Here is a 127,726-nt window from a genome sequence, read left to right on the forward strand (position 1 = left end):
CAGAGACACCAGTGTCAGTGTGGACTGTCACTTCCTAAATTGAGATATTACTGTTGGGCTGCAAACATAAAATAGAAAATTAGCTGAGTTGGTGTCTCAGTGAAGCTTGATCTTGTCCCTCTTCATCACTCCTTGCATTAGTAACCTCTAAATTACCATTCTCTCCAGGGAAATATTCATCTAAGCCCATAGTGATCACAACATTAAAGATGTTGGCACAGTTTAATAGGAGATTTGGTTTCACAGCTTTATCTACATTAACCTCTCTCCATAATACTCACCTCTTTCTTCCACCCAAGCTGGATTCTGCCTTTTCTCTTTGTCTTAGAAATAGTATCTCCAACATTGGTCAATGATATGTTGGTGGTGTTTTGGGGATCTCCAGGGAGATATTTTAAATATAAAATCCCTCAATCTCATTTGTTCTGTTATTTTCAGGTGCCACATTTTGCTAAATCTGTCAACCCTGATTTTCCGCACCACCATGCTCAGGATATGAGGAAATACTACTACTTGGGGGGAATATCCCCCAAAATCAAAAGGGTTAATGTCCCAAATATACCTACTTAAATAATCTCAATAGCTGAAACTGCCATTACCAAACTCAAAGCTGATTGGGAAAAAGTATGTAATTTTAAACATACCAGATTTACTTTGGAGTCAGGCTGTACTTAGGGTGAATAAAAGTTCATCATGTGTCAGATTAAGTCTATTACAATTTAAGCTATTACATCTCCTACACTACTCTAACTCCAAACTCTGAAAAAAATCTGTTGCATGATTGTGCTTTCCTTGCTTTTTTGAGAATAAACACTATATGATAAAAAAAGAATGTATCATATTTTACAAGCTGATAAACTTTGTATATAAAACCTTCACAGTCATTCAGAGCAGTAACACCAGCTGTCAGATAAACTGTCAAATCTGAATTTTGTACAGTATAATATCTGAGTAAATGAAATAGTTACTTAAACTACTATTACTCACAGTAATATAAACATTTGGTTCAACCCTCTGGTGGGAGTTGTCCCTTTGCTCTAGTTGCAGTATGAGTAACAGTTTCCATCTGAGATTAAACACATGAGTTCACTTCAGGACGTGTGACATCTCAGTGCTGAGCAGCTTCACATTTTAATACTTCTTGCCAAACCTAAAATTGTACTAGATGTTTTTCAACTGGACCTACAGAACAGGATCCTTGTTCTGTAACATATAAACAGTAAAAGATTTGTTTGTGATCCGCCCCACCGACCCAGTTCAACCTACAGGTGATTATCTGTCCACAGCACGCAAAAGCCACAGGTCTGGTTGAATTTGGCATGCGAGAGAGATAAGCATGATGTGTAGTTGTATGAGCTGTTATCAGTGTGCATCAGATTAGACTGATAGCTCTGGGCGATGCTGGGTGCTGCTGTTTGTCTTGCAGGAGTGGTGCTAGACAGGGAGAAACCAGAGGAGCAGAGAGCTGGAGGGAAATCTGATCTGAAAGAAAAGGTAGGAGAAGTCATAGACGGAAGTAAAACAACACCAGTCCAATACACCCAGGAATATTGTTCATATTGGATGATTTTGCTATACACAGTTTACATAAAACTGTCAATATTTAGTTCTGGTGTATGAAATAGTGGGACTTTTTTATAGTACAGTGGAAACTAAAGTTATGAAGGTGGACGGGTGTAAGATTCATTGTAGACAGAGGCTTGTGGATTACCTCCAGTCTCATACTCACATTAACAGGCTTTCTTTAGCATTTAACAACAATTCTATGTGAAAAATGTTTTTTTTAGCTTAGCTGCTACAGAAACAGGTTATTGATTAGCTGCCTAACAATTACATGTACAATGTAAAAGTACAAATTTGAGGTATTCGTACCTTACTTGAGTCTTTTCATGCCACTTTCTCCTTCTATTCCAAAACATTTTACGTCACTACATTTATCTGACATCTTAAGTTACTAGTTACTTTACAAATATTACATACAAAGAGCTCATAATATATTTTATTAAATATATATATATTCTATATATATAAAGAAAACTACCCAACAGTATGCACATGCTAAAATGACTATGTTGGGACCCACAGATGAAGTTGTTCATTGTGGATTTCAAAATGGACTCTGGACTGAACTCAGTTCCCCAGAATCCCCCAGTGTTCACACCTAGGTGCAAAGACTGCCAAGAGACCCAGCTTTGAGCTACTATTGGTCAGGGTGACAGACCCCCCACTGACAGGTAGTCAGAACTCCAGCTTGTTCTCTCTCTTCTCCACCTCTGGGCCTCGCGGGCTGCCATAGTAGATGTTAGTTAGATTATGTGTTTTCAATTTGTGTTAAATAAAATACTTTTGAACCTTCATACTGTTTATTTCATATTGTACAAGAGTGAATGTTGCCAACATTGTTGCCAAAATCTTTCGACCATTACAGCTTTTATGGTAATATTGGTTGAAGTTATTTTTAATCAGAGTTACAAACTGACAGTTTAGTACCTTTTTATGAGACTGAATTATTGAATTGGCTCTTTTACTTTCTTTAAGGGTGGTGCTCCCGAGGCGATCTAATGTAAATTGGATCTTATTATTTATCATCATTTATCATGACTGCCGTTTTCATGGCTTGGGGGAAGACACCTGAGAGAAGAGACATGATGACAATCTGCAGTCGGAAACCTTTTTTAAGAACCCTGCTGGTAAAATATCAAGGCAGCAGGAGGAAGATTTCAAACATTGTATTATCTCTTGCAGGTTTTTGTCATTGATTGGATAAAATTGTGCAATGGTATTACAGTTGGTTTTAGGTGGACACATGGGCAACACACCTCCTGTACCTGGTACGGTGGCACTGACCGCTATAGCAGAATAGACTACTTTCTGGTGACACATCAAATTTGGGCAACCTCCTAACTGACCCTGAGGAGATAAACAGCAGATTCAGAGAGTTTTACAGTGAACTCTACACTTTTAAATGCAATGCCACCCGTTCTGATTTGAATGATTTCTTTGACTCCATCACGCCAGGAGAGCCTAGACTCTGATTTCACATCGGAGGAGATAATCTCTGCTATTAAGTCCTTTCCACCTGGAGGGGCCCCTGGGAAGGACCGGTTCGACTGTGAATTCTATAAGAAATTCTGCAATCTCCTCACCCCACCCCACAGCATGATATTTAGCTCTGAAAGGGACAAAGCCTTGCCCAAAACACTGTACGAGGCTAACATCTCTCTTATATTAAAGAAAGATAAGGAGGCAATGGATCCGACTAGCTACAGACCTATTGCACTCCAGAGTTATGATAGAAAGATAAGTACAAAAATGTTGGCTAACTGGTTAAATAAGCACTTGTCATCCATCATTCACCTCAATCCAACAGGGTTTATCCCAGGCAGGTTTTCTTTTTCCAATGTCAGATGCCTCCTCAATACTATCTACCCCAACCATGGGAAAGTCAGTGGCGCAGGGATTTTGTCCCTTGATGCACAGAAGGCCTTCGACCGAGCTGAGTGGTCCTACAGGTTTGAGTCATTATACAGGTTTGGATTCTGCAAATCATTTACATCCTGGGTAAAACTCATATATGCTAGCCCAATTTGTTCTATTTTAACTAATGGTGACAAGTCAACCATATTCCCTTAACAACGCTCATTTCAGCAGGGCTGCCCCCTCTCACCAGCCCTCGTCGCTGTCACACTGGAGCATTCGCTCGGTCTGAAAGTGGGAAGTACAGAAACACTCATTAGCCTTTATGCCAGTGACATGATTTAATGCTTAAAAAACTCTTCCTGGTAAATGTCCCGTTTAAAATAGTTTATGATCACCTTACATATCTTGGCCTGAAAATACCCAGAGACCCCAAATTAATATTTCAATTAAGCTTTACATAGTTTGCATCAAAACTTAAACAATCGGCCACATGAATTAAATTAAAATGGTTTCCCTCCCATGTTTCTCTACCTCTGTCAAAACCTCCTGATTTTCCTTACATCAGCCTTTTTTAAAAGAATTAGATTCCATCATTTTGACATTTGGAACTATACAACTCACAGGATCCAAAAAATCCATTTGCAGCAACCTCAGTCTGAAGGAGGACTGGGTTTACCTTCATTCAGATGCTGCTATTGGGCTCCTTAGATCAGCGTTTTAATGTTCCGGCAACATGGTGCTCCAGATGGCTTGTCCTCTGGGGCCCCCTTGTGGCTACATATGGAGACTAACTCTGTCTCTCTGTGGACAGATACAACTTTTCATGCCTGGAGGGAGAAGGGATTCATCTCTATTGAAGATCTGAATATACATATACATACTGCAGCAGGATCATAAACCTCAAACACACCTCAAAGCTTTCACACAACTGCTGAAAGACCAAAGAAGACCAAGGAGTCCTGACTGTCCTGGACTTTCACCACAGTCACCTGACCTCAACCCCATTCAACCTTTATGGTGTCCGATTTTTGGACCTTCCTCTTATAAACCGTTTTTATGTTGGATATGAATTATCTTATAACAAACCGGTTTATAAACGTAGCCTATACACATATTTTGTCAGATGTCAGATGAATGTAGAAGAGTAAAAAGGAAAGTATAATATGTGTCATGGCCGGCTCAAAGCCATGACAACTAATGGGAGATGACACAAGAAGTTAAAGCAAGGAAATCATAATTTATTGTAACTCACTCAAAACCAACATATCAAAGGTGGAAACAGAAGCAAATAAACACAATAAGGAGCGTGGAGAGTAGAGAGCAGAGTTTCCTCTTTGTCCTCTCTCCCTCTCCCCACAAGAGGCATGGTCGTCACATATGTTCTCCTGAAATGTAGTAGTACAGATATATTTTCTGTAGTAACTCAGAATTGCTGTCCTGCTTGCCCAGTGAATTTCTATCATCCTCCAGGCGCTGGTGTGTGCTGGGACAAAATAAAGGTGTTTTTTTTCCTGGCCATTGTTCTGGTGTGGATTCCTGCACATATAGGTGTGGATGGAAATGAGCTGGCAGATACATTTGCAAAATGAGCAACAAGAAAGACAGAAATATGTATGGGTGAAAAGTATATCAAAGCTGCTATAAAAAAGCATATTCAAATGGTGGAAGGAGTGGGATGGAGGACATTATATCAAAGGTGAGGTTTGGTCACACAGGTCTGAACATTACATTAATGAATAAGTAGCTACAGGGAGATGTGAACACAGTGGAACATGTGTTTTTGATTTCAAACTAGGTTCAGTGGAGAGAGACTTTAAGTCTTATAGCTACACTGCAAACGAATCAAATAATACCAGGTGTTAGGAAAATACTGCTCAAGTGATGTTCAGGGCTATTTTTAGGTTTTCGAATTTGATGCATCAGTCTAAGCCCTCTGATCCAGACTCCCGTCCAGAAGGTGGCGGTAATGCGATTTAAAGCTGGTTTCCAGCCGCCATTAAAGCCCGCAGAAGAAGAGGCAGAGGAACCTTTGTTCCGGTGGTCACATCGTGTTTGCACGTTTCGGGACGTTCTCCCGCTAAAACCATCATACTCGGTAAAGTCTGTTCTCGGCCTCGACATGGTGAAACTATCTGCAGAGCTGATCGAGCAGGCTGCTCAGTACACCAACCCTGTGAGGGACAGAGAGCTGGATCTACGAGGTGAGTGAACTTCCCGTACAGCTGAATGGGTTATTTGAATATGGTAAGTTAGCTTAGCCTGGCTACACGCAGGCCTACAGCTCCATTGAAAGACGTGACAAGTTCGTGTTCATACTTTGTTGTATAATCTGCAAAATGTCTTCTGTGTAGTATAAATCATTACTGTCTATGTCTGTAGCGAGCGGTGAGCTCTGAGCTAAGGCGTTGTAACGTTTGAAGGCAACATAAAGCAGTTTAGTACCAGCAGCGTCCTGAGCCGAGGAGCGACACTAGTGTCCACAGGGATGTTATGAGCCGCTGCAGATCACACAGAGTGAATAAAGTGTGACGTTTCTAAGAGTAACTTGCCAACAAAGTGCGAGAGAAGGTGAAGAAATCACAGTTAAACTTGAATTCAAGCTGACCATAGATGGAGTATTTAGTCTGGAGTACATACGAGGACAACTGCCCAGACCTCTTCACGTTGTTGTGGAAGGCGTCATGTGCAGGGGCGTGCCTACGTGTTTGAGACGTGGGGCCCTAAAGAGAAGTGACCTGGGGGGTATTCCAGAAATCGGGTTTGTGAAAACTCTGAGTTTGTTAACCCTGAGATGAGAGAAACTCTGAGTTTTCAGTTCCAGAAAGAGAGGTAACTTAAACTCTGGGTCTGTTACTGCGGTAACTTACTCTGTGAACCTAACCTGCTCACTGGCAGGTTTACCTGAAGAAACCCTGAGTCTGACGGAGCTGTCTGACAGCGCCTGTCCTTTCCTTCTCAGTCTGATCATGTTGAAGCAGAAATAATTCACATAGTTTTACACCAGGAGGAGAATTTAGATTCATTTAGATTAGCTCTCACTCCCTGACGAGGACTGAACCGAACAGTAGACCGCTTCTCATCAGTCCGTCATTTATATTCTCCGGCCGCACAGCGAATATCAGGCTACACGTCACCGCTGAAGTGCTCTCAGATCTGAACAATCCTCTGCGTTTTTTGTTTTTTTTAATCACTTCGCAGGTTAATCAATCACCTTCCAGCAGCCAGAAAAAGAGAAATAACTCACATTTAATTTGGCTTTCTTTATTTCCCACAGATAGCTACAAAAGTAACCATCAGTATAGCCTATTGTATTTTTTCCAACAACATAATTTCAAAGTCTGTGTTTCTAGTTTGCAGCCGCATTGAGTATAAGATTAAATGACTTCTAGTTCAATCTGTAGACAGTACGTTTGTGTCTGCCTCTAATGTTGGGTCCTGGGGGTGACTGACCATCAGGTCCAGGTGCCTTGCATAGGTTAATCTAGATATTACTAGCGGGTCACGGTCCTGGGTCATTTGTACGTCCTCAGCCACGTGGTTGTTGTTAAAGCGCGCAGAGAAGGTCTTCAATTAATACTTGAGTGATGCAGATGTTATCTCAGCATTGCTGATTTACATTTGGACTTTGGAGACCACATGTTTCTGGTTTGAGAGCCCTGGTAGTTGGTAGTGGTTATAATGATCCGTTGACCTGGATCGATTAATTCAGTGATCAACTGTCCATTGATTGAATGAATAAATCTCTATCATCATTAAGATCTGCATTTACTTTGAAAATCCCATGGTGTGTCTGTGTTACAATTTTGTCCAAATGCTCTTCCTACTCCATACTCATTCAAAGAGTATATACGCTCCACTGATGTTCATTACCTGCCACCGTGTCCGTTTCAGCTTTTTATGAAGACCTCACACTGCTTCTGATGGTTTAACTAAGTTGAATTTCTTAACAAAAAATTTGAGACATGAGTTCAGGTATATTGCTTGCTCAAAGGGTTCCTGTGAGGAGTTGTCAGCAATAGAGTTTAAACACACTTATAAGGCTGTATTATATTGTAACTCCCAGTGTGTCAGTTGTAAAGCAAGTTAAAAGGTACAAGTATAAGTAACGACTTCTGATCAGGCTATGGTGCTGCTGCTATTGACGGAGAAAAAGTTAACCTCAGCCGTAACAGCAAAACTCTGATGTTAAAATGTCACATCAAGGAGTCACAAGAAAGCATCATAACTTTATTGTTTGCCTTGTGTGAAGTGAGATGGCAATCAACCAGGCAGCAAGCAGCAGGGGGTTGTGGCTAATTCAGTGGTCTTCCCATTGACCATGGTCACTGTACACAGAGCACCACTATAAAGAGACAAATTAAAAATACTCGCATGCATTGCACAGAAAGATAGATGGATAGACAGACAGGAATAAACTGGACTGCATGGTGCAACAATAAGAATATGCATAATCGATAGTAGTGTAGCCTATATCTAATTAACAAATGATGTATTAAATAGTGTAGGTACAGGTAGAGAGAAGTGGACTGTAGCCTACCCAGATAACCTGTAAGCAAATCATTTGTTCATTCATTCATATCACTCCATTCAAATAGCTTTATTGGCATGAACACACATGTTTATGCCAAAGCAGTTTACAAAAGAGTTACGTATAGGCCACTGTATAACATATACAAAATAAATAATATACACGCGTGTCACATATGGGTCATTCCATGCCAACTCACCTAGGGCCTCCCAGTTGATATCAAAGCTGTGGAAATTTAAGATGCATCGTGACGTGGAAGATTCTGCATAATCATGAGTCCGCAGCTTATGCTGATTGTCGATTGTCCGGCCTCAGCTGGACAACAGCTGCAGCCATAATACCTGTTACAGCAGCCCAGCTAATCAGCCAAGATATGAGGAGATACTGTCAACTTCTCCGTCCAACTCTGAGAGAGGTGTGAGCAGCAGAGTCAATAAATGCCTTATCTTGAAGCTGTCATGTGAAAACAATATTATTACAACAAACGTGTAAGGCACTGCAGATGGATGAATGTGTTGTTTTTGTAATGTTTATGTACTGAAAAGATGAAGCTTTTGTTTTGTAGACTGCTGTAGTCTGATTATTGGAAGGACTTTCTGAAATAAAAGGGGAATTTATATGATGAAAAAGTAGCCGTGTGCAGTGATATAGATCATTGAGGATGCCGTACACTGAGATACATCAACAATCGTTTTGCATTGGAATCATTCACAGCTGAATCTTTATCGAATCATGACGCCAGTGAAAATACACATCTCTAGTTGATGTTGTGGATTTTCTCGAAAGAATTCATGTTGAAACTTCTATTAAATTCATGTGACCTTGTAAAAACCTACAGCTGTACTCCAAACACTTTTCAAGTTATGAATTTGTTAAGCTTGGCCCTCTGAGCTAAATGTCAGCATTCTTATGATTCAGTGTATCTGTATTCTGAACCTCACCAATCACTCATTTCTCACTGGATTATGTTGAAAGTTGTTCTGGACTTTTTTAAAATTCTAAATAAAAAAAGATTATTTTTTTCCCCCATAAACCTCCAAAGTGATGCTACATAATTAATTTTTATGTTATCAACTTACTGTAAACCCTATTGTACCATTTTTACAAAAAATGATTCTTACTCAAAGCCACAGGTCAGGGAGGTGTATTAAAAGTCAGTCGCCTAATCCTTGCTATCCTCGTCATATCCTCGTTATGCAATCATTTTTAAGTGCAAGAAAAAGTTCTTCCTCAATATTTATGTTTTTTCATCTCACAGGTTATAAAATCCCAGTGCTTGAAAATCTTGGAGCAACTCTGGACCAGTTTGACACTATTGACTTCTCTGATAATGAAGTCAGAAAACTGGATGGCTTCCCTCTGCTCAGAAGACTGAAGACATTGCTAATGAATAACAACAGAATTTGGTAAGGTATAGCTGCAACACCCTCCAATGTCCTGAATGTAAAGAATACAATATGATATTTCAGTTAAAGAAAAGTCATGTTTATGTTTTATACTCAAATTAAGCAGGAGCAATTCCTGCTAAATAAACTCAGGGTTATAATTTGTAGTTCAGCCTGCAGTGTGGGACTACATATAAATGAACATCCCTTTGCACCGACCATGAGTGATATACACTCACAGATCAAGAGGTCTCTGTGCCCTCATCCATACATTATCGGGCCTGGTCTCCTCACCTCGATACAGGGCACATACGAAATCTCATCCTGTGGGGGCAAAGAGTCTCGTCAGCAGCCTCTTTGGATGCTTTTTTCCTACAAAGGGGACAAAAGTGCAGGTTCAAGTGTTTTAGTTCCTAAAGCTCATGTACGATGGGTTCACTATGTTACTTGCCATAATCTGGTGTGATCTGGCCTAGCCGCTAAATTACAGCTCTGACTTGATGCTTAATGTAATTGGTGTCTTAAAGCTGCCTATTGAAAATGACTGTCATGTCTTAACTTCCCAGGGTTGTTTCATACTCTTATAAATCACTGTGCTATGTTTGGTGTCTGATGAGACTGAAGATTAACCTTCAGAATAGTATTTTGTCATCTCACCAGTTCACTCAGCAATACAGCCTCTTTTTAACACAGTGCTGTTTGTTCTCATCACTCATCAACACATCACTGGATCAGACTCTGGAAGAGGGCAGATTATAAATAACTGTTGAAAATGTAGAAAATATTTGGAACATTAACTGACAGTGCCTGGTGCTGGTTGTTATCATTTTGCACGTAGTGCATCCATTTAACTTGTTAGATAAATAATTTATAATCTTAATATCTCTAATCTTAATATGTCTTGTGTACAGTTGGTGGGGCTACTTCATAGTCTCAAGCACTGGAAGTATAGTTTTGTTCTTTGTTTGTTTGAATGGGTCAGTATACTGGCCAGCCAGGACATTGCTGCATGTTTGTAACTCTCTGAAATGTGTTTCCAGTCGTATAGGTGAGAATCTGGAGCAGTCTCTGACTAATTTGACAGAACTGGTTCTGACGAGCAACAACATTCAGGAGCTGGTGAGTGCATTTCAGCAGCAGTCAGTCTAACACATCCATCAGAGTCTTCCACATTTTTATATCTTGACATTAAAGGAATAGTTCAGGCCTTGTGACGTGGGATTCTATGAGGTACTTATCCCTAGTCAGTGTGTTACCTGCAGTAGATGATTGTCAGCTGTCCGGCTGTATGGAGAGGCAGCGCTCAGGTGCTGGTTCGGTTTCAGCGGTACAGTAGCAGTGACCTGCGTCCTGCTGGCACTGACCGTTAAATATACTGCAGGTAAACACTGACGAGGGATAAGTACCTCATACAACCCCACATCAGAAGACCTGAACTATCAAAAATTTGATCAAAACAATGAGTTTAAAGTTTACCGATTTTATAATGAAATGCCAGAAAAAAGAAATTCCTCTCCTGTAGATGCTCTGTAATTCTTACTTCGGTAGGCTGTAACCTTTTCTGATTCAAATCTGTCATAATTTGAGGTTTGAATATTTGTTTCCTTCGTGTGTAGGGTGACTTGGACCCGCTGGCCACAGTGAAGACATTGACCCTTCTCAGGTATGAATTATCAGTAAATTGGTTATTGAAGTATCTGGTGCCCTGCTGAATTCTGATCATGTCTTGAATCACTGAATTTTCAGCTTGTTAAGGAATCCAGTGACAAACAAGAAGCATTACAGGCTCTATGTCATCAACAAAATCCCACAGATCCGTGTGCTTGACTTCCAGAAGGTGAAGCTCAAGGTAAGTGCAAGGGAGCTTATTGTGCCAGTTTAGATGTGAAGTAATGTGAGCCATCAGTGATTCTGTATAGTGGGGCTGGGCAATTTACTGATATTACAATTATTGTGATATGAGACTACAGTCGTGGTGAAGATTTTACATACACTTGTACAGAACATGTTTATCATGGCAGTCTTAAGTTCCAATGATTTCGTCAGCTCTCATGTTTCTGTGATGAATGAGAGGAACACAAAAACATTGAGACAAAAATGTGAATGTAAACTTTTGACCAGGACTGTATATGTGGTCTTAGATTCTGGATATGGTTATATCATGATGCAAGTGTTGTCTTTTCCTGGTTTTAAAGGCTGTATTACAGTAGTGCTGTAGTGATGTAATTTTCTGAACTTACCAGACTGTTCTACTGTTCTACTTTATCCTCTTTTGTTAAAGTACCAGTGGTCATCTCTACAATGTCACAATATCGATATAGAGCTATTTGGTCAAAAATATTGTGATATTTGATTTTTGTTGCCCAGTCCTAGCATTTATAAGGTGCTTAAAGGAGATTTCTAAATTTCAAAATATATATTGTGTATTGAGCTTTAGCCATAAAAATATGTAAGTGTTAGTTTGCAGTGGTTATTAACGATGTGTTAACTGCTCCTCCAGCCTGGGTTAATGTTCCGTTGAACATCCAGGAAAGTAAAGTTCTGGTGATTTGTGCATTTTCCTGCCTGGCCTTGACTCGTTCTGTAACTACTGAGGGTTTTCAATTTAACTGTGTGATATCACCATAGGAACGGCAGGAGGCGGAGAAAATGTTCAAGGGCAAACGAGGTGCTCAACTTGCAAAGGATATTGCCAGACGAACGAAAACGTAAGATGAAAGTCCCTGTTAGACAGCAGCTCCTCAGAACCACTTGATTCTGGCTGATGGACCGGGTTAAATAAGGACAACAATAAACACTTTCACCACCAGTCATATACAGTACATTTGTTCATCAGAATGCAAACATTGATGAATATTTTTTTCTTCTAGCTATGTGCAGTCATTGAGTATTTCACAATGCTAGAAAATCCCTTGAATCTTCACCAAAAACGTATTAGTCAACCCTTGCCCCAGCACATGTGAGCAGAAACGGGCCTACCTCAGAGGAGGTCATAAATCTCAAAATTGGCCTGATGTGTGCCGTTCAAACCTGAAGCCAGAAATGCTCACCACAGTGTTGCTCAGGACTGCTGTCAGTGGACCATGTATCAGTTTATTTGACTCAAGAAAAGATACTACACCTGATGTGACTACACTGGTTGAGAGGTCAGAGAAGCCCACGTGTGTCCATGTTGTCTGAATGATATGTGTTCCTTTCAGATTCACTCCTGGAGTGGCAGCACAGTTGGAGAAGAAGAGGACGGGGCCATCTCAAGCTGATGTGGAAGCCATCAAGGTTCCCTTGTTGACTAAAAACTTGTTGCCACTTTGTGTTTGTGTTTTAAGATCTGACCCTGAATTTCAGTCTGTCCGTCGTCCAACATGTGAAAAGGGTTTATGTTTGTAAATTAAACACAGAAAATCAGCCAAACACATAGATGAATACATCTTAGCACGAGGTTCACTTACTTTGGAGTTTTCAATTTAATTTTAGTCTCAGTATTTAGTCTCACTATTCAGCAGTCTCCATGGCTACTAAGCTTAACTTGACCAAAAGTCAGATGAGGTTGAAAGCTTGTTTCCAAGGTCAAATATTTATGATCGAGGTATGACTAACATTCATCATATCTCACTCTGATATTATGTTGGTCACAATTTAGCTTTGAAACGTTACAAAGTGATTCTGAGCATAGGATTTGTCAGACCATAATTGTAGGGTTTACATGAGTCTTACATGTGTTTGTATTTCAGAATGCCATCGCTAATGCTTCATCGTTGGCTGAGGTGGAGCGGTTGAAAGGGATGCTGCAGGCTGGTCAGATCCCAGGCCGAGATCTCAGACAAGGTCAGTGCTGACCAAATACTATTCTATAACTCGACTAATACTATATAACCTGCAGGATTTTTGAGACTGATGAAGCTTTTTGTTTTGTTTAAGCACATCTGGCCAGAATTCCTCCTATTGCTTTATTCAGAAGTTGTGACAGAGATGCGTATTAAGGCAGCAAGATTGCCACCAGTCACAGTAGTAGTTTCTGATTGATGGTTGTCACTAGTCATATTGTTTTAGCCATCTTTTTATCTTAAAAGGACCAAACCAACAAAGAAATGGTCATACTTTGTATCCACAGCCTGAAAATGTCCTCTTCTTCTGTGGCATATAGCTCCATCGTTGTCCACAAACTGTTGAAAACACATCTGTGTGCCACAGCTGCACTGGGTGACATGTTCCTTAAGACCATGAGCGCTCACTGGTTTATTTTCACTCAGTTCCACATACACTGTAATGCAGCTGCAAATACTCACTACTCACTATTGGCTTAATCCACTTCTGAAAATTGTCCCCAGTATATGATGCCTACTCTTGGAGTAATATTTTCTAAAAACTACAGTCTATCTGTTTTAGAGAAACAAATCACTACTTGTTGGCTGTTTTTAAAGATTTCTGTCTTCTGTAGGACCCAGTGGTCTCCTGCCCTGTCCTGTTAAGTGCTTCTGAATTTGATTTGTTTTAATCTTATAACGTATATATTTTTTGATGGATGAATCTATTGATTTATAAAATCAGGTCCAGCTGGGATCGTGGAGGAGGAGGAGGAGGAGGAGGAGGAAGAAGAAGAAGATGGTGGTGCACAGATGGAGGCACATATGGATGGAGGTGCTGAAGAAGAGATAAATGAGAGAGATCAAGAGGAGGATGATGACGACATGGATGTTGAGTCACATGTTAATGGCTCCTGAGTACCCTGAGAGCATGTTTTCTGTTTTGTTTTGTTTTTTTCACTTTTTTTTTAATGTTGTAGATTTCTTTTCTTAGACATCAGGGCGATTTTGTTATGTAAATTGACTTACAATAAAAATTGATTTCTTATTGTTGTGTGAGACCAGTTGTTTTTAATCAGTCAGCTGACATTACATTACAGTCCACCTGTAAATGCCTTGTGTTTGTACAGTTATTGCTCTTCCATAAATTTGCACAACTCACAAGAGATGATCAAGAGGAATGGTCATAATCCAGTCGTCAGGTATCGGAGAACTTTAAAATGCAATCCGTATCATTATATTTGACACATCTTACCTGATACAAACTTCATGGTCCTGTTCTGTGATGCTGACTTTCTGTCATACTGTTAGAGTCTCAGCCTCGACAAAACCAAGTCATCAGGCTTATTTAAGACTGACGGGAGATATTATAGGCAGGTTTTCACAAGCTGCATATCAATAACCATGACTTGTGTAAAATCAGTTGAGTGTCACTTTATTGATTTAATCCATATTTATAGATTTATGGAAGATGTATAAATGTTTAATAAAGGGTATTATTTTAAATGCCATTCAATTTGGGGCCCCTTAAATACTTGGTTGTCCTGATGCAGTACTATATCCTGTATGATTTACATGTCAGACCATTACTAAGAAACTCGGTGCATTATGTTAGTAAATTTAAGTTTACTGAAAACCACAGAAATTCTTCAGAATCAGCTTTATTGGCCTCGTGTGTTCATACAGACAGTGTAACTGGTCTAGTAGCTCTCACTGTACATACAGCGAGGGGTCAAACAAATGAATGTACAAGACAACAGTTCAGTGTCCATCAGCTCCATGTTACCATGTACAACCGCCCGTTTCGTATTGAAGTGAGACGATGACAACTGAGTCACCACCCCCATTTCTAGCAAAAAACATTTTAAACCACATAGAATGAAATTTATTAGCTTTTTCATGATGTACTCGTTATCGTTATTGATATAGGTACACAAAAATGTAAAGTAAAGTAGAAAATAAAAATGTTAAAGACAATCTTATTTTATGTCTAAAGTGACGCTACATCATTTTGAACAGTTCTGTGGTTTCCCACGGTACGGAAACGCAGCACGAGCCAACACGTCATCCTAACAGCAACTCTGCGTTCATAGCTAGCTAGCTAATTCTAGCAAAGATGGTTGACAGCAGAAGTCTCCGTCACGACAAGTAATTTAAGAGCCGGTAACGTTTAATACTCAGCACGAGGACAGGTTTTCATACCCTACACATTCTGCGTGTTATGGCTGAAATGGATGATGTGGAGATCACAGACGTCAATGACGATGGCATGCCTTATGAGGTGGAGAAGGGGCCCATCGAGAACCAGGATCTAACTTCCGTGAACGTAATCGGTAACTTCACATGATATCAAGACCAACTTATTTGCTGTTGGAGCACATCTGGTTTAACAAACGAAACAAGGGCGTCTTAAGTAACGATACACGTTAGCATGCTAGTAGTACGCGCTGTTTATTTTGTCATAACGTTACACTCAGTTGCTATTTGATAATTGTGTTAGCTTGGTTAGCTAACAGTTACTAACGTTGGTCCAATTTAACGTTGTCTTCAGTTTGCTGTGTGTAGCTACATGATCTGAAGATCTTGGTTAGCTTAGCAAACCAAGATAAATATAAACAATTCTGATCTGAATTAAATCTGAAATCTATGTATAACAACGTGTGCTTGTAGTTTATTCATTTCCTTCTCCATTATGTACAATGTACCGCTATGTAGCCAGAACACAAGACGATTCATGTTTCCGGTGTGTTCTGTAAACTACGGTGGCCGACGGGTGCAAATCACAACAACAAGTCGAAAAACAGGATTGCAAATCCTCATCTGCTGTGATTTACTGTTTTCGTTGCATTTCAGCTGTTTCGGGAGTCATGTTAGTTAAAACTACATGTTTCCTGTAATGCTGTAGTGCTGATTCTTTGATAGTACTGCGGGGTTGCGTCATTGGTTTAAGACGCACCTTCAAGCAGGTAGTCTCATTGTTGTGGAAATGCAAATCCCTGCCGCGCCGGGCTGTTAGACCGAAAAGCGGCATTAGAGTTCATTGGCACAATCAATCTCCCCACACCCTGTCTGGATACGGGCTACAGCCACATGGTGCTGTTGCTGTCAGCTTACATCGGTTGACCATGACTATTTCAAATGTCCACAGTGGAGACTCACTTCTTATCCAGAGCCTTCACAGCCCCAAAGAAACAGTTTTGCTCAAAATTAGCTTCCACTATATTTTTGTGAGTTTTGAGTTATGGGCCCACAACTGAGCTGAAGCGGTTCCACAAACATACAAAACCTTTTTTCATAACTCTGATTCAGATGACTCTGTGAGTAAAACCACTGAAGCAGCAAATGTAGGTTGAGCAAAATGTACTACATGTACAATGTTCACATGAATATGTTAAATAATGATGTGTATAAAACATGTGTTTTTCTCCTGTCCCCCCAGTCGGAGAGATTCTGTCCCAGTATGGGTGGTACATGCTGGTTATGACAGTGTTGGTCTACGTCCTCATCCAGTTCCTCAGCAAGAGGAGATCCAGCCAGAGCCAACACAGCCCACCCCAACAAACAGCAGAAGGTCAGCACCAGCGCTTACCAATATCTGCTTATATACCTCATACAAAGTTCCATAGTGTTGAGTTCCATTGTAGGCACTGTGTGTGTGTGTATATGTATTTATTTTGATTTTGTAAGTTCACCAGCTGACAAAATGAACGGTCTATAATTTTAATGGTAGGTTTATATAAACAGTGAGAGACAGAATATCAAAAAGAAAATCCAGAAAATCACATTAAATAAAAGATATCAATTATTTTGCGATTCATTGAGTGAAATAAGTATTTGATCCCCTATCAAAACATTAGTTAGTGCTTGGTGGAGAAACCCTTGTTGGCAAGTACAGAGGTCAGACATTTCTTGTAGTTGATTACCAGGTTTGCACACATCTCAGGAGGAATTGTGGACCACTCCTCTTTGCAGATCCTCTCCAAATCCTTAAGGTACCGAGGCTGTCGCTTTGCAACTCGAAGCTTCAGCTCCCTCCACAGATTTTCTGTAGGATTAAGGTCCAGAGACTGGCTAGGCCACTCCATGACCTTAATGTGCTTCTTTTTGAGCCAGTCCTTTGTTGCCTTGGCTGTATGTTTTGGGTCATTGTCGTGCTGGAAGACCCATCCACGACCCATTTTAAGTGTCCTGGCTGAGAGAAGGAGGTTGTCACCCAGGATTTCACGGTACAAGGCCCCATCCATCTTTCCCTCGATGCAGTGAAGTTGACCTGTCCCCTTAGCAGAGAAACACCCCCAAAGCATAATGCTTCCACCTCCATGCTTGACGGTGGGGATGGTGTTGTTGGGGTTATAGTCAGAATTCCTCTTCCTCCAAACACGGCGAGTCGAATTGATACCAAAGAGCTCGATTTTCTGCTCATCTGACCACATCACCTTCTCCCAATCATTCTCTGAATCATTCTCTGAATCATTCAGGTGTTCATTGGCAAACTTCAGAAGGGCCTGTACATGTGCCTTCTTGAGCAGGGGGACCTTACGGCCGCTGCAGGATTTTAATCCATTACGGCGTAGTGTGTTACCAATGGTTTTCTTGGTGACTGTGGTCCTAGCTGCCTTGAGATCATTAACAAGCTCCTCCCGTGTAGTTCTGGGCTGATCCCTCACCTTTCTCATGATCATTGATACCCCACAAAGTGAGATCTTGCGTGGAGCCCCAAACCGAGGGAGATTGATGGTCATTTGGTGTTTCTTCCATTTTCGAGTAATCGCACCAACAGTTGTCTCCTTCTCACCAAGCTTCTTGCCAATGGTCTTTTAGCCCATTCTGGCTTTATGCAGGTCTACAATCTTGTCCCTGAGGTCCTTAGACAGCTCTTTGGTCTTGCCCATGATGGAGAGGTTGGTGTCTGATTTATTGATTCTGTGGACAGTTGTCTTTTATACAGGTAACGAGTTGAGATTAGGAGTTATTTCTTAAACCTGAGATGTGTGCAAACCTGGTAATCAACTACAAGAAACGTCTGACCTCTGTACTTGCCAACAAGGGTTTCTCCACCAAGTACTAACTAATGTTTTGATAGGTGACCAAATACTTATTTCACTCATTGAAGTGCAAATCAACTTTTATCTTTTTTTTAATGTGATTTTCTGGATTTTCTTTTTGATATTCTGTCTCTCACTGTTAAAATAAACCTACCATTAAAACTATAGACCGTTCATTTCTTTGTCAGTGGGCAAACTTACAAAATCAGCGAGGGATCAAATAATTATTTCCTCCACTGTATGTGTCTTATTAGAAAGTATTTACACTGATACATTGACTTCTGTGCATGTACTGTTGCAACTAAATTATCTATTATTTTAGAATTGTGCCAAGAGAGAACCTAAACTGTTAAATTTCTCCTAAAGATGCTGCACTCGTGGCGAGAAAACAAGAAGCCATGGAAGCAGCTCGGAGAAAGATGCAAGAGGAGCTTGATGCCAAAGCAGCCATCTACAGAGAGAAACAGAGAGAGGTGCAGTAGTGAAATATAAATGGTTGACAGAAAGATGATTGACTGTCCATGATGTTAAACCTGAACTGTATATTTTGTGAACAGCAAGAAGAGGAGAAGAGGAGGCAGAAAATAGAGATATGGGAGAGTATGCAGCAGGGAAAGAGTTGCAAGGGAGCTGCAAAAGCTCCTCGGGTGAGTTTATCATGTATAAGTTTGTCTTTTTTCACAGTTTCTTTAATCTGAGCCTTTCTTCATTATTGTGGACATATTTTAAAATACACTGATGGAATGTAAGTACTTTTTACTAAAGTTCTGGTCTAAAGCAGTACTTCCATTTTCTCATAATTTATATACTCCATTACATTCTGGAGGCAAATATTGTACTTTTTACTCCAATACATTTATTTGATAACTATAGTTACTAGTTACTTTGCAGATACTGCATCAGAGCAAAAGTAGTATATTAATATTTTTTTTACAACACTTGTTAAAATAACATTAACATTTTAAACTAATTTTCTAGTAGTTTACCATCCACACAAAGGATAGAAAGATAATTAAATTCCTTCTTTTTACCGGCTTTCAGTTGGTAAAGATCAAAAGTGTGCATCACTGCCGTGGATGGAGTGATTCACTCAGCTCACATTCAGGTTTATTAACAGTAACAGTAACAGTAACAATAACATCATTTTCTCCGGAGAGAATATCTGTGAACTTCACTACTGGCTTCAACCCTCTGTTAACCGCTTCCAGGACACTTATGTCCTGCCATGTAAGCTGTGGGAGCGGCCAGTGGGGGCACATGGTTGCAGCTGGACCACATGTCAGTTGTCATGGCCAAATGTTCCACATCATCCAGCACTTCAGAAATGTTCACTCTGATGTCGTTGTACAACTTCCGGACTGCCGTCTTAGAGAAGAATTTCAGACCTGGCAGCTCATACTCCTTATCAAATGTCTGCAGCATGGCCTTAAATGCACTCCTCTCTAATGAATAAAAGGAAACATTTCTTTTGCTAGGTAGTGAGTTACAGCATCAGTACACTGCTTCCATCTTTCACTGACACAATTGTACTTTGTACTTTTTGAAAAAGCCCCAGATATGCTTGGCAGGTGGTAGCTAGTTCTTTTGCTAGGGTCAATTGCACGTGATGGCAATGTTGCATAATCGACGGCATGATGTACACGCAAATGGTCATGAAGATTCGTGGTCTGTCCATCTTTTGTGCAGATAACGTTTGTACAAATCCTGCACATCGCTTCAGAAGTGTTTCTTAGTTCTGCTCCGTCGTTAAGCCAAAACCCAAAGTACTGCCAGTTGAGTGAAGTGGTACCTTTTTTACAGACCAAGTTTGTCACCGCCATAATGCAAGGTGACACTGATGATCACCGTCTGTCACTGCACACATCCATTGGGCTGTTTGACTGTTTTTGTTTTTGTTATTAATATTGTTATTTATTCACTGGTGTATTCCTGCAGTTACATCACCTTGCTTTGTACCCCTCTACTTGAGTATAATGTAGAAAAGTTTGATCAAAGTTATAATTGCTGTTAACCAGTGTGTATCACTGCAGGCAACTGAGGAGGCCAGCTCATCAACAACTGTGCTCAAACCAAAGACGGACAGGAAGCCACTTCGCAGTTCAGGTATGTACGGTACACAGCTGAAACACAGCCAGCACAGGTAGTTTTTCACAGTTAGTGCATATCCTTATATCAGACTCTGACACAACCTTGTACTGAACTAATAAATTACATTTGTAGTTAGTTTCTTGTGAGACACCTGGCGGCACTGCTGCTCATATTTTCTTCATATTTAAAAGAAAAATGCAAACAGAAGTATACATCTGTATGCACATCTGTATTTTTTCCCTGATAAATAACTTATTTAAACCTTGCACTAGGCTTGCCGTGGTTATCTGTGTTCCTGGTGTAACATAGTGATTGGGCTTAAATCAATTACATTACTTGCCCACCGTCGTCTTAATGTTGAAAAATGACGATGCACGCTACAACTACTAACTGCCAGCGGCATCTACTCCGTGCAGCAGCGGGGCCAGTAGCAGAGTCGCAGTACAGAGTAACAGGAATCACATCTAATGTTTAGGGTGGAGAGAGTAAGAAGAACTGATCGACAAGAAGATGACAGAGAATTTGATGTAAAAAAGATATATTGGATTTAAACTCATAATAGGGAACCTGATAACGTTAATGAGAGAAAAGAAGTTGTTACCTCACTGAGAAGTAGGAGGTGTGCATCCTTTTGCCTGCAGCTCCTACAGCTCCTTCTCGTTCCATCACTCCCACAGACTGAATAACTCCACACATATTTCAAATTAATCGTCTGTCTACAAATGCCGAAAATGACCACTGTGTTGCTCTGTAAACACTTTCATGGTGAACAGTGAGTAGTCTACTTAAAAAAATAAGTCAGCTTGTCTTTTCGTGTTTTTTTTTGTAAAGATTTGTTTTATTGACAGATGCTAACTTTACAAAGCAATAAATAAAATATATAAACATTTCTATTTGTACGTAAGAACAGTTTGAAACAAAAGAAAGAGAAAAATATACATATGTATATAAATAAACAGATAAAAGATTAATCATAAATGTGATAATGACAACAATACTTATAATAATAATAATAATAATAATAATAATAATAATACTTATAATAATGATAATCATAATAATGATGATAATAGTACAAATAATAATCATAAACATTCAATTAAGAAAAATGTATAAAATAAATAAAATAAAAAGTAAAAAAATCGCTCACCAGAAATAAGCAGGATTGGAAGTACAGCATAAATCAAATAAAGATGAGGGTTGAGGAGGAGGAGTTGTCCAGGTGAGTTTCACAGGATTGATAAGGTAGCAGACAGGTCAGAGCTGTCTTTTATTGTAGACATCATATCTTGTGGCATGAGGAAGATGTCTATTCTGGAATATGTTTTATGTTTCCCTGAAGAAAAAGAGAAATCCTGTTCTCTGTGTGTTTCAGACTACAGTCCCCTGAGTGGACAGGGAGGAGGAACCTGCGCCTGGAGACCAGGCAGGAGAGGGCCGTCATCTGGTGGATGAGGTTAAAGAAAGTCAGGGACATTGGTGTGTATGACCTTTGACCTCTGACATTCTGAGACGTTCACTGACTGACTGAACCAAGCTGACAATGTCATCACAGCCACACTTTCTTAAGATTTTGTTTAACCTGCTCCATACTTGATGTCAATCAGTTAGCATCATTAATAGCATATACCTGATATCCTGTTTGATTCTAATCTTTCTCTGCTGCTGCTTTGTTAAACATCACATTAATTGACAAACATAAATCATGCTTTTTATATATTTTGGCATTGAAAGCTTGTAATGAAGCCACTTCTGTAAATGGTGTGTAACCAGCAGGTTTGGCTGATATTTCACAGTCAGTGTGTTTTTTTCTGATATATTCTGTTATGTTTGTCAGTGTGTACCACCCATAGCTTTAGAGTTGTTATGATAACAGCAGCTATAGCTGGTATTACAATAAATGGTACATTCTGGTTATCAAAATCAAAATGTATGTTTGTTCTGTTCCACACATTTTTTATGCAATAAAGACATGGTCACCAGAAGAATTTGTCCAGTTTGGAACTAGCATTGTTTTCATCAACGTTTACCAGCTGTTTCTTCTTCTTCTTCCCTGCTGTGGATCAGTGGAATAGTATGAAACCGCTGACAGGAAGCAGACAAACACACAAAACGGAGACCCACACTTGCTTCATAGCATTACACGTGGTCAGATATTCCAGGATAAATTTATATTTCTGCCAATATGGTTTTGACTTGGCAGCACTAAAGTACAATGTGGACTGAAATGATAAGGGCCCCAAGGCAGGGACAGCATTACTGCCTAATCTGTAGTTTCTGTCTTGTAGAGTGGTCAGAAGTAGTAAGAAAATATAGTGAAGACCACTATTTCACAGCAGACCTGAGACCAGGCTTTCCAGTTTAAGAGTGCTGGTTCTATGTGGTTCAATGTAAAAAGCCTCAGGTTCAGTGTGTCAAGAAGGGTGTTAATGTTTATATAAAATGTTAATAAAATGTTCGTTATGGTGTAGTGCTGAGGACGAATAGAGGAGTCTCAGCCTGAGGAAAGAAGCTGCTCCACAACGGTGGTGTGACACTAAAACATTGTCATATTACAGTTATTAATCTTCCATAGCCACAAAAGGATGCATTAGCTCATCGCTGTAGATCTTGCATACAGCTGTGTTTATAAAAGAACAGTAATAAGTTTCTTCTTTCTTTCACTTGCTTTCAGAACAAATGCACTCGTTAGCCAGATCAAGGTCTTTAGGCCCAAGGGGATGGTGCTCATACCACATGTTATGTCCCCTTAAAGCCAGGGGATGATCAGGGGGCTCTCATGATCCACTATGGTGGATAACTGGATGTTATATCCCTATAACAACAGAGCCCAGCGCATCAGGCGCTGATTGTGGTTATACATCTGGGATAGAAACACAAGAGGTTTATGATCGGTATGAACAATCACAGGGGATTGGCTGGAGCTGACATACACCTGGAAGTGCTGAAGGGCAAGAAGCATGGCTAGTGTCTCCTTCTCTCTGGTGGAGTAGTTCAGCTGGTGCTGTTTAAACTTAAAGGACATAACATGGCTGAGAGAAGTTTGGGGCAGCCAGAAAAGGCCCTATAAAGAAGGGACTTAGCCACTTCAAAAACACATTGACACAACTTACTCCAAACAAAAAGGACAGCGGGATTGCACAACCAGGTAGTGCAACCACAACAGAGAAGTTCCTACAGAAACATCGATAACACCCCTTCATGCCTAGGAAACGTCTAAGTTCACATCTGGTGAATGGGACGGGACATGACAACATTGCCTGGACCTTAGCATCCGCCAGACAGACTTGACCGTGGCCGTCTGCTTCCCTAAGTTAGTGACGGCAGCCTTACCGAACTCACACTCACACTCACACTGGTGCCCAATGCCGCACACAATTATTACCTGTCCAGCTTTACAAGAACGAACTCCTCAGATTCTGCCTATCATAAACTTTACCTGGTTATCTTCTGGAGCGTGCCGGGCTCGAGGCAATTTGGAAGGCGAACCATCAGCAGCCAAGGCCCTGAAAAGCCTACCTCCAACAGGGAACTTTATCCCCGGCCAGGATTGCCAGTCTTTAAAAATGCAGGAAAGGCTAGACACTGGAAAACTGAACAACAGTAATTTCCACGGCTGCTACCAGAGATAAACAACTTCCACAAACAGTTTCTCAGGCTTCTTTTACTATCCACCAAGCCAGGGGATGAGGGGAGTAACAAAAAGAAGATTTATTCAGTTAAATAAGCCATTTTACAAACAAAAAAACAAACGTCTTCAAAAGAAAATGCTGTCGTACACTCTGGCTCTCACAGTCCACTACAGTGCCAAATGTTTCAATATACAGACATCAATATATTTGGCTCATTTGGCGCATTATGACTGTTCCCATTTATACCATTCATAACTTCAGAAATGTTCAGTGTTTTCTACAAATTTTTCCTCATTAAAATTAATTTTAATGAACATTTTCACACTTTTTCAAGCTTTTTTTTAACTCTTAACTACTCATTCCTGCATTCAGCCAAAAACACTATTCAAAACTGCCTACTTTTAAGGTATTATTGTTATACTTTCCAATCCCATTAAGACTTTGCAAAATAACTTTCTTGAAGCTTTATTATAATGGAAGTCAATAACAAATCAATTTAAACCCATTCATTTTCTTTATACATTCATTCATTCAAACTTTGAAATGTTCACAACAACTTGGATTTTCTCATATTAATAGACATTGTTGTCATCATCTTGTTGGAAAATGTGTGCTGGTCGCAACCATGTGGCTCTGAAAGTGATCAGACTAACACTTTTGACTTGGTGGGCTTAGCAGTGACTGGAGTGCCAACCAACTGATGCTCTGGCTGCCATTTAACTGAAAATAAATAATTCAGAGAATATCTTAGTTACTAAAAAATGCATTTCTTACTGGTTATCAGATTAAGCGACTCAAACTAACAATCAATTTCAATTATGAACATTTCTGCTGTTATGTCCTAGATGCCTATGTATTGCATTGCAGAGATATCCACTGCTAAGCAGCCAGGGACGGGCTGTCCCCTCTTGAAATAAGTCCTCCTGGTCTGGGAGGCGATAGTGAGTCACTGTAGACTCTGAGCCCAGGGCTCAGCAATCTTTACCATCAAAAGAGCCATTTTTGCCCCATCCCTCGCCAAAAAAAGAGCCGCAAAACATATTTGTGTCTTATAATGAAGGTAACACAGCCTAGAAAGTCTAAATTAGCCTATCAGGAGAATTAATAGGCCTAAATGAGCATTCATTTATATTTTCACATCATGTGGTAACTCTCCAGTGGCCTACTGATGCTTACAGCATAAGTTACTTGAACTTTACATTTCCAGTTCAATGATGCCATGTGTTGGTGCATTTATGAAAAAAAAAGAAGTAGCCCGATATAAATAGAAATAGAGTAGAAATACAGAACTATGCAGATCTACTCAAGTCCTCTCTGTTAGTAAATTTGCACGAAATAAAAAGTAGCCTCACTTGATAATAAATAAAACACACTGCAGCAGCTGAGATTTAAAAACAGTAAAAATAAAATAAAACCACAGGACAGTTTAAATTTTATTTAAGTCCATTTCACTCTGAGTTAATCCTTCTTTATTTATCCTCAGCCACATACAGCGATCAACCCTCAGGCTTGAGCATAAAACACAATGATATTAACTCAGGATCATTCAATTAAAACAACTTGATAGAACAGCCACAGGGAGCCACTGCAGAGGGGCAGCAGAGCTGCAGGTTGCAGACCCCTGGAATAGCCTCTCAGGCCATCCATTCTTGTAATAATACCTCCTGGCCTGAGGGGCGATAGTGAGTCGTTGTAGCCTCTAGTGTGCTGCAGGAGAGGATGAAGAAGTCGAGCTGGCTGGAGGGAACTACCCCATAGAAGTTAACAGCCTCACTTAGTTATTCAGTAAACATGAAGATGCAGAAGGTCCAGAAAAACAACTTAAAATCAGCTCAGAAGAAACCACGTCCGCAGCAGAGAAAAGAAGTGATGTAAAAAGAAGCTAGACAGGAGTTCATTTCACTGGGGCTTTCCAATGCTGCAGACAGCTGTGGGAGTAAAAAGGTTAACTTGCAACGTTACTTTAGACCTGTAACATCAAATATTGACTGCTTACCGAAACATACCTTTAGTGTAGCTAATGACAACACAAACTGTAACAGTTGGCGGGATGTGACTGTTTTTCTTGTTATTGTGGCGCTGCTAAAGCTGAACTAAGTCAGCTACTCTATAATGTAAACATACCTGAAGATCATAAGGTTCAGCAGTTTGGTCCAGTTGCTTTTATTTATAGCCGATTCATTTAAATTGCGATTGTATGGATACACTAGTAGACAGCCTGAAATAATGTCGTTCAATTCATCATATTGTAACCACTTGGCATTATTGTAATGAGATGAGCCAAAATGTGATGTTATGTAACTTCGCTATACATTTTTGAGGACATCACAAGGTTTATTACGCATGTCTAACTGTAGCAATGACACCTTTAGATACTGTGTACAGTAAGTAAATCATGAAATTCTTGCTCCAGGAAAGAACAAGGAACAGCTCTGGCCTCTACCATCATGAAGAAATGACCAGGCCTGCAGAGCTGGAAGATCCTGCTGCATCCAACACTGGACTGAGTGACAGTGACGAGTCAGTATAAAGTGGCTGATGATCTCACTTATTTGTACTTTGTAAACTGTGTGCCCTGTGAAAACCATGTGGCTGTCTGATGAACACGTTTTTTCTCTGCAGTCCATGTTTCCATTATGTGACAATATAAAATTGTTAGTTTTGTACACTGTTCCTTACTTTCTTCCTGAAAGAGGGCAGCTGGCACTGTGATGTATGTATTATGAGTACTGACATCATCTGAGGGAAATAATGAATAAATCCTGTCTGTAATGTCAAAATTAAAGATCCTACTAATCATATTCAATCTGTATATCTCTTAGCCTGATCATATCACTGTTCACACTGTATATTAAACACAGTCCCAACATGTTCTAATAAAAGCAATGTGTCTGAACTAAACTACCAGCTTTGTGTTTTTAGGACCAGAATTCCAATCCAGCGTAGGAGTACAGGTTGTTCTCTGAGGCTCATTGTATCTACATTTCTGCTTTGAGACTTTTTCTTGTAATAGTGTATTTATATAGTGGGATGTTAGTACTACCTAAGTAAAGGATCTGAATACTTCCTGCACTGCTGGTCCTTGGTTTTGTTTGATTTACACTTGCTTTACTCTGAAACAAACAAAAAATGCACCTCTTCTTTAACTGCCTTGAAATAACCTGTAACGTCTGCTCTGGTGATCTATAGTAGACCTGGCAGGCCTGTGGCTTGTAGCCTGGACAATTAAGTCAGTAAAAAAACCTGTATATGTTCAGAGGGGGTATACTAGTTTATAGTGTGTACTGTGTACAGATACGTATATGTTTGTCAGCAGCAGATTGTGACTGTTCTGTTTACAGCAGCTCAAATACAGACTGGTGATAATTAATTTGTTAATGAATTATCTTCTGAAATGTCTGTAAGATGTTAATGTTGTAATGTATAAAGAAACATAAGAAAAACTTGGTAAACTGGAAAACAGAAGCAACACGATACAGTTTTCACCGGACACCAGCGGCTTGTAGATGACAACAGCCACATGAGGGCGCTGGAGACTACAGAGCTGGCAGAGAGCTGTGCCAGATAGTCTGGAAGCCAAGCTCTACTTGGCTTTTCTGTTTTGGTTATGTTTTTTGTCATGTAGCGCAAAATTAGACACAAGTATTTATACCTTAAATAATAAAGGAAAAATATACCACTCGTGTTTGCAATGTATTTCCTCTTTACACGTTCACAATGCATTTTTAGTTTTTGCACTGGACTTGTCTGTAGGTTTTATTTTAATTTCTGCCGTCCAGTTTAGCTTTCAGGGCGCTACTAACGCAGTGACGGACCATGATCAAATCTGGTGTCACGATTATTATTAAGGTAATAATAATAAATGATAACAGTAATTAGATATGTTAATGACAATCATAGCTAATGTTGTTGTTGTAGGCCAGAGTGTGGTCACTGTAAAAATCTGTTCAATGTTACAGATGGGTTCAGTGGTCCTCTGTAGGGGGACGGTCGTTAATAAATACTACACGCTCATACACACAACAGTTGGAGGGAGAAGTCAACTACGAGTCCCATGGTGAATTTCGGCAAGAAACATCCAATCACAGGACTTAATATTGTCACATGCGCTGGTTACGCTGTTGAGAGAACTGATTTCCTTTAAATCAATTCACTTTTAATTTTGAGGTTATTGACGTTTGAATTGTGGCGCCGTGTTTTATTATCAGCTGCGACATCAAAGGGATTTGAAGTCAGTCCCGCGCTGACGCGTTCCTCTGTAGTCTTCCCCATGGCAACGCCAGCTGAGGCTGATGGTCGTTGTAGTATATAAAGCCGTTCGCTGTTCGAATGACGACTAACATATGATTTCACAAACAACAAAGTCTAAATAATTGAAACGGGGTTCTAGTATTAATTATATGATCGTAACCTTATTCCAGAGAGTCCTGGATCTCTGTGTCATCAACACTGAGGACGCTGATGAAAAATCGAGTTAAATCCGAATACAGAAAGAAGAAGAAGAAAGAAAAAAAAAATCACTTCCGGAACCAACGAACCCTCCCACTTCGCGAGAAATTCATCCAGCCACAGGCTACGGAAATTCCGTTGGGTCAATCCACTGTTAAACCCTTCGCCATCAGTGATCAGTCCGATATTCTTCCGATGGCGAGATAATGACGGTTACGGGGCCGTTACTCCAGGCAAAGAAAAGACCTGCTGCATTTGTCGATCGGCGTTGAAGTTTGCCGATGATCGATATCGACGGACAGCTTGATGATCAGCGGGGCAGCCGGAGAGAAGCGTTCAGGTGGCTTCAAGGAGACTGCTGTGATGCTACGTAGGCAACTGGAAGAAAAGGGCTTCTCTACCATGAGGGAGTGTGTGTGAGCCCGGGTTTCTGGAGACACAAGAGCGCTACCAGTCCGGCTGTGCTAGTTTTTATTTCTGTTTTTTTATTTAGTGAACTGTTAGCTTTTACTGATACGTTGTTTTAGCATTCAGTGCGGATACAAAGCGGGCTGGTGAACTTTTGGGGAATGGCAGGTCGAAGCCGAAGAGCATGGTTTAGTGTTCTGTTGGGACTGGTGGTCGGGTTCACACTGGCTTCCAGGCTCATTTTACCCAAAGCGACCGAGCTGAAGAAAGCCGGTCAAAAACGAAAAGCAAACCCTGCCGGCTGTGGGTTGAACCGAGGGCTGAGGACGGAATACGGCGGAGTACAATGGCCACCGCAAGATAACGGTTCACCGGCGACCGAAAAACCAGGCTCCAGAACCAAGAATTTCCTGTTCGTCGGTGTCATGACTGCCCAGAAGTACCTGAACAGCCGAGCCGTTGCGGCACACAGGTAGGTTATGTGATGTGTTTCCTCTCAGTTACCCACTGAGCTCTCGGTCTTATGTGTCTTATATGGAAGAAAACGGCCCAATAATATCACTTTAACTCTGTAGCACTTAAATGTGGCCTTCTTTATCAGCTCACCTGGACGGACATGGACCAAGATAAGATGCAATTTTGGTGTACAGGCCTCTACATACAGCAACGTTACAGTTACTAGGTAGTGAACAGTGTCAGCTATTGTCAGCGGTCCACACTGATCAACAGCAGCCGGACCTTCAGTATAGTCTCAAAGCGAATGCATAAGAAAATGCCTAAATGTACCAAATGAGGTGCTGCGTCATCTGTCGTGGTTCTGATCTGCTGACAGGTGACTCGTCACAGTTAAGTTGTGTTTAATGTAAAAGTATTATTAAAACAGCTTAAAACTCATATCCCCTGCATATCCTCTTAAGTAGTTTTCAGGTGGGTAAAATCATGCTGTGCTGCTCCTTCTGACATGATCAGAAAATGATCTATCATATTGTGATTCTGTATTGAAGCTATGATGTGAACAAATAGTAAAACCCAAGATTGGAGTGGATTTTATGGCTGCAACATGCCATCAAATGGATATTTTCTACACTACTGCATCATTTTAGAAGCACTTTTCCAAACTTCAGGTTGATAGATTTGGTTTCTTTGGAAACCTTGAGATATTAGACACATAACAGTTATTTCATTGTCAGTTAGTCTGATTATATCTTCCAAGTAATCAATTAATGACTAAACCTAAGAAATATAGGACAATTTTGAAATGCCATATTCCATATATCCCAGAGTCTTAGGTGATGCCTTCAAATGTCTTCCTCTGGCCAACAAACAGTATATTTATTCTAATGTATCTAGTTGGAATGTTTGGTAATCTTGTTTGACAAATGATTTCTCAATTATCAAAACAGTTGACAATTAATTCTCTCCTGGGTGACTAATTGATTCAGTACTAATTTAGGCTCTCCACTATCATTTTAAATAAAGCTGTGTGGGTTTGATCAGTGCTGCACAGAATGGGTTTGTACTGACTGAGGCAGGTCAGTAGGGCTTAAGAGGATATTATTTAGCTTGGTGACTTGAGGTGTCTCATCTGGTCCAGTGGCTAAAACGCAATACTGTATATTGGGTCTTCTTGTCCTGCAAGAGGACTACAAGGCAACCAGACAGTATGCCAAACCAGGGCTTCTCAGACCTTTTCATTTTCAACAACCACATGAAAAAATCACATCAGAGTTCTGACTGAGGGCTGCTTTTCCTCACTGCACTGCACACAGAGTCATATTGAGTCAGTCATGTTTCTGTAGAGACATGTACAACAATTCTACTGAACATGTCCTGTGACCTCAGACAGAAGCTCATGACTCTCATGTAGTCATCAACTCCTGCACTGATGACATATGTTCAAGCCTCAGTAATACGATGGAGTTTCCCAAAAAATAAATCAAAGTACAACCCAGAACAGCAGATATCTACAGTATGTCCGTACTTCATGAAGTGTTCTAATGTGCCACTAAAATATTCTTCCCTATGTCCCAAGGCTCTGATGCTAACAGTTGATGTTTGTTCGATTGTTGAGCTGTGAAGGACTTCTCCAGTCTCTAGTTTCAGTGAGGACACATCTAGACTGAAATGTATCTGACAGAATATTCACCAGTAGTACGATCAGTTGTTTTTTCTGTTAAAACAGGCCAGTGTTAAAGGATCTATTTGTAATTTCCAGCTCCCTGCTTCAAATGAATAGGGGGCAGTATTTCCCCTCTTTTCAATATTTAGTTCAAACCCTTTTTGTCATTTATCATATATTTCATTAGTTTCTATTTGTTTCATTATTGCAAGTTGTTAACATTGTAAAGACTTAAATAATTACTGCTATGTTTATATTTATTTACCCATATATTCACCATTGCTCAGCTGTATTCTTTTGTCACACAGGTTTTATTGGTATACATTTATACTAAATTCTGAGAACAGCTCATTCTATTAGTGTAACAAACACAGGTCTGTGTCAGCAAGCATACTAAACAACCCTTGTAATCCACGTTTGAGTAAAGCTGGCACAAAAGCCTTTCCAGCAGGTTGGAATGTTTCATTTCAGTTATTGTCAACACAAAGAGCCTTTTATGTTTTGCCATTTATTGCAAAGTTTACTTAAGTGACAAAAATATCAGTCCAACAGTGGACACTGAAATGCCACTCCTTTTTAGAGGAAGAATTTGTAGTAAATGAAGGCTTACTTACTTACTGCAACAGTCAAAACCATAAATATAGAATACAAAAATTACAATAAAGTTATAAGCAAATATGTCTGTTTTAGACTCAAAGCTATACAGTTTTGTGCAAACCTCTTCATCATGGGATGTGTAGAAGTTCACAGTGTAAAGAATACGTGTCATGGGATGATGGTCAAAGATATGCTAATGTATAGACACAGATGTGCACTGGGGGGGTCTTATTGATGAGACCATCTGCAGACGAGAATAAGGATATATACAGTTTGAACTCTGTAGTGTTTTGAATGTTTTTGTAAAGCCTCCTGTACATGTAAGATATGATTTATTCATTATTTCCCTCAGATGATGTCAGTACTCATAATACATACATCACAGTGCCAGCTGCGCTCTTTCAGGAAGAAAGTAAGGAACAGTTGTGTACAAAACTAACAATTTTACATTGTCACATAATGGAAACATTGACTGCAGAGAAAAAACGTGTTCATCAGACAGCCACATGTTTTTCACAGGGCACACGGTTTACAAAGTACAAATAAGTGAGATCATCAGCCACTTTATAGTGACTCGTCACTGTCACTCAGTCCAGTGTTGGATGCAGCAGGATCTTCCAGCTCTGCAGGCCTGGTCATTTCTTCATGATGGTAGAGGCCAGAGCTGCTCCTTGCTCTTTCCTGGAGCAAGAATTTCATGATTTACTTACTGTACACAGTATCTAAAGGTGTCATTGCTACAGTTAGACATGCGTAATAAACCTTGTGATGTCCTCAAAAATGTATAGCGAAGTTACATAACACTCTCATAACCTTAATGCCAAGTGGTTACAATATGATGAATTGAACAATAATAGTCTGTCAACGTATCGTATGATCTTCATGTGTGCTGTTTGTGTATACGTTTACATTACAGCTTACTAAGCTCACCTTTAGCAGCGCCACAGTTACAAGAAAACAGTCACATCACAACTGTTCCAGTTTTTGTTGTCAGTGAGACTAAAGATATGGTTCTGTAAACAGCCAACGTTAGGCGTTACTTACTGGTCTAAGGAACTGTCGCAATTTCATCTTTTATCTCCCACAGCTGTCTCCATTATTGGAAAGCTACGGCAAAATGTACTCTTGTCTAGCTTTTCTTTTTTTTACCTTGCTTCTTTTTTCTGCCATGGACGTGTTTTCTTTTCAGGAGCTATTGTTTGAGATCATGATAAAAGTCATTTTTCTGGACCTTCTGCATCTTTGAGTTTACTGAATAACTAACTGAGGCTGTAAAGTTCTATGCGGTAGTTCCATGGACCTATAACTAGTGGACACAGCCCTCGTTCATTCCTATGAAAGCTGGTCAGTGGCGCATGAAGCTAAAAATGCTCAACCTCTAGGTTCTTTCAGCATAGCTTACGCATTGTGCGGCCCATAGAGCGTGCGCACTAGAGACTTCCGCCAACTGAACCAGCTTGAGAAGTTCCCTCCAGCCGATTCAACTTCTTCATCCTCTCCTGTGGCACACAGGAGGCTACAATGACTCACCACCACCAGCTTGTCCTAGCGGCTTCGGGCTGCTTAGCAGTGGATATATATGCAATGCAATACATAGACACCTTGGACATAACACCAGACCTGTGACTTCTTCACTCGCTGTTGATAGGGTTAGTTAATTTTTTGAATGTTTTAAACTGTCGAGATGTCGAGATCTGACGGAAAATGCTCCTTTTAAACCAAATTATTCTTTTAATTGCACCAGATTCAAATGCCCAACATCTGGAGTGAGTGCTTCTTTTATCACGTGGACTAAGAGGACCTTTCAAGGGCAATGAAATTTGACATCATACCTTTGTACATTTGCTCATCTATGGGTGTTGAATTCTGTTGTACTGAAAATCACATTATGTAACTTTTTTTTGTTATGATGTACTGGGTTCTGTTTGTAGTAAGTGCCTACATTATGTCTGACAAATTGTCACAAACCTGGGATTTGTATTTATAACAGTGGTGCTGCACTCAGAAGCTCCAAATTGCACAAAATGCCAATTTCTACATAATGTTGGTTAAAAAAATAAAAAAAATTCAAGTTTAATGTTTGTCAGGAGTACATACTATTTTGGAGTTTGTTCAAACAAAATAACTTTCTGTTTGCATCCTGTTAAGGGTGGTTATAACTAATAATAATAATTATGATAACTGTATATTGTATCCCGTGATATTTTCTGAGATGGTTATTGAACTGTGAAAATCTCATACTGTTACAACCCTAGTTGCTAACAGGGGTGGGCAATCAGGCAAAAAATTAATATCACGATTTATTTAATCACAGTGGTTAGCCACAATCTAAATTCCTTTCATCTCTCGATTTTGAAATGGGTTAGTAGACTGTAGAAGTGGGGCTATGTAGACTATAGCCAGACTTCATAGAGCCCATGAATTTCTCCATTTGTGCCAATAAAACACAACATTGCATTAAAGATAGTTCTTTTTTTTTGGCACAAGCTCCTCATCCACCATGCCGTTAACTATATCTCATGTTGCATTATTTGCAATACGTCACCCAAAGAAGAGCCACATGAAGCAATTAATCCAATCACCATAGCCATCTCGTTACATCATTCGCTTGGTTTGTTCTCGTAGTGTGGATTTACTTGTCAATGAGGTTATGTTAAGTTGGAAACAGAAATGGGAGGACATTAAATAACAGAACATGATATTTCACCTGAAAAATAGGTTGTGAACACCTTAAGGATCTATCACCATCTAAAATTGTCAGATGACCCACCCTTTCTTGAAATCTTTGCTGTAATTGTAAATGCACTGAATGAAACCAATTCTCTGCTGGGTCACCAGCACATGCAACGAATTATAGTAATGAATAACAAACAAGCTAGATCGTTAATAATTTGTTTTTCTTATGTGAAAGATTCCCTCTACTTTTGGTGGTACTTTAGCTGCGGAACCATCACCACAACCCTGTACTTTACAGTCATGCTTAGAGAAGCCACACTTGTAACTTTATCAATGAGAATCTTCCCACCTGTCTGCAGCTTCTCCCTGTGCTTATACACTGCCCAACTGGGCAATTAATGCTCTCCTGCCTTCCTTCAGCTTTGATTGACTTTATTTTGCACCACTTTTTTATTCTTATGTTTAATCAAAGGTTTTCATGCCTCAAAGATTGTCCCAGTGGACTGTGGTCAGCTTTTATCTTGTCTGTTCATTGGCTGACTGAGTGGCTGAACCTCCCACTGGAAACATCTACTTCAAGTTGTTTTACTCACTCAGAAGTTGTGTGTAGCTTTTGTCTGCCCCTTCTGTGGTGTATTTGTGTCAGCATAAAATAAGGAAGATAATCAAATTTTCCACAAATGGAAGCTGGACCTTTTACTTTGCATTGCACTCCCTCATCCCTGCCTGTTTTAGCTGCATTTTTTACTTTCCCTTCTTACATGCATGTGACAGAAACACGCATCCATGCATTCATGAACCCAGTGTAGTGTAAAAATACCATCATTCGTGTCCATGTCTGCATCGATTTTAATGGCATTTCTTGCCCTTTGATCAGTACAGCTGTACAAAGCAACTGCGTGACTTACTTCACTTGCACGTTACTGAGATGCATATTTTCATGCTTTTTCTTCAGACTTAAGTGCATGACTACAGTAATTTTGTATTAAGATGTGAATGCCACAGAAGTACACTGGTGGAGTGCGTCCAATATGGCGCTGACAGGACTGCAGCTCCTGCTGAGTGGCTGCTTTAATGGCGCAGCCTGTAAGGCAAGAGGTTCCACTCCTCCTCAGCTTATGGAGCAATGATGATTAAGCACGTACAGCTTTTTTAGTGAAAAATATGCGTTTGTCTTTTGTTTCAAACTAGCAGATACCATATACCACTGTACAAACTAAGGTATTTCTAATCTTGTGTCAGGAAAGCGCACTCTGAATTGGCTGAAGATGCAAGGAGAAATCAATTAAAAGATTTTACCCACAATATACATTCACTGTAGACAACATGTTCATATGGAGTAGATATTACGTTAAATTATTGGGATGCATGATATATGTTGGGATAATTATATTGGCTATTTATATGTATTGGTGAAACTAATGCCTGTAAATAAAACCGATAATATTCATCCAAATTGCTTTTATTGACTTAACAAGTCGAGCGTCTACGCTGATGCAGCTGGTGGTTGTATAAGTTGGTTTGAAATCTGCCAATTAACACAGAGAAAAAGAAGGACAAGAAGATTTGCAAGACATTCTGTAACTGTCCTGAGAGGAGGAAGAAAGTCTCCGAGCTTTAACAAAATCAGATGGTTGCTGGTTCGAATCCCTGGCTACCCTATCTGCATGTCGAAGCATCCTTGAGCAAGATACCGAACCCCAAATTGCTCCCGATGAGCAGTTGGCACCTTGCATGGCAGCCTCAGCCATCAGTATGTGAATGGGTGAATGTGTTTTAAGGCACTTTGAGCAGTCAGTAGACTGGAAAAGCGCGACAGAAGTCCATTTACCATTTCAACAACTGCACATGTGTGTTTGGACCAGGTTCTGCAACTGTTTGATTTTGGGCTGTTAGTTTAAGCTTTTATTTCCTGTTGTTATTGTGGGTTGCTGATTCTTAAATGTTACAGATAATCCCAATGTGTGTGTATGTGTGTGTGTTTACAGGACGTGGGCTCAGACAATACCAGGTCGAGTGGAGTTCTTCTCCAGCGAGGGCTCTAACACTGGCATACCTATTCCCATAGTGGCTCTGAGGAATGTGGATGACTCATACCCACCCCAGAAGAAGTCCTTCATGATGCTGAAGTATATGCATGACCATTACCTGGACAAGTACGAGTGGTTTATGAGGGCTGACGATGATGTCTACATCAAGAGTGAGAGGCTGGAGAGCTTCCTGCGCAGTCTCAACAGTAGTGAAGCCATCTTCCTGGGTCAAACAGGCATGGGGGCCCGGGATGAGCTAGGGAAACTGGCCCTGGAGCCTGGTGAGAACTTTTGCATGGGGGGGCCAGGGGTCATCATGAGCCGTGAGGTCCTCAAGAGGATGGTTCCCCACATCCGAGAGTGTCTGCAAGAGATGTACACCACCCATGAGGATGTGGAGGTGGGCCGTTGTGTCAGAAGGTTTGCGGGGGTCCAGTGCGTCTGGTCCTATGAGGTAAGATAGTTTAATTTTGGTTTTCATATAATTTTTTCTTCAACAAACTGAAGGAGAATTACACTGCGTGAGGTAAAAGGGACAGGTGTATGTCGGTTTTCTAAAAACAATTGAAAGTTGGCTATTGTGGTTTGGTCCGTTTACAAGCACAGTCAGCAGCAGCGTCTGAGGAGGCAATATTTTAATATTTTGAGTGATATAGTTTTATCTTCTGCACCCTGTGGGGTATCCATCCAGTTGGATGTGCCGGTAAAACTTCCAAATGAAGGCACCTAGGAGGATCCTGATCAGATACCTCAAATATGTTGACTGACTCCCTTGAGGAAGTAGCGGCTTTACTTAATATATGCTATCTGGCCATCCCAGCCACTCTGTAGAGGAGGGCTGGGAGCTGGAAGATTCATTGAAGATTATCCACTAATATTTGATGCTCCAAGCAGTATAGCTTGCGCTTGTCACAGCCCGGTGCTACCTTGTGAGGATGCTTTTCCACTTGCACACAGAGTTCTCATTGTTTTGGTCACTAACTTAGGCTCATGACCATAGGTGGGTTGAAGTGTAGATCTACTGGTAGTCGATTCTAAGGTCACGGTTCGATTCGATTCTCAATTTTTACATTTCTTTTTTTAAAGCACAGGTTGCTATGCCATTTTTAAACTAGACTTTTATGCAATATAATATCTGACCTTTGTTCGCAATGTACCACACTTACATTGTCAAATTTAAAACATTTATTAACAACATAATGTAACAATAACTTATAACTTATATCTTCAGTCAATTGGAAACTTAAACAAAATAACCTGCCATCTTGTTTCTCTTTTGTAACTGCAGTCTTCTTCACAGAAGATGACATTCAAGTTTACAACAAAACAAACAAAAAAATAAAACAGCCATGTCCATAGTCTTCTCTGAACAATTAAGTTCAGTTAAGCTGCCAGTGGAAGAATATGGTACACGCACGTAGCAGAGCTTGCAAACTGTTGCTTTTTTGTTGACAACGCGAATGTTGTCAACATAACTCACTGGAAATCCAAAATACTTTCACACCGGCGACTTCAGTGAAAGAGGAGGGGGTTCAAGTTCTGTCGATGGGTCTCCTGCATCTGCAGTTGCCATTTTTGTAAGAGTGGCGTAGCCCCTTTTCAGGAATGGGGCAGTGCGTGAGGTGTGTGTGCGTAAGGTGCATAAGGTGTGAGTGGGCGAGCGAGAGAGGGAGCGTTTGAAGTGCGGACAGTGAATGAATGGGAGAGGAAGGAGAAGCGAAAGGAGTAGCAGTAGTAGTGAAAGCAATAAAGTGTACAATATAGGCTGCAGTTTGGCTGTGAATAAAGGCGACGGCTCCTCAAGATACAGCAAAGCTCCCTGGTATTATTTCCCCACCAGCTTAACACGTGAAAGGGGGTTCACCCCGAAGGTAAACATAAACTTCTGCCCTGGAGGAAATCATCTCCCCTGTGCTTCCTGACCACGGTCCGGGAGCCGAACAGGAATGGTGTAACACCATGCTATCATTTGACTGGCTGTAGCTTATAGCTGCTGGCTTAGCTAGTGGCCAAGTTAGAGGAGGTTGACTCGCAGCACTTCAACAAGTGTGTGTTTTTTTCCCCCCTTGGCAAGCCGACCGGACGTGACATGGGGGCGTGGCAGCATCGACGATTCAATTTTTTAATTTGAGATTGTGACTTCACTTGATTTCGGTCGATTTCGTGACACCCTTAATGAATACAATAACTGCCACATCATGTGCTTGTAAATGACAAGTTCCCTCGACATGATTCGAGTCATGTGTCTTTGGCTGCTCACTACATGCTGTGTAATTCAACACCACCACACAGTCCACAGTTGAAAATGAAAGAGTTGAATCAACATCACTTTGAAAGTGTCAACAAACGTGAGCATGAGAAGCTTCAGAATAAGAGGATTTTACTGACAGTTTTTTAGCACCATATTACACTCGGTGTCATGTGTCAAAACCAGTGATGAGATAAAAACAAGATTGAGGTACTTTACTTGAGCATTTCCATTTTCTACTACTTTATACTTCCTCTCCTCTCCACTACATTTATTTGATACATTTAGTTACTAGTTACTTTGCAGATTTTGATTATTGTACTGTTTTATAGGATGTTAATTGTGACGTGTTATCAATCAGATATTTTTGTGGGCGCAACATTGTGTAAAAGCATGTTGCATCAGAGCCAAAGTAGCACATTAGTTTATTTTATTGGCAATCTGACAGAAAGTTCACCGATGCTGATAATTGGAAAACAAGAATCGTTATTTGATGCCGTTATGGCTTGATGACTCAGGGAATTGTCAAACCATCTTTAGCAGAAGCTCTAACAGAAATTAAGCTGCACTGAATGAGATTGTCTATTCAATACATTTGTATTTATGAAGAATGCTTGCTATTGCATTGGAGCCATGAGAAGCCTTGCAGGGACCCTTGGTTAACTTTGGACCAACTTGAAGAGATTTGTGATTTTTTTTTTTGTCCAATAGGGAGTATGTCACTCTCTCGTATGCAGCCAATTTTGCAATTGTTCTGGTCCATTCTTCATAAGGGGAAATGCCAAGATAATCCACCTTTTCTCAAAAGGGGACAAATCAGAATCCTGAAGCTCAGTGGTTGGACCCAGAATAGACAGTTTTGCAGAAACTAGGATTTTTTATTCAGGACTTCATAAATAATCTGTTGTACATTGTTCCACCAGTCTTTAAGTGCTGTGCATGACCATAGTATGTGTAGAATAGAAGCACCGCTCCGACCACATCTCCAAGAAGAGTCCACTGGTATCAAGTTCCAATTAAACAGTTGTTGTGGAGTCCGGTGCCATATGTGTATTATTTTCAGTTAAATAAATCTATTACCCATTTCTTTGTATATCATGTTAATGTTATTTAAGCATGCTTTGCAGTCTTCTGGAGATATGTCCACAGCCATGTCCCTCGCTTATTGTGTTTTCACCTTGACCAAAGAGGCACCCAATTGTTCCTGTAGGAGATGATATATCTTTGAGGCAGTTGCCCCTATATGGTAATGATTTAGTGAGCAGATCCTCAGCTGGGCTGCCAATAGGGCAGGTAAGGGGACTTCCTAACCATTTGAACATACCTCCAGAATTGGTTATCTGGTAATTTATAGTCATCAACAGTTTGGTTGAAACTTAGGAGTTGCATTGTACTGCTATTAAATAAATACACAGGTAATCCCAGTTTTTTGCCCTAACTTCCAATTAACTATTTTATCACCAATCAAGATTCGACTATTGTTCCATAGAGGCGCTTGGGGGGGATTCGAAAAAGTCCCAACGGCCAGCTCTGTGCAATTTGTTCCATTTTAGTTAAGTGTTCACAATAATAGGATGATCTTTCTGTTGTAGCGAGTTTGTGCCAAATAAACCAAACCAGGGAGATAACTTGTTACACACTTCAGTCTTTATCTGTTACAAGCTTGGTTTATCTCCTGCCTTAAAAGTCAATATGTTTTTACATATTTCACATTAATAGCCCAATAGTACCATTTAAAATTGGTAAGGGCGAACCCCCCTCTCTTTGTACAAGTCTGCAGTTTCTTTATCTCTGAGCGATGTTGTGAACTGCTACCCAAAAAGTTTAGAATAAGCCAATCGATATCTCTGAAGTAAGAATCAGAAACAGTCAGAGGGAGATGTGACAAGGCATAGTAAATCACGGGTGCAGTCATCATTTTGATAGAACGTATTTTACCCCATAACGAGATGTGGATTTCGGTCCATCTACCAAAGTCATTTTTCCAAAATGGGACACCTCATATTCTAATAACACAGAAATTAAAAAAGATAAGTAATTTTAACATTTCATTTCAATTTATTTAAATAACTATAAAATGATACAACGCAATTGTGATGCTTGACAATTTGAAAAAAACAAATTAATAAAAAGACCTTGCTAAAATTAGAAAACCATTTATAGGTCTAATATTACATGAATATTAATTAATAGTTAATTAATGGGAAACACTGAACATAGTCCAGTCCCTAGGTTTGTTTTTCTTCACTGGAGACTTTGTGAGTAAATGTAAATGTGGTTGTCATGAACCATGTAAAGAGGCCATTATTCTCAAGCATAGAGAAGAGATGCTTTTTACCAGAATGAGGTTTGTACATTTGCAGGTAGACACCACGTACAGTACGTCGATTAGCAGGATCTGCTTATGTCATGGTATTTTATGTGTTCAGTAAGGTTACATCAGTCTATGAAGGACAGTGGGGCAGTTACAGAAGATGTTCTTCTGACTGTAGTGCACCAATTTGATTTCCCCCAAAGCTGCAGTCCAAATTGGGACATAATTTACATACATAAATTTGGTTGCTAACATCCAAAGCTAAGCGATCAGCCCCTTTGGATTCATCACTATGACTGCAGCAAATTGTACGCTTGGTGAAAGTGTTTCACTGGGTTTTAACAGTTCTTAGTGATGTGCACATGGACAGGGAGAAAATCAATACTTCCAATCCTAACTGTTATTGTTCCAGGATTGATTGTCATATTAATCAATCAATCAATTTGATATCTTTACTATATATTTTATCAACAACAGGGCCACAATAGGACGTAACTATGCTATCACTACAATTTTGGATCCAAAAAGGAAATCAGTGGTTTCGCACATCACTACTGTGTGTCTTTTTGAGTGAAGTGATGTCTGTGTAACTGTATAATGACTAATAGCAGGTCATCACTGGGTCATAGGGATCCTTGCTTTTGTGTGTGGGCTTCGGTCTGACCACTGATCTGACTCGGTTTACAGAATACCATTCCATTGGCTGCCACACTTCGTCCTGCCTGCACTGTTGTGTGATGTTTACACTAAAAGGATTTGTTAGTGACACATGGCTATGTTATTTTCCACATCGCTTGATAGTTTACACATAAATCACTTAAAGCATGCAATACTTAGAGAGCTGAGGCACGCAAATACAAAAAAACTATCCACATATAATATCAGCCAAAGTAGAAATAACTTAAACTGGCATTTGTTCACTTCAAAGAGTAAAGTGAATAAGCTGTGAGGTGTAACTGTAGTTCATTGCTTTGATTCAGCAGGCAGGTTGCCTTAAGTCTGCTGGACTGAATGGAATTCAGTCATTTAGGAGACGTGCCATGGTTGTTGCTGTCTATAAAGTCAAAGGTTATTAGGACAACACTACTGACCTGTTGAGTCCACCACAGCAGCCCCATGCTGGGACAGAGGTATGAAAGAAATGCGGCAGCCCCGTCATCAGAGGAGAGCCTGTTTCTGGGAGTGCTCAGCCTGCTGTCTGACATGTCTTGGCAGGGCCTTATGCAAATTACATAAGGAAGTGGAGCAATGGCTCACAATTCACCTTCTTTTTTTTTTGCTGTATTCACATGTTGTCACGTCCTTTCTGACAGATTTTTATTTAATCAGGATAATTAACAAGGAAGCGTTGAGAGCAGTGATATTCATTAACTCCCCTCATGGTTTTGGACTGTGTTTTATCCAGGACAAAGTCACTGCACCTGCCTCTAATAAAGATATTCTCTGCCTGTTAGCCACTGCATCACATCACTTATATGAAGCAGTCTGAATCTGAGTACTGACAAAGGCTAGACAACATGTAAAACATCCCTGTAGAAATCTACAACATTGGAAATTGACTTGTGACGTGGTGTTGGGGTGAAATCTGTGTATCCCAGTTTCATACTGAAAAGAGGAGCAAGATCAACAATTCAGTTCTACATGTGATTTAGTATGCTTCCATTCATTCAGGTAATTTTAAGACAAAGTCATGGTCATTGGCAAAATACAGTGGTGGGACCGCCGCAGTGTAACTGCCATCTTTCCCTGTGGAGTGGAGAGTTGTTGTGGAAGAAACTGTCTCTAAAACTCAAGCAGTAGCTTGAAAAAATAATTCTATATATAGAACCACAGAATGGTGCTCTTGGTTCCGTCACCACAGCGTGGTAAAAGCCTTACAGGGTGAAGGAGCCCATCCCAGCATGCATTTAACCAGAGACATTTAGAGAGAGGCAGGAAACGCTGGACAGGGTGCTGGTCTATTTCAGGGTGAACACACAGACACAGTTACAGTCAGTGTTTGAGAGGATGGTTTCAACTATAATCATAATTAATGTCTTTGACTGTCATTGCAGCAACTGCTGAATCATCTGCAGTGTCACAGTCTGCCAACAGCCAACTCCCCTCATAAGACCAAAAACTCCTTCTAAGCATTCTCTCCACTTTAATGTGACTAGTCAAGTCTGGTATTTTTCAGTTTTAAAAGAAAACCTTGAAGGATGGATGTCTGACTGTGTTGACTTTATGGACACCAGTTCTGATATACATATGTTCAGCAGTCTGATTCTGCAGTGCATTTTTTTATGCTACATCAGCTGTCACTGCAGCATGCTCCATGCATATTGCTAGATCTTTTCTATTTTCTTTTGAAAACACAACTCCAGATTACTCTATGCCAGATTCATAGTTCATGTGAATGGAGTAATTGCTGTAGTTGTAGAAACTTTGGGACCTAAAAATGGAGTCACAAGGCAGAGAAGTATGACAAAGCATGTGATTGTACTGACATGCTGAGGAAGACAGTGATCCATCAGTTCTGTCTCAGTCTTTTTTTCTTTTTTATATTTTTTTCCTTGTTTCAGTGCTATAGCTCTCAGCGGGCCTGTATTTCTGGATCAACCAGGCTTGCTCATGCTAGACCAATACACAGGAAGTCTGCTGCCCACACTCATGAGCGATGCCTCAACATGCTTTCTCTCTGTCCGTTTCTCAACCCAACTTTCTCCTCAGGCCCTTTCACACATGCTCTCCCTCAATAGAGACATTTAAGAAGCAAGTGGCTCTTAAGGTGTTTTTCTCTGCTGTAAATTCCCAGTGCAACTTTCTTTTCTCAGTGTTCCCCAACATTGTAGCACAGTAGTCCTCCAGATACATGAACAGTACAGACAGCTATGTTAGGTTAGCAAACAGTTTTGTGACCATAGTTAAAATGTTGTTTTTGAAAGGCTAAATGCCAACAAATATAGACTGACGCAGAATATTACGTTAGATAGAAAAATGTTATGGATTTTGGAAATGATTATATTAATCTCTTTTCAATACATTTTGACTTTTGAACTTTCCAACACAGTTTTTGGAAATTAATTTCTCTCTGAACTGGATGTCCGTGACTGTCTGTCTCCTCTGCTTCCTAATAATCAGTGTATAAAATCACACCTATGAATAACAAATGTTTACAACTGATAACAAACTAAAAACAGTGTGCACTGTGCAACTGTCAGTAGACAGTAAACCCTGTGCAGTATGGTTCAATTCAGTACATAATTTCAGTAGACAATGACAGTTTACAGTGTGTACTACCAGCAGTCACAGAATACAGCTAATGATAGTGATAAATTCAAAAGCAGACAGGTCGTAAGTCCTTAGCAATAAAACAGGCTACAGATGCCATGATTACCTTAGACCTCACCGAGTTGTTGCTACGTTGTGTCTGGAAAAGTGTTTAATCCCTGTGTCTTTGTCTTGCATGTTCTTGCTAGTGCTAGCTTTACTAGCATCCTCGTCGCCTGCACAGGTTTCCCCAATGCAGCGCACCAGGTGAACGTTAATATAAAATCCAAATCTCTTCCAAACTTTTGAGTTTAGATTTGAGGATGCATTGTGAATCTTACCGCCGTTGTCGGACATGTTGCTTTTGTTTTTACCTGGAAGGCAAGGATAACATTACTGTGACGCGTCTCGTGCTGACCTTTGAACTTTTGCGAGAATTTGAAGACGCTGTGAGGAAGAAGCAGCATAGCAGCTTCACTCAACCGATTCATAACTTTAAAATCAGGCCATCGACCGGTTAACAGTACATTTAAGGATTAAGCACACCTGCTTGTCCAATATTGCATGTCAGGTATTGAAAGTTTGCATAGAATCATTTTTATATTTCTTATAGGAAAAGTTCATATTAGCACTGAGGCATTGATCAGTTTTACATTTTGTTAAATTAAAAAAAATGGTCATAACATGTTTGACTAACTAAATTGTTCAAAAATGATTGTTGTCTCATGAACATGTTCCATTATATTATTCTGCAGCTACAAAACTTCAGATCAAATAGCCTTCAAGAAATCTCTCTCAAACAATTTTATTAATGTGAAAGAAATCAAGTTATCCAACACATATCACTGACCTGTTTTTTTTAATATATTTATATATACATTTTTATATTTTTACATTATCACTATCTGTATTAGGTATTATGTTAATAGTGAACAGCTATGTCTGCTCCCGTGTACTGTATGTGTCTGTCCTTTCCTGTTGTGGAGTGTGTTCAGACAGCTCAGTATGTGGTGAGCGTTGTGTATTTTCAGACATCCTGTGGCCACCGCTCTGTGTGCTTCTCCTCTGTCTCTCCTCAGCAGCGCCTTCGCATCGTGCTAAAAGTAGGCCCTGTGAGCGAGGCCCAAAGAGCAAATAAATGTTTACACTCACCATTCAAAAATAAACAGAAATGGAAGGCCAGGGTGCTGAATTAGCATAAATTACAGCTCTGCAGCATGAAGTACAGGCTATGTGTGGCTGCAGCAGCAGTCAACTGGTATGCAGGATGGTGACATTTTGGGAGGGGGGGATGACTTAATGAGACAGAGATTTATAGGACTAGTAGCAACCACTGAAACCTGTAAAAGTCTTGATTACTGTGCTTTTTCTGATTAAACTCCCTTTTCTGTCATAAACCCTTTTCACACAGAGATTCCGCAATATCGCCACAACGAAGGCTCGCCTTTACACCACCTCGCCTTTACGCCGCCTTTGTTTGTTCATACTGAACCAAGCAGAGCCAGCATAGAGCTGCTCCAGTGTCATTTCACACAGAATGCCGTCATGGGTACACATCATAACATTGAGATCTGTGTGTTTTTGTCCCTCCCCCCCCCCCCCCCCCGATTACCACCTGTAAATCTAAAAATGTCTCGATTGTTTATAATTATACAGATGCTGTGATTAAGTGCTGTGATTGAGATCCTGACCCACCATGCATCGTGGATAGTGACAAAAATAAGTGTTTTGCTCTTAATTACATCACATAATTGCCATCAGTCAATAGCTGTCCCTGTCTGGCTCTCACTTTTGTAGAGGGATGCTGTTTTCCGGGGGAAGTTCACTGAAGACTCGGTTGGGAGGGCTGACTGTGGTGATGTTTTTTCTATAAAAGCTGCCAGAGTCAATAACTACAACAACACAGTAGTGAAAAGCGACAAAGATATTTTTTTTTGCTCGAAATCACGTCACATAATCACCGCCTGGCTCTCGCTGCCGGGGACGGGCTCAGTTTTTTTTGGGTGGAAATGTGACCAAGAGTAGGACAGTGACTTTATAGTGACACGACACACAAGTTCTGTATTTTTTTTCATCATATAAAATGCCAAAGACACTACCTGCTACCACATTACTGTTGTTTGCTCTTGTAACTTTGCTTTGTGGATTGATGTATGGGCGATTTCTCTTTTGTATGATGAGTGAAGGATCTGTTTAGTTGTTAGACTGTGAACGCTGTCAGACCGACACACTCCTGTCCCATGCTGCTGGCTTACCCTTTCATACAGATGTCGTCTTGTGTTTTTTGCGGCATTGTTACTATCACTGCCGGCGGATTAGAGGTGGAATGAAACTGTCCCCGCATTCGGCCTCTGTAACTTTCATACAGACGGTGAAGTGGAGTATCAGCGCAAGAATCCCGCCTTGAAAAGGCAGTGTGAATGGGGCTATAATTAAGTCCTATCTCATTCTGTCAAGGATTTTGCTTCTTCCAGTTCAGGGTACTTTCCCCTGTGTTGCAATGTAACTACTTGTTATGTTTGTTTGTTTTTTTCATCTGCATGCTTGTGGTAGGCATGCTCTTTCTTTAAAGAATACATACTTTATTGTCATTGTATAAAAAGAATACAACAAAACTGTTTGTAGCAATCCCGTTCAGTAGCATTATAAAATCTATCAAAGTAACATAACATAACATAACATATATATTCTTGTCTGTTTGGGAGAGGAGGTTACGGTTACAAAAGTTTGTCCACAGCTTTGGGGAACAAGCTGTTTCCGAGTCTGTTAGTCCATGTGTGAATCGTTCGGAGTCTGCCTGAAGGGAGGGTGGTGAACATGGAATGTTCTAGATGTGATGTGTCCCTTCCGATGGATAAGGCCTGTTTGTGAAGATGGCTCAAGTAGATGTCTCTGAGGGATGGTAGAGGGGAGCCTACAATCCACTGAGCAGTTTTGATGATCCGCTGAAGGTCCTTCTTTTCTGCTGCAGTGCAGCTAGAGTTTCAGACAGTACAGCCGTAGATCAGGATACTCTCTATTGTGCAGCAGTAGAAGTTCTTCAAAAGATCACGGGGAAGTCAGTTACGCCTCATCCGGGCATTCCAGTGTGCGTTGCGGAGCGGCTCCGGTACGGTTTTGCTCTGTGCTCCGTCGTCCGGCAACTCCCACCGGCTCCATTTTGAGTGCAGCACGGCACAGCACTGCCAGACAGCTGGAGTAGCAAGACCGAAGAGTTCCCGCGATAATTAAAGAATTATGTGCAATCGAAGTTATACGTATGTGTTATAAACATAACAACAAGATGTGTTCCCAACCAAAGGATTAGAAGAGCCTGGATTTGTCTCTTCTTTGAGATTTTTGGGCTGGCGTCAACACGGAGTGTTTTATAATGACAATTAACCGGATGTTATGTTGTTGTTGTTTCAGTGTGTGACTTCCTGTCTGCTCTGTGCTGAATTTGGCTGAATTGCTGCGCCGTGCTCCGGCATCCGGCAGAAATGGAAGCCTTGCCTATTTGCTAAGGAAAGGTTGCGGACTTCTTGAGCTGCAACGGAGTAGATACGCAACGCAACTGAGCCAGTGGAAGTAAACAAATAGACTAGAGTGAAACCTATCAGCTCTGCTGCCGTGACGGAGTGGAGACAAACCGAACATGGATCTGGTGGAATTTAGGGGTCAGGGTCCTCAGAAAGAACAGGCGTTGCTTGACTTTCACTTAAGCTATGTGGTTGCTTACTGATTTGCATGTAGCACACCATGGAATACTGGCCTGACTTGCTTCCAAGCTTTTCCTGTGGAGCCCTGAACAGACATGCAAATGTAATTTTGATGGCAATTTTAAATGTCAGTGTGTATGTATAAACCCCGCAGGCACATTCACTTAAAAGTCATCAATGCAATCCGACAAGGTCGAACTTTGAACATTTCTGTAACACTATCAACGCGGCACACAATCTGAACTGACTGCTGTCAGATTAACTGACAACTGCAACACAATGTTAAATAAGAAAGTATTGTATTGTTCTGCCTATAATAGCTTTATTACCATTTTAATCACAAAAGAATCATTTCAAATTAAATCATACACACTGTTCATTCATTCAAATTAAAACATCACAAATAAACCAGGAGGTGCTGTGAATGAATTTTTCAGGAGCAGATTCTGACCTGTCTATCAAAATCTTCTTTTAGAACTGAACCTCACAATACATTTGACACCAGGGTAGGACTCTGAAACATTGTTGTTCTCCTTTTCTCCCACCATTATAGCAAGTCAGACCATGCTGCTATCTTTGTCATACCGGAATATAATTAAGGGATGGTTTAGGAAGGTAAGGTTATGACAGTTGAGGCATTACACTACCCTATCAGGGGCAGCACTGCAGTAGTGATGTTGACAGGAATGTGTTCCTGTCCAGCTTTGACAACATCAAGTTTTATAGCAACATTGGTCAACAGTATTATCCCTACAGTGATTTCCCAACCAGAAAGCATAGGTTGATTGATCCATTTCTGTTTGCTGCTGCTTGCAACTGAAGACTTGCTTTTGGAGATGTGAAAGTATACAAGGCGGTGTCCTACAAGCTGAGACATGCAGTCAGAGTTGTTAAACAGACTCTATTTTATCACCATTAACACTATTGTTATTATTATTACCCTAGCCACGTATTCTGTCCATCTCATATTGTGTGTAGATTTGCATAAAGGCCTCTAGTGACTTCTTCCATCTAGTTGTTTGATGAATATTTGTAGGTTGAATGGGTAGTGGTTGGCCTGAAGTGAGAGCTGAAGGAAATCAGCAGTGCCACCTTCCATTCAGACTGGCAGTCCAGGCATGATGTTGTACCTGCAGCTAAGGTTGAAACTTGCCTGATTAAGAGAGGTTCATTTAACGTTTTGGTTGTCGGCCCAAACAGCTTCTATTTCCGTCATGTGTTCTGGTGCCCAGGCTGGAGCTTGCATAAGAGGATAACAGCACACAGCATGATGAAGCACAACAAGTTAACATACTCTGTAGCTTGAATGCGGCACTCATGGCAAACTGTTAGTCCAGTCCATGCTTAGCATTAAGCTCCACTTGGTAAACTGCTACTCGTTTGGTTTTAGAATACTGATTGACAACAAAAACAAGAAGTGTTGTGTCTATTTGCTTGCTCTGAAATTAAAAAAATCACATCCTTTTTTGATATTTTGCTAAAGAAAACTGGCAGGTGAGGCTGTATGATGATCGAACGTCCTGTAGAATTCCACAGGTCAAAGTTGTTCACAGCTGTAGCAGAGAATTTCACAGACACTGAGGCCGTCTGCAGCATCCACTCAGCTGTGGAAGTGTGCTCTTCTGTTGTCAGAGTCTGCATCAGAGCCGGCAACAACAGGTGGACAAACATTAGCCCAAACAGAAGCAATAATACATGCATCTTTAACACCTTGGATTTATTTCACGAGAACCACAGTCAGCAGTCAGTATCACACTTTGATTACAGGCAAACAAAACACACAAAACAAGAACAAACGAATATATCTGACATGCCATCAGCGTTTTCTTTTCGGCTGACTAGGAGTGAACAGTCCTTGATTATGACCTCAGGAGGACATTGACCACACACAACCCAGCCATATGCTAGGTTTTGATCTAGTCTTTTTTACTCATCTATGACATTTCTGTGAATTAAGCTCGACAACAAACGAAGCAGAACAGCTAGCTTATATGGCAATTTTTTGGAACATTGATTATGCTAATTATTAGATCCCAAGAGATTAGAGCCCCTTTTCTTCAGGCTGAAATAGGTGATTTACAAGTTTGTGCAGTTAAGAGAATTTGTTGAATCTGACTTGAATCACTCATATTAGCAAAGTGAGAAGTGAGTTTTGGGATACAAAACAAGAAAAAGTTATTGCATGAGGCCCATTGTGTCTGGTTCTTTTTTAAAAGACTTCTTCCAGGCACAGTCCCCTAATCCCAGGCTGAGGTTAACCCTGCTGGGCCAGCTTGGCCCAGTTACTGCAGCCAGAGAAAGTGGGCTGCTGAGCAAGCCAGGCTCCACCTATACGTCCAGCCCACTGCCAGCTCATGCTCCTGCTTTCCTTTTTTACACCACCTCCTTTGTTCCCTCTCTAATTGTATGCTTACCAATTCTGCCAGGACTGTTGGAACATAATGCTGCCATTTTTCTCTTTCATGTCTCCATTCACAAACCAAAGGTTTCACTTTTATACAACAGTTAAATAAAACTGTTTAACTGGACTGCTAGACTGTTTGTACCTCATTTACACTTACAGTATGCAACTGTATATATGTTGGATACATTAGAAAGCTTTCAGGTTGAAAAAGACAAATGCAACCAGGAAACAATGTAGACAAAATGTAGTCCAGTTGTTTCCCCTGAAGCTCAGGAAGACGTTTGAGACAGATTCTAGCCAGAGTGGAAGTGGATCAGAAGATGGTATGTGGAGTGATAATGAATAATATGAATAATAGTGATAATGAGTTTTTTTTTTCACGATTTACAGACTTTTCCACTGACACTCAAAGGTTTTTAGTATGAAAATCTTCATAGACTATCATATACTCTCCATTTGCAATATAAAAGCATATAAAACACAACTCTTTGTTATGCATGTAGTTCATCTGGGCGTGTGTTCCTGTGTTAATGTGTTTGTTACTGGTTAGTTGTTTGGTAGCTACTCAAGCCTTTTTAAGCTCTGGTCATCGAAAAATGTTGGGCAGCAGCTGCTGCTTTTTCTCCTTCATGCATTTTTTGCTGGCTTAACATGAGCTTACTGAGATTTCTTGTTGAGCTAATGGAGACACAGTAAATGTGGCTAATTGTGAAAGAATGTGAATTAAATCATATGTGATATGACACACATGGAATGATGAATGGTGATTTTGTCATGTTTGTGTCTCCTTTTCTTCAATTCTTGGTCCTTTCATTACTACACTCAGTGTACACTCTGCCTAGAGGAGACTCTTAGGAGTAATTTCAGAACACATTCAGTCAATATTTTGCTGGTCTATGAAATTCTATATTGAATTCAACCTTTTGCAGTGGTATTGAAAAAACTCTTTCCTTTTTCCACATTGCTCTTGTTCTCTTCCAGCTATGCTGTCTCCTTTTTCCTCCTCATCTCTTGTTTCTCTTGTACCCAGAAGCCTCCTTTCTTCTTTCCTGTCTGCTTGGCCAAAGCTGCTGGCATTTACTGGCACTCAAAAGCTTTCTTAAGCTCTGCCACTGTAGGCCTTAGTCATGCTCCTGGCCTCCCCCTCGTCCTCCTCCCTCATAACATTTTTCTTGCTGGCTCCTTCAACTCCATAAGGCAAGCCAAGGCACTGGCTGTTGGGAAATGTAGGAGAACTATTGAGAACATAAATGCATAAAACGGTAAATTTTAAGACATTGAATAAAGACACTAAACAGTCCATAGCTTAATTTTAAAATTTTGAGTTATACTAATAGTAAATACAGTTACAGTTAAATACAGTTACTAAATACAGTTACTTTAGGCCTTGTGTGTCACTGAGTTTGCTCATCACAACATCTCCAAGTTGAGCCCAAGACCATGTTGATCAGGCCATTCTGGTAAATGGGCTTGTTAAAACCCTGGCCAGTTGCCCAGTGGGAGGTCAAGCCTCTTTCTGCCATCTGCGGAGTGTAGAGTCAGCCCTCTGCCCAGAACCAGGTCTAGTGTCAGTCCACATAGTGTATCTGATCCGTTCTTGTTTGCATATTACTCTATTCAAAGAGGAGATGTGATGCAAAGAAAGTTGCATTTTCAAAATGAAGCGGTAGCTGTACAGATCAATGATTCGATGCATTTAAACTAATCTGCTCATTTCCGGTTTGAATGATTTTCCTATTGGATGTTTAAAAGTCTAGATCCACACTATAACTGATGGTTCCTACTCGCAAGACTAGATCTAAAATTATTTGGCTGGTCATCTGACAGATCTGACAGCAAACATGTGACTTAACAACCCTGTCTAGTATACATGTTTCTCATGTGTTTGTTTTGTTTTATTCAACTTTCTTTGAAGCTTAGTTATAATGGAAGTCAATCAGAAATCCCTTCAAACCTACTCATTTTCAAACTCTTCCTAGTCCTTGGTACATTCACATAAAAACTCCATTCAGACTTTGAAATATACACAAAGATTAGGACCTCCTCATATTAATTAAACTTCTTGATAACATTCGTACCTTTTACACAGTCACAGTTCAAATATTCATAATTTTCTAGCCATTTTCAGATGTTTACAATGGTGAGTATGAGACAGGATGTCGACAGCCACAGTGAAGGACCTAACTGGCAGACTGGGGAAGTGCCCTAAAAAATTCTAAAAACCTTGTCTTTTACTCATTACCATTCCCACAATGTTCACTCCAGCAGCATAATGATGACATCAGTAAAAAAATTGTGCTGGTTGCACACGTGCCTCTGGAAGCAATCAGACCAACACTTTTGGCTCAGTGGGCTTTTAAATGACAGGAGAGTTGACCAAGTGCTGCCAAAGTCCCATTTAACTGAAAGGGAAAATATCTGGAGGCAGGCAAATGCATCCACTTTTCTTAACTGCTCCACGAGCCACATTTCTGACTATAAACACACAAAAATTACACAATGACTCTCATAGTTTCTACTAATCACCATTTAAGTGATAGCAGTTATTGTCTTTGAGGTGATAATGTGAGGTGAGCCTCAGCTAAAATCACTATAAACTTTCTCAGTCAGTTACCACTGTCAACTTAGTTACCATCACCATGGCAACCGATAACAGTTGGCAGACAGACATTTTTGCTTGATTTCTTTACCACTTTTCTACATTGTGAGATTTATTAAACTTTTCAGTCCCATTCATAATATTTGACTCATTCTCACTGTTACATCTCTTCAGACTCCATCAGCTGCTTCTCGACACAAATTTATCCAGCTTTGCAGTTCTGCATACAGCATACAGTATATAGTATATTTTGAATCCTTCGTTCTCACCCCACTATTATGTCTCTTCATACTCTTACAACTTACAACATGTTAAGCCACCACATTAGTTTTCAGCAAACCTTAAAATATTTCACATTATTCATACATTATTGGCCTCATTATAATTTTTGCAGCCAGCAATGCACATTTAGCATAAACTCTTCAAAACCTTAAGATATTCCATATTTTCATATATTTGCGTTATTCAAAGTTCTTATAGTCAACAATGCCCATTTAGCTCCAGCTCTGAAACGAACCTTAAAATATTACACATCATTCTTATATTCTTGGCATTATTCAAAGTTTTTACAGCCAGCAATGCACATTTGGCGCCAGCTTTTTAACAGCCAGCATTCACAACCCCAAGTTCTTCAGAACCTGCCCTCTCTAGTTGGTTGTGAATGCAGGAGGCATTCACAACATATGTTCTTCTACGCACGGAATTCTTTATTTTTATTTTTTTTATTTTTATTATTATATCTTCCGGGTCAGAAAGTTTGGCCCTTAACTCCTTCAACATTTTTCAACGTATTCACTCCATTCAAAAACCAAAATATTTATCTCAATTGGGAATCGACCGCGTCTATTTTTCTCATTCATATCATTCATAATTTCCGAGATATTCAGCGTTTTCCGGCCATTTTTTCCCATTCAAGCAGATTACGGAATGTTCAAAAAATCTCAAATTTCACACTTTTTCAAGCATTTTCAAAACTCATCTAGTCATTCACACTTCAAGATAGAAACTCCATTCAAACTCTGAAATATTCCACTATTAGTCTACTTTCAATCTTGTATTCATCTTTCTCACAGCATTCATACTTTTTGCACAGTCGCAGTTCAAACATCGGTAACGTTTCAGATTTTTGCATTGGTGTGTATTGGGTGGATCACACTTTTTCAAGCATTTTCAAAGCTCAGCTAATCATTCACACTTCCAGATAGAAACTCCATTCAAACTTTGAAATATTCAACTATGTGTCTACATTCAAGCCTGTATTCATCTTTCTCACAGCATTCATACTTTTTGCACAGTCGCAGTTCAAACATCGGTAACTTTTCAGGCACTTTCAGATTTTTGCATTGGTGTGTATGGGGTGGAATGTTGAGAGCCAGAGTGGAGGAGCCAACTGACAGAGTGGGGAGCAGCTCAAAAAAATTCAGAAAATCTCGTCTTCAACTCGCGCTTGCATCCACAATTTTCACTCCAGCAGAAAAATAACCACATCAGCTTGTAGGAAAATTCGTGCCGGTCGCTAGAGTGGTTCTCTGGAGCCAATCGGACAAAAACTCTTGGCTCAGTGGGCGTTTAACTGAAAGCAACACCGACCAACTGCCGCATCAAGTCCCATGTAATTGATAGGAAAAATATCTGGAGGCAGGCAAACACATCCACTTTTCTGAACTGCTCCACAAGACACATTTTTGACCACACACACACAAAAATTTCACTAAATGTTGACAAGACTCTCATAGTTTCGACCATATCATTATTTGAGTGATAGCAGTTACTGTTTTGGAGGGAGAAGCATGTTAATGTGAGGTGAACCTCAGCAGAAATCACTATTAAATCAACTCCCACAGTCCGTTGCCGCGACCACCCTGGTTACCGTCACTGTGGCAACCGAGATAGAGAGACAGATTTATCAATGAGTCAGTTTACTACACCCAGTGTATTACAGAGTATATTTCCCAACATTTCAACTATATTTAACTATTATCTTTTCATTCATTCAAGCCAGAATCTCCATCTAAATATTGAAATGTTCCCAATCACTGACACATTGACATTTATTTAACGTTTCAGTCCCATTCAGAGTATTTGATCCATTCTCACTGTAACATCTCTTCATACTCCTGTTTGGCTCACAGCTTATATTCTATTTTTAATCCTTCATTCTCACCCAACTATTAGGAAGCTTCATTGTCTTCAGACGAGACTTCAAATAAATTCAAGCCACCAATTCAGTTTGGCCTTAGCTTTTCAACAAACCCTAAATTATTTCACAGTTTTTAGATATTCTGGACATTATTCAAAGTTTTCACAGCCAGCAATCCGCATTTGGCGTCAGCTCTTCAAAAACCTTAAAATATTCAACATATTTCATATATTCTGGACATTATTCAAAGTTTTCAACGTCACCATTGCGCATTTGGCGTCAGCTCTTCAAAAACCTTCAAATATTCAACATATTTCATATATTCTGGACATTATTCAAAGTTTTCAACGTCAGCAATCCGCATTTAGCATCAGCTCTTCAAAAACCTTAAAATATTCAACATATTTCATATATTCTGGACATTATTCAAAGTTTTCAACGCCAGCAATCCGCATTTGGCGTCAGCTTCTCAGCAGGGTGCATTCACAACCGCAAGTTCTTCAGGACTTGCCTTCTCTAGTTGTTTTTGCTCTGCTGTTTTATGTTAGTTTCTAGTTTACATCATGGGTTTGTATGAGTATTTCTCCTTCTTCCTTCCACCTATTAGCTGAGGCTGAACAGGGTCCCGAGTCCAAGCAAAAGTGTTCTTTGTGGAGCTCAAAGTGTGGAAACATGCAGTAGATGTAGCTGATGATGAAAAAAAAAACACTGCTCAGGTGTGGTGGATTGTCCGAGGCAATGGAATGAGGCTTTTGAGCTTGGGACAAACCGAAGTTGGTCACTTGGGTAGATCAAATGCAGTCCTCTTTGTTAAGAGGTTTGTGGAGGAACCTGAAGCAGACAATGAAGGCTTTAGAGTGTGGGGGTGTTTCAATCTTCTCCATTCAGAACACTTTTTCAGTTAACATGGACAGACAACAAGTCATACATAGCATACTGAGACATTTACTGTGCCATACAACATAATAGTCATACATAAGAATAGGAAGCTGCTTGACAGGGAAACAGCAACAACAAATATTGCACAATATGGAACAATAATCAGTGCACAGTATTTTCAACCCTTGCGATTTCAACTCTGCAATTGTACCGTCATCTTATTCTCTGAGGACATAGCCTAATGTTTGATATGGTTAGCACTTTTACTATATTTTCCTTTCATTTGACTCTGAATCAAGCCTGTATGTGAGTGTGTGTCTTGGGTTATACAAATGTCCTGTGTCTATCTGGCTTTAATTACTTTAGCTGTCAAATATAACTCAGACTTCCCTCTTCCACTTTTTATGTGACGAGTGTTTGAGACAACTGATTTGTTGTCTACTTGTGATTTGACAAGTCTCTATTCACTTGTCATTTTATCTCCAATCCATTATGCTCATCAGCCTTTATGCTGGCAGAAATGCATGCAGTTCATGCAGAGTGGCCAGCAGCTCCCTGTGTTTGTTGTCAAGGGTGGGATTAGCCCATTCACTGTGGTTAATTGGGCTGAGCAGTTGTCAGCTTGCTGCTGGCTCAGCCTGGCTGCCATTACTCCTCATTATGTGTTTCTGTGTCAATCTTTCAATGTCACGGGCGCTACAACAATTGGATAACCCACAGTGAGCTCAGCCACAACTTTAGAAGGTTTATGCTTAATCCCAAACCAATGATTCATCCTGAATTTCTTCAACAGCACTGTTACCAGCAGGCTGCGGTTATTTAGCTGCATTACCCATTCAAGTAACACGACTTATTACAGCTTTAAGTTTTGGAACAAATCAAAAAAATCATTTACATTTTTCCTGCTCCTTTATTTTTATCTTACACCCCCAGAGTGCCGTTAACATGGGCATATTAACTGAGGGTTAGTGGACATTTTTGATAACTGTATAGCACTTGTCCATACTTACTGTTGGGCTGCACAGTGGTATTGCATTGGTGAAATAACATCACAAACTTGCGTGTCTTTTCACTCTGTCTGACCTAAGACAGACCTAAAGATGACCCCAGAGGGCTGTCAAAGTATTGTTTGCAATTTTTTATTTTTTTTCCTTTCATCTAAAAAAAGATACAAAATTTTCAAGTTTTAAATGTTGTCTGAACACAAGCAGCAGTAACAGTACAAGAACTGTGAAATATTAGCAATATAACAGTGTAAAATTTAGAAACACGTACCCTCCTCAGCTGAAGACCATACCACACTTTAGGACCGCAGCTCCTGTTAACTGACCCAGAATTTCAAAGATGTCTTCACAACCCAGATTCTTTAACAACTTCCACATGATACAGACATAATGTTTGCGAGAGGCCTGATCACCTGTCAGGCTGTTTTACATATTACACGCATATTAAATGCACAGTGTCAGAGTGTTGGATAGAAATTGATGTAGTCTTCATGATTTACACCAGCAGCTCTACAGCCTGGGCTAGCAGCAGGATCTCTGGAAAGTTCCCACTTTGAATTCTGTCTGAGAGAGGTGATATAAAACACTCGTGCTCCTCTCTACAATTAGTTGGACATGAGTAAGAGCAAAGCAACATGTAGTTAGCTGGTTGTGTAGAGGTGAGAAGCTGTGAATAGACATGAACAAAGCAGCTCTCTGCTTATGCCACCATTTGTTGCAGAAAGACCTTGTCTTACTATTTTGCTCTCTGACTCTGCACTTTGACAGCTTATTTCGACTGATGTTGTGCTATAGACTGATTCCGTTACCACTGTTTTCGAGAAACAGGTGCTGGTTTTTGTAAATGGTGTCATTATTCACCACATATCGTAAAAAGGTATTGATCCAGGCACCATTTAGGCTCCAATATCATATTTAAAGTATTTTCACACTGGAGAAATTGAAATACCTAATTCACCTCCCTGTCCTGCAAACGTCCAACATACATCCCCATGCAGGGTTTAAAAGGGTCTTTGTCTCTGCACCACATATCTGCAACTTAGGCCTGTTCAGCCTCAGAAGCTCAAAACAGAGTTAGCCGACTAACTATACTGAGGAAGATGTTGATGAAGGTTCTCAGTAATCCAGGTCATGGTAAGTGCTGTATCAGTATAGTCACCTGTGATAGATGATGGCATCATCCATTGGCCTGACCATGATATACTGTAAATCTTTAGGGCAGCACATCTCCATTTGAGTTTAGGGGCATTCTGTGATTGTTGGATTTATTTATGGATATATTTTACCTTCTTTGCCCTTTGCTTGTGGCATTGAGGACTATGTTTAGCATGGTTTTATCTTCCAGTACATTGTTAGTTTGTTTGGAGGGTTGCCAGGGCCATGCATCATGCCTGGAATGTAAAATATGCAAGTTGTTCCAGGACAGGCGTCCCAGGTAGTTATGATGTGCCTCAGTGTAAGGAGTGAGGGTTTTCATCTGTCAACAAATATATACCTGCCTGCCTGTTTTACATTCTGCTGTTGAACTGTTATCAATGCCATACAATGCTTCAACCCTCTGCTCTGTCACACTGCATTCCTGTCCCCACTGCACGCCTAGATCACTGCAAAACATGTCAGATATAAATCATCAGCTCTCATGCACAAAGAAAATTAGATCAGTTTCATAGACTATAAAATAATCCTAAAGAGCCAGTTTGAAGTTGTTGAGACCCTTCTCATATGAGATCAGACTATAAAAATATTTTTCCCTTGGGTGTCTTTGGTACAAAGGGGGTAGAAAAAGACTGGGGATGCACATTAACTGATAATTACCTGTCTCTCATGGCTAATACTGGTAAGATAACTGATATTTACATTTTTGTGCTTTAAAAAGAAGCTCCTAAACTGTAGGTTACAAACGTTGTGTCCTGTCTGAATGAAGTTGCAAAGAACATTAATATAAAAGACATATATGTCTGAATGACAGATAGATGAAACCAGCAATGATATGTATTCCTGAGTCTGAAAAGGTCTTACACTGAATCAAACTGGTTTTGGTGGTTGGTGTGAAGTGGTCAGAGGCTCTTTCTCCTTGTCTTTAGAGAGGAAATGCTACTCGTTTACCCAGCAGATAAAGCAGATTTAAACTCTGCTGCTGACGTTGGCCTACATTGGGGGCAGTGCATTAACCAGTAAGCCATAATCTTTATCCATCCACGCCAGGATGTATTTGTCTGACTGTATGTCAATCCACCCACCAGCCATCATCTAAACATTCAGTCTTTGTTCTGCTTCTGTTTTGGTTTGAACAGATTTGAAACTGAGTCTATAGAATGGGATCTGGATTTGTAGGATATCTGGCTCACCACCACCACACTCAACCTGGATAACTCTTCAACCTTCTTACCGCCCAACGCCCATTTAATAATGATTGTCAGAAGTCTTTGCCAATTTGCTGTGTGTCCATTGCCTTTTTCGCAACTCATTAATATGCGAACTGGAAGAGCACTTAGTTCATTGGGTCTTATATAACAAGACTGTGTTTGTAGAGCGACATGCTTGTTCAAAGATTATTAATAAAATGGTTCAGGAGAGATAACCCTAACCTAAACTTGAGCTCGTGTGGGACTTAGTTTAAACCATTGATCTATTTACTGACAATCTGGATTTAGCGTTGTGGAGCCCTGTTCATGAAAGCAACTCACTGGTGCATGAAACCAAAAAGCTTGTTTTTGGGGGTGTAAAATTACCTGGATCTTATGCCTCATCGCATTGTGCAGCCAGTAGAGCATGACTACTAGAGACCTGCACAGTTTAGCCCTCAGCTTACCTGAATGGGCATTAAATTATTTAATTGTGTGATTCTGCTAGACGGAATGGATCAAATTCTGATAGTGAAACAAGTCATTTCAGGGTTTCACTGTTTTACATCTGCTTCTTTCACGGTGTACAGTAAGTCTCCCCAACCAGAAGGCCTGGATCAATGAAGAGGTGAGGGCTCTATCCAGATCCAAAAAGCTGCCTTTCAGTCAGGTGACAAGGAAGCATACAACACTGTCAGAGCAAGACTGAAAGCTGGCTTCATGGAGGCAAAGAGAAAACCTCAGCAGAGACTGGACAGGGACCTCAATACTAGGGATGCACCAATCCACCTTTTTCAGTCCTGATATCAATACGATACCTGGGCTTTGGGTATCGGCTGACACTGAGTACCGATACGATACCAGTGGTGAATTAATAAACTGGTACCCCGCTGTGTGGAGTAGACTGGGATCATTCCTTAGTGCAAAGCTACACAAGGCTTGACTTAGATATTACTTTCCTAACTTACTTACTAACCTAAAAAGTAACAAATTAATACTAATATAACTGTACTAAATGATTTATTATTAAGATAATAATTAATCATGCACCAGCAACATTTAGAATACATAAGAATCAAAATTGTTTGTAAACGCTTAGTGCAAATCCATTATAAATGGATATTGTTTTTTCAAGCAAGGCCCACTGGTTAGCTGTCAGTGTTGTGGGCAGTAACATCATGGTCAGCAACATAGACAGACAGGCCTCGCTTCTGTTCCAGAGGACTCACTATCATATAGTAGGTGCTGTCATCTTGATGTCTTGTTGCAGGCATTTAGGTGGCATTTGCATCTCTACCTCGATATCTTGCAGTCATGAATATGCAAGTGGAGAATGTTTAAAATATCCCACAATCTGTCTAGCACTTGCAACTTCATCACTTACACTCCGTTGTGATAATAATCCCTCATTGACTACAAGCTGCTCTGTATGTGCAATGCAGCCTAAGTTGTGGACTCCCAATTCATGGCCTTTATCATGTTGCTGGCATTATCCCTCAAAATGATGTGCACTTTGGTCAATGGAGTGTGCCACTGGTCAAGCATTTCCTTTATGGCAGTCGAAATGGAGTCGCTGTTGTGTGATCCATGAAAGTTTTTTGCTTGTAGCATCGTGCTGTGAGGCTAACAATTCATGTCCAACCAGGGTACAATTAAACTTAAAGGCAACATGGGGAACACGTCGGAGCTCCAGATGTCTGTGGTGAAGATAATCGCTTTTACATCTTTTAACTCTTCCGATATGTGTTTGCACGTTTTCTTGTACAGTTCAGGTAGAGCGGTCTTACAAGAATAATTTTGTGATGGCAAACTGTACTTTGGTTGGTCCCTAGGTGGTCAAGTATGCTGTTTTCAACGACTGTTAGGGGTTGTTCATCCAAAACAATGAATTCCATAACCTTTTCAGTTATTTTTGATGCTTTCACTCTATCACTTGTCTTCACTTAACTGCATTGTCATATCATCCCCCTGTTTTAACTGGATGAACTCGGCTTGCTTTTTGGCATGATGCTTCTGGAGGTGATGATTAAGTTTGTTGTGTTATATTTTGCAGTGCCAACACCACCACCACCCCTCAGAACACTGGCTTTGCAGATATTGCAAGAAGCTGTCGAACTTTCTGGCATAGCAAGCATGAAGTACCTCCAAAGAGCTGACCCTTTCTCCATGCTCTAATCCTGCTGAGAGTGAATTCAATAAGGCTGCTTGTCCAGATATACCTGGCCGTGTACTCAAAACATGTGCCAGTCAGCTAGCGGATATTATAACTGACATTTCTGACATCTCACTCTCACGCGACACTGTTGTAATTACGCAGTTTGGCCACTATTTCAAACCGGCTTCAAAGTCTGACGCTCTCCCTGTCGACTTGGTTTAAACGTGTCATATCTGTAAATGAGCAGGTCACCTTAAGTGCTATATAAATAAAGTTGACCTGACCTGAGTCCTAGTAGCATCTCATATTGCTCTTATTGATTGGTTTATGTGTCATTATGTATTATACCCAAATGGATCCGGGTGAACTTTATAGAGTGCTGTAGGAATGTTGTGATTTCGTAGGCTCACCCGGAAGATAGCATCGGCCAGGTTCCCTTGACAAAAAAGCCTATGGAATTTTTCAATTGGATTTTGGATTATATAGAAAATGAGCTCTTCGGTGAATATACATTTATGATGCTAATACATTTTCATCGAAAGATAATCTTCACGATGAACACCACTTTTATGATTTTTGAAGTCTAAATGCTAATGCCAGAAGTTAAACGCTAACATTATGCTATAAACGAACTACATCTCACCACATGACTTAAATGTCACCACCACTAAAATAGTCTGCAACCAAAGTCTGCCTGTAAAAAACTTTTCACTGTTTCAGACATCTAACCAAAAACCCATTGACTTTGAGATGAAGGAACCAGAAGCTCAAAAGTGCTCTCTTATGTCTGGGTTTGGGACTCATTCCTGTGGCTCTCTATGCACTCTGATAATGTTAATGTATCTCATCATCATGGGAGGAAATTGTGTTTTTAGAAGCAAATTGAGTGTGTGAACTGTGAAATTCAGGAAAAGGTTGTCCTGGTTTTTTGCTACTCTCTTTCTGTTCACCTCTGCTCATTTTAGTTTAGCTCCAATTGTTCTCAGGGTTATCTCAGACCAGGTCTGACTGTCTGTGATTTTCAGACCAGGCTCCTTTTTTTTTTTTTTTTTTTTAAATTAAGGATGTCCATTTCACATTTAGAAATTCTATGTTCTATTTTAGTGCGTTGTTATGTCCATTTGAGTCACTCCCTTACAGCTGATTCAGCTGCTTTAGCTTAATATTTTGCTACATCCCCAGTATTCAGATGACATTACAGATGGAAAGCAGGCAGCTGGGGCCTGGCAGAGCTGCAGCAGGAGCCCTGAGGCTGTTTCATTCACCGTGCTCGATCCATCATGACACCCTTCACAGTCAATCACAGTGGTGTTGTTAAGCCTCCAGCATCCAATTAGAGGAGATTAGTTTCTAAGAGTCTTACAATGACCGTACAGGTCCTCACCATGTGTTTCCTCCTCACAGATGGATCTCAGCGGAGCTGGCACTGATACCACTTCATGTTCACATCACCACGGCCTTTAACCTGCATGCCGTATGTTGTTGTGTAGAGAGGATTTAACATGGATGTTAGACAGCATATACCAGAGATCATGGATTGCTCCTGCTGAAACCACTGTTCAATTGGCTTAATTTTACCACTGTGTTTTATTTGATCTATAGTTTATAAATCAATATTATAATTGATAAGTGTTTTCTGGAAATGTATTGCTGGAGAGGTAAGACTGAAACAATCCACCATGACATTCAGGGCTTATAAATAACTAGGATGAATACTTATGATTGCTCATTATAGTAGTAGCCAACTCTTATCTGACTGATATGAATAAGTATAAAGGTATGGTAAGGGAAGAAGAATTAGAGGCAGAATGTAAGTAACTGTAAAAAAGCTAAATCTAAGTGCTGTATCATAGGCAACTGGACTTTCAGTTTTCTTGAAGAAAGCTAGTTCACCAGTATGTGAGGCTCATAACAGCAACTGTGCAACCACAAACAACCTCACAGTTGTCTGGATGACACCTCCTCCTCTATTGTTCCCACTTTTAGTCTGGCCTTGTACCTGAGCCATGGAGAGATGAAGGTAATTGGGTTGTAGATGAGCAGAGACTACTGTATGTACACTCAATATGCATTAGATGCATTCATTCAGTGTAAAATCATACCAGAGAGGCCTACAGTAGGAGGGAGTAACTCACTGTAACACTGTATCCCCCAATATCTGTTCAAATATGAAACATTCATGTAGAGAGAAAAAATAAAGAAAGTTGTTTTTGAAGCTATGATAACTTAGCCATGACATAATGTGAATGAGCTGATGAACTGTTGATTGCAGTTACACAGATGGAGTAGAAGAGCTTCATGTTGTCACCATCACTGAATCCATTTCATTAAATTAGTTCATGGCAGGATCTCACAGCAATGCTACGCATTTGGCTAACTAATTTTAGAATTGTGCAGAATTTCTGCCAGATCAGTTTTCAGTTGACGTGCAGTTTTTTTGAGTGGGGTCATCAGGCTTGATTAACCAAATGAATGATCAACGATCTGGTTCTCTGATTGACTGCATTTTCATGACACTTTTGCAAAAAAGTCGAGATGCTGCGTGAAACATTTCCAACCAATTTCCAAAACAGTTGAGACGAGAGCATGTTACCACTGTGTTACATCACCTTTTCTTTCAACACAACTCGGTAAGCTTCTGGGAACTGAGGAGACTAATTGATGAAGTTTTTAAAGCAACTTTCTTTCCCATTCTAGCTTGATATACAGTCTTAGAGGTCTCTATTGTATTCAAGTTCTATCTCGATTACAGTAAAAAAACATTTTTAAAGCGATGCTGCCTGAGGGATCAAAGGTCACAGGCATTCAGTGTTGGTTTTCTGCCCTGACCCTTATTTCTGTGTTAAAAAACTTTGTTGTGAAGGTAATGCATAGAGATTAAGTCAGACACAAATGACAGGTACATGGATACAAGTTTTAAACAGTTTCTTTAATTGATGGTCTGCTGCCTTAACAATTGATTAATTAATTTATATGAAATATGTTAGGCCTTTTTCCATTTGAACACTGTTTAAACCACTGACATGATCTTTATTTGATGCAAAATCAGTGAAATAAAAATAATGATTTCATTTTGATTGCATAGCTCCCACCTGTCCCTATTCAACTACTGGCTCAACAAATTCCAACCCATATTGAGGCTACTTAATGGCTAAGTGTGATAATATCACTTTATATAGAATGTCTTTTTGTATTTTTCTATTACAAATGACTATTAGCAATATTAATTAATCAAGCACACATTCTACTACCATTATTTTGTACTTTATTTTGATATATTTGATAAGTATTTATAATTTATAACAAGATGATTTTTGATGTATTTGTTCCCATCTCTGATTGGATAGATATGTATCAGTCTGTGTGAGGGTGCCACCTCTGACAGTGATCACATTTTGTCCAATAAGGGATTAACTGTTAAACTAGAGGCACATGATACTGGCACACAGGGGATCACTGTATTTGGTGATTTGAAGGAATCTGTGTAACAGGGTTTTTATTTATGTTGATCAGCATCAAACACTGGCATATACTGTCACACCAAGTTACTTCCGTTACTGGAACCAAGTGAATCCCATAATCCAGCTGTGATTGGTTTTGGTGCTCTTCTGTTTATCTCTGGTATGTCATAAGTAAGAAGCAATGTTGTACACAAGGTGATGATTAGCTAATTACAGGGAAAGACTGCTTGTTACGGCCTGGGGTGGTGGTGGAAATACTTAAGTGAAATAGTTCCACACCCTCAAGTTATACTTTATTACTATACTGCTACTGAGCAAGATACCGCACCCCAAATTGCTCCTGATGAGCAGGTCAGCACCTTGAATCGCAGCCTCTGCCATCAGTGTATGAAATGTGAATGGGGGAATGTGACAATTCAGTAGACTGGAAGAGCACTATAGAAATGCAAGCCCATTTGCCATTTATCATTTACTATATTGTTAATACTGTGTCTTGTTGTGTATTGTTTTATTTGTTCAGATTAGGAGATATCTGTCCCTGGGGTTCTTGCCTGCACCTCAAAACTGCAGCTTCTTAAGAGTTTGTTAGTTATGTTTATTCTCCTCCCGAAGTCTGACTCAAATAGCCTAAAGCCTAGTTTATGCTTCTGCGTCGCGGCGACGGCGTAGTTACGTCGTCGACCAGACGCCGTCATTGAGCATTCGAAGTTCTGCGTCGAGGGAACGCGTTGGTCTGCAATTCACCGCCAAGCCGCGAGGGGGGTGGGGGGTGGGGGGATTGGTTTCGGGGGGTTCTTGCTCTCTTGCACTGCAGTTGCGGTCAGAGCGGATATGCTGTGTAGCATTCTGGTCACAGTGTGGGGCTTACAAGCTACATGCTGCACAACACCAATACTCCTTCTGCCCTGCTGGGATCTCACAAAGCACGGAGTTCACAAGCAATAGGAGACAAGCATGCAAGCAGCAGAAGTAACTGGCGGTGTTGTTATACTGTTGACCGGAAAAGCAACTGCCGGAATGACGGTCTGAGCGGACCAATCCCAGTCCTTGCCGTTCGCGTCTCGACGCGTCGACGTGACGCGTAGTCAGGATTTTTTGGAGGCGCACGTCAGGCTACGGCGCAGGGTCCGTGTAGGGGTCTGCGTCGACGACATAGCTACGCCGTCGCCGCGACGCAGAAGCATAAATCAAGCTTAACTGTTGACATTTACAGTACATTTAAAATGACCAAATATAATTTCATAAATCTTTATCCAAGAGGACTACTTCATAAACAAAAATATGAGTGGGCACAAAACAATCTTTACACCGGGTGTTGTGTACAGCATAACTTTTGAGTGTTTATGAAGGACAGGGTCAGAGAGATTAAATGTAATTTTTTTTTTCATCGTTGTTATTGCTGTATAGAAATGTAGTGATAAAAATGCCATAGATAGTGTTGGCTTAACCACAGATCTTTGCACATCCCGAGGTGTGTGAAGGTTGCATGTCGTCCTTGATGACTATTTCCAGCACTGTGATGCAGACTGAGGAGATAAAGCTGTCTCCACTGTCATTTCCATGTTACTGAAATCCAGTTCCCTGTAAAGTGAAAATGTATTATGTGAATTCATGATGAAAAAATGAAAAGCAAACATTCTTGGAATTCCTGCAACCTCGCAGGAAGACCAAGGTCATTGTTGTAACTTGGATTGAGTATATCTTTGCAGACAGACAGAAACCCTTCAAACAGGAACTGTTGCTTCTCAGCAAGCCTTATAAATATCTTTAAGAGACAACGGACCTCATGTTGATGAAGGTTCTCAGTCACCCAGGTCATCGTAAATCTAAGTGCTGTATTGTCTCAGTGTCTTGAAACTTTTTCTTTTTCTTTTGACTTTAGACCAGCTTTTTGTTGGTCTATGGTGCAGTCGCTTACTGCTGCCTCAAGATAGCAGTTTGCCATCAGTGCGCCTGACCACACCTCATTTTAAGACCAACACACCCAGGGGCGCACAGGTGGGCACAAGTACATTTGCTATTAACATAACGTGGGCGCGGAGCATGAAAACGACAACTGCATCGGTCTGAAACTAGCAATGACACTTGGGCTGTGCTGTGCGCTGCCTTGCAGCGAACGTAAGATAGAGCCTTAAGTCTAAGTCTCAGTTGCCAAAACTGGAGAAAAGTCAGATACAGGGGTTGAGAGTGTATGGTGTGTGTTCATGCATACGCACTTGAAGGAGAAGGAATTCCTTGCTCCTTGTGCGGAGTGCTGTGTGTGTGGCTGTAGGATTTGAAAGCTGCCTTTGTCTGTGAGCTGCAGCAGGTTGGAACTAGGTGGAGTGCTCAGGTTGCTGCTAGAGGAATGACTGGAGGGGAGAGGTGAGGATGCTGAAAGAGAGGAAAGGATCAGCGTCCACAGACAGGAGGACGATTGTCCTCAGGTATGATGCCTCAAAGGTGCTATGTGTAGTATTTCCACATGACTCAATCAAGTACCTCATTCATTTTAAGTCGCCGGTGTAATAAACACATGAAGCCATCATCAAAATATGTTGCCACTGGAAAATCAGGAATCTGGTTTGTTCTATAGTACAGAGATTTCCCACCAATACAAAATAAGATGTAATTACTGCAATGAAGGATCATTTATTAGTTAATCTGTCTTTTTTTAATCAACTGTTACAGGATCTATTTGTAATTTCCAGCCACCTGCTTCAAACTTCTCAATGTTAAGTTAAAACCCTTTTTGTCATTTATCTTATATACACTGCCTGGCCAAAAAAAGTCACCACCTGGATTTAACTAAGCAAATAGGTAAAAGCCTTATCCCATTGGATAATTACTGCAGTGATTAATGTGTTTCAGCTGACTACAAGTTCTTTAACCCTAACTGATGCAGTGAGAAGCTTCTCATTTCTTAAACAACCATGTCTGAAGACATATCCTGTGGTCGTGGAAAAGATGTTACTCTGTTTCAGAAGGGTCAAATTATTGGCCTGCCTCAAGCAAAGAAAACAGCCAAGGAGATGCTGAAACTACTAAAGTTGGGTCAAGAACTTTCCAATGCATTTTTAAAACCTGGAGGGATTAATTGACAATGAAAATCATTGTTGCAGCCTTAAAGGAAACCAAACAGTTAATAGATTGATATTCTTTCAGTTAACTAATCCATTAATTGATTAGCACTAGCTCCAGTGAAATACAAACAATAAACGCCACATCTTATTATAATATTACTTGGATTCATTTGCCAAAAAATTGGGAGCAAATAGTTTTACTGGAAGGTCATGACAAGTCATACGTCATATGTTATACCTTCAGGCTGGTAATGTTCCTGTCCAAAACCGTAAGTGTCCAGTTAAGGATAATTTGATCTAAGAAAGCAGCAAATCTTGACTATTCCAAAGCCAGTACCAGCAAATTTGTTGTGTTTACTTAATCGATTTGAACCTACTATTCTGCCTGTGGAAGGATGGTACTGCCTGCTAGTACTGTGAAAAGCTCCATAAATTTGAACATATATTTGTCTGTAGGTTAAACTCTTATCTTTTAGGCCATTTTAAAAAAATAACATCCTGTTACCATAGCAATATGGCATTTTCCCACTCCAAAAAACTTGGCTACAGTGGGGAAAAAAGAAGGCCTTTGGAAAGTCATTAGGCCCTGTGGAGCATGAGGATGACTATGTACTGACTGGATTCTGTCCCTGATGTTTTTGTCTCAGTCTGGCTGGGTCTGAATAGGTGATTCATCATCTTCCAGTAGTCCTTGCTGACAGATGTGTCTAGCTTTAGCAGGCTGCTGATGATTATTGATTGATTATTTCTATGATGATGTGGGTCTCGAAGCAGGTCTGTTGGATATTATTATTTTATTTTTTTTTGGTGGTGGTGTGACATTTAGTTGTGGAATGAGCCATCTCACAGCTCCTTCAACAGCCTTAGAGTGTATCCACATAAAACATCTTTAATTATTGACATGTCAGTATGAGCAGATCCTCTGTAGACGCTAGAGAGAGAGAGCGCGAGAGAGAGAGAGAGAGAGAGAGAGAACCCATCCCATTAACCCATTCAGCACTTCCTAAGCTCCCTCCTCTTTTTTCTCTCTAACCTGTGCAGACTGTCTAGAAGTGCTCAGTTTTTCCATCTCCTCACTGCTCTCTCTGCTCTGCTTTCCTCAGCGGAAATAGTCACCTCACCATGTCCAGAGGTTATGACGAGGCAGATCCTCAAACCCAACGCTTGAACTTGTTTCAAAATCCAAATCCAATTTTTGCCTTTGCTTTTTCTGCTGCTCTATGGAAGAACAATTGCTATTAGGCCCTGAAATACAAGAAATTCAGCCTTAGGATCAGTGCTGATAGCATAGACACTTAGCAGTTTTACTGTTGAAGGCATGGCCGTGGCCAGCTATGAGGTTACCGGACCTCTGTAATTATTTCCTAAAAAAACATAGGCCTATGTTATTTTATGTATAAAATTAGGATTTAAAAAATATTGCCACTATATAACTATAATCAGGAGTTGAAACATTTGGTCAATCCTTTAAGTGTCCGTCCGTGTGGCAGCACTACTTTTATTGATGTATTATTTTATAAATTCATACACATTTTGTTAAGAGGTCAGCTGGTCCAAGGACTGCTGGCACTCTGTTATTACAGCTACGCCTCCGCTTGACTGCTCAAAGCAGCATCATGGCAGAATTTGCAGTAGGAGGATGGCTTTCAAATCATACTGACCACTAATGTTTACAGACGAATTACCAGCGCACAATGCAGTAGGTTGCAGCAGTGAAGACATCAGAGAACCGGGCAGTACGTGTATCTGTCGTGTTAAGTGTAATATATACACACCGTGCATGCTTCAAAAGTACTGTAACTCTTGCTTTCTGTTGCTAAATATTTAAGCTAACGTGTGCATTTAATTAGTCACGCTCTTTGGTGTAGCCTGATGAAGAATAAAAGCAGAGACCAAATTATATAGATAAAAAAAGACAAACTGCTGATGTAATGTTTCCACCGCAGAGGGTCTTTAGGTAAAACTGAAGTTGTGAAGTCAAATGAGTCATCTGATATGAGATCATTGATATCATATCATATCATTTTCAGAAGGATAACAAACTGATTTGGCCACATCTCTAATCTTATTGTCTTCATGTGATTGGACAGACCTGGATGTGGGGGGTCACACTTGATCTGTGGTTGTCTGAGATAAGAACTGGGACATGGGGCATCTATACTGGATTTATCAAATTTTAAGGACAGTCAGACACTCTTCATATTTACTTTTTGGGATTAACAGACATGGTCTATTATGCACATACACAAAATTTGCTAATTTAGTTTCCGGATCATAATATAATATAGGAGACAACAAGCAAACAATATCATTTTAACTTAATAGAATATAAAAGTAATGAAATATTTTGTTCACACTTAAGAGATACAAACTGGGTACAGTATAATGTCCTGATGGATATGTTGCATTTAATCTAATCAGGAGATGATGATTCATCATATCATTACAAATAAATACAGATGTCTGTCTCTACCGTTACCTGTTGAAGACCATCTGTGGTTTAAATAATTAGATCATTCAGAGCCACATCAAATCAAAGACGGCAGTGTGCCTGGTGTTTTATCTTTTTAATTTCTGAAGTTACTTATGACTCGTCATTTTGCAATACGTACTTACGTACTCTAATTTGAATGGTTATTTTGATCACTACCTTTACTTCTGCTTGAGTAGGTCTACTTGGTATTGCAAAGTAATGGTACTTAGACCTGAGTACAGTTTTTGGGTTGTAGTAGTAGACGCGTGAGTGGCCTGACACACTACTTAATATTAATTATTTTACTACCAAGTTAAGTCGACACGCCAGATGGTACGTGTTACAAAACGGTTTGCTTCACAGGCCGCTAGAAATTGATTAGAAAATGGCAGGCACTTTCAAAAAATATTTGGAAGGTGATTGGACAAACCATCTGTCTTTCATCATCTATCACAACCAATCTGATCAACAGTAGGAGAGCACTACCAGAAGCTAAGCAAGTTGGTAAATCAAACTAAATCAAAGCCTTCAGGGCCGTCCTTTGCTCATCTTTCAATGAAATACACTCTCCGGTGTCTTTAGGAGCGGCCAGTGATTTTTTCAACAACAGTCCCTTCTCTCTCTGGTCTTCACTTCTTAACCAAGCCTCTAGCTGCCAGTAGTTCCTTAGGTGCACTAATTGGTTCAACACCTGTGTGTCTTGGCGACAAGAACATAGCTTGAAGCCTGGCAAGGCGAACCGAGCTGCCTCGCAAGGTAACTACAAAGAAGGATTGTTATGAAACTGGAAATTCGACACAATACCTTGAATCTATTGATATTCAAAACCATTTTCGATACCACAGGGAAAATTTGACAAAGCAAAATTACTGTAGTAAACATTAAATATCTTTTAGAATGTATTACCATCCGGGACCAGGGAAAACATTTTACCTTCCTGTTTTTGGTGTGCAATGGCAGTCACACTTCCTTTTGTGCTGTAATGTAACCTTAAATTTTGCAGGAAGAATCGAGTCTGGTGGCAGACTGAATAGCAAAGTGAAAACAAAGTCAATTTATACGTGGGTGGTGTCATTTTTTTATAATCTTTGTGTGATCAGTATTTACTTCAGATGATGTTATTTAGACTATTATTGTACTTCTGTCTACCAGCTAGAGCTGATTTTAAGTATTCTGGGGCAAATACAAATAAATCCCAAAATTAGTGGAGACAAGTCCAAGTCTCAAATTTTTGCAAAGCAAGTCACAAATGTTAATAGGCAAGTGCTTGTTTGCCGTGGGATCAACTCTTTTAGCCAAATCATACACTTGAGATCTTCGGTAGTAAGTTATCCTCCTCCAGCAATGTTTGATTTGATGAAATGTGGCATGGGCAACTTGCTCTATTGCACTTTACATGGCTCTAGTATCCAACACGATTCCTTCCTCCTCTCTGGTGAATATTGCAGTACCAGTTTATTTTGGGGAGTAGATGAGAATTGAGCAGAGATTGAATGTGAATCCATTGTTAGACTAAGAAGCGTTACTTTCTCTGTGCATGGTTTGTAAAGCAACATATAAATCAGTCTGTGCTTAAGCATGATATTCTCCTACTTATCTGCTGCATATTGAGATGTATTATAATTAGATTGTGAGATGAATATTAGAGGTGTGGAAATTTCTTGATTATAAGATGCATCGCGATGCGGACGTGGAAGATTCTGCATCAATGCATAGACGGAGCATAATGAACTGTGGGGTGGACATTAGGCTTACGTTACTTATGTAGGAGGTATGTGAGAGGGAGGCAGAGATCATCTGTGAGTGATACTAAAAACTAGTTTTTAGAGTATTTTTTTAAACTGACATCTGGTAAGTACGACCTCGATGAGACTTATCTTAAAGCTGCGATGTGAAACCAAATTACTGTGGATTACAACAAGCATGAAAGGCACTGCAGATGGATAAATGTTTTGTTTTTGTAATGTTTATGTTTTGAGATACCAATATTGAAAAGATGAAGCTTTTATTTTGTAGACTGCTGTAGTCTGATTATTGGAGGGACTTTCTGAATAAAAGAGGAATTTATATGATGAAAAAGTAGCCATGTGCAGTAATATAGATCATTGAGGATGCCATACACTGAGATACATCAAGATGCATTGAGAGTCGTTTTGCATTCGAATAGCTGACAGTTGAATCGTAATCGAATCATGAGGCCTATGAAGATTCACACCTCTAATGAATATGATTGCCATGGGAGAAGTACCGTCTTTTCAAAGGATAGTAAAAACAAATGGACTGAAAAGAAATCTTAACTCATCACCACAGTTTGTAAGGCATTTTCTCAGACCAGGGAGACATGCTGGTCTCTCAGAATGTCTTCAGAAAACCCCAGCACAACTATTAATCCATGTGGAAAATGTGTTAGAAAGAGCTACTGTGGCTGGCACTCCAAATAAAACCTTGTGCAGCTGGTCCTTTAAAGCACAGACTAACTTCTCTTTCATTACCTGCCAATGCCCTCTTTTCTCCTGCAGTGAGACTGTGTACTGCATAATTACCTCTATATGTAGGGTGAAACAGACATGCATCATTGCATTTCTGCGCATGCAGCTGAAGCTTGATGAAATTCATGCCGAATGTCAAATGATTTGACTTTAAAGACTAAATGATTGCATTTCAATTTTTTTTTTTTTATGAAAGTTAAATGGACTTTACATAATTTTCCTCTTTTGGACAAGCCATTGCCAATTAGCTGGTCTTTAGACTGAAAGGTGTCCCCGAAAGAAGGCTAAGGAGCAGTCCACACCAAAAATGATATCTGTAACAATAACTTTAAATAGATTGCTTGAAAATAATTCAGTGGGTGTCCACATCTATCACACATCACAACTATAATCACTTGGATCACTTACAGAGCCATTTGATGAACAATAAAAATACTAATAGCCAATAAAAATCCAACTGAGTTTACAGGGCGTTGCGTTCAAAACTTTTTGTAACATAACATTACCCACCACCTGGCTTTAACTAAGGAAATAGCTAAGAGCCTTCCATTGGATAATTACTGCAGTCATCAATATGTTTCAGCTGGTAACAAGTTCTTTAACCCTAACTGACGCAGTGGGTAGCTTCTCATTTCTTAAACAGCCATGTCTGAAGACATATCCTGTGGTCGTGGAAAAGATGTTACTCTGTTTCAGAAGGGTCAAATTATTGGCCTGCATCAAGCAAAGAAAACAACTGAGGAGATTACTGAAACTACTAAAATCCGGTCAAGAACTTTCCAACACATTATTAAAACCTGGAAGGATAGTGGTGAACCATCATCTTCAAGGAAGAAATGTGGTCGGACAAAAATCTTGAATGATTGGAGATCACTTAAACATGCAGTGAAATCCAATCATAAAAAAAATCAACAGCAGAACTCACGGCTATGTTTAATAGTGAAAGTAAGAGCTTTTCCACACACACAATGAGAAGAGAACTCAAAGTATTGGGACTAAACAGCTGTCTAGCCTTAAGAAAACCACTTATCAGAGAATCTAATCAGAAAAAAAGGGCTCAGTTTGTTAGGGAGCATAAAGATTGGACTCTGGAGTGATGGAAAAAGGTCATGTGGTCTGATAAGTCCAGATTTACCCTGTTCCAGAGTGATGGGGGCATCAGGGTAAGAAGAGAGGTGGATGAAGTGATGTACCCATCATGCCTTGTGCCTACCGTACAAGCCTGTATGTTTTCATGTATGTTCAAACATACATGAAAACATGCATTTTTTCATGTATGTTACATGATACTGACACAATATATTTTAACAAAATAAAAACCCATCCATTAATTTAGAACAAACTTGGGTTGAAAAATAAACCATTTGACACCTGATTTGGAACAAAGATATGCACTAAACATCTGAAAGTACCCAACGAACAAATCTTCTCCAGAATCCTGCGCAGACAAGTAGGTGATGGGTTGTGAAAATGGCTGTGAATGTTTCCCTCACTGTCAGCTACCAGTGGTTGTCACATGGCTGCTGGGAGGAATCTGAAGAGATCCCAGATAGTTTCCCAGGCCTGCATCATGTGTCAGTGGTGACATCTGGTCCATGAGCCATAACCATCAGCATACAGCTGTTGCCCCGTTTACCTGGAGGTCGGATGGCCATGCTGTCGGTGGGATCAAACGGGGACAAGGTTGTAATTAGTACCCCACTCCCGCCATCCCCCCTGGGTAGGCCACAGGCAGGGGGGAGGGACTGACCACTGTTGCATGTTTCAGCTCCAAAGCTGAATTTTCCAAACACTCCTTGAACTTGAGAGCCTATTTCAACTTGCTGCATTGCAGTTTTATCAGCCATTATCTCCTCTTCATTAGCCACCAGTATCTCTGGTCATTACACAGGTCAGACTCTGGAAAAGCATGGTAGTGTTTGTATTTTAGGTCAAATTCAGCATTCTCTCAACCTTATCCTAACATCAGTTGTGAACAGCTGATTAATTTGTTATAAGTGAACTGTAAATAATTTGTGGCCCCCTGTGGTGCTGAGCACAGATTTCTGTATTGGTTTTATACCACAGCCTCCATAGTAGTAGGACACCTTTTTCCCTGGACTTTCTGTTGATGGAGTGAGGGCCTCTGTGGGCAGCACTGTGTTGTCTGTTTTATATTCAGGGTGTCTATCATACTCACTACCAAACCAGTTTTTCTCTATTTACTCTAAACAATGGAAATGTGCAACTGGCTGCTCTCACTGTGGGAGAGGATTTTGGGGCTTGGCTGTGTTCTAAGTGTGGAGAACATTCACACTGGAAAATAACAAATGCCTGAACTATACTGTTTGTAAAACATCCAGCTTTCAAGTGGCACTTTGCTTGATTGGCATGCCATGTTGATGGGCACAATGCCATGGAAGTGTTCACAGTAAAGTAATGGTGGTGTTTCACTGCCAGCGCACAAAACAGAAAACAGTAATACATTTGAGGAAAGTATATTTTATGAGTTGAGATATTTTCTTTATTGTCTTTATTTTAAGCCCCAGAATTATGACAGAGTTTAATAAAATTAGTTTGAATTTTAATAGTCACAAAGTAGATTAGTGTTGTAATGTAAAAAGCTCTGTGTTGACTGCCATGGTTGGATTAAATGATAAAATGAGCTTGTCCGTAGCATTGGTTGTTTGTCCAAACTTACTTGCGTGTGACCTATGTGTGCATTTCCCTGACCAGCAACTTCTAATAGTTGTGTAAAAATAATGATTGTTGTCTCTGATGCCCGGGACACAGGAAGTGCTGCTTATGTCAACCAGTTGTCTGTTCAGACAAAATACGTGGTGGAGTTCTGCTGCTGTCGTTTCAGCATCTGAATCCACGAGAGAATCCGTCAGAAAAGAAAACACAATGATAATTAAAACCAACATCAATGATCTCTATTATTAATGACCTGATTCTGATACATCCCATGCTTGTTAACCTTTTTGATTGTCCTTCCTGCTGTGCTCCTGGAGTTTCAATGCACTCCTGTTTGTGACTGTTATTTACATTAAGTACTTGTTATTCCACATATCTTAATAGTTGTTTCAGGAGAGCGTCAAAGACAAGCAGACACACAAGCAGGAGAGAACCCCTTCCTGCAGATCATCATACAAAGTGTTGGTCCTTTAAATTCATTGTAGCAGAAGATGTGGATATCCAGGAACACATAAATGCCTTTACATTATAAATTAATGAGGTTATTGTAAAGACCAACTCTACATGTGAGTAGAGTATGTGTGAGAATTGCTTGTTGAGCAGCACAGGGAAATGCACTTATGGTGTAAACAGCCAGGCTGCTACTCAGGCAAGAGTTGACCAAACGTGCCTCCTGTGTGTCCCTGGCGTGAGAAGCAAAGAATTATAGCGTGATGGTAAAGCAGCACAAAACCTCTGTCAGACTTTTAGACTGTAGACTTACACATCTGATTGACTAAAATGTCTGTACACAACAACCAATTTTGTCTTTAGTTTGGGACTCATTGAAAAAACCTGAGCACACTGGTTGAAAAGACGTGAATGTTGGTTCAAGTCCAGTCATCATTTCAATAGTAAAAGCTTGTTCTGCCTGGACAATTCAGCCTTTTTACTGTTGGATTTTGGGACTAACTAGTCTCCCTTTCAGGCAGAACATGTTCCATTTAATTTCTCATCTTTGCCTTCCTTCATCCTGCAAAGGATTTAATAGCTTTTGTCAGGATGAAACTTGAGAAATTGTGTTGGGTGCTGTTTCATGCACTTCCTCTCTTAATTTCGACACACTGTGATAAGAGATCTAAACATGGCAGAGTGAGAAATTGAACTTCAAAGGGAGATTTGCTTTTGGAATTGAGGGATTGTTTAGGGCAGGGACTGAGGTGAAGATGATAGTCTACCATAAACATAATCACTTTCAGTTGTTGAGTGTGCATGAGTGTGCGTGTAGGAACATTTGTCTCTTTAAGTTTCCTACACCCATGTCCCAGTTCCTGTTCTTCCTTCAGCTTCCTTGGGCGGCACTCACTAAATGCTAGCTCCATGGACCAGCAGGACTCCACAAGTATTCTGCTGCCCACCACACAGCTATAATTACCTTCAACAATAAAAAAAATAAAAACAAATTGACCACTATTGGGTAGTTTTTCCTTTTCCTTTCATGGAAGGTTTTATATAGGCTTTTGCCTTGATGTCAGAAAGTAGATCATGTTGTGGATCCGCCCATGGTCGGCTTCTCTGCAGGCAGGCAGAATGAATGAATGAAGCAGCTGTCAGCTGGTGCCTTCATCTTAGATAGACCACTGACTGCTGCGAGCACTTGGTGACAGGAAGGCCTCATCCATATCACACCTGGTCATTTTCAGATGTATAGTAGTGAATAACTATAGTGTTTAAGTCACTTCTTTGGGGTACAATCATTTTACATTACATTGGTCTTTAAGGTTCAGTAATTCAGTAATTCTGTGTAATGCATACAGTAGGGTCAAAAACCTCTTGTCAAAATACTTCTATTTTGCATTTGTTTAGCATGTAATACATATTAATACATACATAATAATATAATACCCCCTTAGAAACCTTCTGGTTTAACATGAGTCATCAGGCTGTATACAAACTTGTAGAGTCCATGCCAGCTCCGGTGCATGCTGTCATTAAAGCCAAAGGGGCAACAAACCAAATGCTAAGACATTTTTTTCACTCTTTTCACTCAAACGATCAAGCTGATATTATAGTTTTTAAAGAAAAAATAGTATAACAAATGCAACATAGAAGTATTTTGACTAGTGGTTGTGCAGACTTTTTGACCCTATTGTTCGTGAAGCTTTTAAAGAGGATGATCTCTTCTTCTGATGCTGATTTCATACACAACGGTGTAGCTAAACTCTGGACAAGTAGAGGTGTGTGATAAGCTCTGAATGGGATGATCACAACCTCTCCTGGTAGGGGACTGCCATGTTAAGGATGGACGGTGGATTGAGGGAGAGGAGAAGGAAGTATCCCTCTATTGTGGTGTAAGAGTGCAGCCCAGGACATGCACATCCTGGTGGCTTGGCTTCTCATGTCTGTCACATAACACTGGTTGTATGTGTGCTGCACAGTCCTCAACATTACGCCACATTAGACTGCCTTTGAGCTAAGGGCAGAACACCCATTCTCTAACTGTCACCATTCCAGTCTGTTCTCATTTTGCTTTACGTTGAAGTCTACATAATTGTTACTGGGTAAGAGTTTCAGCAGGGAACAGGTGTACCCAGTTCATTGTGAGTGGCCTTCTTACAAAGTCGGTAACCCTGAATTCAGGGACTCATCTCTGTTTGTCTTTGAGTGGATATTTTTTTCTTAAAAAGCCTACTAGATGAAAGTGTGTTTGCCTATTGAGTTTGTGTATATTCTTGGTGTTTGTGTTGAACAGAGTAAGAGCAGCCTCTGATATGGCATAATCAAAGTCAGTATGGGATTAGGCCTCTTCTTCAGATCTGTTACCATGGTGTATTCTTCAGCATTTTGGACTTGTATGTTAAATATTTTGTCAATTTCCAGACTATAACTTCTGTTTCCGGCAAAAATAGTGATCCTGTAATCACTAAGTTGATTAATTGGGCAAGAAACACGCACACTCAGACAATCAGACAGGTAAGCAAACCCCCAGGTTGGACAAACTTATTAAGAGAAAACAAAATATCAGACACTGACACAGCCCCTGATGACTGTACTTACTGTAGTTGAGCACACAGTTTTCATTGAGGGATGGGTCTTGACCCATTGACTTTATCATAGTGATGACACTGTTTTCCTGGATCTCTGTGATTAGAGTGCGGTATGGGCCATTTTTTTTGTTCAAACTAGGCAGAGCCTGAGAGAGTAGTGATCAAGCCCGCCCCGACCTCGATAGGCCTTCTATTTTTGTCTGGCCAAACCTGACTATGTGGATGTGAGCTGAAGCAGTGAGTTTGGGTTACCCTTTCATGTAGTTGTTACCATGGTCACAGTTTTCCATTTTACCCTGATTACAGACATGTACATTGTAGATGACTGTGAAAAGGCATCAAGGCATGGTCATAAGACCTCTGGGAGTGTCCTGTGGTGTCTGGCACTGGGACATTTGTAGTGAATCCTTTGGGTCCTGTATGTTGGGGGGTAGGCCCTCAAAGAATCGGACTTGTTCCAGCACGTCCCAAAGATGCTTGATCAGACTGGGATCTGGGGAATTTGGAGGCCAGGTCAACGCCTTGGGCTCTTTGTTGTGTTCCTTAAGCCGTTCCTGAGCAGTTTTTGTGGTGTGTCAGGGCACATTGTCCTGCTGGGGGGGCCACTGCCATCAGGAAGTGTCTATGCCATGAGGGGGGTGTATTTGGTCCAAAACCTTGCTTGCATGGGTGGCGTGGTCCAAAGGACCCATGGTTTCCCAGCAGAACAATACATTGTAATGATATCATCAATGTTATTCACATCACCCGTCAGTGGTTTTAATGTTGTGGCTGATCGGTGTACAGTCGTGTTCAAAAGTTTACATCTACTTGTAAAGAACATTTATATCATGGCAGTCTTAAGTTCAAATGATTTCTACAACTCTCATTTATGTTGGAATTAGTTGAACACATACTACTTTGTCACAAAAACAGTCATGAAGTTTTGTTAAATAATAAATCCATTATAAGGTCTTCTGAAAATGTGACCAAATCTGCTGGGTCAAAAATATACATACAGTAATTCTAATATTTGATTAAATGTCTCTTGGCCATTTTCACCCTAAACTAGGTGCTTTTGAAAGCCATCACAAGCTTCTGTTAGTCCTCTGTCGGAATTTTTAACCACTCACTCAAAATTGGTGAAGTTCAACTAATTTGTCAGCTTGCTGCCACAGACTTGTTTGTTCAGCACAGTCCACATGTTCTCGATGGGGTTCAAGTCAGGACTATGGGAAGACTATTCCAAAACCTCAATTCTTGCTTGATCTAACCATTCCTTTACCACTTCTGATGTGTGTTTGGGATTATTGTTCTGTTGGAACACCCAACTACAGCCAAGGCCCAATCTTCTGGCTGATGATTTTAGGTTTTCCTGAAGAATTTAGAGATAATCCTCCTTCATTATTCCATTTGCTTTGTTAAGAGGGCAAGATCAGCTAGCTGCAAAACAGCCCCACAGCATAATACTACCACCACCATGCTTGACAGTAGGCATGGTGTTCTTGGGGTTAAAGGTGAGGTGGGAGCGAGAGGAAAAAGGCCCCAAAGAGCATGTGCAAATTATAAGCAGCTGTGCCCCTGGTAGCAGTAGTTAGTAGTGCAATAACAGTATCCGGAGTAATAGCTGCAACCTTATTGAGAAGGAAGTGAAGCAAGTGTCTTGTTCTGCTTTTTCCGTGTGTAAAGTCATTGTGGTTGTGTCGTCCCCTCTCGTTTTTTCTGTACAGAATGACATCTCCCACTATGTCCTATGATGTGCATACTCAGCATCACTCTGTGCTGTGAGTGCAGTTGACTACGAGCAAGCTTTCATACTATAGAAAAAAACTCAGTGTGTCCTTACTTTGCAGAATGGAACATTTTAGTTTTAAGAGAGATTTTAACCAGTAAGATGACAGCTCAGGCTTTTGGGTTGTTGGGTTGTAGAGCAGCATTTGTTGTGTGAAAAGTGAAAAAAGAGAGCAAGAGATAACTTCAGACCCTGGAGTCTTTCTCACCTCTGCACAACTGACGTATCAGGGGTTTAAGTGGGTGTGAATGTGGGATTGTCTGTTTCAGATACAGCCCAACTTCGAAAGTTGTGGGGAGAAATGGGATCCAAGTTATTCGACCAACTGAAAAATACTTCTGCAGAAGTATAGTCATTAGTCTTTAGTCTGATTTATGCAATAAGTTACAGTTCATGTGAGCTTTTCATTAATGCTTTTTTGTCATTCATTCTTTTTGTAAAAGGTAAAAATTAAATGCTGGGCTTTTAAAGGACTTTTTTGTCAACAGCTCACTTTTGAGATCAGGCTTTAAGTTATTAAAAAGTGAGATGCTGTAGTAATGACATTGGGACAAAGCACACGAAAACATATATATGGTTTTCTATACTTACACAGATGATGATCCTCAATATAAAGATTCTGTTGCTCTATCATTAACTGGGACATCAGTAAGAGAAATGCTTTCAATAGGCATTTTCTAAAATGCTGATTTGAACCACTCAGTGTGTTTGGATATAATATCAGCTGTCCCTCATGCCTCCACTGATATCCTTTCTGTCCTCCCACGGAGTCCCATTTTGGCACAGAGAGGCTGCTGTGGTAATAACTGTGAGATAAGGACTTCAGGCTGAGGCCATGTCCAGCAGAGGCTGATATATGATCAGGGATCTGATGGTCCCTTAAGCCCCCAAGGTCGGAGGGATGTTTGGGCTGCACCGGTCATGAGGATCAAGACGGGATGTAAAACTCAAGGGTCAGGATGAATATTTATGTGTTATTTTAGAATTGATCGGTGTGCTGCAGCTGTTAAAACAGCGATTAAAGCACTTGTAATTTGTGACTTTTGGCTCATTACGAATTCAAAACAATCAGATTAAAGGCCTGGTTTCACAAACTGAGAAAATAACTAGTCATTGTCCACAATTGCCATCACATAAACTGGTAAAAGTCCAAACTGTTAGAAAACAGTTTTTCAGTCTGTAAATTAAATTTACAGTAGCAGTAACTATGAAAACAAATTAGTATAAAACAAAATACACATTTCCTCACAAAAGACACACGTATACAAAAATACAACTTTTAGTGCTTTGCAAGCATAACCAATTTGTTTGTCTTAACCTGTACACATTTTAGAAGCTTAACAAACTTGTACCTAAGTAAACCTTAACACAAACCTTACGTAACTTTCTAAAGCATGACATACTTGTTTTGTGTATATCTGGAACATTTAGGAGTTTAGCAGCTTGCTTTACATAAACCTGAGAACATTTCAGTGCCTTGAAGTAACTTGTATTATTTAAACCTGAGCACAGCTCAATTCATCCTCAAATATGCATGTTCTTCTTCAGGAACAGCCACTGATCAGCATGCTCAGAGGTGGATGCACATGTCTAAACCGTGATTAGCACCGGTATGGGTCTCGTGCATCCCTCTTGTTTGTAGCATGTAGGAGTGTGTTTCCCATTCGTTATCAATAAAACAGGCAGTGATTGTCACGTTGAACTCCGTGGCCCGTGAAGTCCATCCATCACAGGTGAGCACAGTTCTCTGGAGGGCAGACTGAAGTGCATCCTCCACCTTTCCTCTCGTCTTATCATGAAGAGCTGGAACAGCTTTTTCAGTGAAATATTTTCTGCTCGGTATTTCATACCTTGGTTCCGGTGGTTGTAGTGTTTGGCAAAAACCTTTATTTTTGCCCATGCTGTATAGGCAGAGGTCCTTGCATATAAACCCAGCGATGGACTTTGTAATACTGGCAGCCCTCAGGGACAAGAAAGAAAGCTTTGCTTTAAACACTGCATTCACTGCTGCAGGTTGACTTACAATGTTAGCATTAGCCGCTTTCTCAACAAGGAGATCAGGGTGGTGGCGTTGCAAGTGGCTTTGCATATTTGTGGTGTTGCCCGTGTACTTTACTTTTATCAGACAGTTCTTGCATATCACGTAGTCTTTATTGATTTTGTTTGTCCTATTAAACGTGGCTGGGGCGCCTCTTAACGTAACTGTCTTCATATTGATGTCCACCATTATCTCTCTGTAAACTTCTTCTTCTTCGGCCAATTAACTTCCGTTCAGGTTTTCCTCATTCATGTGATAAGCGCCACTGTGAGGGGCCATGAAATAGCCACGCTGGGAAATCTGTGTAAAGCACCTTATTTTTAAATAAAAATTTCGATATGTGGCGGCACAAGACCAAACCAATCATCGCAAGTGAAAGATTGTGCTACACCTCTGTGGCATTTAGCCGTGCTAAATAACATGCCCAGCTACTGACCCATTCTGCTCTGCTTATGATCTGCATTCATGACTCTGCCAGAGTATGTTAAGCATGCAATTTCTACAGTGATCATCGGCATCCACAGATTAAAAAAAAAATGTTTTAAACTGGTGCCAGTGCCTAACTGAAATACACAAAAGAGTTTACACATGACTTTAGGGTGCAATCCACTTTGGTTTCAGTCATTCATGCTGCTAGTCTGATTGCCAACTTATGTGACTGGCCACCGCAATGTGACATTGTGACACAGTGTGCTGTTGGTTACCACCTGATTTGGTCTGAATCCAGCCTAAATGTCTCAAGACTTCATCTCAATTGTATTAATACTTTCAGAGGTCAGACCTTGTCACCTTTCTAGTTGTTGTTTTTTCTAAGAGCTGTGAGGAATCTGAGAAAACTTAATTGTTTTCACTTGGCCCTGACGCACTTCTATAATTTAGTCGTAACCATGCATATCTCCTATCTCTCCCTGGGAGCCTGAGCTAAAGAAGAAAGAAGACATTTGGATAGAGGGACTTGTTGGAGGGAACAAATGGCCTTTTCTGCTCCCTGTCACACAGCCCTGTCCAATCCTCAGTGGACACCCAAGCCAAAGGCCTGTTAACATTCCTCCTTTATTAGTGCTTTCAGCATGCTAGTGTAAAAAGAGCTCATATCCAGTGGTGGCATCAAGTGATACTGGAACTTATCAAGATGATCATCATCTTATTATGATGTGTAACTGATGTGAAGATTCATTACACTCTGCTTTATGATTGAGACTGATTTAATATCACAGACAATAGTACGATAAACTCTTTCACACATGCACACACAAATCTCATGAAAAGACCGAAACCAACCATGTGTTAGTCCATCTTTCAGTACTGTCCGACTTCCTCACTCTGTCTGTGGCACACAAAGCAGGATTGGTTCACAGGTAAAAATCTATTACAATGCCTCTCAAATATACTTTCATTGTTAAAAATGCTTTGTACTTAAACTAGAGGAAATACTGCATTTGTTGGTGTAATGAGGGAAACATGTTGTCCAGTGCAACAGTGTGGCTTACTGATGTGTCTTTGGACAACAACAGAGCTCTGTGGAACAGAGAAATAAGATGTATGAGACTTTGATACACTCACAGTACCTAGTAGACACATTCCTTGTTAGTTTGGGTCTGGATATGGGATGTTTTGCCAATGAATGGATATCAACAGTTTTGTACCACATTTTGAGCATCTGGTATCTTTTCTGAAGCCTAAGTCTCATACATGGCTCATATACATCTGAACTCAGTGCAGTCACATTAACTGATAGAGCAGAGACAATGTTATAGTCTAAATGTCTTAATGTACTGCATATGATTTACAAAAGAGTTTAAACCTGTGTCTTATGCTGTAGTGTAATACATTTATAGGACGAGTAATTATAGAAAATTTGAATAAAATTGCATTACCAAATTTTAAAAACTGTGTGAATGCTGGAGAGTTTAAAGTAAAAGTAGTAATACTTAAAGCTCCAAATTTTACCTCTAGCAGTTTGATAAATACAGGTTTAGAGGTTTGGAGTCATAGAAACAGGGGAGTGTAGTAGCTGGAGGGAGAGGATGATGTTACTCGGTCAGTTTCCTTGTCTGTATTTCTCCAACCTGTCTGTGAACTGAGAGTCTCTGCCAATGTGTTGAATCAGCAAGACTAGCAATGACCTCACTGGAACATAACTGTGCAGTCAAAGAAATCAATAGTAAATTCAACTGCCAGATTTTATATACTGACATCAAATGATAAACGTTATCCTTTCTGAACTTGTGTTACTTTACACTATGATTTTTACACCGTTACTTTATTAGGCTGCTGGCCTTACAGTGTGGCAGTTATCATAATCAGCAGCAGCAGAATGGATGAGTGGATGGATGCCCTTCAGACAGTGTAGTAGGCATGGGCAGTATCTATATTTTCTTACCTAATATCTTCCTGACATTTCACTGGGGAATACAGTATATGATGGTAAGAAAAAAAGAAATGTGTGACATTGTCTAGCCTACAATGCAGTGTGTCTAAGACACAGATTTAGAAGAACTACATATCAAAGGCAAGTCCATTTGCTCGCTTCGTGTCAAGGCCCAAAAAGTTATCTAACTTCCAGGTTTATTTATTGGTTACACGACTCTCTTAATATACACTGTAGAGTTTCTCCTACTGGCCCCCGTCTGTAAGTTCCTGCTCAGCCTGTACACTTCACATTGTGATGACATCACAGTTTTTTAAATTGACTGTTTGGCCTCAAGGAAAGTTTTACAAATGGAAAACATCCATGGATCGAGATTTGATAAAAGATGTCCTGTCAACAGTTTTACATATGTCACTATTATAATGGTGATCTATGGGGAAAATGCATCTAAGTGCATAATACATTTGTGGTCTCATATGCAATATGGCTTCTTGGATCTATAGGCTTGCTGGGTTTAAATACATATGGCCCATAGAATAATGAATAGACAAGACATAATCACCCTTTATCTGTAGGGTCTTGCTGCAGGACTTGCTGCCCATTGGACACTGACACATCAGTGAGGTGAATAGAGATGGTGTGCAGGTGCTGGCGGCAGACAGGCTGGTGAATAAAATCACATGGTTAATAAACGTCGTCAGTGTTGGCTGGCTCACCTATCATCGAGCAGGGCTTTTTTAGCTGTACGCTGTTAGCTCCTTCAGCTGTTCGCTCTAATGGCAGGACTCACCGGCTGCTAACAGCTCACCCCTAACCAGCTGTCACCCTGCAGAATACAAATATGGATTTGTTGTTCACAATGAAGCATTATCAAGCAAAAAAATGCGGTGCTCCCCCTTTCAATAGTGAGTTAACTGCATCCTTTTAGATTTAATAATATAGTTGATATAGTCATATTTTCCATTGGTCTCACACTGAGGAGCCAGCGAGTGAGGAATTGTAACGGGTGAAGACACGCCGCTCTGTTGTAGTCAGTGCTGGGGTTAGTTTGTCATTTACTAAGTGAATAGTTATACATACTCAAATGTACAAAAAAAACTGTTTTCCCTTAGGTGTCCTGGGGAAGAATTCTATTATTCCCAGACATATTTACTATCGTCCCTGTCTTCTGCTGTGCACTACAGAACATCACCTCAATACAGTGTCTCCAAATCAGTTTCATAGAAAGAGGAGCTTCTGTATTTTTGACGGTATTGAAAATCATACCATTGAGATTTCCAAATACCCTGGTATACCGTAATATCCTGATACTGCCCAAGCCTACAGTATACTGTATATGTGCATGTACAATAGGATAGGATATGTCGGATGAAGTGGTTGTGATGAACTAACATGATTGTGCTGCAGTGAACTGACAGGAACATGTCAGCGCTTGCATTGTGTCCCTCTGGGCATTTCTCCATAAAAACAACACAGCATGCTTACTCACACTGCAGCTATGTTCTGGAAAAGTAGTTAGGAAAAGATAAACATCTGTCAGCATCTTTGTTTTTTTACTTGGTCAATTTCCAACCGAGAGAACAGGAGAATAATGTTGGACCTGGAAAGTCTCTGTTTTAGCAGTTTGTGGCCTAGAAACTCTGTTGATGTTGTTTCAAGTATGCAAGAAAGGAAAAGATAACACTTTTCAACTAGTGTGCTTTGTATTCATGTGCTAAATGAATGCAAATGATAGATGAGGACAATTTAAACAACACACTATCAATATCTATGTTTGGAGCAATGATATGTGAGCTGGTTCTGACATGAACAAAGAAACAGAATCAGTGGTTGAAGTGTTTGATAAATATGAGCCCAGTTTGGCAGCACTGAGTCTGTTGTTCTTTTCTCATATCCTGCCTGCTGTCTGTCTAATATCCTGACCTGTCCCTGTTCAACCTGCACCTTGCCTCTGTTTGGTGCTTCATCAAATTAATTCAGGCCACAAACTGAATTTCTTCTTCTGAGTTTCTCTGCTGACTCAGAATCAATCATTTCTACTGAATAGCTCCTCTTGCCAGAGGCGTATTATGTTTTAATGGGCATTACATTTTTCACTGTTGTTGAAAGTAATCGGAGCCTTCCCGTTTGTGTATGATTTGAACTGGAATGGCTCTCATGTCACTTAAATTTTGCATTTCTACAGAATTCCATTTGACCCACAGTGTCTATTGTCATCATCACAGAATGTTACTGGAAACGTTTCAGAAATATAAATACATTTTATAGCTGAAACACAGACATGGAATAACAACTGGAAAAGTTATGGAGTAAATAAAGTCTGTAATTGGTTTGTGCTAGAGCCACACAGTTCTAGACAGACCGTTTTTAGATGAGGCTTTGCAGAGAAAAAAGCAGGAACATTTTACACTTCTTGAAAATGTCAATACTGTTCATCTTTAACTCTGTTTTGTGTGTAGTTCTGGAGTTTGCCAGGGACATGTGCATAAAGCTGAACCTTTCTTATCTTCTGCACATCATGCCACCAGGTGCCTTTTCAGTCTTAGTTTTAGTCAAAGTGTGGCACCAGGATGTGTTTCAGGATTCAATCTCTGATGAGTGGACCAACCTTTTAGTCTGCATGTATGAAAAGGAGCCAAAGTAGTTTTTCCAAGATCAGTCTGTGAAAGTACCACTAAGAATCTGTAGGCTTTTAGGGGGCAGTTTTGAATACAACGTGGTAGATGGACTGTGCAGTCTCAGTCAACAGCTGTCCACATTACCTGTGGCTAAGATTGATCAAGTCATCTTGTGGCAGAATGCTGTTGATGGTACAGCAACCTCCCATCACACACATCAATACCAGACCTATTGTGGAGCTGGCTTAGGTGTGAGAAGATTTTCCCTGGGTAGAAAAATTAGTTTGGACAGACTACCCCCATTTACAAAAGAGCCAATTACAGCAGCACAGTGGTGTCTCCAATTAGATTTGCATGGCCCACTCAGAGGCAGGAACTGCCCATTGTCCTGCAGATTAAAGCCAGCCAGTGAGGGAGTCATGCTGCTCTGACTGAGCCTTAGGCTTACTTCCACTGCCTGCACATACTTCCCTTGCTGCACCAAGCCTTCCAGCATCACCCACACAAGCCTGCATCTCTACATCCAAACATACACACAGACTGTTGGACTGGTGGGTGACTGCTGGTATACATTCACTCTGCTGGGTTTACAGGAGACGGATTAGAAAAAAGAATGGTCAAAGGGTGAGATATCCTGACTCTCCTAGCCCCTCTCTGCCTGGTAAATGGCCACATCTTTCGCAATCCAGATAACGCAAGCTCTGTTTTGTATTTGTTGTTTCCAAACCAAAACTGAGATAATCATAATGACGTCACTATGACATCTTCGGGAACAACAAGACATTATCACATGTTTGAATAGATACATTGATCTCAAAGGATATAACTGAAACTGCCCACATATTTCTTTGTGTCCATGACGTTGGCATGGATGCAATACTTCCATGACAGGGCCACTCAGAAAGAAACGGAGGTTGTGTTGTTGATGGCGTGGTCTGTGAGACAGTTAAATACATTGCAACATAGACAGAGAATTATTTCCACATTTTAAATGAGAGAAATTGACAATGGAGGTCATCTCCAGCATTTTTCGAATGTCCACCATTGTTCAGACGTCTTTGCTCTCTCTTAAGACGTCTCGCTTGAACTATTTGCTACAATAACTCCAACACTTTTAAGTGGTACTGCTCTGTTTCGTCCGCATCGGGTGACAAGGGTGACCGTAAGCGACAGTAATAACGGCAAAGAAAAACAAAAGATAAACAAAAAACAAGTAAAAAAAAAGCAAACAAACGAGCGACAGCCAGCACAGCCCCCACCCACCCAATGTCCGCTCCAAACATGGCAGACTGCAAGTAACATTATCCACTTCAACTTCCAGAGGAACACAACTAATGAACTCACCCATCCCAGCCTTTTGCAAAGAGGGCTACCTATCGTCATCATGAACCACCTAAATTAACAAGATTAGCAGAAGCAGTGACTCGAGGGGCACTGTAGAAAACTTCATGCCCCTCTGGTAGAGCCTTGACTTGACTGGATTGAACAAGGCCCTCTTTTAAGCAAGAGCATTACTCAGATCAGGAAAGGCAGCATCCCGAAAGAGTTGTCCTGCAGCAGGTCGACTAGAAACTGACATAAACGCAGAGGCCGCTCCACCTTTGCAGCCCTCTGGAAGCCCAATTACATGCAGATTATTGTGGCGGGAGCAATTTTCGAGTTCATCAGTCTTTTCAGTCAGCTCCTTTTTCTCTTGCTGTAGTTTTTCCCCCCATTTCTCCAAGCTTGTCAGTCTAACACCGCGGTCCGTGAGCACCTCCTCCATCTCAGTAAAGTGGGGTTCATAGTCGTCAAGTTTTTTGTGGGGTGCATCCAGGAATGGGTTTATGGGTGCATTCGGAGGAAATGGCTGCACAGACCTTCTCCAACTCGGACTGAAGTGCAGAAATAGACAAGACCTCTGTCTCCGCAGCAGGTTCATCCACGCTGTTAGCTAGCATGTTAGCTCCAGTCGTGGTTTTACCTTTTTGAGAGGTAGTTCTGTTTTTTCCCGACATAGCTGAGACTATAACTGCCCTAATGTTAATTCACTTCACTGTGGCTGCAAATTTTTACAATTGGTGGTATAATTTGGACAAATATTGGACTACATACTATATACTCAGAGCCACTCTCCACACGTCCGCCCTAGTCGTCAGTCGCCATGCCGGAAGCCCCTCACAGCAAGCTCACTTTGTTGAAACCTGAGGCAGCAACACATTCCGGTGCAAGCACAACACTCACACCCAACGTTTTCCTATTGTCATCATGGGTTGATGTGTGTCAACTAATCAGGGTGAGCCACTTTTATTTTTCCCCAACATTGCAATCAATCAATCTTTATTTGTATAGCGCCAATTCACAACAAAAGTCATCTCATGACACTTTCCAGATTGAGCAGATCTAAACCATACTCCTTGATTAATTTATTTACAGAAACCAAACATTTCCCCCATGAGCAAGCACTTGGCTGAAGGAGAGGGAGAGGGAGGGAGAGAGAAGGAGGGGGGGGTGAGAAACTGTGGGAGAGACGGGAGGAGGGGGAATACAGCAGTGATAACAGCTTTACTAATTGAAATATGAATATTATTAATGGTAAAAAAAAAGTATACTAATAATAACAATAATAATAATAACAAAAAAATTGATGATGATGCACTTTACAATAACATTAACAATTAGCTACACAGATCAGCAGCTTCTTCTGTGTCTGACACTTCAAGTGCAGCCAAATTGTCTAGCATTAAAACATTCAATAGTATAAGATTCAGTAACTTTGGCAATGTGTTTTATTCCCAACTGCATCAATTCTTCACACTATGAATTTTCTATAGCTCTGATTTATTCTCCATAGTAACGGTAGCTGAGCCCTATGGTATCATAGTATTTAGAGCCATCTGCCATACCAAACTGATGGGAAAAAACATGAAATCATTATACCTGTAATATGGTTAAAAATGTTTAATGGAAGCTGACAGAAGTAATGTCAAGCTGCACAGAGCAGATCGAGGCAGACAGGAAGTCAGGCACGGGAACAGCACTGAGCATCCAGTCAATTTTCAAAATAAAACAAACTTGGGATCTGCAGCACAACAAAGTCTGAAATATTAACAATAAACACACATAAAACAGACAAACAGAGAAACCATTTGACTAAGTAGCCTATTTGTCCCTGTTAAAAGCACGAAAAATCTAGGAAAAATTAGGAAATAAATGATAATTGATCAAGTCAGCAAAGTCAGACAGGCATGATGCTATGCCTCTGAAATGCTCCCGGTGGGATGTGAAGCCATGTGGAGGACAGAACAAAAAGGCGTCAGAATCACCAGGTCACAGAGACCTGCCTGGTGCAATCAAAGCATTAGAGAACCAATACTAGTCACAAGAACATTTTTTCCTGTGTGTTGTAAACAGCAAACTGAGCTGATTCAGACTTTTTGAGGGTTCCCCCAGCAGGTTTGAGGGTTGCCAGTGTAGAGAGAGATAGCAGTATGTTTATTTGAGGTCGTCATCCCTGCAAGATAATGGTATCATTTCTCTAATGTAATTACAGCCTAGACCCTTCTCATGGACACATTGGTTTGGCATGTCCATTCACTTCAGATAACTTTGTCCTATGTCAATGACTGTGTTGTTGGTTTGATAGTACTGTTTCTCTTGCTTCACTTTGACTTTATTTATGTTAGCAAACTGACAAAACACATAGGTCTGCCGTGTCTAATAGGGGCTGTCCCTTCTCAAAAAGTAACGAAACCCATATAGTGTCTTCCTCCATTTGAATGTATTAGTTCAATGATAGGTCAGTAGTGCATGCAATAGGTCAAGTTGATGGTGAGAAGAACACACTCTGCTAGTCCAGAAGGCAAACTACGTGGACCATTGACTTATCGAGCATACATTTTGAACAGTTCATTACAGTAAGTAAAAAAAAAAACCATTTCCACTTTATAACAAATGTTCGAATTTTAAATGAAAAGTGACTCGGCTAATTTTACACAATAAAGTGTGTTCACAGGTCTTAGGGAGTACTACTGTATATGTAAAAGCCTTTTGTGGCACCAGAGGAAGCTGCATGTAATTTGATAAATTGCCTCCAGTAATGTCACTCAGTGGCATTGTGGGTAATGTAGGCTTTCGACTTTGATCATTTGTTTTTAAATTGTCCATAATAAGTCCATCAGTGTCATAGGAGTGCAATGATAGGACAATGGACTGCTTTTAAAAACTTACATTGTCCACAATGCAACTTAACCACCGAGAACCGTTCACATTTGTACCAATACTGGTACCTGGAATTTGATACCGGTACTCAGTGGTACCTTTTTTGTGTACTTGACTCTCTCTGTAATAATAAAAAAAACCTTTAGTTCTAACCAGTTAAATCATTCACTTTTAAAATGATATATCATGACTCATATTTCCAGTATCAATGCCCATCACGTCAGTCAGCCTTCTAAGTTTTGTTTCCGTAGCATTTTGCTATACTACATACATTTACATGCAGCTTCCTCTAGAGCCATAAAAGGCTTTGTACTACTTTTCTCACATATGCAGTAGAGTGTAAGTAAATAGTATGCATGACCCATAAACACACAGTAATGTGTAAAACTGGTTAAGTTACCTTTAAAAAGTTCAGTACTTTGTTTGAGATCTAAGTGCAGCTGTTCTGCTTATCATCAGCACCCAAAGATATTCTGACAACTGTGTTTGAAAAGAAACCCAGAAGGCTTCAGCTCACAGCAACTTGTGACTTACCTTTCTCTTGCCTTTGTTAGAGAACCTTTCTAGCTTGGGGCAGGGATGCTGTGAGGTTAATGACTGTGAAGAAATTGTACTAATGAGTCATAAGTTGCAACAGTGACCACGAAACTGGAGGTCATGTAATTAGGAAGAGTGCTAATAATGATGAAGCCACAGGAGAGAGACATAAACATCCTGACCAATGGGCTGTCCGCGGATAACCACTGGTGTTACCCTGCTGGATACAGTCTGTGCTGGCGCACAGCTCTCCTCCAGCATCACTATCAACTGAACTAGCCTGGAAAAATACTTTGGTGAAGGAAGTGGAACTACTCAACTGCAAAACTTCAACCTTTGTCCCACGAATCAAACAAATACAAAGGTGTATGGCAGTAACTGGAGGCCTCCTTTTTACCAGAAATGTAAGAATGAACCTTACACCTGAACCTCATTATGTTATCTGATGGCCCTGTATGTACAGTTGTGTAGCATACACTTATAAAGAACATTTACTGTATATCATGGCAGTCTTCAGTTCCAATGATTCTTACAACTCTCCTTTTTCTGTGAGTGGAATACTACTATGTCACAAAAAAAACAATCAAGTTTAGTTCAACAATGAGTTTATTATAGGCCTTCTGAAAATGTGACCAACTCTGCTGGGTCTAAAGTATACATATAGTAATTCTAATATTCAGTTGTCCCTTGGCCATTTTCACTTTGATTAGGTGCCATCGTCAATCTTCTGGTCGTCCTCTGGCTGAATTTTTGACCACTCCAGTTGTCTTGACAGAATCGGTGAAGTTCAACTAAATTTGTAAGCATGTTGCCACAGACTTGTTTCTTCAGCACAGTCCACATATTCTCGATGGGGTTCAAGTCAGGACTTTGGGAAGGCCATTCCTTTACCACTTCTGATGTGTTTTTGGGATCATTGTTCTGTTGGAACACCCAACTAAAGCCAAGGCCCAATCTTCTGGCTGATGATTATAGGTTTTTCCTGAAGAATTTGGAGATAATCCTCCTTCTTCATTATTCCATTTACTTTGTTTAGAGGGCAAGATTGGCTGGCTGCAAAACAGCCCCACAGCATAATACTACCACCACCATGCTTGACAGTAGCCCCATTCACACTGCCCTTCTTGTGCAGGGATACTGCGCCAATTCTCTGCATCCTCTTCTGTGTGAGATTTCACTGCGGCTCTGACCCGCCTCTGGAGGTAGTATCAGAGGTGCAGCATTGGCGAACCGGTGTCTGTGTTAATGGATAAGCCGGCGGCGCAGAGCAGGGTTGTGTCGATCTGATGGTGTTCACAGTCTGATAACTAAACAGATCCTTCACTCCACAAAATAAAGACAAATGTCCCACAAAGCAACATTACAGGACCAAACAACAATAACGTAGTAACTGGTAGTGTCTTTGGCAACTTATATGGGGGGAAAAAATACTGCAGTTATAGTGGAGAAGTGTCTGTCCTCCTGTCTGTCTTCCTGTCTGTCATCCTGTCTGTCCTACCGACTCTTCGTCACACTTCTGCCCGAAAAACTGCGTCTGTCCCCGTCAAAAAAAACTTTAACTCACCACGTGTTTTCTCCTTCACTATTGTGTTGTTGTAGTTACTGTCTCACGGTGACAGTCAGCCCTCCCGACTGAAAATTCAGTGGACTTTCCCCCAGAAAACAGCCTCCCTCCCCACGAGTGCCAGTCAGACAGTGTCCTGTTTACTGATGGCGATTATGTAATTATATAATTTAGAGTGAAAAACGTAACTATATCACTTTCCAGGATGTTTGGTTGGTCAGGATCTCAATCACAACACATTATAACAGCATCCATATGATTATTAACAGTCAGTGGGTACGTGTTTAGATTAACAGGGGGACACCGGGGGAAACACGTTGAACAAAACACACAGACTTCATCATCATGACGTGTACCGTCACGCCTCTTTTGGATCTGCAGTGCTGGCTTTCTGTGTGAATTACACACTGGTGCGTCTTTACGCAGAGCTGCTTGGTTCTGTGTGAACAAACGGTGGTGAATTGGCGAACCTCCACTGCGGCCATAATGCAGCATCTCTGTGTGAAAAGGGCTAGTAGGTATGGTGTTCTTGGGCTTCAAGGCCTCACCTTCTCTCCTCCAAACATTTTGCTGCTCATTGTAGCCAAACAACCTAATTTTTCTTTATCTGACCACAGAGTTTTCATCCAGAAGGTTTTTTTTTCTCCATGTGTGTATAAAACAAACCCTGTTAAAATGGGCCCAGAAAAGTCATCAGCCATTATCAATCAGGCTGGGATGCCACCCTATTAAGCACATTTGATTCACACAGCTTTCTATAATGATCTAAATTCATTCAAGTTGCTGTATGTATATTTCTGACCCATCAGATTTGGTCACATTTTCTGAAGGCCTATATTCAATTCATATTTGAACCAAACTTCATGAATGTTTTTTGTGACAAAGAAGTGGAACAAAACTTTGGTCCAGTAGATCGCCTCAGCTGAGGGCAAGATTTCAGAGCGAGACTTCTCCTTGAACGAGACTTGTGTTCCTGCCTACAAAAAATATCTTATTATTTAACAACTTAGAATAACAACCTCAGTCAGTGGCAAAACAAGCACTTTTAGTGAACATAACTTTGACAGTCAAAGTTGCCTGGAAGGATTATGTTACAGTCATTGTCAGAGGCAGAATCTTCTATGTCCACATTGCGGTGTATCTAAGAATCAAGAATTTTACACAACTTTGTTCAATGCTACCCGAATGCTTTATACACTTAAAGTGAGGAGAGATAACTAATTTGTTACTGCTGGATCAGTGATTTTTTTTTCAACCCAGTAGTCGCATCACCTTGAGCATACTAAGGAATTTTACACATTGATTTCTGTTTTTTGTGGCACATGCAGTGGCCTGGTTTAACATGTAAAGGCTGACCCTTCACTCTCTTTCATTAAGGTTACAGTGTGGTTTGATTGGCAGCCAGACCTCTATTAGGTGCAGAGAAGTGCAGAGGAATGCAGGCTAAAGTCATGGCAAAGCAAAGAGTTACTCAGTCAGTTCCTGTGATTGTAGTCAGCTTCAGGTATCACTTTCCATAGCTTTCGGGCCTTGCCTATCTTATTCCCTGTATGGCCTTTCCCTGGGGATCAGGCTTGTGGCTGCATTCCAGAGCTGTCTTCTCAAATTAGACTTTCTGGGATTGCAGCCTTCTGATGCTCCCTTCATTGGGGAGGCAATGACACAAACCCTGCCTTCTTGACCACAGTTGAGATCCTGCCAGCTGCTCCAGAACAGCCGTCACAGTGTTTACACTTAGTTCTCCTGCCATTTGAGGAACAGTAGGTTTGTTAAGCGCCAAAAGATCTGCTGTAAACACTAACTCACTCACTTAGTATTTTTCCATAGGTTTACATTCAGTAAGTGTGTCCTCACTGCATGGTGTAAAGGTTTTGGTCCGAGATGCCCCAATATTGAATTTCACCATCTAATAAAGAATACATTTATTGATGTAAACTTGTTTTGTAACTGTTGTGTTTTGCATTAAGGATTCACTGCAACAGATGTGACGCTTCGAGCTGGCTTTATTACTGAACCACATTGTTAACGCTGTAATTGTCAAGCTGCCACATATCACTCAACTAATAAAGCTTCAGCTCAAACTACTTCCTATCTCAGACCTTTCAGCATAAGAGAATGCTGCAATATATTGAACTCCACCACATATCCCGTCTTAAGATAACATGTCCTCAGTATGAACATTTCACTCTTCTTCATAAGAGCACTTAAAGTCACCATTACACATTCCTGTACTTTTCTCTTTAGCTTTTCTTTTTCTAATTAACACTCAAATAGAACACTGAATCTGTAACTTTTTTTCATCACTTAGCTGACAATCACATTCCAATCTTTTAGGTTTACATACAACTCTGCCAAACCTAGTCCTGGTCAGGACAGGTGAAAAGCTTTCTAAAGTCTTTCTCTCTCATAAGGAGTTGAGCAGAACTGTAGCCGCAAGATAATGGAGTATCTCTATAGGCTAGCAAAGCAAGGCTAGGATCTTGAGCTATCTTTAGCAGTTGTTTAACTGTCTGGACATCTGCCTCTCCATTACTTTGAACAAACCTGGGGCTACTGGTGTGTGTTTCTGTTTGTGTTTAACCTGTAAGCTGCTGCAAACGTCCACAAACGTCTGACTTGTAAACAGTGGTCCGTTATCTCTGTAGAAGAGTTCTGGGATGATTTTTCTTTGAGAAGAGGGACTTATCCTTCTCTGCCAGTCCTGGGATGAATTTTCGAAGCTGACTGACCATTCCAAAGAAGCTGCAAAATTCTCCCATGTTTGATGGCTGTTTCATCTCCCTGATGGCTCTTGTTTTATCTGGATCTGGTTTCACTCCGTCTACGGACAGGATGTGACCAAGAAACTTCACTTATCGTCTGTTTAACTCACACTTCCTGGACATTGTGCAGAACAGTGTGGAGACTGGTGCTCGTGTTAGTCTTTTCCCCAAACAACAATGTCCTCCATGTGACATACAAATCCCTGTTCCTTCAAGTATGGGTCGAACGCTCGGCTCCGATATCAGGCATTTTGACGATTATCTGTATCAACGTTTTATTTTCCTAATTGCCAATCAGATTTATCTATTAAAAAGTGCACTACTTTGGTTCTGCTACAGATGCCCCTCATGCATTCACCACTCTGTGGTCTCAATAATGTCCCACCCAAACCACTATCTGATTGGTGACAAGTAGGGTTGTCACGATACTAAAATTTTCAACTCGATACCGATACTTAGGAAAATATTCGATACTCGATACCATTTTCGATACCACAAGGATAAAAAAAAAAGACCCCAAAATTGAAAAGAAATACTTTTATTAACGAGAAAAATGCAAAAATAACCTCTGTTACAACATGTAACAATTAACAGAACCACACGTTAAATATTCTTGGGACTTTCTGTGTTTGACCAACTCGTTGTTGGTCAAACACAGATAGGTCACACACAGGTAGAGTTGGCTGTGTGTGTTGCTGTTTGGTTGCAGGTCGACTTTTCTCTGCTTCATTCTGGGACTTTAACAGAGAAAATAACACTTTTCAGTCATCAACATTTATGTAAACTTAGTATACTGACACTGTGTCTATTAACGTAATATGGGCATGCCCGATTCATTTTTTTTTTTTTACGTTGTTTATAATCATTAAAGTGACGTCAGCCTTTAATCGCTAGCTGCGGCTAATGGCTAATAATAACACGGCCAACAACAATGCAGGCCACCGGCCACGATAACATCAGTAATAAGTTACTCGATACTTTTGAAAATGAGTATCGTATCCGGATACAACATTTTAGTATCGATACTTTTTTGAATTTCGATACTTTTGACAACCCTAGTGACAAGTCACACAAGAAATAGCCAATCAACACTGAAAGCTCTGTGCCCCTGACAGATATGGTATGTTTATACATGCATGAGACTCTGTGACACAGGCCTCGGAGCCCGACGCAAGAAACCTAGTGCATCAAAGCAGTTGCTGAAGGCACAATAGTTTTGGTGTTTTTGTCGCAATTTTAAACAAAGGCGGCAGCCAGTAAGACAAAGGCCTTTGAGTTAGATCGTTGGGTTTCTGTGGCTGGGGAATTTTCCACACCTGTAGCATGCTTGGCAATCTGAAGGTGCTTGTGACTTGGTTGATTTGTGTTTTGATTGATGTGGGGCGTTATGTGTGGCTTGCTTTTGCATTGTTCTTTATTGTCACAGCGTCAATATCCTTTTTGCTTTCCCCTCTGAGGTCTGTTTGCTATCTTTTTATCACTTCTTGGCCGTCTTGCCATGTTGACAGCTTGGATGCAGCTGGATAGTGTCTCTCATGCTCGCTACCAAATGGTCTCTGTACACTATAACGGCAGTTTTCAGCTAGGGCCTATGATCTCTGTCTCATTAGTTTGTTGCACTTTTTGGTTAAATCTTTGCCTCTCATAAATTAATTTTTTTTAGCTGTGGTCATTGGTGCCTGTCGTGGAGGCAACCCAAGAACCCACTGTAGACACCAGTGTTGCGGGATTTTTCGATCCAGTCTTCATTTGTTTTGTGGACTTGGAGAAGGCCTACGGGATAGGCCTGCAATATATTGAACATTCACCACAGTAACTTTCGTGTGTGTGTGTGTGTGTGTGTGTGTGTAAACAGGCAGCGACACAAAGAGCAGAGAAGTAAAAATCCTATTTAGAGCCAGGTTTCCAGTGGCATCTCTTGTCTACGGTCAAGAATCTGCATTATTGGACAGATTTGTTGGCTGAAATTTTGTTCTTGGAGCAATGCAGATTTTAAAAAAATGATTATTATTACTTATTTATATCAGCCACCATATCATTGCATCTCTATTTTTGAGTCTTTGAATGAACAGTGACTGCAAAAGAACCTAACATTTACAAGCTAAATTCCAATTAGGGAGTCCATTTAATATTTTTTGGTAAGGTAGAAACACTTTATGGAATGTTAATGGAAGCCCTGTAGCTCTGTAGACTGGTATTTACAGCGAGGTGCTCATCATGTTCTTGCAATATTATGGGTCTCGGTGTCACAGTAAACTTTGTGCTCGGAAATTTTGCATTTGAATTTGCATTTGTTAAAATGAACATCCAGTGAATATACATGGCCTCAGTGGCGCTAATACACATCCATCTCCTCTCTCCACAGATGCAGCAGCTCTTCTATGAGAACTATGAACCAAATAAGAAGGGCTACATACGTGATCTCCACAACAGCAAAATCCATCGAGCCATCACCCTCCACCCCAACAAGAACCCTCCCTACCAGTATCGTCTACACAGCTATATGCTCAGCCGCAAGATTGCAGACCTGCGCCACCGAACCATTCAGCTCCACCGGGAGATCGTCCAAATGGGGCGCTATGGAGCGGCTGAACCCAGCAGAGAGGACCTTCAGCTAGGCATGCCACCATCTTTTATGCGCTTCCACCCACGGCAGAGGGAGGATGTCCTGGAGTGGGAGTTTCTGACAGGGAAGTACCTGTTCTCAGCGTCTGATGGTCAGCCTCCCCGCCGTGGGATGGATTCCTCCCAGAGGCAAGCCCTAGATGACATCATCATGCAAGTGATGGAGATGATCAATGCCAATGCTAAGACACGGGGGCGGGTCATTGATTTCAAAGAAATCCAGTACGGCTACCGGAGGGTCAATCCCTTATATGGGGCAGAGTATGTGCTTGATCTGCTGCTGCTGTACAAGAAGCACAAAGGAAAGACTATGACAGTCCCTGTGAGGAGGCATGCATACCTGCAGCAGACCTTCAGCCAGATCCAGTTCAGAGAGGAGGACGAGATGGATGCCAGAGCTCTGGCCAGCCACATCAACAAGGAGTCAGATTCCCTCTCATTTCTGTCCAACTCCCTCAAGATGCTGGTGCCCTTCAAGCTGGCAACCTCTGGCCAGGACCAGAGAGAACCAAAAGAGAAGAAAGTAAACATCTTGGTACCTCTGTCAGGACGCTATGACATCTTTGTGCGATTCATGGCCAACTTTGAACGAGTTTGTCTGATCCCCAACCAGAATGTCAAGCTGCTGATCCTGCTCTTCAGCACAGACAACAACACAGAGCGGGTCAAACAGGTGGAGCTGATGAGAGAGTATCACATGAAGTATCCCCGGGCCGAGATGGAGATAAAGCCTGTCACCGGCTCCTTCTCCAGGGCTCTGGCTTTGGAAGTGGGTTCCTTGCACTTCTCTAACGATTCACTGCTCTTCTACTGTGATGTGGATCTGCTCTTCACCAGCGATTTCCTCAAGCGATGTCGAACCAATACGGCCCTGGGGGAGCAGTCCTACTTCCCCATCATCTTCAGTCAGTATGACCCCAAGGTGGTGTACGCTGGGAAGGTCCCCAGCAACAACCACTATGTCTTCACTTCCAAGACAGGCTTGTGGAGGAACTACGGCTTTGGGATCGTCTGTGTCTACAAGGGAGACTTGGTCCGAGCTGGAGGCTTTGACACCTCCATACAGGGTTGGGGGCTAGAGGATGTGGACCTCTTTAATAAATTTGTCCAGTCAGGGATTAAGTTGTTCAGGAGCACAGACACAGGGATAGTGCATGTCCACCACCCTGTCATATGTGACCCCAACCTAGAGGCGAAGCAATATAAGATGTGCCTGGGTTCCAAAGCCTCCTCGCACGGCTCCACCCAGCAGCTGGCTGAGCTCTGGCTGGAGAAGAACGACCAGAGCTTCAGGAGACTGGCCACCAATAATGGCTCAGTTAGGACAGTGTGAGTAAAGCCGGGCTGTCATAAACTGAATGGTCTGAGCTCCTCTTAGTGGTGTTTCACTACCTAATTTATTTTTTACTGAAATGAAAGACTTCGCATTGATATATTTTGAAAATATGTCTTTTTTTAAAAAAAAAAAAAAACACGCCATGATGAACAATTCATAGACACAGTCTGGGCTCCAGAATGGAAGTACATGATTAATGATAGAAGGAATATTGACCAATATTCTTATGTGAGCCTGATAATAGCAGGGGCCTGTTACTTGTTATCTATCAGGACAGTGGGAGAGGGGGAGGCAGGGGTTATAAATGTTGTACCTCAGTGAAGTACACCGTCATGGTCCTTAAATATTCCATTTGTCTTGTGTGCAGAAAACAGACTGGTGTCCATGTACTCTCAGACCAGCAGTGCTCGAAACATAATTCAACTCTTGATTGTGAATGTTTACAAAAGACTGATTCTGAACAACATTTCATCAATGAGAACTTAAATCACAGATATCTCAATGATTACTATTGGCCATTTCATTTGATTTTCTCTGATTTTCTTTTCCATTTGCTTTTATGGTTTTGTTAATATGACACAACACTGTTACGGTTACTCCAGGATTTCTTTTTATTTTTCTTTATTAATTTCTGTGAACTCAACTGCTGGATTTTATATCTGCAATGTATCCTTTGCTGTCTAATTTATTGAGTTTGCAGGCTCCTTTTTCGACTTTCTGACTGTTGAAATATGTATATTGGAAAGATTGTATAACCATGCCATTTGTGGGATAGTGTTATTTTATGTTCCTTTTCTCAAACTCATTATCACCAAAGAGTTTTGCACAGTCTGCTTTAGATATCATATTGCCTGTGTGTGTGTGTGTGTGTGTGTGTGTGTGTGTGTGTGTGTGTGTGTGTGTGTGTGTTTATGTATATGTGTGTGTGTGTGTGTGTGTGTGTGTGTGTGTGTTTATGTATATGTGTGTGTGTGTGTGTGTGTGTGTGTGTGTGTGTGTGTGTGTGTGTGTGTGTGTGTGTGTGTTTGCTTGCGTGCGTGTGCGTGCGTGGGTGGGTGGAGTTTTGCAGGCACAAATATGAAACTGGCTGTATAATGAAGAGTAAACACAAGCTCTGTCTATCCCAGGCCTTTCTGATGGGTGAAGTGGGAACCAGTCTGGCCTTTATTCCAGTGGTATGACATGGGAGCAGCGCTCTGGTCGGCCAGCTCGAGTCACACATCACTGTCTCTTTTTACAAATGACTTTCTTTTATGTTGAAATAAAAAGTGTTGTGGCTGGTCCCAGTCAGCAAAGGTGTGGCTTGAGTGCTGATTCCATTGAGCTGTGTGAAAACCCACGTCGTCTGGTCCTGTGTTTCTGGTTTGAAGCCTGAAATACTGTCCTGCTCCTGCCTGTGTTGCCAATAGGCAGGTACTGTACGTTGTAGCACTCCATTGGGTTAATGTTCCAGCATTACAACATGAATGGCTGATATTTAAGACTGATGTAACAGGATGAGTCATTTTTTTGTTTTCTTTGACTTTTTTTGTAATTTTTGTTCTTTCAGCTCTGTCCAACTGGGCAAGGTTTTCTATTTAAATCTAAATAAAATGGGGGTTAAAGTATCAAAATGTGCTGCTTTTGTTGTATTTTTCTCAGTCTGTTACATTTTCCGTCACAGCTTACCGTAGGTTCTTAGTCATCTCAGTTTTAATTGTGTCTAAGTAGTACATCCTGCCAAACAAATCTTCATGTCATCTTTGAAAGTGACGGTGTCTTCGGTGCCTGGAGCCATTGCCTTGTTAGTAATCCAGCCTTGGGGAACATTCCTGTGCTGGAATTCAAAACCAGTTCAAAGCATCATTTCACAACAGGCCTTACTGTAAAGATTCCCCACTATTGAGATTGTGCAATTGAATAAAATAATAACGACCTCACATTAAAAACAATAAATCTCAGTTGCTGCAAGTACTGAAAGAAAGAAAGAAAGTGTGAGGCAGCTGAGTTGAATCTCATGGTGGTTCTGTGATCTACATTTGGACACAAATTTCAGACTACAGACCAGTTAATTGGGGACAGCTTGCCCAGCTGGGGGCAAAAACCCCCCCCACTGAGTGATAGCAGTTTGTGGGTCAGTGGTTAAGGTTAGCGTAAAGGCTAGGGAAAGACTGTAAGTCTGTGTAAAGTCTTCAAAAGTGATGTGTGAGTGTGTATGAGGAGAGGACAACCTCCATTTGACTTTATTATTCCAGCTTTGCTACATTTCTTCCAAAAAGTAATTTCAGTTGAGTTGTTAGTGTCATTACGTTTTCTGAATTGGGGGAAATAGGGTGGATGCAAAATTCTACAAATAATTGGGAGAGTCTGCGATGACATTTATTATTACAGGCTTTGTAATGACTTCCAATAGTAAGATAGCACTTGGAACTTGGCCTTCATTTTGATCTCAGCTAAACACTCACAGTTGTGCAGTGACTTGCTTTGTTGTGATGTCATCATGTTGACAAAATCTATCCACAGACAGACAAGACAGACAGAGAGGCAGACAGACGGACAGATAAACACCTGGCAGAGTACTCAGCACTGCTCTGTCTCCAGAGGTATGTACTACGAAGCAAGTGCAACGTACTCAGGATACGTTTCTGTTATCTGGCTTCATTAACTGTAACAACTGTAACATGAAGATGGTTGTCAGCTTGATAAGACAACCCAAGTTTTCCACATCTCTCAATGAGCGCGTTCACATATAAGTGAAGTTGTTTGCAGCGTATGACGAATCGCAAATGTCTGCTTGCTGAACACATATTACAGACTTCCCAGTCCCATTATTTGGACACCAGCCATCTTCGACTCAGCCTTCATTTTGATTTCAACTGCACTCATAAAGTTTTGGGACTGCATCTTGCACATTTGTGATGCTATTGCATTGACAAAATCTGTTCACGGACAGACAGAAATAAAAACACCTTGAAATATATTCAAAACGGCTTCTGTGGTAGTTCCCACTGCAGCAGGTGTCTCTAGGACCACATTTTGCAGTGAGCCCACATACACACAGACTCACAAAGTGAAAACATTACCAGCCGATTCAGTGTCTGGTAATGATGAAGTTTAACAAAAGCAATAATTTTCACAGGACTGCTGTAATACATACAGTTATTATGTCCAGCAGCTTCTATTTTTCTGCTCACTGTGTATTTTAAGTGCCCGGCAGGGAAATCCTAGCTAGGATAATAACTATTATTTCATTTAAAAATCATAAAACACATTCATGTATTGAGCTTCAAATGTCATTCTTGAAAGTGAGCGTTACAGCCAATCAGCAAGTGATTTTAAATTCAGCCACCCAGGAACAGTGTTGTCATTTTGCTGAAAACACTGTTACTTTTGGAAGTGTGTATGTGTGTCTCTTTCTCACTCTCACACACACACACACACACACACACACTAGAGGGATGTTTTATGGACATGCCTTGGCATAGTTTTTTAAGACGCACATGGAGATAGCAGGGCCTCTGTTGCATGTCACCTCCTCTACTCGACTGTGTGTGAAACCAGCAGGGAACTTTCAGTACTGGGTCCAGTTTACTGCAGGTCAGCAGGACTGCACTCTGTAGTCAGTACTGCTGGAGATTCTTTACCAGCAGTAACGTTGGCAGCACAACAGTGTAAGAATTCTACACTACATGTTTGGTATTTGAACATTTTATTGAAGGAACAACAAATATACATTAGCAGTAAATGGAAGGGAAAAGTTCTTATTGTAACAGATGAGTCAGTGATGAATGATGGATGAATTAATACTTAAGAAGGGTTATATTGTTGGTGTAAGCAGAGTCCACCTTCTCATTATAGATTAAATGATCGCAAATCTTTCATGCCCTGGTCCTCCCACTGTACAACCAGAGGGAGGGATGGCTGCTGGCTGCTGTATTGTTTTGCAGTTGTACACAGTCCAACGGCTACTTTTTACACATGCGTGGCCAGCTTCCTTTATTTTACTGAAATAGAAAAGCAGAAGGACCTCCAGTAAAAAGCTAAAATGCATTTTATACAAATAATTAATGCTGTACATTGTACGCATTTATTTTTAACCTCTTAAGACCTGGCAGCCACATGCGTGGACATCACATTTTGGGTTGTCTATACCATAACACTTAATTCTGCTTAACGTGTGACATGCAAGGTGTTCCTGTGCTTGCAAGCGGATCGCAACTGTTACACAGCCTTTCACAAATAGGTGTGAACATGTTCCTACAGAAAAAAAGGGCATTCCTAGTTTGAAGTAGTAGTAGTAGTAGAAATAACTGTGATGTTCAAAACATGTTCAAAAACATGTTCATATGTGTTATGAATAAATGTAAAAGCAGTCAGGAAAAACACTACTGTGTTCTGGTTGGAAATTACACAATGGTGACTTTATTGTGTTCTATGGAAATTCAGGCTGAGTGTCTCAGTACGTGGACATCATTTTTCTCAAAAACTACATCATGTCAAAAGATGATGCTTAGTTCTTATACTTATCAGGTCCCAATAAGCCCAAATAGCAAAGAGAAATTAAAAATGCATACCAAAAAAGAGCTCAGGTCTTAGGAGGACGTTGTTCAAGTCATTTTTTTCTTTTTTTTAATATGGTGATAAATATCGTACCTTGGACCGTGAGTACTGTGAGTTTTTGGTGTCATTACCTTCCTACTCATTAATTAAATGTATTTCATTTTAAAATAAAGTATCATTGCATCATGTCAGTTGATATATTGCAAACATAACTTCATTCTGTGGACATTTCAATTGGGAACTTTTATTTTAGTGCCTTGCCTTTCAATTCACTGCCATTTTTGTTCAAGAAGGTATTTAAGCTATTATAAACTTCTAAAATACCCACATTTTAAATGCTCCCTGAGCCCATAGTGACCTGAAGCGTGCCATTTACACTTGAGTGTGAAGCCTTGAGATGTTTGTTTCATCGGTTACTGAACAACTTGAGGATTTGGTTAAATCCTACTGATTCCAATCAGAAGAACATTTGTTTTTTATCAGTGAAAGTCTTAATCATCGCCTCAGTGGGCTTTACAATCTGTACAGTGAACCACATCCTCTGTCCTCAGACCCTGGAGTTGAGTGAGTCTTAAGCAGGCAGCTAGCAAACAGAGAGTGAAGAGGACGCAGCAGGACGTGGAGGTGGAAGCACAAACTCTAATCTGAATCGCTCATCACACTGATCGGAGTCACATGAGACCACAGAGCCGTTACAGCTCCCTGCTGTGTCTTCACATCATTGCAAAACAGTATCAGTGACAAGCAGTGAGACATGCAGTTGTTTCCCATTATCTATGGACAGCTGGGTCATCGATCAGATTATGTTAAAAGAACATTCTGATATTTGAGGAAAGCTGCTTGTTTCCAGCTAAAGACTACTGAAAGGTGTTAACTGACAAACATTTACTGTGTCCTCTTGCTTCTTCTAAATATGTTGATATGATCTACTCATCTGATTATGATCGCAGGTCCTTCCTTCCTGCTGCTGTCAGACTCTACAACCAGCACTGCTCCCAGCAGACCTCACTGTGCACTGCAATAACAACTCTATACATAACTCACTTCTCATTTTGGTTTGCACTAACTGTCTGTCGACCAGAACTGAGGCTGCTGTGTAAAGAAAGCATGAATGACTGACAACATGGGTTTAAAATTAAAGGAAAAAACAAAACATTGAATTTCTAATTTAATCTCAGAAATTTGTATTGATCTCTATTAATTTATTTTGAATTCTTTCTGCCTTCAAGAATTTCATGGAATTACACTTTTTCTGGTTCACATTGCTCCGATCATAGAGGCCTCTGGTGCAGGAGCTGATTTATAGTTCAGATCATCTGTTAACAGCACCGCAACAACACAAGACATTATCATTCTTCACAGTAACTATGTCTTTCTAATAAGCTTTTTATTACTTTGGGCAATGTAACAACAAAAGGATGACAAGTCAGGAGGACGGACATTACAGCTGTGCCTGTCATGATCTCCTGTGTAACAGAACAGTCCAGTCAGCACCAGAACACGTTGGCTGTTTACATTTCTACAAACCACGGATACATTCACATTTCTACGTGTCATACTTAACATTGACATTTTTGCAACACATTTCATATCACATTCCCATTACAGGAGGTGCAACGGATGGCGTTGGAGTTAAAGGTAAAATGTGTAAGATACGGCCCGGACTTTCATCTAAAACACTAAAAAAAAGACCTAACATTATCAACACAGTGGGAAGACAGACACACAACAGGTTTGACGTTATGTCAAAGTCAACTATATATTGCTGGTGAAAATTCATAATCATACAGGTCAGGGCTCACCAACCTTTTTGAAACTGAGAGCTACTTCAAGGATGCAGAGTCACATGAAGGGCTGATTGTTTGATACAAACTTCCTGAATAACATAAAGCTGCACGGTTCACCAATAAATATTCATATATGTGAAGAGACTGTCTGATCACATTCATATATGTGAAGAGACTGTCTGATCACATGTTAATGTTCATGATTCCTCACAATAATTAACAATGATTCCCATGGTAGGAAACACAGATATATTTAAACATGCAACATTATTTATTTCTGTTAATCTCAATCTGTTCCAACATTTGAAAGTCAGAGTTATCACATCTCTGATATGTTTGTAAATATCTTTCTTCACAGTTTTGTTTGAATGAGATCATTTGTAGCATTTTATCCAAAAACACACCTGTTATATTTTTGTACAAATTATTACGTCTGTAACATTTTTTAGGAAATCATTAACTGTCACATCTTCAAATCCTGTCCCGTTTGTACAAACCACTACCTTTGTAACATTTTTGAACAAATCCTGAACTCTGTCTCATGTTTTTACAAATTATCAGTTCATCAACTCTTTCACATTTTTAAATGAATCATATCACATTTGTACTAATCACCAAAATGTAGCATTTTTAACAAATCTGATCTGTTACACTTTTTGAACAAATTATTTTTCACATTTTTGTATAGTATTTGAGTTTAACGTTGCCATGGTGTTTCATTGAAAACATGTTATCTCTTTGTCTGTAAATGGCCGCGTTTCCCAGATTCGATCGTTCTTAAGGACTTAAGAAGGCTCTTAAGAAGGGTTCGGCTAAGAAGGAGCGCTAAGATACGGGTGTTTCCCAGATGCGTTCTTAACTGCCTTCTTAGGAGAACCTTAAGATCAAGCCAAAGAAGCTTCTGAAGAAGCTCTTAGTGGGAGCTGTCCAACGCGCTGCTGCTGTGCTGAATCAATCGATGCCAGGCAAATCGATCACCCACCTCTTTATCAGCGCATAAGTGTGTGTGTGTGTGTGTGTGTGTGTGTGTGTGTGTGTGTGTGTGTGTGTGTGTGTGTGTGTGTGTGTGTGTGTGTGTGTGTGTGTGTGTGTGTGTGTGTGTGTGTGTGTGTGTGTGTGTGCTGTCAGACCGGGCTGTCCAGGCAAAGAGATCCAACCGTTGGATCTCCGCACGGGGCAGCCGGTACTTTGCCTGGACAGCCCGGTCTGACAGCACGTCCAGTGGGGAGAAGTGCTGACGCACGTATGCATTTATGTAAACCGTCTGGCTTCGCGCACGGCGACGCTGTTGGTTCGCAGGGAGAATGTGCTGTATTGCAGCCGTGGTTTATCACACGCGCGGACTTTGGCAACGCAGAGTAGCAGGGGAAGCCTCTCTGGATGAGGTTCAGCTGAGTTTAATACATCTGTTCCCTTGATATCTGTGACTATGTGTAGTACTATAAACTCATATATGCAGATGTTGTGGAAAACTTAAACGTGTAATTCAATAAAAAGGTTTTTTTTCATCTACCATTTTCTTATTTTTTTTCTTGCGCCAGTGGTCCGCAGCTATGAGCGCATTTCAACATTGAGCATTATTTTATTATTTCGCAAAGTGGAGGATATAAATTTCCCTGACGCGCTTGATCACTGAGCATTCGGGCGCTAAGAAGGCTGTTAAGAGTGGGTCAGCTCGATCTTACATTTCCTTCTTAGTGAAAGATCTTCTTAAGCTAAGAGCGACTCTGGGAAACACATCCTTCTTTCACAGCGTTCTTAAGAGCGCTCCTAAGAAGATCTTAGCACTTAAGAGCTTCTTAACGAATCTGGGAAACGCGGCCAATGTCTGTTAGAGGGAAGCTGGACACTGCATGCTGTTCACCAGTGTACTGTAATCTGGGGTATAATTTGACACTACAACTCTGAGTGAGTCTTGTCGATGTGCATCAGTAAGGCATGTTCTAGGTGTTTGAGGTGGAGGTCATTTTGCAACGTTAGGATTTCAATCTCCACCTGTCCAGCATCCAAGTTGAACGTTGCACTTAGTTGCTCAGCAATGCATGTCATGTCCACTTGAATGAAAAGATTTGATATGAATGACACACATGGCTCAAGTAAACAAAACCTCACAAAACCTGTTCTCAAACTCTTGCCCAAGTCTGTTTATGATTTCAGTACTTTTCTGCAGCTTTGTCAAAAGCCCCAGATGGAGAAGCATTGTCATTCAGCACTGACTGCACGGAGGGAAAGTGCAGCACTTTTTTTCTCTGTAAATTCACAGGGAAAATGTTCATCTTCTCTTAAAATGCGTTTGCACTTATCATGTCGTGTACGTATCGTGTACCTTTGCCTTGCAGTTCACAGTTCAAATGGTTCAGTTTCCCAGTATGTTAGAAATGCAAGGTCAAGTATCCACTCAGTGTCCTTGAGCTTCCCCTTTGGATTGCACAAACTCTTTGATTTCACCCAAAAGTGACAAAAAACACTGCCAAACTCGTCCACTGCTGAGCCATCGGATTTGTGTGTGTAGTAACAGGTCACCATATTCAGCTGACAGCTCCTCCAGTAGCACCTTGAGTGTCCTGTGTTGTTTGGCTTTGGAGTGGATGCCATTTATGATCTTCCCAACTGGAGTCATCACATGATCAATGTTCAATTGTTCTTTATCAAAAAATTTGCAGCTCTAAATGAAGCTCCAGTTGCTTTTTGTGAATTTTTCACGGGCCTGGTGAAAAAAGACTGCTGTTTGCCCAAAGCTGCCTCTGACTCACAGGCTTTCTGCCTGTAGTTCGCTGCCAGGTGGGGAGTAAGCTTGGAAGCTTTTATGACACATACTGAAGTGTCTCTCCACATTGTGCCGCTTTGCCGTCGCCACAGTCGCCCCGCAAATGAGACAATAACACTTTTCTTTCACAATGAGTGGAACACAAACTACTTTGTCACAAAAACATTCATGAAGTATGGTTCAATAATTAATTTATTATAGGTCTTCTGACAATGTGACCAAATCTGCTAGATCAAAAATAAACATACTGTAACTTGAACGATCAATTTAGGTGATAATAGAAAGTTGTGTGAATCAAATGTTCTTTGTAGCATGGCCTCTTAACTTCTTCTGATTTGAAATAGCTCATTATTGATTTGAACAAGTCAGGAAAGTCACTTGGAGCCATTTCAAAGCAGTTTGTAAGTACAAAGTACATGGCACAGTTGTGTCACTGCCACCATCAGGAAGAAAACACAAACTATCACCTGCTGCTGAGAGAAAACTGGTCTGATGGTCAAGAGTCAACCAAAAACCACCAAAAAGCAAGTCTGCAATGAATTAGAAGCTGCTGGAAGACAGGTGTCAGTGTCCACAGTCAAGTGTATTTTACATCAACATGAGCTGAGAGGCTGCTGTGGAAGAAAGAAGCTCTTGATCCAGACGAGACACCTTAAAGCTCAACTGAAGTTTGCTTCTGATCACATGGACAAAGAAAAAACCTTCTGGAGGAAAACTCTGTGGTCAGATGAAACAACGATTTTGATATTTTGTATATACATGAGTATCTCTACATTTGTTTATTTACCATTGCTAGAGTAGCATTGCTTCACTAACTATCCCAGGTTTGTTTGCGGTAGCATTATCTCACAGTCTACAACAAAGCACACAAGTACGTTAAAGTAAACACATAAGATAGTTTATTTTATTTTTATTGTGATGCAAGTTTGAATACTGTTAATTGTTTGTTTCTTTGTTTAGAGCCATCATGCAGGAAAAGGGAGGGCTGCCCGCATTTCCTGGGTTATATGGGTTTGTGATGTCATCAATGACATCATTGGGTTCAACCAAGTCTACTGGTTTCTGTTGAGTAGGAATTTCTAATTTGGTAGTTTATTATATGTCGACACAATGACTACAAAGATTTTTATTCTTCTGTAAAGCTAATTAGTAATGAGCTGGAAAGTAGTTCAAAACATGATTTGTTTGAGTTTCTTAAGAATTATTTTCCAAGTTATTTTTTTTGTTTTCTAATTTGCCTGAGTTACACATGTAATGGAAAACAATGTTAATAAAATGTCACCATTGGGAAGTCATGTCTGCTGAGAGATGCCTGCCTTCCTTTCCATTTGAATATCACACTATCTTACATACATACATACATATATATATATATATATATATATATATATATATAGCACAAAAAGTACATAGCACAAAAAGTAAGGAAATTTGTGATTGATAGATTATTTCTTTGTTGCAACAATGCTTCTTGACAAAAAATCTTATACCACTGGAAAGCCTGTGTATTTCCCTTTTAAATGGTATAAGGAACATGCATTTGTGGGATGAGCAACAGAGCTGAGTATGTGGCCCATGAAAAATTTGCCAAATATTAACTATTGACTCTTGTTTGGTGGATTGGATGATTGAACTCTGAAGAAACAAGACATATTGGCAATTTAACAATTGATTAATTTAACAAACAGGAGCCTCAGTAGCGTGTGGAAGAACCACAAAAAGCCAACAGAGGGAAACCTGCATCCTTCTCTGTGACTGGGCTATGAAAGACCACCAGAGAAGAAACATCAGGTCCTGAAAAGGAGTGACAGCAGTGTTAGGAGACAATCAGGTATGAATTCAGGTGTACAGGAAACAGAGTATTGCTGTATTTTCCAGTAATAGCCAGTTGTAGTTAATAATATTATTTTTTGTGCAGTTTAAAATGTGGCAGATTAAGTATTTAGATCTGTTACTCAGGTAAAAGTAGCAGTCCTAGAACTTGACAATTGTGTGCTTTGGTACATGTAAAAGTCTGGTAAGCTTCAAAGTATTATTTACTGTATGGTGGCATAATTTACTGTAGGCTATACAATGCATTGTATGAAAGAATTGTATTTCATAGCATCATAATGTTTTAAAAATCTTAACCTGAAAATGTACTAATGTAGTGCAATATCTATCTCTGAAATTTGTGAAGCTGAAGTAAAACGTTGCACAAAATTGAAATTCTCAGGTAAAGTGCAAGTATCTCATAACTGCACTGAAGTACAGTTCCTAAATTTAGTTAGTTACTTTACACCATTGAAATTTAAGGCAGTTTTATGGTCCCTAATCATTCCAAAATATTAACTGAAACTAAATCTTCAATACATGTTATCAAAACTAAATAGTGTTAGCAGCAACAATTTGAAGTTATAGCTCTGATAAATCTCATGCCCGAAAACATTTGAACTGCATTGTTACCCTCAGATGAGCTTGGTGAGATGGACCAGAATGAGGAGCCATTTTCGAGCTCAAGCTGCTTCTGTGATGCCCAAACACAGTGGTCCGACCCAGGGATGGAAGAGCATACCTATTGAAAAGGGCCGACCATCACGTGTATCAGTAAACCATCCCCAGAATTGTCATCCTGTGGCAGATGGTCTTTTGGAGAGTGATGCAGACTCTCTCTTGTACACAGGTATTGCACTCACTGAGTTTCATACACTTCCTGCCTACAACCATTTGCTCCTACTACATCATCCATGCCGGTTGTGGACCAAATCCTAATGACCTTAATGAAAATAAGACAACAATTTGTCATGGCTGATTTAGCACGATGATTTAAAACATCACAAAGGGAGGTCAGCAAGACTGTTGGACTCTGTCTGAACATATGAAGGATCTTATTCCATGGCTGCCTCGCGAAACAATCAAAGCTACATTACCACAGTCACTTTTCACACACAACCTGTGTAACTGACTGCACAGAGATTGTCTTGCAGAAAGCCAAAAACCTGGACTGGAAGTGAATCATACAGTTACTATTATGCCAACAACACTGTGAAATATTTAGTGGCAATTTCTCCCTCTGGATTTTGTCATGTTCATTTCAGATGTTTCTGGAGGCAAATGCAGTAACTGGTACATAACACAGAACTCAGGGTTCCTGGACTGTGTGCGTGCTGGAGATGAGGTGATGGGGGACCGCGGTTTCACGGTAATGGACCTGCTGGAGGAGCGCAGGGTGAGCTTAATCATGCCAGCATGCACACGCAAAGGAAGCCAGCTGACCAGTGAAGAGGTCACTCACACATGACACATTGATAGTGCCTGCGTTCATGTTGAGCGGGCTATAAGACGTCTGAAGGTGGCAATTAACTTCGTCCCAAAGATTGATAAAAATCTGTGCTGGCCTAGTGAATTTAAGGTTGCAGCTTATTTCAAGTCAAAAGTGAGGACATCAGTATTGCAATTACATGAAAAAAACTACTCAGTTACAGTAACTGAGAACTTGTGTTTAGTTTATTTCATTTCTGTGTGCAATGACACAAAACAATAACCTTTAATAATTCCTGTTAATGCTTGTTTTGAAAATGTAAGGTGAAGAAAAGATATTTGTGTTGGATTGTAAAGGTGAATGCAGGAAGCTATAAATGTGAGTGAAGTACAGAACTCAACTTAAGTACAGTAACATAATAATATCATTTGCTATGAAAAATTAACAGCAATGTTGTGCACTGGAACTGGTACACTTAAAATCCGGACAAATTCAATTAAATGAATGAAATGTGTGTGTGTAAGAATGTGCTATTCCCACAATGTGTCTGGGGTGATGATCTTTAAGATCCATATCTTTAGGATCTTTTGCTTGTTTGTTCTTTTTGCTATGTTTGCATGACTGTTTTTCTGAAGGATTTGCCATCTTTTGCACACTGCTTTTGATGTTTGGTGTGTGTAATGTTTCTACACTTGATACCAGTTATTTGCTCACTGCAATTTCAAAAGATCCAAGTATTTAGGGCAGAGCGTAGTCTTCTTTGCAACAAATTCATCCACTAATCTTGGCATGTGTGAATAATAAAAACCCTGTAGGTGTTTTATATGTGCATCTGCATAATCTTTGTCAAATGGCATGTCGGTCTCCAGGTGCTCAGTTGGTGGCCAGATGATCAGCTTGCAGCTCTGCAGCCCCAAGCAGCTGGGTCTGGAAGAGCAAATGTAAAATAAAATGGGTTATATTTTGTTCTAATGAGCATTCACAAACATCTATTGCATTAGTTCAGCCATAGGTAACAATGTGTTTCACTTACCTGGGGGAAGTATCCACTTTGCCCATTCGAACAAATTAGATAATTCCCATCACCCAAGCGTGTGATGTCACCATTTGGCAGAGCACATTTGCATAAAGCATATTTGTCCACTCCTTTGTTGATAAAAGTTAAAAACTTGAAAAATATCCCTTTAAGGTACATTGAGAACAGTAAAAGAAATGCAGTTAATTAATTAATCGATTAATCGCGAGTTAACTGTGGACATCATGTGATTAACCGCGATTAAATATTTTAATCGAATGACAGCCCTATATATATACACACATACAGTATATATGCGCCTATATGCAGTTGAAGAGGAGCACAGCTTCAAGTATTTATTAAAAGTGCTCAAGCCACGTAACACAGTCCCATCCTGTGCACACATAAGTCAGTCCATGGTCCCTGTCCATTCAGACACACAGCAGTGAGCGCAACTTGTCCACTGCACCTGCTGTTGCACTAACATCAGGTGGATGGATTTCCCATGCTACTGAAAGCTATCTCACAGTGACAGCGCACTTCATCAACTCTGAGTGGGAAATCAAAAACCCAGTGTTACTAATGAGACCCATGCACACTAGCACTCACCTAGGCAAGAAGCTCCAAGAGGCAGTAGCAGAGTGGGAACTTGAAAAAGCCTGTCGCAGTGACCACGGACGAAGCAAGAACATTGTTAATACTGTCAACGAAGCAGGATAGGGTCCACATATTGGATGCTTTGCCCATACCCTGAACTTAGCATCACAGAAATGAATGGCAATCAACCAGGTATCTCTACCTACCTGAGGGGGGACCAAATACTGCGAGGTGGAACAAATATATATAAACATACACATGCACACATATACACACAGTATATATTAAGAAAAACACACAATGAATTGTGTAAGAAGGAACGCTACCACAGATCAATCATCCCCACAAGCCATCAGACAGTTTAACTCAAGCACTACCTGAACAATCACTTTCCACTCACTTTGTTTTTTGTAAATATCTTATTTTTTCTATTTATTTTTTATTTAACTTTATGCGTGTTTGTCTGACTCTTTCTCCTGTATTTGTTGCATCTGGAGCTGTTGTACAAGTGAATTTCCCTGTTGTGGGATACATAAAGCCTATCTAATGTAATGTAATGTAATCTAACCTAAATTCAAGTATACTTGATTTAAATTAAGTCTAAAGTCTTACATTTTCAATAGTACATTACAAATTATATACTAACAAAGACTACTATCTGTAAATACATAAAACGTTTACCAACATGATGCTTTTAAAATTGTAACAATAAAACTTTGAACACACTAAAGTGTTTTCACTATAGTATACTTTATAGAAATATATAACAGGAGCATGTACTTCACTAACGAGGAGAAGGAATTTTTTAAAAACTTGGTTTTGAGTTTTTCAAAATAAAATGAAATATTGTAAGCACTAAACACCAACTGCAACTAAAGCATACCTTTCAGCTGTACTTCTGTAAGTAACAGAAACAATCATAAAGTCATCATCATAGGCATTTTCTCTTTTTTTTATCTCCATTATGAAGTTAAGTGGCATTAGTATACATTATGTGACAATCTGGGTTTTGAAAGCTTTTGAGGAAAATCCTCTACAGGACTTCATATGTGCATTTGAGCTCTGATGAGCATCAGTTCAAACAAATTAAGTGTCCAAATAAAGCAATGCCCCCCCAATCCCACTGAAGACCTCCATTTCTTCCAGTCAGGATACTGATGTCCTCTGGGTCAGTCTCTGGCTTTGCCCAATCCTTCCTCAGGACACAAACCACATCCAACACTGCTGCATGGATCTGCTGGCCTCAGTGTATGTGTTCTGTTCATAAATAATAATAATAATAATAATAAATACAATAAATACTGTACATGTTTTAAAAGATAAAGTGCAGCACAATGCTGGAGGGACTACAACTGAAATATGCTGCTTTCATAGGTAGGTAACACATTTTCTGGAAAAGCACACGTCCAAAATGAAGAAATAAATGAAAAGTGTAAAGCTGACAGCCTCCTGAGGAAGTTCGACATGTAAAGAAATGTGTGAGCCTCGTCAGCTGCCTGATCGACACGAAGCACGTGCAACTCTTAACAGAGATGAGAAAAGAAGCAAGATGTCTCACTCCTTACTTCTGTTATCAGCTGCAGAAAAAAAACTATGTGTTTAATATCATAATATGTAATTCATGAAGACATTTCAAAAATATGTCTTGACATCTTCTGGGTGTAGATAGATAGATAGAATACAAGGTTCAAATACACGCCCCACAATGGCTGTGTCATCAGAGAATTTCTGCAGATGACTCGACTCAGTGCGGTACTTAAAGTCTGCAGTGTAGGTGGTGAAGAGAGAGGGAGACAGCACAGTTCCCTAGGTGGCGCTGATGTTGCCGATCAGACGGTCAGACACACAGTTCTGTAATCTCACAAACTGCGGTCTGCCCGTCAGACAGTCATCGACCCGTGTGACGAGGGGAGAATCCACCTGCATGTTCTCCAGTTTGGCCTTCAGCAGCCTGGGCTGGATGGTGTTGAAGGCACTGGAGAAGTTGAAGAACATGATTTGGACAGTGGCGTTGGGTCCATCCAGGGAGGAGTAGGCTTCCTGCAGCAGGTAGATGATTGCATCATCGACCCCAACATGGGGCCGACATGCAAACTGTAGGGGGACCTGTGATGGGCACACTAGAGGTCTGAAGCGTGCTAGAACTAGTCTCTCCATGACCTTCATGATGTGAGAGGTCAGTGCAATTGGCCTGTAGCTGGTGTCTGCTGCAGGGGTTGGTGTGGGGCTGTGGGGGCTGTGTGGGTTGTGTCCTGGAGTGGTTGCTTAGAGGAGTAGCAGGGGGGCTGCTGGGGGTGGTATATGATCTGCTGCTTTCTACCTGCTCCTTCCCTGTTTGTCCAGCGTGTTTATGATGATGAGCATGACATGAGAAAAAAAAAGAGAGACAAACTCTCTTGGAAATGTGAAAAATGTCAATCACCTATTTTCAGCAGGTTTCCCCATGTTTTAAAAAACCCGCATATACACACAAACTTTGGTGTAAAAGTGGCATTAAGCTGCTGAAAGTGAAAACCGATCAGTCAACCTCATCAGGAACATTGCAGATAACTGGTCTATGGGAGTGTGGCTACACAGGTACTATTATCTAAGAACAACCATGTCAAAGGTGACCAGCAGTTTTCCAGAGAAGATCTGAGTGACAGATTTATGAGATTGGATAAGGTTTTGAAATCACTAGTTAAAATTCTGAGCAGCAGTTTGTGTTGCAAACATGATCCTTATGAACACTGTGCACTGTTAAATGTCGTGGCTGAAGAATTTTGATGTAAATGCACCTCCTGCTCAGCAGGGCCCTGTTAAAAATTAAGATGAATGGAGCAAAACCAAGAAAGCCATCACATGAGAACCATAGTCTTCCAACAGGACAATGTGTTCTCTCCACTTTGTTACACTGAGTGGATTTCACAAGCAACTCACCATGCAGTCCTTCTTATGTATATTCATGTACATCATTGAGTCTTGCACATGGTTACGATATGACAATCAATACAGTAGAATTAACATAACACCTAGCTAAAAACAAGATGGTTCAATTGAACCATTGTCTCCAGACACATATGAGATTGTTGGGTTACAATCTGTAGCATGTTTACCTACCATGGCATTATATACCATCTGTGGAGTGAGAATGTGAAGCCTATACCAGTCAAGCTCAGGGAAAATGTAGATAGAGAGGGGATGTTGTGCACGGAGGAAACACAACAATACACTTGTTACTCAACTCATATCAGTATCAATATTAATATCCTTGAAAGGCAGTGGAAAATGTTTAAGAGTGAAATACCACTTTTGAGGTACCTAAACCAAAGAGTTATAATAACATTTTTCTTTTAGTTTTTTCACTTTCAAGACTTTGAACCATCCCTGTTAAAAAGTACAATTCTAACAGTGTCCCACCCTTTAACTTACGGGCTGCACATTACAAACTTGCATAACAGTGAAAGAGTAAAATGTCAAAAATAATAAACTTATCTTGCATTATAGAGGCGGTGCGGACAAACCTGTGGATAATGCTTTTAAGTTGGTATGTTATCAAGTTTTTCTGGTAAAAATAGAAATTGTTTTCAGCAGATAAAGAACTTATATTTCCAGGGTGAAAAAGTGTTAACACAATAAAAATATGAGGAGTGTCATAACCTTTAATACTTAGGGCCAAAGATAATATTTTTAACAAACCCAACCAACTTCCCTCCCAGGAAGAAAAAAAACCAGTCATTTGTTCTTTGTCCACAGACTGAAATACCCATTACATTGAACAATGAGCTACCTCACTGTGCATCAGAACTAAAACATGCAACATCTATGCAAACCTGTAATAAAACAAATGAAATGGCTAACTAAACTGATATACTGATGATTTCACTCTTGTGTTGAAGTCATACATCCCCTGTTGCTGCTACTGAGAAAGAAGTGAGTTGTATTACAAAAAATAAAAATAAAAACATCCACTGAGACATAAATGCCCCCCTGAAGACGCAACAACAGGTCCAGAAGAAAAGAGTCTCTAAGGACGTTACGGGGAATCTGCAGCCACTGCAGCCCTGAAACCAGGTTGGACTGAGCCTCAGAAATACAATTTAAGTCCACTGCTTGTGTGCTAGGCTAACACCAACAAGCTAATGTTAGCACTACCATTAGCTACTAACAGCAAACTACCTTCTTCAGCTGACCTTGCAACTGATAAACTACATTAAACTTCAGTTAAAGATGTGTTTCTAAATGAATAACAATGACTGAATACCGACCCAGTTCCAGTTCCGGTGTCTCTGTCCTGTTTCTCCTCAGTACATCCTGATATATACATGACCAGGGTCCTTCTCGATTAGAGCCTTATCCAATATTGCTCACTGCCCCCACCCTTCTCCTCCATCCACACCCCATCAATCACCTGAAGTTGTTTTGACTTTTGAATTCAGACTGACCAATTGCCCAACACAAGGCCGGTCCTGTACGGCTGTCAGCCGAAGTTCATGCCCTGTGGTTGTTTTGTTTGTACACATGTATGTCACGAAGCAGCAGAAAATCTTTATTACGGTATTATTAAAAATATTTATTAAAGAGCAGTGACACCACTATTTCATGACATATTTGAAATGTACATTTATTCTGAATAAACTCTAACACACTGTTCACTTCACTTGCACTGAATTTTAATAACAACATTTCAGTACTCAGACTTCATCAGGTTATCTTACAAGGCAATGGGGGAGACCAACGTTTGTAGAACCTGTGGACCAATCAGGACACATTGCAGACAAACATCCCTCAGAATCCTATCACACACACCTGGACCAATAAATTCATGTTACTGAATGAAAACACACTGAATCAGACAGTACAAATATGTGAGCCTTCAAAAAACATTAAACCATTTTTTAAAAACATCATAATTGGAAAAAAAAATTATATATCAATCAAAACATACATGTTCACAATAGAAATAGTATCACAGTATAAATATAATACAAAAGTTGGTTAGAGCTTAATGTGTCTTCAAGAGCCTGTCCTTGAGCGACAAAAAACAACATAGAATTAGGCAAAACAAATGTATATAAATCTCGGCTATGAAGAAGCTGACAAAGACAAAATATAATGTGAGACGACCATATGATGTAGAAATACACTGTAGAAGATGTCTGGAATAGAAAGTACACACAGCCCACTTCATGACGTCACATTAAGAAGTAGTTCATCATTCAGGCCACCAGGACACAACACCTAATATTTCAAAGCGTACATATACACAAATTCATAAAACTCAGTTACCACATTACTGTTGTTTGGTCCTGTAACGTTGCTTTGTGGGACATTTCTCTTTATTTTGTTGAGTGAAGGACCTGTTTAGTTATCAGACTGTGAACACCATCAGATCGACATGCCTCCCCCCTCCGTGCCACCAACTTATCCATTCACACAGACGCCGGTTCGCCTCTGCTGCGCCTCTGATACTACCTTCGGAGGCGGATCAGAGCCGCAGCATACTGTCCCCCCTCTCCTCATCTGTAACTTTCACAAAGATGGTGATCTGAAAGGGTGGTGTGAATGGGGCTATTATCACACATGACGGTCACACACACACACAGGCACACACACACACACACACACACACACACACACACACACACACAGGCACACACACACACACACACACACACACACACACACACACTGAGGTGTGGAAGTGATCAGGTTTGTGCCACAGCTTTTCTTTAGAGTGAGCCAAATCTCCTTAAGATGTTGAACTGGAAGCAACTGTGGTAAACAACAGAGGCTTTGTCCTGCTATGAGGGGGGATTGTTTATTTCATAACCCAACCAACCATTTCCCCACCCTGCCTCCCATCCTCCCTCCTCTGATCCCCTTCAGTCATACTGGAACTCACTGAAGTGCTTTATGCAACATTAATAGGGAATTTGGGTTAAATTTGGCTATCAATAATACTTAATGATCATCAGGGATAAATATTAATTATGATAAATAATAAGATCAAATTTACATTAGATCCCCCACAACCCTTGAAGAAGGGAAAAGTTAGCCAACTCACCAAATCAGTCTCAGAAAAAGGAACTCAACTGTCAGTTTGTAACTCTGATTAATAAATAACTTAATAAGTACAATCAATATTACCAGGAGTCCTTGACAGAGTAGAGGTTGGCAACATTCACTCTTGTACAATATTAAATAGACAGCATGACGGTTCAAAAGTCTTTTATTTAACACAAAATGAAAACAAACAATCTAACTAACTAACATGTTCAGGTGCCGCCTGGCATGGACAAAGGAAGACTACAAACGGCTGATCAAAAGGGACTACAAGATTGCTGATCAAAGGGTTGGATCCAAGATGGTGGATCACCACTTGTTTCTTTGATAGGGGAGAAAGGAAGAAACAATGGTGGTGCTCACACCATTAGCTCACTGATATCATGTGGGTGTGATATGGTCCAGGCTGAAGGAGTGTGTGTGTGTGTGTGTGTGTGTGTGTGTGTGTGTGTGTGTGTGTGTGTGCGCGCGCGCGTGGGGTAAGAGAAGATGGCTCATTGCATGCAAAGACCCTGAGTCTGTGTGAAGCATAATTTAACCAACGTCAAATTAACCATGTAGCAAAGCAAACTAGCAATAACCTGACCTGAGGTCACAATAACATCCAAACAGTGAACAAACACATAGATTGTACACGTGCATTACATCAACCAGAGTTAAAAAGTACTGTGCTTAGCCGTGCTATGCTATGCTGTGTGCTATCTAGGCCCAGTTCAATGTTACCAGTCTTTGAAGAAAAGGTGCTGGTGGTTCCTTGGCTGACAAGCCAAGCAGGAGAAGGTAGTAATTCCAATGTTGAACAATGCTGTTCTTTCTGTGCAAGGTCTGATGAAAGACTGCAGGTGGAGGAAACTAGTCGCTCCTTTCCTTTGCAGGGATAGCAGCTCAGTGCTAACTTGCTTTGTGTACCTTGGATTGTGCAGTTAGCTGGTAAGTTTTGTGTGCAGCTGCTGGTCCTAACTGAGCTGGAATACTAGCTGGACCTTGTGTCGCTGCAGTGAGGAGAAGTTATTTGGGCCTGCTCGAAATGCAGCTGGCAGCTCTCAGCAGCTGTTGGGCCCAAAGAATCCAGTACTGGAGGGCAGGCAGCCCCATTGGGAGAGAGGTGGAGAAGAGCTAGAACAAAGGAAAGAGCTGGAGTTTTGACTATCTGGTCAGAGGGGGTCTGGCAACCTGACCAATGGTAGCTCAAAGCTGGGTCTCTTGGCAGTCTTTGCACCTAGGCGTAAAGACTGGGGGATTCATACATGACACTATATCAAGTTCATATATGTCCACTCTGCCAGCCTTGGAAGGTGCTAGATATATCGAAAAGATTAATTTGATCAAACTTCATTCATGTCCATTCAGACTCCCAACATAAAGCTGAGGCAATAACCCCACGCATTGGCCAAAGGTGTCCTACCCACACATCTATTTTTATCTTCATGAGTCTCCAGATACAGTAAGCAAATTACCAGTACAATATTTGACTTTTCAGTCCTGCTCTCTGAATGGTATGCTCGTTAACAGTAGCACCATGCTCTGACCAGGCTCTGACTGACCGAGATACAGATGTATGTTAGCCAGCTGGTCAGTCTAGCCAACACATGAGCATCACAATTTTCGATTATGACATAATAATATAACAAGAAGAATTCAAGAGTTCACATTGTGCTAGCCAAAAGCCAAAGTTATTATGTTGGCTTCTGTTATAATATAAGGTTATGCAAAAACACTACAGCTCGTGTGTGTTTATAAGCAGCAGGCTGGTGGTAATAATGGTTACTCATAGCTCCTTAAAATGAATAAAAAATAAAAAGAGTGACATAGCATAGAATTGCTATCAGGCCAATGCCGTTAGCTAAGTTTGCCCTTACCTGATATGATATGATTACATGTGGAGTGTGTGGAGATGCAGGGTCCCATAGCTTCCCATATAACTTGGAGCCATTAACCCTTCTTATAGGATATTTTAAGGAAATAATAATAATAATAATAATAATAATAATAATAATAATACATTTTATTTATAATGCACTTTACATTTAAGCAATCTCAAAGTGCTACAGTACAAGCTTAATCAAAAGAGGACACAGGTTAATAAAAGTTAAAAAAGACAGTGAAAAGTGTACTAAAATTTAGCAGAAAGCTTTCTTGAATAAATATGTCTTTAGGTTTTGTTTAAAAACATCAGTGGTCTGTGGAGCCCTCAGGTGGTCTGGGAGGGCGTTCCACAGCCTTGGAGCTGCAGAGCAAAAAGCCCGGTCGCCCATAGTGCGGAGCTTGGTTCTGGGAGTTTTGAGGGTGTTTGTATTTGCGGATCGGAGGGTGCGTGTAGGGGGGTGGGTGGTTAGGAGTTCTTTGAGATATTGGGGGGCTTGTCCATGAATGTATTGGTGGGTGAGGAGGGAGACCTTGTACTCAATTCTGAGTGGGACAGGGAGCCAGTGGAGATATTTGAGGATGGGGCTGATGTGATCGTACTTGCGCACCCTTATCAGGATCCTGGCAGCGCTGTTCTGGATGTACTGCAGTCTCTGTAAGCTCCTGCCAGAGATCCCGATGAGGAGTGCATTACAGTAATCCAGCCTGGAGGAGACAAAGGCGTGGACGAGCTTCTCTGCATCAGCCAGGGTGAGAGTTGGACAGAGTTTGGCAATGTTCCTGAGGTGATAGAATGATGTTTTACAAAGATGTTTGATGTGGGTGTCAAAAGTGAGTTGTGGGTCAATTTTGACACCTAGGTTGGTGACAGAAGTGGAGAGGGGGATGTTTTGGCCGGTGAAGGTGATGCTGGTGATGGTGGAAGAGTGGAGCTGGTGTGGAGTGCCAACTAGAATGGCTTCTGTTTTTGAACTGTTTAGTTGAAGGAAGTTGAGCTTCATCCACGCCTCTATCTCCTCCAGGCAGGTGGTCAGTGTGGATGTTGGCAGGGGAGCAGTGGAAGTGGGGGTTGTTCGTATGTAGAGTTGTGTGTCATCAGCATAGCAATGGTAGGATATCCCATGCTTGCTGATGACCTTGCCTAGGGGAAGCAGGTAGAAGGTGAAAAGGGTGGGGCCCAGCACAGAGCCCTGGGGGACACCACAGATGACCTTGTGGGTGTGTGACCTTGCGTGGCCCAGGGTGACATGCTCGGTTCTGTTGGACAAGTAGGAGGTGAACCAGTTTAGAACGTTGGCTGAGAGTCCAATGGTATGTTGCAGGCGGTGGAGGAGGATGCTGTGGTCAACTGTATCAAAAGCAGCTGTTAGGTCAAGGAGGATGAGAAGAGATGGAGAACCAGAATCTGATGCCATCAGAAGGTCATTAGTGACCCTGACCAAAGCTGTTTCTGTGCTATGGTCAGGGCGAAAACCAGACTGGAACTTCTCAAAAAGATTATTGTATTTGAGGTGATCGTGAAGTTGTGCAGCGACTATTTTTTCCAGAACTTTTGACAGGAATGGCAGGTTTGAAATGGGTCTGTAATTGGAGAGGATTTCTGGATCCAGGGTGGGTTTTTTCAGCAGTGGTCTGATGACAGCGGTTTTTAATGCAGATGGGGGGGCGGAACAGCAGTGGTGGAAAGATGTGAGCGGATGTTGGCGACTTTTTGTCTGAAAAAAGTGATGTGCATATTGCACCTCTCCTCAGTGGCCTCAGAGCAGGAGAGTGATGGGGGTTTGAGAAGGTGATTTATTGTTGAGAAAAGTTGTTTTGAATTCCCAGGGCTGTTGTTGATGATGGTGGAATAAAACCTGGACCGTGCATCACCCAGAGCTTCTGCATATGCCTTCCTGTGCTCCTTGTACGCCTGTTTGTGAACAGTCAGCCCGGAGGCCTTGAGCCACTGCTCAAGGACACGCCCAGCCACCTTCATCTTACGCAGCTCACAGGTGTACCAAGGTGCTGGCCACGAGAAGGAGACTGTCCTGGATGTTAAAGGGGCATGGAGGTCCAGTAGCCTGCTCAGGGACTGGTTGTAGGAATCCACTGAGTCGGCAACAGAGAGGAAGTCAGTAGAGCCAGAGGAGAGAAGTTGAAGGTCCAGGGCCAGGGCATCCGCATTAATCTTTTTCAGATTTCTGAATTGGATCTGCCGCTTGGGTTTGGTGTAGGGGGAAGGAAAAGGCAGCTCCATTGACACAACCTTGTGATCGGAAACACCAAGATCATAAACCAGTAGGTTGCTGATGAAGGCAGAGTTTGAGATGACCAGATCGAGTGTGTGTCCCTTAGAGTGTGTAGGGACATCAACATGTTGTTGTAAGTTGAGAGAGTCCAGAAGCTGAAGGAATTCGACAGCAGGGGGACAAGAAGGGGTGTCAACATGGATATTTATATCTCCCAAAATTATGATATTAGCAGAGGAAGCACAGAGAGTTGTGAGATCGGATATTTCAGGGATGAAGGCAGAGTTGGATTTCGGGGGGCGGTAGGGGAGGAGAACAGTCATGGGAAAAGGGGGCTTAATTTTAAATGCTAGACATTCGCAGGAGGATGTTGCAGGCAGTGGAATGGGGGAAAACTCCAGGACCTGTCTATGAATGACAGCTAGGCCACCGCCGCGCCCAGTGCTGCGAGCTGCCTCCAAGTAGCTGTATCCGAGGGGACAAGCCTCATTCAGGGCAGAGTAAACCTCTGGCTGGTGCCAGGTTTCTGTCAGACACATGAAATCAAGTCCCTTCTCCCTGATGTGTTCTTCAATCAGGGTGGATTTATTGTTGATAGACTGGGTGTTAAAAAGTTCAAATTTAAGCAATGACTATGTAGTAAATCTTTGCACAGGTCGTAACACATTGAAATCCACTCCACATAGACTGGAATCCATACCATGAACAGTATCCAGCCGGGTATGCGGGACTCTCGCGGTGTTGCCCCTGCTGGTGCGCAGAGATCTCGCGGTGTTTCCCGTGTTGTTGGTTGCCAGAGCGACGGCATTCTGATGATGCGTCAGACATGCGACAGGTGACCAGAGACATGGGATGTTTGTAGCAGAGCAGCTCGGCTGGTTTTGAAAGATGAAATTTCGTCCCGAGCCTCTGTGGATGTAACGAGGGCGGCGAAGAAGTCCAAGCTCTTTGATGATGGGGACGTCAAATCCAGGAGCGACTGCAGGTCTTAGTCGGCAAAGTTGCACAATGGAGTAGCTGAACGCCATGCTGACCAAGGAAGGATGCTGCCCAATCAGCTTCCAAACAGCGCTAGCTCAGAGCCTCAGCCGACCAACCACGAGTCCGCCAGCCAGAAACAGCCGGCCGTTTGTCAGGCGATATGATGGTCGGATCCAGAGAGCCCCTTCCAGGTTGAACAGGGCCGTCAGGGCCGTCAGCTATGGTTGTCTGCAGCTGGCAGGGAACGCTGGTAGCTGGTGGCTACCCCACCATCAGAAGATGGGTGAGTCCAATGTCCAAAAAAGTATCACAATTTCGGCAGTCCGTGCTGTGTGAAAAGCAGCTTTGCTACTAAAGAAAAAACAGCTTTGCTACTAAAATATCAGAAAAAAACTATAGAAGCATTTAAAATTATTTCGAGTGGAGAAGCAGCGAACAATCAGCGCCAGCGTCCTCTCCGACCTCTGACTCCAGTTAGTGAGGATGTTAAGTCAAGTTAATAAGTCAGAGAACATCGTTTTTTACTTCATTGTTAGTGCAACCAACTACACAGAAACTCTTCAGCATGGAGTTATTAATTTAAACCAACTTGTTTATGTGTTTTTCTTTTGTTGCTGTAGGAAATGGTGATTGTTTTTTCCCCAAATGGGGGAATGGCAATGAGAGGCTACTAGGATGACCTATTGCTGGTGTGATGTATAGAAAGCTGAAGTCATGCTGTAATCAGCACCAGAGTCAATGAACGCAGCAAGCTTGTGGGACCCATCCGCAAGCAGGAGCCGAACGTGGCACTGGGATCTTTGGTTGGACGAGAAGCTTGCGGTTCGGCTCACTATCCCCCACTCCTGATTAGCCCTGCCTTTTGCTGGACACTGGGAAACACAGTGACCAGCCTGGACACAATACTCCTCTGGAGTGAGTCTGGTGTGCCCCACCTGTAGGGCTGCCCCACTGCCCCGGGCTGTGGCCCTGATGTGAAGCTGGTAGCTGCTGGAGAACCTTGAGAATGGGTGGAAGAGTGGCGATCTGTCTTCCCCTGGCGTCACTCCTGTCTCCTTGCCTGAGTAAGCCCATCCACTCTGGAAGTCCGCTTAATTAAAGGCCACCTCAGCCTCCTCCAAGGCAAACGTGATGAACAAGTAACAGCTCTCAGGTTCTGCTATGGGGTCCCCACCCGGGGCTCTGGCATCCCCCCACCCAGGGCTCTGGTGAGGGTGCTGGAGCAGGTGGCAGTAGGGCAGGAGGTTGAGCTTGGACTTCCAGCTGGATCAGGGCTGCTGCTAGCTGCTGGGCCTGGGTAGCATAGCTAGTGCCTGCTCATGAGCTGCTGCAAACCAACGTGCCTCAGCAGTGGTATTGGCCACCATTGCCTTGTGATGCTGAAGGACCCCTCGATTCCCTCAAAGCAGGACTGTGGTGAAGAGGTGTGTGCTGGGTCCATGGCTGGCAGGTCCATTGCTGACATGGTGCAGCTCAAAATAGACACGACTCTGTCCCTTCCTGTAGAGGGCATTTGTGTTCTTAACCCAGTCCAGTTTATTATCAATGTGGACCCCCAGATACTTAGAATCCTCCACAATGTCCACACTGACCCCCTGGATGGAAACAGGTATCAACGGCACCTTGGTCCTCCTCAGGTCCACAACCAGTTCCTTGGTGTTTGTCACATTGAGCTGTAGATGGTTCCGCTCACACCATGTGACAAAGTTGTCCACAGTAGTCCTGTACTCATCCTCAGTACCCTCACTGATACATCCAACTATTGCCAAGTCATCCGAGAACTTCTGGAGATGACAGGTCTCTATGCAGTAGTTGAAGTCCATGGTGTAGAGGGTGTAGAGGGTGAAGAGGAAGGGAGAGAGGATAGTCCCCTGTGGGGCCCCCGTGTTGCTGACCACTCTATCTGACAGATAGGGCTGCCACAAACGATTATTTTGATAGTCGACTAATCACCGACTATTTTTTCGATTAGTCGACTAATCGGATCATACGTAAATTGAATGTATAACATACAGTTTATCGCACCAGCATGCAGCTGCTCTTATATAACAATCATTAGCTTTCAGCTTGAAGTGTTTAAGGTATATGCTAACTACTAGTGACATAGGCCTTAATAAACTCTCCCATGACATTCTAATGCACCTGTACATCAGAAACAATAGGAGTGATAGGTACAGTAGGATATGCAATAATTAACTACTGCATACATCTTGACAGCTCTACTTTACACTGTTGATTTGTATAATCCCAACAGACATGTCCAGTGATTTTCAGCGTTCTGTCTTTACATGTGTCTGTTTTGATGATACAAGTCAGCGGTCCTGAAATGTGTGTTTCTCTTCTATAAAACACATTCTACATCGCGGAGGCAACGTCTTTCCACTTAGGGCTTCCTTCACCTTTGAAACGGGGCAGAGCTCCGTGGGAAACACC

The 127,726-nt window shown here is 40.8% G+C and overlaps 3 protein-coding genes across 3 annotated transcripts; all 3 read left to right on the plus strand.

Annotated features, from left to right (window-relative positions):
- Positions 1-5,432: 5,432 nt before the first annotated feature.
- Positions 5,433-14,184, plus strand: snrpa1 (small nuclear ribonucleoprotein polypeptide A'). The gene is made up of 9 exons (XM_084361580.1): positions 5,433-5,621; positions 9,207-9,354; positions 10,374-10,452; positions 10,950-10,996; positions 11,080-11,182; positions 11,962-12,041; positions 12,534-12,609; positions 13,065-13,158; positions 13,882-14,184. The coding sequence occupies exons 1-9, from the start codon at positions 5,540-5,542 to the stop codon at positions 14,052-14,054; spliced, it is 882 nt and encodes a 293-aa protein (XP_084217706.1). The 5' UTR covers positions 5,433-5,539; the 3' UTR covers positions 14,055-14,184.
- Positions 14,185-15,192: 1,008 nt separating this feature from the next.
- On the plus strand, positions 15,193-22,259 carry selenos (selenoprotein S). The gene is made up of 6 exons (XM_084358605.1): positions 15,193-15,469; positions 16,576-16,707; positions 18,548-18,654; positions 18,739-18,828; positions 20,212-20,284; positions 21,645-22,259. The coding sequence occupies exons 1-6, from the start codon at positions 15,358-15,360 to the stop codon at positions 21,722-21,724; spliced, it is 594 nt and encodes a 197-aa protein (XP_084214731.1). The 5' UTR covers positions 15,193-15,357; the 3' UTR covers positions 21,725-22,259.
- A 5,365-nt stretch (positions 22,260-27,624) lies between these two features.
- On the plus strand, positions 27,625-101,831 carry chsy1 (chondroitin sulfate synthase 1). Its single transcript, XM_084349280.1, has 4 exons — positions 27,625-29,230; positions 36,139-36,634; positions 98,629-100,217; positions 101,352-101,831. Exons 1-4 carry the CDS (start codon positions 28,920-28,922, stop codon positions 101,359-101,361), a joined length of 2,406 nt encoding a protein of 801 aa, XP_084205406.1. The 5' UTR covers positions 27,625-28,919; the 3' UTR covers positions 101,362-101,831.
- Positions 101,832-127,726: the final 25,895 nt, after the last annotated feature.

Source organism: Pagrus pagrus, assembly GCF_965226575.1.
Source record: "Pagrus pagrus genome assembly, chromosome: 1".
In the NCBI taxonomy this organism is placed as follows: domain Eukaryota; kingdom Metazoa; phylum Chordata; class Actinopteri; order Spariformes; family Sparidae; genus Pagrus; species Pagrus pagrus.

What these genes read in the sequence shown, in the direction of transcription:
- chsy1 (XM_084349280.1), top strand. Translation starts at nt 28,920, where the DNA reads ATGGCAGGTCGAAGCCGAAGAGCATGGTTTAGTGTTCTGTTGGGACTG. An exon ending in CGAGCCGTTGCGGCACACAG is followed by an intron (nt 29,231 to 36,138) that starts GTAGGTTATGTG and finishes GTGTGTTTACAG; the next exon opens with GACGTGGGCTCAGACAATAC. An exon ending in AGTGCGTCTGGTCCTATGAG is followed by an intron (nt 36,635 to 98,628) that starts GTAAGATAGTTT and finishes CTCTCTCCACAG; the next exon opens with ATGCAGCAGCTCTTCTATGA.
- selenos (XM_084358605.1), top strand. Translation starts at nt 15,358, where the DNA reads ATGGCTGAAATGGATGATGTGGAGATCACAGACGTCAATGACGATGGC. An exon ending in AACTTCCGTGAACGTAATCG is followed by an intron (nt 15,470 to 16,575) that starts GTAACTTCACAT and finishes CTGTCCCCCCAG; the next exon opens with TCGGAGAGATTCTGTCCCAG. An exon ending in GAAGCCACTTCGCAGTTCAG is followed by an intron (nt 20,285 to 21,644) that starts GTATGTACGGTA and finishes TGTGTGTTTCAG; the next exon opens with ACTACAGTCCCCTGAGTGGA.
- snrpa1 (XM_084361580.1), top strand. Translation starts at nt 5,540, where the DNA reads ATGGTGAAACTATCTGCAGAGCTGATCGAGCAGGCTGCTCAGTACACC. An exon ending in CAGAGAGCTGGATCTACGAG is followed by an intron (nt 5,622 to 9,206) that starts GTGAGTGAACTT and finishes TTCATCTCACAG; the next exon opens with GTTATAAAATCCCAGTGCTT. An exon ending in AAGACATTGACCCTTCTCAG is followed by an intron (nt 10,997 to 11,079) that starts GTATGAATTATC and finishes CTGAATTTTCAG; the next exon opens with CTTGTTAAGGAATCCAGTGA.